Source organism: Gobio gobio (genome assembly GCF_949357685.1).
Source record: "Gobio gobio genome assembly, chromosome: 15".
Classification (NCBI taxonomy): Eukaryota; Metazoa; Chordata; class Actinopteri; order Cypriniformes; family Gobionidae; genus Gobio; species Gobio gobio.
Window position 1 is genome coordinate 27,426,825 of NC_137108.1, and position 144,179 is coordinate 27,571,003.

General features: G+C 39.5%; 4 protein-coding genes across 7 annotated transcripts in view; 1 reads left to right on the forward strand and 3 right to left on the reverse strand.

Annotated features, from left to right (window-relative positions):
• Window positions 1–17,055: 17,055 nt before the first annotated feature.
• Window positions 17,056–85,852, reverse strand: bcam (basal cell adhesion molecule (Lutheran blood group)). The gene is made up of 16 exons (XM_079837091.1): window positions 85,606–85,852; window positions 43,610–43,737; window positions 42,990–43,203; window positions 40,522–40,598; window positions 40,281–40,377; window positions 39,364–39,546; window positions 39,137–39,258; window positions 38,908–39,052; window positions 37,898–38,013; window positions 36,972–37,113; window positions 25,847–25,971; window positions 25,591–25,732; window positions 21,835–21,873; window positions 20,828–20,969; window positions 20,646–20,739; window positions 17,056–19,873 (listed from the first exon to the last, which is right to left on the reverse strand). The coding sequence occupies exons 1-16, from the start codon at window positions 85,667–85,669 to the stop codon at window positions 19,868–19,870; spliced, it is 1,836 nt and encodes a 611-aa protein (XP_079693217.1). The 5' UTR covers window positions 85,670–85,852; the 3' UTR covers window positions 17,056–19,867.
• Window positions 85,853–117,061: 31,209 nt separating this feature from the next.
• rps19 (ribosomal protein S19) lies at window positions 117,062–128,164 on the reverse strand. Its single transcript, XM_079837784.1, has 6 exons — window positions 128,125–128,164; window positions 127,373–127,449; window positions 127,153–127,253; window positions 124,873–125,056; window positions 117,928–117,982; window positions 117,062–117,118 (listed from the first exon to the last, which is right to left on the reverse strand). The coding sequence occupies exons 2-6, from the start codon at window positions 127,447–127,449 to the stop codon at window positions 117,092–117,094; spliced, it is 444 nt and encodes a 147-aa protein (XP_079693910.1). The 5' UTR covers window positions 128,125–128,164; the 3' UTR covers window positions 117,062–117,091.
• A 5,241-nt stretch (window positions 128,165–133,405) lies between these two features.
• On the forward strand, window positions 133,406–136,001 carry LOC307139216 (adenosine receptor A1; the record flags this gene model as incomplete). The annotated part of the gene is made up of 3 exons (XM_079838107.1): window positions 133,406–133,484; window positions 134,613–134,958; window positions 135,161–136,001. 3 exons carry the CDS (start codon window positions 133,406–133,408, stop codon window positions 135,999–136,001), a joined length of 1,266 nt encoding a protein of 421 aa, XP_079694233.1.
• Window positions 136,002–138,972: 2,971 nt separating this feature from the next.
• The window catches only part of cadm4 (cell adhesion molecule 4), a gene marked incomplete at its 5' end in the record, with an annotated part of 181,897 nt that continues 176,690 nt past the window's right edge, over window positions 138,973–144,179 (reverse strand). For 2 of the 4 annotated variants that reach the window (XM_079836366.1, XM_079836364.1), the window contains one exon: window positions 140,818–142,399. In XM_079836366.1, coding sequence (XP_079692492.1) covers window positions 142,290–142,399 — 110 coding nt within the window. In that variant the 3' untranslated portion in view covers window positions 140,818–142,289. Of the gene's footprint in view, window positions 142,400–144,179 lie in introns of all 4 variants that reach the window. The other 2 variants (XM_079836367.1, XM_079836365.1) reach the window with 2 other exon arrangements.

The window sequence follows — 144,179 nt, forward strand, 5'->3', positions numbered from 1 at the left end:
TTTTACATTTCTCTGTTTTTCCATTGATGTGCAGTCCACTGGGATACCTCAGGTTTTCTATCCTTCATGCCTAATTCACTTTGATAAAAGCCATTAATGCTGCATGAGGCACATACACACACACTGAGAGAGAGAGAGAGGGGGGGGGGGGGGGGTAGGCATTAATCTTTGGTTTTAATGAGCTCACTAAAAATTGTGGCCAGTGTTAATTAGATGACCTATGTATGTTTGAACAAATCTGTGCTGTTTCCTTTATCAGCACTAGATGGCAGAAGATGTATATTATTAATTTATGATTCCAAGGCCTCCCATTATATTTTTTAGGTTTAGATCACACTTTTAAAAATGAGGCTATGCCTCCCATTATATTTTTTAGGTTTATATCACACTTTTAAAAATTAGGCTATATATCTCATTTATCTAAGTTTTCCAAGGCTGTGGAAACCCTGGTTCTATAATTCCTGTCTGTTAGCATTCGTGTTCATAATAAATATATAATAAATAATAATATTTATTAAATGTATTAAATAATAATAAAAAAGTATGTTTATTTAGTCCTATATTGAAGGCACAATATGTAAGATTTTTGGATTAAAATATACAAAAACCACTAGAACAATGTTATATATTTTGTCGACTTGTGTACTTATTATCCCAAATGTTTTCAAGAATGTTTAAATCCAGATAAATAAGCAATTTTAACCAGGAAACGGACCGTGTCTGTGCGTCGACTATCAATGACATTCTACCCACGGTACCCTCGATTTTATACCATGGAAACACCAAAGACGCTTTAATATATATTACGTGTTTTATTAGACAGGTGAGCAAATGTTTGGATACATTCATCGACAGAAAACTAATCGTATAGCTCAACAAATTTAAGTCTTATTGTTTGAATCTTGTTTTCTTGATTTACCGTGAGTACCATCTTTTACCATGCCTAATACCAATCTAGGTTACTGCAGTGTGCAACAAGTGTCTCATAGTAGCTGCTGAGCGAATGCACGGAGTAGCATTATAACATAACTTTCAACACACTCAAATGCCCACATACGCATGACCGGAAGAAGTGGAAACGTCGTCTGCGGCATAATAAAAGCTCAGCAAACTCCAGGTGTCATCAAGCTACACCTTTGTTTTGAATAAGTGATGAAAAATTACATATTGTGGCTTCAAAATAAATAAACAAAATGGCCACTGGTTAAACATCTAATATAATATAATTAAATACACTTAGTTTTAGTAAATAGACTAGACTTTAGTCAAAGCACATTTGCCCTGGAGCACATGGCTACTTCTGAATGGCAGTCAATGGAGAAAGAGGGAGCTTTTTTGCTGGCAAAACTTCTTGACCTCTTGATTTCTTCTTTTCAGGTTGCAACAGGGATCCATCAAACACGGAAGAGGGAAACAGGAATAAAGTGATTATCGAAAGATAATGAAAATGAAATGTTTCAAATTCTCAACTTAGGAGTGTCTAATATTCATGCACGTCTCTCTTGCACTTGCTCGCTCGCTCACACACACACAGAGAGAGAGAGAGAGAGAGAGAGAGAGAGAGAGAGAGAGAGAGAAGTGACAGCTGTGTCCATTAATACTTCTACCAAAACTGGAGTCACTCCACCATCTGTCTTTCCTCCACTGTCATCTATCTCTCTTGTTTTCTTTCTCTCGCTATACCTCATTCTTCTCCACCCATCACCCATCCCAAAAGATCCCTCTTGGCCTACTCCATCCTTTCCCCAAATCTGTCTTTCAATAGATGCATCTGTTTGAGCAGTCAAATTCACAGCAAATAATTATTGTCTTATTATTTCTTGTTTTCCAGTAAAAAAGCACAACAACCAAGTTTCCAGTTTTCTTTTTCTTTTTTTAAGCATAAACTGATTTTTAAAAAATATATTATTAAAACAACACCAATGAAACAATTTTCAATAACAAACAATAAGCTTAAAAATAACCTTAGTATTTTTGTAAGAAATCAAGTTTTAAGATTTTCTTTTCTTTAAAAAAAGCTTAATAAAACATAAACGTTTAAAACTAAATTTTGTTCCGTAATACTTCAAATAAACCCCCAAAATTAAAATAAAATGAACTTATTTTGTTTCTATCTTTGTTTCGGTTTTTTGTCTGTTTATTTTTGTAAAAACATCTTGTACCCCTTTCTTTTTTCCATTGCTATAATCCACCTGCATAACATCTGTCATTTATTCACATTTACACAGACCAGTGCAACAATCTCTCACACATTAAATGAAATTCCGCTCTGTTTATCTGAATTTCATGCTAAAATAGAGATGGAAAGCAGACTTATTACTGTACCAGGATGTACATTCCCCTGCTAGTGATGGACATCATTCAACAGACCTCACACACTGCATGCTTTACTTCTCTTTTTCCATGCATCTCTCTCTTGTGTCTGGTCTTTAACAATAAACTGAAGCACATTAGCAACAGATTTCTAAAGAGAAAGTGCTTTGCATGTAGAGCAAATGCTTCTGCAGTATAAATGGTCTTTTCTTTCTATTTGTCTTTGCCATCTCAAACTAAAGGAGTGTGTAAATACTCTCCATAAAACATTCTGCTGAATCTCAGTAAATGCTTTTTCATCTCACTTTACCTTCCCTCTCCATCTGTTCTTGTCTCATTTCCCCTAAATCAGCTACACTGTATATGTATTCCCATTCTGTCTAATTACACATTCCTCGTTTTAGACTTACAGCAAGTTAAACGGTTGCAACAGTGACTAATAAATGGTGCAGGATTCTGTCGCCCTCTTTTGCATAGCAAATAGACTGTGCACCCACCTCTGTTTATCGTGTGGCTGTGTAAACTCTCTGTGGTCATTTGCTCCATGCCACCTCTCCTTCCTCCATTGTTTCCCCAGGCCGCTAAATGAGCGCTGATTCTCTGTTCTAATGGTTTCATTGAAGGGCTTTTAATACAGACTGAGTGATCTAGAGTCTTCAACAGCCACTATATTGATCTCAAGTGTGTTGAGATAAAAGGACACCTGTGTTTCATTATAACAGCATTCATTCAAGCTCAAGGTTTACCAACATAATAATATTTTTGGTGATAAGTGGATAATGCATCAGGCTCATTTGTCTTTTATGCTGATAATCTAAATTGGCTTTTTGTTTTTGCTTTTTTTTTTTTTAAAGGTAGGGTAGGCGATTTTCAGAGAGGCTAGCAATAGCAAGCTAGGGTGTATGTAAAAACATACATTGACAGGCAGGCAGGACATCCTATCGTAGCCCTCGGAAAGAGGTCAATGATTTGATGAACATTTTATGTTCCTTCACTTTCCACAGACGATATAAATAAAAATAAATACATTTAGACCACTTAACTTAGTGATCCCTCTAGCCTGGATGCCAGCCGAATTTAGCCCCGCCCACAACATTTGAGGTCGGGATGTTCGGTCTGGACTTGATCCATTATGGAGCAACTATGCTCGAACAAGAGCTGTTCGGCCCAATCAAATTGTCAGGGCGGGCTTTATACGATGATGGACAGATGCTCAACAGTAACATAAAAATGCACGTCTGCGCTTGGGTTGAATTCGTTCTAATCCTAAATGGAGAACTTGTTCGTATATGCATTCACCTTTCCTATTTCTCTCAAAAATGATGATAGTATTGGTAAGTAGGCTACTCCATGTCCTTAAATTCTTTTTTACAACGCCGGCAAAGATCGTCTCATCTTTTTCTTCTACTTCTTCCAGCGTGCGTGCAGTTGAGTTCTGTTGACAACTATGCCTCGCTATGATTGGTTGTAGGTCTATCCAATTGAGTGCAGAGGCATTTTCTTTCCTGGTTCGGTTGAAACACGCCCCCATAAACCCAGCCCAATGGAGCAGTCTAGAATTGAGTATGACAACGTCAGGCTACCATCCCTCAGTGTTCCTCAGCAAAATTCAATTCAACTATCAGTTTTCACACTTTTGTGTGGAAAAAAAGCGTCAGCACACTGTAAATTAAAGATTTATTGTGCACTATTTATTGAACAAAATGGGAAGTGTGCCAAAATCAGTGAGCTTGTGCTGCACTGACTGACTGCTTCTGAAACTTTTCATGAAACTTTGTGAGTACATCACACTTCACCTTGACAAAATTTATTTTAAAACCTAGTGATTTTATGTTTAATATTTATTCAAAATCGTAACGTTTGGAAAAAATATTATTGGAAATGGCTCATATGAGCCTATAAATGCTCCTGTTACAATCTCCTGGTTATAGTGGTAATTTATTGTTTGTTTCTTTTCAAATAAAATTTTTTTTCTATCAAATTTCCTACGGTCACTGTTGAACTGCATACAAATGCACAAAGATGAAGAAGAAAAGTTCAAATAGCATTTAATATACTTGAACTAGACCGGACACTGAAAACACATGACTTAAATACAGAGACAAAACAAAGTGATAAACAATACACAGCTGATCAGTTACTATGGTGACAGACTAATGGCAGGAAATGGTGCAGAACAGAAGCCCAAACAGAGTGATAGTGACATAACGCCCCTTCCCGGAAAGGTGCGACCTCGCAAAGTTTCTGTTGAGGATGGTCGTCTGGGAGAGGGATGGAACCGAGGGAAGTCCAGGGAGGTGCAGATGGTGGTGTTATCCAGTGGGTGGCCTTGAGCAGGAAAAGCTTGATGGTGCTCCAGGCCACAGCCAGAACGGTGTCCCATGGCGGCGTTGCTGGAGGGAGGAGCCATGGTGGTGAGGGTCACCACGCCACCCTGGGGATGAATGGAGGTAAAGGAGCCGATGAAGGTGGAGCCCTAGATGCAGACCGAGGCGAAGGAGTGGAGTGATGCTGAAGGTCTCTGAGTCCACGACAGAGCCGCAGTGACAACCCCCCGAGATGGGAAAGAGGGTACTGGTGGGTTGATTTGGGGCTGGAACGACTGAGGGCTGAGGCGGAGCTTGAGGAAAGGCAGAGCCAAATGGAGCCATAGGGGTGGAGGGCCGGAGCGCAACAAATGGCCCGCAAGTCCATGGCGATGTGATGCCGATGTCTGAGCCAGGCATAGCCGATGGTCTGAGGGAGTCCGGCTGAGCTGAAAGCTCTATGGTTGCTGTTGACATTGAGGGAGGAAGGAGCACAGGCGGAGGAGTCAGGGCGATGGGCCGAGGTGGCATGACAGGATCTGAGGGTAGGTGCCATGGGATCTCCACACCCAGGAGAAGCTGGCTCACAGCAGGCCCCAGGTGTAGCCACGCCACTGAGAGTAGGCTGATGAAGAACTGAGGGAATGATGGGAGCCAGTGAGGGCTGGGTAGCAGACATTGCTGAGGGCTGGAGAAGGGACTGAGGAGGAACAGAGGGACTGGCAAAAAACTAAATTCTGGTCAAATGTCTGGAGCGGAAGTGGGAGAGGGAGGCTGGGTGGGACCAGCGAATCCAAAATAGAACAGACAGGTTTGGTAGGGATTAAAATGGGTAGGGGATCTTCCTGTCCAAAAACAAAATAACAGTTCCTTGTGCTGGCCAACTCACTCATAGAGGTGGGAATGTGGGCAGGGCTCCATTCCACATCCGAACTTCTCACAAACTCCCTCAGCGTCAGATGATGCAGCCGGCTCGCAGACATGTGAGGCTCCGGGGCGATGATTCGCTCAGCCGTTTCTTTCGTTGCTGGCTCCTGCATCACGGTAGAGGCGGGCACTCTGTCTGCGGTGGGCTCGTGCTGCCGTTCCTCGCCGTCTTGAGGTTCCTGGCTGGGCCTTGTATTAGAAGTGGGGCTGGTGTTGTCATCTTCGAATCCGACTGTGAAAGATGATCTACATGATGCCAGCACCCACTCCATGTGCGGCAAAGCTCACTCGAGGTCCCTCCCCGGACAACTGTGCCTTTGTCGATGCATTGAGTCCCAATAATAAGAATGTACAAAAAGGCAGTTGTCCAGGAAGTGTGATAGATTGGTAAGGTCAATGAATTCTGCCACATGTGCCTCAAGGGAGCGATTTCCCTGCTCAAGGAAGATTAACAGGAAGGAGGGAAAGCAAAACAAAAACACACCGCAATCTATATCACTTTTTTGGGTCTGGTCTTCTGTCAAGGTTGAGCTGCATACAAAGGCAAGAAAAAGAACAGTTCATTTAATATCCACAGGTTGCATCCACATTCAGACAGCAAGCAAAAAACAACCATACTTGAACAAGACCGGACAGCAGAGAACAGAAAATACAGGACTTAACAGGGTGATAAATGATACACAGCTGACAGTTATGATGAATGTTATCAGTAACTATGGTAACAGATCAGTAACTATGGTGGCAGACAGATCATGGTCATGCCCCTACAGTGTTGTTTTTATTAAAGGGTTCTTAAAGGGTTAGTTCACCTCAAAAATTACTCACTCTCATGCCGTTCAACACCCGTAAGACCTCCGTTCATCTTCAGAACCCAAATTAAGATATTTTTGTTGAAATCCGATGGCTCAGTGAGGCCTGCATAGCCAGCAATGAAATGTCCTCTCTCAAGATCCATTAATGTATTAAAAACATATTTAAATCAGTTCATGTGAGTACAGTGGTTCAACATTAATATTATAAAGCGACGAGAATATTTTTGAACGACTTATATAGTGATGACCGATTTCAAAACCCTGTATAAGTAATTCTTATACTATAGATGTGAGACGTGTGCACTCACTATATAAGTCGTTATTTAGTTTTTTTTGCCGCACCAAAAATATTCTTGTCGCTTTATAATATTAATACTGAACCACTGTACTCACATGAACTGATTTAAATATATTTTTAGTAGGCTACATTAATGGATCTTGGACAAATATCTTAATTTTGAGTTCTTACGGCATGTGGAACGGCATGAGGGTGAGTAATAAATAACATTATTTTCATTTTTGGGTGAACTAACCCTTTAACTAATACTATTAAAATTATTTTTGTTAATTGAAATAAAACATAAAGTATTAAATCAATTAAAACATAAACAAACAGTGTTATCTTGCAACTAACTGAAATAATACTAAAGTAGGCCTACTAAAATTACTATGAATATTAAAATTACTATTTACTATGAATTATTAAAATAAAACTGAACATATGTAAAATAAAAGTTAAATCAAAATAGGAACAAATACTATATAAATAATACTAAAATAACACTGAAACCCAGAACACAATTAGAAGACAAGACTGATTTTTTTCTTTCTACAGTGACTTTAAAAAGATTGATACAACTTAAAAAAAAAAAAAAAGTTTATCAAAAAGTGTATAACTTAATATTTACATAAGGCCTAATTATGATGAATTTTTTCAGACATCAAAAATGTACAATATCACAAAACTTTATGAGCAATTTAATGGAAAATAGAGTCTCACCTCTGTATCGAGTGGAATTTAAACTATTCAGTCTTGCTGCTTTTGCATTCAGTTTGGCTTTTTGCTGGTAGAGGATTCAGAGAGATCAAACGGTTTTACCATAAATGTAGCTGAAGAGGACCTGTAATGAAAACAGCGGCCTCACATCTCAAATCGACCACTGTGATAGTAGCACTCTGTCTCCTGCTGCCACAAAGATACATATTTATCTACCCCCTATTTAATCAGTACTATTTTACTGCATACCAAAAGCAGTAGACACATTTTGTCTATAAAGCCAATTTTGATAACCAATAAAACTCTCCTTCTTGTTTAAAGACAATTTCTTTTTCAATTTATTATTTAAACCACTGCTAGTGAATATAGGGAACCATATTGATGAATTCATTTTTGCCACTGCATTTTAAATAGCATGTTTCCTTAAGCTGAGGCAACCTCTGATGAGACTAAATTACAGAGAATTGTGTAGAACAAGCTGCACTCGTGTGTGTGAATCTGAGAATACATTGCTATAAAAGGCATGATTAGCAGTACTATAGATGTGCGACATGTGCACACACATCCAGTGTGTTCAAAAGATGCAGCATTACAACGTACATTTTCCACCCAGAATATTTTTCAAGACACTTAACATGACAAAACATGTGCTCAAGAAAAAGGCAGAAGCGATTAGATATACTTCACACGTAATTTACACACACATGCGCACATACACTACATCAAAATGTCCAAAAGAACTGACAATACCTGTCATCAGCTGTTTATAATGGCACTTACAGGAATTCAGATCTTACAGTAAAAGCACTTTTCACCCCATTGCAAACAAAACCCTGAGGCAGAACACAGCCTGAGTGACAGAGAAAAGGCTTTATTTTTCATGAACAAAGTTATTCAGATATCTTTAATACAAGACAGACAGACAGATAGATAATGAGCCAAACCTTGATCCTTTCATACATAAGCACAGCTGATGTTGTGAATTATATATGTGGTCCCTGAAAGCATGTGTAATAATAACGTGTTTAATAACGTGTAAACAGTGGGATGGATGTTAATACCAATGGTTGGTTGACCTGAGACTGATGAGATTCCATTATTAGGCTCTACAGTAAACCACTTAACCCCAGGTTACTCCAAAGGGGTTGTCTTTGCATTGCACAATGTAAAACCTAAAAGAAAAAAAAAGAATGTTGATACTGCTGTCCTGTTCCTTGTTTTAGTGAAAAATATTCACAGACACTACTAAGAGGTTTACCATTACTCTCCATGAGTGAGGAGAAGAAACTAACCAGACCTATAACTAGGCGCTACCAGTGTGTGCAAACTAAATAAGGGGATATAGAAAATCACTTAAGGATTCATTCATTCACACTCCCATTAAAACAACCCCATATGTGCACAAACGTATCCTACACAATTTTAAATGGAAGTAGAGATATCCCAAAACAAATCTCCCTGTAATGTACTTGAAGAAATATGAAAGGAACACATTCACTCTTGAGAGCCAGGCAGGTCACCACGAGTGCTCGGCGGTGGACTAAAGCCTGAGTAGTACTGATAAACAGAGATGGTTCAGCTATGTGAGTAATGTCAAGGCTTTTCTGCTATCTCTCCTTTAAAGCATGAGAAATTCCCTCCCAAAAACTGACAACCATAATACGCACATTTCGCCTGCTAGTTCGGGTGTCACTGAAATTTCTTCTCATCAGTCACAGACTCTAATTAAAACAGAATAAACTCATCACAAAAGCAGCTAATTAAAAAAAAAAATGTCTCACTTGAAGTAGCAAAGCGAGATAATTTTGCTAATCTTCAAGGCTGGTTTGATAACATTCTGCTCTGAACCCGAACACAGCAGGGGATGTAATGGAGGGCCGAGGATAACGACAAACTGAGGAGGTCATGCTCACTGCGTCATTAAGGAGCAAATTAAGTGTATATGCAACATATAATATGCGCACACACGCACAGATGTGCAATTAGCAGTTTATGAGAAATCCCAATGAAATCAAGCCACAAAGCTCCCTCCGATGACTGAAAGGGATTATGGGTAAGAATCAGTGAGTCAGTGGAACACAGCCCTCAGTGTGTGGGAAGAACTGTAAAGGCATACCAGTAATTTAGTCATATCTCGATATTTGCATTTTGATGTTCTTTGCCTGAAGGAGCTAAATTTTTCCAAGAAAATAACCTTGTTCAAAAATGCAAATGTTATGCAGTTTTTTCTCTGTCATACCAAGCACTATTTTACATGCCTATGTGAGACAGAACTCTCTCAGACACGTGCTGAATGACATGACAGCAGGACAGCACAGACTGACGCCATGTCCAGGCAGATCGTGCCGCTGCCCTCAGTTCCACAGAAACTTTAAAAAGTTTTTAGGGGCAGTTCACACAGAACACATTTTGCTGTTAACGCAAGAAGCAAGTCAGTGGAACAAAAAACAAAAAAACAAAAAATATATATATAAAAAAAGTTTAACTTTTAACTGAGAGCTGCATGTTTAGAACGCTGTGTCATGCACAAGATGCTGCAAAAGACGCAAGACAAGTGCAACCAATAAAATTGGCTGTCTAATGCATGTTTACATAAAAAAAATAATGGAAAAGCAGTGCAGAGGGTTGAAAAGTTTCCAGTAACAGGGCTGTTAATGAGATAAAGTCAGTAGTATTCAGCTGGTCATGTGATCTCATCATCACCAATTTTTACCATAGGTACTCATATTCATCATCATAAGTACTCATTTTTAAGCATAATTTGGTTTCAGGCAGTGTTGTTATAGTTAGCTAAAACTAAAACTATTTAAAAGTTTTTGGTAATTAAATTAAAACTGATATTAAAAAACATAAATATTACATGAAAAACTTAGACAAAAATTATGTTTTCTTGGCAACTAACCAAAACAAATAAGTTGAAGTTGAAGTACTAAAATTACATTTAACATTTACCTTAATCAGTTAGCACACACACTTTTATCCAAAGTGGCATACAAGTGATGAGAACAATAGAAGCAATCAGACCAACAATAGGGAAAAAAGTGTAAGGTTTAGTTTAGGGTTAGTTACTTGTAATTATGCCTAATTTACTGTTACTATAGTAAGTACAAGTGTTACCGCTTTTTTTTTTTTTTTTTTTTTTGAATAAACAAATAGATGAATTAGAAATAAAATAGAATAGAATAGTAAGTCTTAGTATAATGGGTCATGTGTTGACGAAAAATATGCATCTTGCTTTTGACTACAGTTCACAAACCAGATCCTCCTGTCAACCCTAATTGACAAAGGGCATCACAGGAACCACACTCCAGTATTTCAAGTCTTACCTTTCAGGTTGGTCTTTCAGAGTGTCTTGGAGGGGTGAGGTACTGATGTTTGCCATCTAGCAAGATGAGTACTGATGGTTTGTAAGCTGCTCTTGCCAGTCTCAAAGCTTCAATCTCTGAGAGCAGGGCAGGTGAGGATGAGACCATAGAGGATAGTTGGGAGGCTGAGAGTGAGCACAGGTTACGCCGAAAGGTAAACTGTGGAAGAGTGTGTGTTTTGTCAGGAGCCAAGTTGAGGTTAAGAGTGAAAAGGAAGTGATCTGAGGTGTGCAGTGGAGTTAACAGTGTATGATCAGTGGAGCAGAAGCGTGTATAAATAGTCACACCTGATTTGTGAGTAACGCTTGCTTATGGTCAATCGAGGCAAGAAGGCAAGAGTGTGGAATTCAGCAGCCTGAGGTGTTTCTAGGTGAATGTTGAAGTTTCCAAGTACTACCAAAAGACTGCCATCCTAAGGGAAGGATGAGAGTAACGCATACAACTTCTCCAAGGAGTTACCTAGCTGACCTGGGGGACGATAAACAACTACAAAATGGATTTTAATGGGGTGGGTGATTGTAATTGCATGAATTCAAAGGAGCTATTGTCACTCAGAGATGGTAAAGGATTCAATTTCCACTAATTGGAGTTCAGCAGACCAGTACCCCCACCCATCCTTTTCAGGCGAAGGGTGTGGGAAAAAGTAAATTAGTGGGGAGGGCTGCAGGTGGGGAAGTGTCCTCTAGTCTGATCCAGGTCTCAGTCAGCGCCATGAGGTTGGGGCCTGAATGACTAATAATTGATGTAATGAAGTCTGCTTTGTTTACAGCAGACTGACAATTCCAGAGGCACATAGGAAAAGAAAGTAATGTACTAGAGGTAAAGTGCGTAGGTTGTTAGGATTGCGCTGCCTCCAGCATGTAACGCAATGTACGAGTGTTAGTAATAGTAGGGATTTGGGAGCACATAGTTAAGACAGGTAAAAAAAAAAAACAGAAACCGAATGTGACCAAGCTGTAGAAATGACGATGGAAAAAAGTGCAATACTCAAGTGCTTGCCGGTGTCCTTGCACAGATAGACTTGCTAATCTTTACACTCTTCGGTTAGTATACTAACCAATTATATACTCGCCTGATATGTCGTTATAGAATCCAGTAGGGCATGCTTTACTATTTAACAAAAAAGGGCTATACTAGCTCAGTGAAACAATGAAAGAAGTGCAAGAACAAACCAACTTCAGCATGTTACCACAGTTAACAAAACAATGATTCCTAGCAAAAACAGAATTTTTTGGACCATCTTTCTCTCTATCAAAGGTACACTAAGTCATTTTTTTGTTCAAAAAGAGTCAATACATCATCCTTCTTGTAAAATTTGTTTTACCTTACCATGATTCACTATGTTAAGCCCCTTATAAGTGTATCATAAGTATATTTTAGACCTGAAGGGATGGTTTTCACAGGAAATTGTGTACATACATCATTCGAGCATGCGTGTCCCGTTATATCTGTAAATAGAGACAAGTTGCTCCGGCTACTTTGATGTGTGTGGTGTAGGAATGGCTACACCATGGGAATGTGTGGTAGGAAGTTAGTAGTCACAATAAGCAAGAAAGGTTGGCATAGAGCATGCAAAATCTTGAACCTCCGGGAAATCACTCTTTTAAAAAACCTCTTAACCTGCGCCCCATTTTTGAGAATTCTTTTAAAAACGATATACCCAAATGAAAATGTCTGCAGCTCTTAAACCCTTTGGTCTATATTCATAAATCTGGTCTTATTTTAAACTAGACACTTGAAATGTTGCTACCCAAGAGTCATAATAACTCAAAGTAATATGGGAACAGAGTAATATACATGTAAATATACATGTAAGTGACTCACGTTTTTTGTTTTTTTTTTTCACTTAGGGAAAAAAATATTATAATTTAATGTTAAGAGCCTGAAAATAACTTAAATATAAAACTGAATGTCTAATCATGTCATGATTCAAATATGAGGATGATTCTCTCAGTAATGTAGCTTCTGTGAGCTTTTATGTCAAGAAAAGTCTAGGCGTCCTTTTAAAAAGGCCATTTATTTCAGAACATTTCCTATTGTAAAGAGTAGTTTTTCATTCAAATAAATCTGCAATAAACTGCAATAAAATGCTAATTATAATGGATAAACAGTTACTGAAAAACTAAAGCAACTATTTACAGAGATTACAAAGTGTAAAAAACTAATTTAGCTGATAAGAACTGTCAGTAAAAGAGTCTGCGCGCTCCACTGCAGTTGCGCCATAGAGAGTGCGCAGCCAGCGCACATACAGTATTCACCAAAACCTACTTACGTAAACTGCGCAAGATAATGCCTTTTGATTGGTTACTAAGTCCATCAATCAAACCTTTGTTGGAAAGGCATTGGCTGGGCACCGAGTGCCTTTATCCAACGTAAACCATGGGCGCAATGATTGACAGCTCACCAAGCCTGTAAGGCGCTTCCTCTATATGATGCATCCCAGGAGAGTCTCTGATTGAAGGAGAGAGACGAGGGTTGATCCATTTCACGTGGGAGAGACTATTCTTGCAGGGGGAGTTTGCCAGAAACGGATTAGAATCGATATTTCATTGAAAATGGACATGATTGATTACGCTAACTCAAAACTCCCTTGCAAACAACGAAGGATTTTTTGTTTTTTCCCTATTTTTTCGTTGTTTTGGATTAAAAAGTGGGATGCATTTTGAAGAGTGGACCCTTACACAGAGATGTATGCGGGTGTTTATTGGATTCGATCTGATCTGAACGACAGGAGATGAAAGATGAGTATCGCTAATATTATGCTAATGTTTACATGGCCGGTCCTTTAGCGTTTCATTTAACCCTTTCCTCTCTGGTGTATTTATTGCAAAAACAAGTTCAGAACATGAATCTTGAGTGTTTTAGCTTTCAAATGATGCATAGTTTGTGATAGTTGATTGAATATTTTGTATAAAACAAAAGTAAATAAAACTACACACACGCCCACTTCCGTCAACCGCCCCGCCCACGATCCGGTGCGGGTTAAGAAGTTAAAAAAAGCCAAACAGAGGAGAGTCTGCTGGCAAAAAGAGAACACGACAGAGCTTGTAATAAAACCAGAATCAACATTGGCTTGGCTGTTCGAAGATGGTGAGAGCTGAGGGATTTGAAATGTAAAAGGCGATGTAGAGATGGCGTTTTTATTACTCAGCTGGTGAGTAGGGTATTTTATTGAACAGATACATTGCCATATGTAGCCCTCTAACAGAGTTCATTATAAATGCATACAGTGTCTATTAATGAGTATAAAGTCTTCGGCTAGTCAGCTTGAGATAATTTCCATCTAAACTGGTTATATCTTAATAACAACCAGAATATCTTAAGCCTGGTAGTGAATGTTTTATAAACCGTAGAATAATCTCTCTCTTTTTTTAGTTATGAGAAAAAAACATATTTCTCTGCACAGTCACACAGAGCTAGCCTGGCGTGGCCATACTCAATTCTAGTCAGAATATGAGTCTGGTACCGCTCCATTGAGCTTTGATTATGGGGCGTGTTTCAACCGAGCCAGGAAAGACCTCAATTGGATAGACCCACAACCAATCTGAGCAACGGAGCGACGCGTAACGTTAGTTGTCAAATGTCAACAGAACTCAACTGCACTGTGTTGCCAAGTCCGTGTTTTTCTCCATGTCCGCGGGTTGAAGCGACCCCAATTATGTGATTATATAAACCCAGGAATGCGAATTTTAGCAGGCAACCTTGCCAAAATAACATATTTTGCCAACCAAACGCCATTTTTTTCCGGAGAACCCCCCGGAAAGTTATTGTTTTGGGATATAGTTTTGAGTAGCAATTGTGCGCGACATTGCAAAAACACTTGGAAACCCTGTTTGCACGCACGCTGGATTAAGTAACATTACAAGAAAAAGATGAGTGTAAACGATCTTTGCCAGTAATAAAATAATTTAAGGATACACAGAGTACTTACCAACACGATCATCGTTTCTGAGAGAAATAGTGAAGGTGAATGCATATACGAACAAGTTCTCCGTTTAGGATAAGAGCAAATTCAACCCAAGAGCCTTCGATGACGTGGATGATTACGTTACTGTTGATCATCTGTCAATCATCGTCTAAAGCCCGCCCTGACAATTTCATTGGTCCGAACAGTTTCTGTTCGGGCATAATTACTCCTCTATGGAGCGAGTCCAGACCGAATTGCCCGAGCAAAACATTTTGTGGGCGGGGCTAAATTCGGCTGGCATCCAGGCTAACACAGAGCCAAAGCACAACCAAAACAATGTTTTTCCGCAAAATGCATGCAGTTTTATTTTTTAACCGCTAGAGGGTCAAAAAGTACCTTTAATTACTCACATACTACCAAGAAGTACAGGGTGGACTTGCTTTTAAGAGGGAGAATCATCATTAAATCAATGGAAGAGATTCAGACGCCATTCACTAGATGAAGTCTCCATTAGTCTTCATTCACTAAATGAAATGCACAGCAATGTGCTTGAGAGCATCTGATATAGCTGACTCACTCACATCTTCTCTCTCTCTCTCTCTCTCTCTCTCTCTCTCTCTCTCTCTCTCTCTCTCTCATTATTCAAATAATTCTCCAAGCAGCCTTCCTAATTCTATCGATAAGAATGTATACCGATATAAAATGACATGAGAATATTTGTCAACTGCAGCCTGTTGGAAGGCTGATGTCATTTCCTTATCTATTAAACATATTTTCTTAAGCAAACAATTATGGTTTCAATTTCCATTTTCTGTCTGTATTTTCATCTCAATATCAAACTGCATTAACATGCATTTGTTCCTGCGCTGATAGTCTGACAGGTGAATGAGCTGTCAGAATCAATGATTTAAGAGGCATCTGCAGATGCTTCTTAAATCTATATCTGCCTCATTCCCCAAACTCAAGTGGACAGCACAGGCGAAGAAAGTTAATCACACCTGAGGGTGTATCTGGCTGTATGTAGGACTACTATTTAGAAATGATCCCTTTACATGCACATTTCAACACAAGAGGAATGTCAATGTCTTGACAGACACCTTGCATGCCGAGACAAGGATGAACAAGGCGAAGGTTTGATGACATATTGGCTGTGTCAGCTGTCCAAATACACTGTAGGTAGCTCTCTACATTTTAAGATATAACTATCTTGAGGGTGTGTATTCATCAAGTACATCATCAAGGTACTTTTAGAGCACTACACCTGCGTTTTGTCCGTTTACTAAATTTGGTAATTACCACCGCTGACGCACCATCACACCAACGCACGCTGAACTTCTTCCGGGTACTCTATACCACATGATAGATGAATGCAGAGCAGAATCTTCTTAAGAAACAGTTGGCTCCGAAGGAAAAGCTTAAATGAGTGAGTGCTGCAAGCTTCCTTCTATACCAGTGACATGGGGAGTGGTTAGCGATGCAAATCTCACTTGCCAATGTCCATTGGCTTGTTCTGTTACCACTCAAAGGTGATTGGGCTCTCAGACGAGATCCCAATTCGTCAGTTCAGTTCTGACATAACGTCTCTGTTCCCTCCTTCAGGGAACAGGGGTTGCATTAGTAACCTAGACATTCTGACTGCTCAAGGTCCTGTCACATTTACCGTTGTTCTGCCCATTTTCATGGGTGAAATCAAACAATTTATCTTTATTGTGAATTTCGCACGAGTAAGAAATATTTCCCAATGCAGTTTTCGCAATGGGTTAAACTAAAGTTGGCCACGTTGACCGTTAGAATGCTGCTGAATTTGACACCGAATTCTGTGAGTAGGACTCTTGACAATAGGCAAATTACTTTTTTTGCCAGCGAAATTCTATTAATGTAACCATACTTAAAGTGACAAGCCTAAAATGTATCAGTCAGCTTGTCATTACTACAGTTGGTGACTTTCATGTTTTTTTCTACAATTGAAATGTCATATTCACAAATTAAAAAGAAAATCTGTCTTTTAGCGCTAAACGCGTTAAGGATGTGATATGCAGGATAAGCAGCGTTCTAATCGTGTCGCTCCACACTCAATTGCAAGTGTGAACACAATCCTCAGCAAGGCTCCTATAGCTGCATTTCACTAAATCATTTATTCTCACAAAGATGAAATAACCAAACCCCACGCCTATCAGATTACATAATGCAATGATCATAGTTAAATATCATTCAATTACGGAAGCGTGTTTATGTCCTCCAAGGTGTCTTTACATGTAGAAATCCCTTGAGGGGGTTTCGCATTATCATTTAAAGATTAACAAGATCATACATGATATACTTACCTGACGGTTACAAAAGATTAAAGCCTGTTCAATCTGAACTATCATTAGACGTAAGGAACAAATACTGAAACCAAGGGAACAAAGGGAAACTCGAGATGAATGTTAAGATGAGAAACAATGTTTAACATATTCAACTGATTCAGCCATTATGTTACTTCAGGGTTACAACAATTTTAGAACTTTTTGGACACAAAACATGAGACAGTTTGGGATTTGTTGTTGTTGTTTTTTTTGGCAGTATAAACTCTACACAGTTCCAATCAGAAGAAGACAAGCTACAAAGTTCACAAATGCGTACCACAAAATATACAGTAGACCGAGAGGGCATAAGCAATTGCAGACATCCATAAAGTATGACATCTTATTCAAAACAGTGTTCTTCTTTCTTGCAATACTGGCGAAATTTGCAAAATCATTCAGTAGTTAAGACATGAAACCTTTACCCTCTTTAAGAAAAGCTTTTTTTTCTTTCACAATATTCTAAAAAATTGGTGTTCAAATATCTTGGTATGCAAAAATTTACCATAATTCTAAATCACACATTGCATTGACAGAAAATATGACTACATTTTGCAAAATGATAACATTAAATGTGAAAAATAGCATTAAGATAAAAAGTAAAATATATTCCACGAGGAGTCTGAGATAGAGGCCTTTACAAACTGGCCATCATACTTTTTCCAGTGTTTGAGATGTTCAGAGATGTATTAGCTCATGTTCCATGTGTCTAATAGACAATTAATACATATTGATTCATTAACACTCAACTCAAAGACTCAGTAGGTAAAAAAAAGTATGTTTGTTATATCCAAACAAAACCCTTTTCCACCCTCTACCAATGTAATTTCTCCTCAGTCCACTTTAACCTCATTCAATTGTACTTAACCTGCTACTTAGAAAGTCTAGAATCACTGTTTTGTTGGTACAGAAATGCACAGTATGTATGTGCTCAATCTATGGTCATATTGAGAAATTGTGTAAATGTTCAAAAAAAAACTATCCCTAGGTGTTGCTCTGACATGCAGAGGACCTGGCTCAAAGAACAGAATATTGTAAATCTGTTATTTGAAGCAAATAACAAGGCTCATGCCTTTGTTTAACATTAGGTCCTGGGGAAAAAATGACAGGGTGTTCCAACAACATAGTGATTCTAGAATGTTCCAGCTGTGCCATCTGAACAACAGTGTGCTATTATTACTGAGAAAGATACAAAATACATATATATGCAAAACACAAAACCCTGGAACATCACATACGAGCTTAAAGAAATCATTTTTACACCCCATGTTCATATTTTGGTTTTAAAAAAATGAAAGCTGCAATGAGTATCAATATTGATAAATAACAAAAAAGATCATCACTCTGTAACAACAGTGGGAAAATTCTGACCGTGTCCCTCAACTGTTACTGACTCTCAGAATTTAAAGGTATACTTCACCCAACAATGAAAATTAACACCATCTACTTACTTCATGTAATTGAAAACCTATAGATTAAGTTTTTTTTTTTTTTGTCCATATAATGAAAATCTGTGTGATCCAGCATTGTTTGGACTCCATTAACTTTAATTATGGACAAAAACGTCTTAAAAATATCTTCTTTTGTGTTCCACAGAAGAAAGACATTAGGTTTGGAAAGACATGATGGTGAGTAAATGATGACAGAACTCAACACAGAGCAACAACTTTTAAGTTAAAAAAAAAAGGCTGAAGGTGTTTAATTTGATATGTTTCTCTAAATATATAAATAATGCCAACCTAGTGATATTAATAGCATTGGTACAAGAAAAAAGAAAAGTATATTCAGACAGCATGTGCATTTAGATATGTGCTCATTAAGTAGATATTTTCCAATCGCTTTTAAGCACTTTAATTATTCAAAAAGAGATGTTAAGGTGAGAATATATAAACTAATGAATGCTTAACGCCTGTGAGGAACCATTTAAAAAAACAAAAACCTAGAAGATAGGCCTGACCTGTCCCATTACTAACCCATGTTTAATAATTACAAGGTTAGGTTAAAGTCTTTGAACATGTCCGAGCTGTCGAGTGAAATACAGTGCGGTACAGAGGAAATGAGATTATTGAGTTAGTTGTGTAGTTCTGAACCACTTCCACAACTCTCAGACTTGAGCTAAATGTGTCTGTGCATTCAGATATATGGTTTGAGAAGGATTCTCACACACTTTCTTTCTTTGCCTCACCACAGGCTTTTGGTTTTAGGATATTATAGTGTGTAATTTTGGACATGGTCTAAAATATGGGCAAAAACACAAAAGTTTGACTATGATATGAAAAACAGAGTTTGATCATTTCACCACATCTATATGTGCTCCATGCAGATCATGACCAAAATGTATAGTAGTCTGTAGGGTCTACCACTCGGGATAATGGCATGTGTGCAGTTCACAATAAAAAAATGTACACAGTAAGTGAGTGCAGTGTGTAATGCAAAAAGAGGCTGTACTGCACTATTCAACAACATGAACTATTCAACATAACCAGGGTGCAGCACAGTATGAAGAGCAACATCCAGTGTCCACAGTGACTTATCTGACTTGTTTTGGGTAGATAAACACTGAGCTGCATTAAGTCACACTTTTTTCCATAGAGTTGTACTGCCCAGTCATTTTGATTGGACAAAGATTGGCTTGATTACACAATCAGGACACAGTAGGCACCCTTATCAAAATAATGCCAGATTTACATTTATTGCCCCTCCCACTTCTAAACTGAACCTCCCCCCCCCCCCCCCCCCTCCGCTTAAAAAACAAAAAAACTGTACAGCCAAAATGAATTCATCTTCCCTGTCCTCCATCTTCTCTCTTCTCCTCCAATCAGAGCACTCCTAATTCCACCACGTCATCTTCTATGTCTCTGGAGATCTTGTTCTTATTTGTCTCTGATCTTCTTTGTTTTAACACTGTGAAAGAGGAAAGGTTGTTAATGAATGCACGCTGTTGGTACAGGCCATCAAGCTGCCTAAAATAATACAATTCTTAAAGGTGACACTGATGCAGTGAATTATAAGTCAAATTATTTAAAAAAGAAATCCATGCTATGCAGTTCAGGCTAATATTAATATATTTAAACTGTTATAGTCAATTAAAACTATTAAACATTTTAAAATTATATTTATTATTAATTGACAAAGCTGAAATAAAATATTAATATTCGATTTAGGTTTTTGTTAAAGTAATTTAGAAATGTTGGCAACTAACTGAACCTCGGCAACTAAGTGAAAATAAAATAAATTGAGGTATATAGAAATATATAAAAAAAAAGACAAAAGTACCTAATTTTTTAAACCTAATCTCATTTTAAAATGAAAACTGAAAATATAAATAATTTTAAAAGATTATTCAAAACAATAATACTTTAACAGAATAATATTAAAAATAACACAATAACACGGACACCGTGTGTGTGTGTGTGTGTGTGTGTGTGTGTGTGTGTGTGTGTGTGTGTGTGTGTGTGTGTGTGTGTGTGTGTGTGTGTGTGTGTGTGTGTGTGTGTGTGTGTGTGTGTGTGTGTGTGTGTGTGTGTGTGTGTGTGTGTGTGTGTGTGTGTGTGTGTGTGTGTGTGTGTGTGTGTGTGTGTGTGTGTGTGTGTGTGTGTGTGTGTGTGTGATATGATATATCAGTTCTGAATCAAAACCAGAACCACTGTGCTAAATTTAGTCTTTGACCCCTCACCTGTTCTGCATGAGGTTTGTTTAACAGACCAGCCTCTTCTTTCTCATTGGACTTCATCTCAACCACAATACCACCTTTCACGTCCCCAGATGCCCTGCAAGGAGGAAGGACACATAAAGAAGACAAGAGAATGAATATGTGGACATGTGGTTTGCAAATGTTGGTTATCATGGTTTACTTACACATCCTTCTTGTCTTTTTTCCCACAGCTCAGCTTGCCCTTCTTACTGAGGAAGAAGAGCAGAGCCACCATTAAGAGAAGCAGCAGAACGCACACCACCACGGCGATCACAACCGCACTCGAGCCCCCCTGCTGTTTCTCCGCTGAGAAGAGTGAACGAGAAGAGAGTTGGTGAGAAGTTGATGGTTATTGGTGAGTGTGAAAAAGTAATACTTTTGGGTGGAAAAGGAAAAGAAAGGGGGACACAGAGGGGGAACGGGTGTGTTGAGGAGGGTGGGGAGGAAGTAAACCAGAACAATAAGCAATTGTTCTTTTGTCGACAGTAAATGTGAGACCCATAAAGTAATCTGTGATAAATAAGGTCACAGATTGAGAAATGATATACAAACACACACATACAAAATCTCACAGCTAAGCAAACAGACAATCGCATACATACACACACCGTTTTATTCACACGCAAACACAGAAAATCAGCAGGGGTTATACAGACCTGTTTTAAACACGGGGTTTCCTTCGAGCAGCATTATGGGAAAGAGAAAATTGAGTCCCATTGAACAGCACACGTTAAAAAAAAACAATCCAGCATTAACTCACATACACACACATAACGAGGCCCATTGATGAGATGAAGACGAACACACACACACTCTAAAGTGACCACACAAGCTAAACATTTGACAGCACGCCCAAGAATGGAAGGAAAGGACATCGGTATTTAGAGACAAACACCCCAGACACAGAGAGGAAGGAAAGAGATGAAGGTAAAATAGAACAGAATCCTTTATTGTCCCAAATTAGGGAAAAGTTAAAGGTGCAGCATCAACAAAATAGAGGACAGACATCATACAAAGATCACATACGTAATACAATATACAATATACACAGTGTTTGGTAACAATACATAATATACAGTGTAAAGAGCTGAAGAGTTAGATCACGGAGTATGTACAAGAAAGAGTCCTGAGAGGGAGAGGAGGAGCAGAGAGAGCTGGGACAAGTGTCTACCTCGGTTAGTGGCATTGGCATCGGTGACTTTGTCTACATCTGCACAGAAGAAATAAAAGAATGAGGTTTAGAGAACACCATTTGTTATTTCAAATTGTATATTAAAGTTAAATTGTTGAAATTTCAAAGGTCTAGACTCTAGAGAATCATTCTGGATTTGTGATGTAAAAATTTTGTAAATACAACAAATAGTTTGGGATCATTTCTAGATTTCTATTTCAAATATGTGACCCTGGACCACAAAACCAGTCATAAGGGTCATAATGTTGAACTAGATTAAAAAGTTTGTCGAGACAAACTTTAAGTTGGCTTGGAAAAACCGGACCAGAAAGTTTGAAAAAGTTTGAAAAGTTTAAAGGTAGAAATAGTTTGAAGTTTAAAGTTTGAAATAGTTTGAAGTTTAAAGTTTGAAATAGTTTGAAAAGTTTAAAGTTTGAAATAGTTTTATTTAGTAGTTTAGACCTGCTATGCGGTTGCTTGGGTACTCAGATGGTTGCTATGTGGTTGCTAGGGTACTCAGGGTGGTTGCTAAGGTGTTTGCTATGTGGTTGCTAAGGTACTTGGGGTGTATGTGGTTGCTAGGGTGGTTGCTATGCGGTTGCTAAGGTACTTGGGATGGTTTCTCTGGTGGTTGCCATGCGGTTGCTAGGGTACTCTGTGTGGTTGCTAAGGTCTTTCTATGTGGTTGCTAGGGTACTCAGGCTGGTTGCATGATTAGCATGATGTTAGCATTATTAGCTAACATGAATAACATGTTTGCTAACACAATTAGCATGTTGATAGCATAATGGTAACACAATTAGCATGTTTCTAGCAGAATGCTAACACAATTAGCATGTTTGCTAGCATGATGCTAACACAATTAGCATGTTGTTAGCATTATGCTAACATGATTAGCATGTTGCTAGTATGTTTTTAACCAAAAGTTAACATGATGAGCATCAAGCTAGCATAATGTTAACACAATTAGCATGATGCTAGCTAGATGCTAACATGATTACCATATTGTTAGCATGATGTTAGCACACATTTTGATTTGTTTTTGTCATGTTCTAACCCTAAGTTAATTGCTATTAGCATGTAGCTATTCACTGTTAGCATGTGTAACATATTGAAAGTCCAGTTTGCTAGCATGAGCCAAAAGACCCAGCCCCCATGTCTCTATGATGTTCTGATGCAGAGATATAGGTCTTGCTAAATGGTTGCTAGGGTACTCTGTTTGGTTGCTATGGAGTGGCTTGGTAGCATCCAATGATGATACTCCAAAGGCTGCTTGTCAGTATGAATGATATAAACCAACCCCCATGCCTCTATGACATTCAGATGTGAAGCTATCCCTCTGTGGATTTGGGTTGCTAGGGTGCTTGATAATGGTTGCTAGGGCGTGGCTAGGAAGTGTTGAAGGTGATTTGTGATAGATAGATAGATAGATAGATAGGTAGATAGATAGATAGATAGATAGATAGATAGATAGATAGATAGATAGATAGATAGATAGATAGATAGATAGATAGATAGATAGATAGATAGATAGATAGATAGATAGATAGATAGATAGATAGATAGAAGAAGAAGAAGAAGAAGAGAAGAAGAAGAAGAAGAAGAAGAAGAAGAAGAAGAAGAAGAAGAAGAAGAAGAAGAAGAAGAAGAAGAAGAAGAAGAAGAAGTTTAAGAAGTTAGAAGTTTAGGATTTCAGTAAGTTGGCTCTTCCAAGCCAGCTTAATAAATAAGCTTTCCATTGATGTATGGTTTGTTAAGGATATGACGATATTTGGCCGAGATACAACTATTTGAAAATCTGGAATCTGAGGGAAAAATCGCCTTTAAAGTTGTCCAAATGAAGTCCTTAGCAAGGCATATTACTAATAATAGGGTCCAGGGTCACATATATGCTATGCTAAAAAAGGGGGGACAAAATCCTGAAAAATAAATCACGATTCTCGCTAAAATATTAAGCAGCACAAATGTTTTCAACATAGATTTTAATATGCAATCTCTCTTGAGCATCAAATCAGCATATTAGAATGATTTCTGAAGGATCATGTGACACTGAAGACTGGAGTAATGATGCTAAAAATTCAGCTTTGCCATCACAGAAATAATTAGCCTGGATGCCAGCCGAACTTAGCCCCGCCCACAACATTTTTACTTGGGCAGTTCGGTCTGGACTTGATCCATAGAGAAGTAATTATGCCCGAACAGAAACTGTTCGGACCAATGAAATTGTCAGGGCGGGCTTTAGACGATGATGGACAGATGATCAACATTAAAGTAATCATCCACGTCATCAAAGGCGCTTGGGTTGAGTTTGTTCTAATCCTAAACGGAGAACTTGTTCGTATATACATTCACCTTTACTATTTCTCTCAGAAATGATGATCGCGTTGGTAAGTACTCTGTGTATCCTTAAATTCTTTTTTTACAACACAGGCAAAGATCGTTTACACTCATCTTTTTCTTCTAACGTTAGGCTACTTATTCCAGCGTGCGTGCGTGCAGGTACAGGGTTGCCAAGTTTTTACAACAAAACCCGCCCAATTGCTAACGTTCCTCAAAACTAGCCAAAAACAAGCCCAATAGCTTTCCGGGAAAAAGGACATTTGGGAGGTAAAATATGTTATTTTGGCAGGACTGGCAGCTAAAAATCGCATTCCTGGGTCTGTATGTCACATAATTGGGGTTGCTTCAACCCGCGGACTTGGCAACACAGTGCAGTTGAGTTCTGTTGACATTTGACAATTAACGTTATGCGTCGCTCCGTTGCTCTGATTGGTTGTAGGTCTATCCAATTGAGGTCTTTCCTGGTTCGGTTAAAACACGCCCCATAATCACAGCCCAACGGAGCAGTATCAGACTCATATTCTGACTACAATTGAGTATGACGACGTCAGGCTAAGAAATAATATTAACATTCAGAAAACAGCTTAAATTGTAATAATATTTCACAATATTTCTGTTTTACAGTATTTTTGATCAAATAAATGCTGCCTTGTGGGCATAATAAGATATTTATTGCGAAAATGTAAAAAAAATATTCTTATAGTCTTCAAACTTTTGATCAGTAGTGCATAAAATGGACATGATTCTGAAGTGTCTACAAGGCCATGCAACTCAAGCACATTTGCGCAGATTATACTTTTATACATACTATCGAGGTGAATTGATTGGCTCATTAGGTAACATGACTTGAGATTAGACCAAGCAACATCAGTGCAAGCTAGTTAATATTCATGAATATAGTATTTTTACATAGTGATGTTGAACTATTTGCCCATAATCCCACCCTCTAAAAATTATATATCAGTTCAGGATGATTTCCAAAAAGTGCAGTATACAGCCAGAGCACACTGCATGCATAAGATACGATATCCCACAATCCACTGGGCACTTTACCTTCGGTTTTCAGTGTATTAAATTAACTTAATGAACCATGTTTTTTAAGACCTTCTCAACTAATTATTTGAGCAGATTTCCAAAACATCTTACACAAAATGGGATAATCATTCATAATAACAGTATGCAACTGATATATCTGGTTGCTACAGGCTGAATTAACCATACAAAAATAAGGTCATGCGACCTTAGGCAGTATACAGCATATCAAGCTGGGGTTCTATTTGTGCAACCCTGCTGACCTGCTGCTGGTTTATATATAGGCCAACCAAACTAGATAAAACTGGAAGTTTCTGTCTGATATTTACCCAGTGCATTCCAATCTTAACATTGCCTCAGTTTGTATGAGTAGGAAGCACTTACCTGATTTGGTGGACACCTTGAAGGTCCTGTTGACGTTTCCATGCTCATTGCTTGCTTCACAAACCACACCACCCTTCAGAACTGCGGCTGTGGCCTCAAGAGTGACCCTGCTGATCACCTTGTTCCCCATTACTGTCACTGACTACACCCAGACAAACAGACAGATGAATAACATAAAAAAATACAATGAATACTGTTTTCAATGATGTAAAGATCAAGCTCAAAACAATCAATTTTTTTGAGCACACACACGCACCTGTTTGCCAGAAGGGCTCCAGCTGAACTGTGGAGCAGGATAGCCAAGAGCAGAGCAGCTGAGAGTGACCATCTCTCCCTCCTTAGCAACAAACTCATTCACTGAAGCTTCAATCTCAGGTTCACCTTCAAAACAAAAGCAAGTGTTTATTATAAGCCACCAATCTTTGATTTCATTTGCTTTTAGCCTGTCTTTGAATGGTAAATTCCTTGATATAATTGTCAGCCCTTAAGAGGCATTAAATTAAACCTACCACACCAGATCATCTTAACAAATTTGACATCTGCTTTTTTTTGAGGATTTAGTCCATGGCAGTCGACTCCGATTCCTGACTCCTGAATCAATTTCCTTTACTTTAAATATCAGAATACAAGATTTACGTCATTATAATGTAGGCTATTCTAATTTTCCGACACAAAGCCTAAAACTACCTTTATTCAAACAACACACTTTTAGCGCGACTGGCCAAATGAGTCCAGTTTAGAGTTGACATTACCTTGAAATGATGCCTTTCCCAGAAGTTGCCAATACTACCAAGGGGTAAAAGTCGCGAGAAAAAGCCTTGGTCAAATATTTTTTCAGCATTGAAAAAACGAGAGCGAAGGTAATGTATTCTTCAATGAATGAATCTAATTCATCCAAATGTTCGGGTGAGGGCGATAAATGCGTTGTCTTCTCTTGCAATAGCGCAAAAAAAAAGCTGTTAGGACAGGATATTTCAAGATTATATTAAAAAATCATATCTAGTCTAAATACATACAATAATGTACATTTATTAAAGTTTTTTTTTTTAATTAACACGAATTAGGATACCATGACAAACCAAATTATATAAAACCGAAGAAGCCACAAAGCTGGCAACAGAATTTTTATTGTACATGTAGGATAAGACTGTGATGTTGTTTCTGCGACAGCTTCAGCTCTCTTATGCATGAGTGAACGATTTCAGACGCAGCAACGGAGTCGACAACTAGAGTCAATTTCTGTGCTGGAATAGACTCTGACACTAGGGCTATTATCCATGACACTAGGCACTATCCATGGCTCTGAAAACAGCTCCATCCTATGCAATAGTCGTGACATCATATTCCATGTGCTCAGTACCAGTGGAAATTTTATGGACCTCACTTTAAATTCCTCACCATCCTTTATGGAAACCAGGAAGTTGTGAACTATCCTCTAAATACCATGAAGGCATAAGGAACAAAACCAGGAAATCAGCTAGAGAATGAAAGTTTTCCTGGTTCCACAGATAAATGACACACTGCCTGGTGTTACTGTATATGTCACATACTTCAGGACGACAAAGTGTTTAACAACTCTTGTTAGAGTTTTATTAGGAATTAGATCAACAGCAACTGCTCACATGGAAATATATATCCCATTCATTTTCAACCCACGGGCATTTCAGGAAGTTGCCTTGAACCAAATTAAACTGATCTGAGCAAAAAGTCTAGGAGGATTAGAAAACAGATGAGTTTTCTTTGTTCTTTTGATGCAGTTTCTTCTTCTAAAGCAGCTCTACTGCAAAAACATCCCATTTTATCTAGCTAAGCTAGCTTGGACTCACTATCTGCATTCAGAAATTATTATCAGAATAAATGTATTTACAAGTACACACATGAGCGGCTCAATTAACGTCTGGGAAATATGTTACTTTTTCACACCCTGAGTTCGGGGTGTATAAATTAAATTTGTATAGCTGAAGCAAATTGTTATGGATCATAATTAGCTGTAAATGTGAATGTTGACAGTGCCATTTAGTTTTAAGCATAAACCCGAATCATTTAGCTGGTTTATGAGGAGACAAACATTTCTCATCATCCTCCGTGGCAGGCTGGCTGCATAAAAATGATAAAACACGTAGATCAGCATCAATTATTCACCTAATGTGCATCCTTTCCTCTTCATTACGGAGAATTAGAGGTAAAAATGCTTTTTTGGGAGAAAAAGACTTTGATAAATATGAAATTAAGAAAAATGACTCAAAATCACTTAAGTGCACATCATATCGTAATTGTGATGTCTAAACACGTAAGAAGTCTAAACATCTGTTCCCATTTCCATAATAACAGAGACTTCAGGATTATAGGTGACTTCTACAGAAACATACACACTGCCGTTAAAAAGTTTGGGGCTTTATAAAGAAATTATTTAAAAGTGAATCATAAAGACATTTATAATGTTACAAAAGATTTATATTTCAAATAAAAGCTGTTTTTTAAACTTTCTGTTCATCAAAGAATCCAGAATTTTTTTTTTAACAAAATATTAATCAGCATAACTGTTTTCAACATTGATAATCATAAATGTTTCTTGAGGACCAAACCAGCAAATTAGAATGATTTCTGAAGGATCATGTGACACTGAAGACTGTATGATGCTGAAAATTATGCTGAAAATTCAGTTTTGCCATCAGAGGAATACATTACATTTTAAAATATATTAATATAGAAACGTCCGGTTACGTATGTAACCCTCGTTCCCTGAGGAGGGAACGGAGACGTACGTTAGTGACTAACGAATGGGGGTTTCGCTTAGAAGCCAATCATCTTCATCGTATTCAACAGCGCCCAATGGCAGTGCCAATGCCATGGGCATGCGGAATTTGCATGCGTAACTCCGCCCCACCTCGTGGGTATATAAGGAAGTACGCTGCGAACATCGCATTATGTTACTGCTGCAGGAGCCAAGACTGAACTCCTCGCGTTCCAGGCAGCACAGCTGACGTGGCTAAGGAAACGTACGTCTCCGTTCCCTCCTCAGGGAACGAGGGTTACATACGTAACCGGACGTTCCCTTTCGTTCAGTCACTACGACGTACATTAGTGACTAACGAATGGGGGAACCTGTAAAACAGCGCCACTCAGCTGTCATCCAGTGCCCTGCGTAAGTGTGAGATCCCGCCACTTAAGGCCCTAGGACTCCCACTTATCACAGGATTACCAAGGTACACTGGGAAGCATATCCCAGTGAGGGAATGCCAAGGTGCCTACCGTAGGGAGGACTTAGAGAATACACATATGACCCGCTGAGGGTTGCATATGGAAGATCTCTAGGGTACCAGCCGAAGGTGGATTTTTAACCCTAGGGGTGGCAGGGACTTGCCAAGGGAAAGACACCTGCTCACTGAGGAGGCTTACGGTGGGAATACTCGTGTGGGGGTCGCCAGAGGGGAACCATGCACACGGAGCACCTGGCCGGACATGAGGGTCTGGGCTCGAAAGGGCAGACTGAACTGATGTCGGCGTCGACAGTGCTGGAGGAGCTCAGGGCTCTCGGGGAGCTCACCTGAGGAAAATATCGCACGTATCCAGTCATGGGAGTGGAATGGCGAGCAAGCGAAGACACCTGAGCGTGGTCCATTACCGGCCCCTCGGGGGGGCGAGTACAAAGTCGGACACTGGCTCCACTCGGAGATTGTAGAATCTGGCGAATGTGTTGGCAGGGATGTGATTTTTCCGGATTAATCCGGAATTCCGGATTTTCCGACCTGAAAATGTGACCTACGTGAATCATGCAGATCTGTAAAAAAAAAAAAAAAAGGGGGGGGGGGGATTGGCCGTCATCTCACAGCCGTCACCATGTAACCCGGGACGGAACCACAATCGCGGGATGCGCAACAAGGACTGTATCGTGACAAGAACATCGCCGGATCGGATGATCTGGGTATGTATTATTGCTTGTGTCTATATATAACCTATAAGTTACTAATTTTACTTTGTTGTCGATTGATTAGATGATCGATTTTGATTGATTTTCCACTATGGCAGGATGTTTAAGCTGCATTTAACATTAACTTAGCAGCTAACGTTACTTGTATTTGCTAGCACTAGCTATAGCAAACAGCGCGCTTTTCGGCGCCCCCCGCTTTTTCACGTCAGTTTGGGTGACAAAGTCATCTGAAGCCATTCCATAGCTTAACCCTTAAATGCATGTTTCGCCAAATATTCTTACATATTGGGGTCGTTAGCGACCCGGATCTAAATTTAACATGGAGAGACCTCTACCTGTCGCGACTCGCGATAATATATAAAACTCCTGATGTTAGAGTAACAGCTACAGGAGAATAAAATAAAACGTATTTCGTTACCTTTTGGAGCTTGGAAGGGTTCAGTTTGAGCAGATGTTTAATACCATCATCATATCAGTACATTCAGCATCTGCCTCATATTCGCGATTTCACGCTTATTCTCCAACTCGTTTTCAACGTCTTCAAAATCAATATTTTGCTCACTGACAGCTTCTTGACCACATCCATCATCAGAGACAGCGATACTAATATTTGATTGTGTTCAGCACTTGCTCTCTGCAGTAAATCACTAAGCCATTTCAAGTTTTGCAGATTATAATTATTATTGTTTCGTTTTCTGTCAGAGGTAACTATGAGTGAAACGTCACTTCATCATTGTGTATCAGACATCGCCACCCTGTGGAATAAAGGTGAATTACACCTATTTCATCATTATAGATTCATTTATCATTGTGCAAAAAAAATATATGTACAATCCTACACACCTCGGATCGTTAGCGATCCTATACATTTTGACAAAAAACTAGTGAAAAAAACAGGCATTCAATTATAATTCTATTATTTTTTTCTTGTTATATTGTTTAAAATGGATTGATTGAGGAATACTAAGAAGGTGGATGTCTAACTTTAAAAAATACTAACGACCCGAGGTATGCATTTAAGGGTTAATGTGAGGGACATAAGTCTATTTGGTGTTTTAGTTTAATCGCGCAGCACTTCTGTGCCTGTCTGTTCACATGAGGAGCCCAGTGACCCTGTGGATCCAATATGTTTAATGGCAGAGCAGACATGGAAAGTATTAACTTTCTAAGCTATAGCAAGTGTTATTCCATTCTGCGCTCGCGCACCTCTGCTCTAGTTTTCAACCTTTCTGAAGAGCGGATAGACATACAGTACATAGTCAAACATGTAAAAAATTATATATTTTCTGATATGGATTCTTACATTCTAATGAAAATTTTCCATTATTTTTGATTTCCAGCATACACAGACTCATGGCCAAGCTAGCACTGAACAGCCCTGAATTAAAGTCTATCGAACAGGGGGTCAAGAATCGGTTCAAATGGAGCTGGTTGCTGGAGACTCTCCAAGTTGAGGGAAACACTTTCTCACTCAATTGCTTTAGCAAAATTAGAGAACCAGTGTGCTAACTGCACATTTAGCTGTTAAAGTTGGGTAAAAATGCATCCACCAAATAATTTGTTATTTTTCATACTGTACAAAAAAAGTTGCACATTGCACATCTTGCAATAAAATAAAATGTATTTTTTTGTTCAAATAAGTTGTTATGGGTCCTGCTTTACTGTCCATATTGATCCGCCACCATTTTGATCGGCGGGGGGGGGGGGGGGGGGGGGGGGGTTTGTGATGGGGGCTCTCAGTATATTTTCCTGCTTTTTTGTCCTTGGCCAATCACATGCCTGGTTGGGTGTCGCCCAGCCTGCAGCTCTGCAGATGTCTGTTAGCGAGGCGCCATGCGCTAGAGCCCAAGAGGAGGCCACACTCCGGGTGGAGTGTGCCCTCACACCAAGGGGACATGGTCGACCTTGCTGCTGGTAAGCCAAAACAATGGTGTCCACCACCCAGTGAGACAACCTCTGCTTTGAGAGAGCACTTCCCTTCCGCTCTCCACCATAACAGACAAAGAGCTGGTCTGAGGTCCTGAAACACTGCGTCATGTCTACGTAGGCACGGAGAGCGCGTACTGGACAGAGCAATGCCAAGGCTGGGTCTGCCTCCTCCAAAGGCAGCGCTTGCAGGTTCACCACCTGATCTCGGAACGGAGTGGTAGGAACCTTGGGCACATATCCGGGCCGGGGTCTCAGGATCACGTGAGAGTTAGCCGGCCCGAACTCAAGGCACGCTTCGTCAACCGAAAATGCTTGCAGGTCCCCGACCCTCTTAAGCGAGGCCAATGCGGTCAGCAGAGCCGTCTTCATAGACAAGAACTTAATCTCGGCCGACCGCAAAGGCTCAAAGGGAGGCCTCTGCAGAGCACTTAAGACTACTGAGAGGTCCCAAGAGGGAACGAGAGGAGAGCGAGGAGGATTCAGTCTCCTCGCTCCCCTCAGGAACCTGATGACCAGGTCGTGCTGACTTACCTTTTTGTCTCCCAGGAGATCGTGGTAGGCAGATATTGCGGCCACGTACACTTTCAGGGTGGAGGGAGACAGCCTTCGCTCCACCCCCTCCTGGAGAAACGATAGCACGGACCCGATCGGGCATTTCCAGGGGTCTTCTTGGCGGGAAGAGCACCATGTGACGAAGAGGTTCCACTTCAACGCGTAGAGACGTCGCGTAGACTCAGCTCTAGCGGAAGTGATGGTAGCGACCACCGCAGGTGGAAGGCTACTCAAACCTGCCGTGTCCCGTCCAGAAGCCACACGTGGAGCTTCCAGAACGCTGGACGCGGGTGCCAAAAGGTGCCCCGTCTCTGAGTCAGAAGGTCTGGTCTCAGAGGGATAGGCCAGGGAGGGGCTGTCGCAAGGAGTAAGAGTTCTGGGAACCAGGTCTGGCCGTGCCAAAGCGGGGCGACCAAGACGACCTGCTCCTTGTCCTCCCTGATCTTGCACAGTACCCGTGCAAGAAGGCTCACTGGGGGAAACGCATACTTGCGTAGCCCGGACGGCCAGCTGTGCGCCAGTGCATCCGTGCCGAGGGTGCCCTCGGTCAGGGAATAATACAGGGAGCAATGGGAAGAGTCCTGGGAGGCAAACAGATCTACCTGTGCGTCGCCGAACCGTTCCCATATCAGCTGGATCGTCTGGGGGTGGAGTCTCCACTCTCCGGGGAGAGGCTGAAACCGTGACAGCTCGTCGGCTGCACAGTTCAGGTCTCCAGGGATGTGGACAGCACGAAGGGACCTCAGGCGCTTCTGACTCCACAAAACGAGATGGCGGGCGAGTTGAGACATACGGTGGGAGCGTAGACCGCCCTGGTGGTTGATGTACGCTACTACGGCCGTGTTGTCTGTCCTGACTAGCACATGTTGACCCTTCAGCAACGCTCGGAAGCGGTGCAGGGCGAACCGTACAGCCAGTAACTCGAGGCAATTGACATGCAGAAGGCGCTGGGGTTCTGTCCAGGAGCCCGCGGCTGCTTGTCCATTGCACATGGCACCCCAGCCCGTGGATGATGCATCTGTTGTCACAACAACATGCCTGGAAGCTCGTTCTAAGGACACTCCGGTCCGTAGAAACTTGAGGTTCGACCACGGGGTGAGTGTCTGTAAGCAGGCCCGAGTCACTAGTACCCGGAGCGTGCCAGACCGCCATGCCCATCTCGGGACTCGATCGCGTAGCCAGTGCTGAAGCGGTCTCATATGAAGCAATCCGAGCGGCGTTACCGCGGCTGCAGATGCCATATGCCCCAGGAGCCTCTGAAAATGTTTCAGTGGAACCGCACTCTGGCCCTCGACTTGTCGAAGGGCAGTCAGCAGAGACTGCGCGCGCTCGCTCGAAAGCTGCGCGCACATGGCGACCGAGTCGATATCCATACCGAGAAAAGAGATCCTCTGCGCGGGGCAAAGTTTGCTCTTCTCCCAGTTGACCCGAAGGCCCAGACGGGCTAGGTGATGGAGCACCAGATCTCTGTGTCCGCAAACCTGCTCTCGAGAGGGACCCAGTATGAGCCAGTCGTCGAGGTAGTTCAGGATGCGGACCCCGTGCTGCCGAAGGGGCGCAAGGGCTGCCTCGGCAATCTTCGTAAAGACGCGAGGGGACAGAGATAGCCCGAATGGTAGAACTGCATACTGATATGCCCGCCCCTCGAAAGCAAACCGTAGGAACGGTCTGTGTCGAGGCAAAATGGAGACATGGAAGTAGGCGTCCTTCAGGTCGATCGCTGCAAACCAATCGTGTGGACGAACGCATTCGAAAAGGCGTTTCGCTGTCAACATCTTGAAGGGAAACCGGTGAAGGTAACGGTTCAGGATGCGCAGGTCCAGGATTGGCCGTAGCCCACCGGTCTTTTTGGGTACAATGAAGTACGGGCTGTAAAACCCGCAATTCATCTCGGCTGGAGGGACAGGTTCGATCGCACCCTTCGCCAGTAGGGTGGCAATCTCCGCTCGCATGACGGGGGCGTTGGCCCCGATCATGGTGGAACGGACTCCCTGGAAGCAGGGAGGAACCCGTGCGAACTGAATCGCATAGCCGCGCCTGACGGTCCGCTCGACCCAGCGGGACAGCCCTGGAAGCTGAAGCCAGACATCCAGAAACTGCACCAGCGGGGTCATACGGTGTACAGACGTACCCGGTGTGGGCTTGCAGCGATGCAGCGTCACCGGCCCGGACATGGGAGGCTGTGGGGCGTCCCGGTGCGGGGGCACGGTTGACAGCTGCGTCCTGACAGAGGAGACCAGGGAAGGACCAGCGTTCCACTGGGGTCTGCTCTGCCAGGAGGCTGGCGACAGAGTGGGATGCGAGTGGCGGGACCCGTGGGTGGCGCGCACCGTCATCACCGGACTCTGTGGGCTCAGGGATGGGAGTGTTAATTCTTTCTTTGACCAACATAGGGTGCTGCTGACCCGGGGGCCAGCAGCTGAACAAAGGATTCTCCCCCGGCCCTCCACCGGGGGAAGGAGTGGTCCTGCTACCATCTCCTTGAAAGAATTTCCCATCCCTGAGCCGTCCGTCTCAGGAGCGCCGCTTGGCCTGGCGTTTAGCGGGGCGCGGGGCGGCCTGAGGGGACTTGGACGCCTTCCTACGGCTTCCTCCGCGACCCGGCCCGGGTGAAGGCTGCTGCTTGGACCGGGTGGGAGGGGCGGGAGCCTTAGGAGGGCGTCCTCGGCGTGGAGCAGACTGAGTTGACTGCGCCGGCGGCGGGGTGGAGGCAGCAGCTGGCCGCCGGGGCAGTATGTGCTTAATAGCCTCAGTCTGCTTCTGGGCGATTGAGAACTGTTGGGCGAAGTCCTCAACCGCCCCGCCGAAGAGGCCGGCCTGGGATATGGGGGCATCGAGGAACCGGGTTCGCTCGGTGTCCCGCATATCGGCCAGGTTCAGCCACAGGTGACGCTCCTGGACCACATTTGTGGACATCACTTGACCCAGGGAGCGTGCGGTCACCTTCGTCGCCCGGAGAGCGAGGTCGGTGGCGGCACGCAGCTCATTTAAGAGCCCCGGATCAACTCCACCCTCGTGCATGTCCTTGAGGATCCTGGCCTGGTAGACCTGGAGGATCGCCATGGCATGCAGCGAAGCGGCAGCCTGCCCCGCGGCTCTGTGCGATTTCGACACCAAGGTTGATGTAAATCGACAGGCTTTGGAGGGGTGCTTAGGATCACCACGCCAGGTTGAAGCGCTCTGAGGACACAGTTGCATCGCAACAGAACGTTCAACTGGAAGGACCCCAGTGTACCCTTTAGCTGCCGCCCCATCGAGGACGGAGAAGGCGGAGGAAGTCAGTGAACGGTCACGGGAAGACAACGGGGACTTCCAGGACCGCGTGAGTTCCTCATGCAGCTCGGGAAAGAAAGGTATTGAGGGCAAGGACTGACGGGTGTCAGCGCGAGCCCCCAAAAACCAATCATCGAGCCTTGAGCGTTCGGGACAGGGTGGAGGGTTCCACTCGATCCCTAAACTCGCGGCTGCCCGAGACAACATGGCTGTCAGCTCTGGATCTGACTCGGGCAATGCTGGCACGCCCGAGGGCGGCAGCACAGCCGAGTCATCATCTCCAGAAGACTCGAGCCCACCTTGTGATGCGGTGATCGACATCGCATCCTCCTCTGGAGCGCCAAATGAGATGCGCGGGGGGGCCGGAGCCGGCCCCGCGATCTGCATCTGAACACTCGCGGGTTGCAATGTGCAAGACGGGGGTGTGGCCCGAGGCATGAGCGTCGGGGCTTTGTTCCACACCGTAACCGTCAAGTCACCCTGACCACCAGCCGAAGTACTGGGCCTCTGGGACTCAGTAGATCGGGGTGTGGTAGAGGGGACTCTCACTTCAGTACGAAGGTCATGGAGTCTTGACCGCAACATTGCGATGGTCATGTTCCCGCAGTGAGAACATGACTCATCCGCGAACGCTGTCTGAGCATGCTGAAAGCCCAAACATATCAGACAGTGTTCGTGCCCATCAGAAGAGGAAAGCAACCGACCACACCCAGAAGTACACGGACGAGACATCCTGAAAAGGACGCGTCACGTGTAAGCTCTTTTATGAGAGGAAGCCTCGCAGAGAACGCCGAAGCGCCCAGGGACCACACACCAGCTGTCTAGCGGACCACTGCGCAGATCAGCAGGCAGGCAGTATGATGATCACTGGAACGCGCCGTAACACCAACGCCTCAGGAAAGCTGCTCGTCTCGAAAGCTGTCGATGACTCAGATCAGGCTTGTAGGAGTGAAGAGATCCTCTTGGCTCCAAAGCAAAAACATAATGCGATGTTCGCAGCGTACTTCCTTATATACCCACGAGGTGGGGCGGAGTTACGCATGCAAATTCCGCATGCCCATGGCATTGGCACTGCCATTGGGCGCTGTTGAATACGATGAAGATGATTGGCTTCTAAGCGAAACCCCCATTCGTTAGTCACTAACGTACGTCGTAGTGACTGAACGAAAGGGAACTATTATTTTTAAATTGTAAATATCACAATATTACAGTATTTACTGTATTTTGAATCAAACTTTTGACGCCAAACTTTTGAACATCGTTTGACAACATAAGAGCTCGTAGTTTTGTCTTTAAATGTTTTAAAATGTTGTTTCATATCAGTTTTGATATGGAAATGTTGAAAGTTGTTTTACTTACTATTGAGATCGACTGGTCAGCCATGACACTGGCCTGACCAACATTTGAATATTCTCACAGTAATCTTGCAGCGAGTTACATAAACAGTACTTTCAAACAAACACACTTCACTGAAGCTGTTTCCTTCTGACATTTGAACTGCTACCTGTATCTGAACATAATGTCCACCCAACGGAAACCAGCTGGTATAACAAGCATCGACTGTTGACAGCCCATAGTAGTGTCTCTTGAATGCAAGCTGCAAGCTAAATGCGTTGACATTGATGACAGCTTATATTGACACTTTGCACTGATCAACCACAATAAAGCTGTATGTGTCTGTGTATGCACTTAGTACCTTTGACGTTAACGGTGACATTGGCTTGTTTTTGGAGACCCGGCACTGAAGGTACAGCTCCGACACATATATACACACCAGCGTTAGCCAAAGTCACTGACTGGATAGTCAACACACCCGTGTTCGACAACATCTGTGAGTCCTATGGTATACAGTGAGATGAAATGTGAATTCAGATGAGATCTAGTATAACCCACTATTTCCATCAGCCAAAACGTGTACAGTCATATAATATGAAAAAAAAAATGAAAAAAAAAATTTCCTCAACTTTATGTAGTTCCAAGCCCATTAAACTTTGGTTCTTCTTCAAAAAAAAATTACGATTTTTTTATTTTTATGAAATCAGACATGTTTGTCTCTCCATTAAAAATCCAGGTATCCAAAATTTAGAAGATCCAAAAAGGTCATACAGGTGTCGTAAATTGAATCCATTTGAATCGAGCAGTTTAATCCAAGTCTTGTGAAGGGATACGATCGCTTTATACATGACCTTTTGTGTAAAGCAAGCAAGTTTCTCTTCATAAGATTTAGATTAAATCTCTTGAGTCATATGGCTTAATTTTATGACACCTTCAGGAACTTTTTGGATTACCTGGACTTTCAATGGAGGACAGAAACATCTCAGGTTACCTTAAAACGATTTCAATTTGTGTTTCAAAGATTAACCAAAGTCTTATAGGTTTGGAATAACATGAAGGTAAGCAAATTATGACAGAATCTTCATTTTGGGTGAAATGGGGTTTAAATTTGAGTTTGACACTATCTGCCAAAATGACAAAAAGCAAACTGAAAGGACCTCCAAAGGCAGACACAACATAGCATCATTATGACTAATAGAACATCAGAGAAAGAAACATATAGATAAATGGGAGGTTCTCTAGGAACAATCGGAGAGGGGATGGAGGCTTGTTGAAATCTATACTTGCCTTTTTCCACTGCAGGGTGTGGGCATCAGAGGCCTTGGTCTTACACTGAAGCTCCACAGCATCTCCTTTAGAAACCACCAAGGGGCCTTCTGGAGCCACTACCACAGGGTCAATATCTGACGACAGAGTGACAAAAGAATGAATTCAGTTGAACGAACTTGAATGAACTTAACAACTCCTTTTCTAAGCCCCACCCTCAAACATTACTGACCAACCCTAACAACTGTTGCCATTTGCCATTTTCTCAGACAAGCTTTTGCTCTTTTCTAATCTAATAGAATATCGGGCTGTTTCAGAATCAGGAGAGCTCCAAACCTTCAGTGTTTGGAAATTAAAACACTATTTTATCCAAAATTATCGTTAAAAGATATTGTATTGTAATGGTTGAAGAAAACTGTAATTGATTGAGGTGACTGTTGTGTTGATAGCTAAACCCTTGATAACTTAAGTGTTCACAGTAACAGAATTGAAACGTTGTTGTAGAAACATTAGTAGAAACAGAATAATATTGAAATATAATTCAATAAAATTAAAACCAAATGGAATTATATAATAAAAAATGAAAAGCACTCAAACAATTTGAAAAAATTAAGCTAAAATTAAAATGAAAACTAAAAATATGAAAATAAAATCTAAATCAAAATATTAATGAATACTATAATAGTAGACTGTATAAAATAATACAAAAATAACACACACAAAAAAAACATTAAAATAATGAGAAGATTTTGATTTGCAGTAACAGTTTTTAATGAAGTTAGTGCATAATTTTAATACTTCTTTAATTCATTCCAGATAATTTTTTACCACTTCATGAACACATTTTACTGATATCACATTATTTTTGGAAATCTCTTTTTTTTTTTTTTATTCGTATGAGATGTTCTGTAAAGCTTGTCTAAATTAGCGATGGTAATGAAGACTGAAGTTTAACAAAGAATCATTTATGCATATAATTTAGTAACTTGCCCACTTTTGTATTTATTCTAGTGTTTGGGATTGGTACTTACAGTGCACGTTTAAGCTCAGAGTTTTGGTAAGTTCGACATCTGACAAGGCATCAAAGTCCAGAGCTTCACATGTATAGGTTCCAGAATTTTTTCGAGTGACACTCTTCATATGTAATGTGCCTGCCAATCCTTCCACTCTTGAGTCCTTACAAGTGAGTGAGTAAATACGTGAGTGAGAATAATATACTAGATTATTTGGTTGTGGCTTAGCATACATGTCCTCTCTCACCTTTATAGAAAACTCAAACTCTGGCTGAGGGTTTCCATCAGTCTTACACTCCATCTCCACATCATCCCCCTCTTTGATTGGCCCCTGATTCTTCACTTCGAAGTACACATTTTCTGTCGAATCTGATTGGAGGAGAGCACAGGATGAGGAGTTTGAAGTGTATAGTTGACGCATGCAGCGCGTTATAGGTTACTGTTTCTTTGTAAGTGTGTGTGTGTCTGACTCACAGAGCAATGAGAGATTGAATTCATCAGAGCTCTCCTGTTTGATCTGGTTGCCTGGCATGCTGTACTCCACTGTGCAGTGGAAGACTGATTTAGCATCGGCTTTAACCGGCTGCATGTACAGCGTGCTGGTCATGGTGTACAGGCCTGAGGCTTCCTTCACCAAACTAGGTATCATATATGTCTCTGTGAAAAAGAGCGGAACAAGATTAACTTTACAGTAAGAGATCTAAAAGTGTGTCTGGAGCAGCCAGAATGCTATTATGCTAATTATATATGTATATATGCTGAAAGGTGTTTAATACATTTGAATTAAGAAGGATTAATATATATATATATATAAATAAAGTTTAGGCTCTGTGCATATTTTTATGTTTTGGAAAGAAGTCTCTTATGCTCACCAAGGCTGACATTTATTTGATAAAAATACAGTAAAAAAAAGTGAAATTGTTAAATAATATAACTATTTAAAATAACTGTTTTCTATTTTTCAATTTTAAAAATGTCATTTTCAGCATTATTACTCCAGTCATTAGTGTCACATGATCCTTCCGAAATCATTCTAATATGCTGATTTGATGCTCAAGAAACATTTCTTATTAATATCAATGTTGAAAAAATTGTGCTACTTAATTTTTAATAGAAAGTTAAAAAGCACTGCATTCATTTGACATACTTTTTTGTTACAATGCAAATGTTTTTGCTGTTTGATCAATTTAATGCATCCTTGCTGAATAAAATTATAATTTTTTTTTCAAACAAATGACCCCAAACTTTTGAATAGTGTATAAGTCCCCCATTTGAACCCCAAATGTTTGGACCCCACTATGAATCTAGTAATACTGCAATGGACGGGAAAGAGAATTTAAAGAGATCTAAGAGCTGACTTATTCTTACCACTTTTCAGATTCTGCACTTACTTTCCTTTTGGCTCTTCTCATCAGGCAGCGGAGTGTTGTCTTTAAACCAGATAATACGAGGCTGGGGATAAGCGTTCCTGCTGGTGCACTTGCCCACCTAAACAAACGTACCACACAGAAATTCGACATGCTAGATGTTGTTATACGATTTTTGACAAGCTTTTCATTGTCATTGTGAGGCTGCACAAAATAATTCAAGACTCATAGCTATCATAGCTAAATACATCTACACAAGACTCACCTCAGAGGAGGATGTAGTATCATGACTGATGGTGATGGCCTGAGTATTGCCTGTTATCATTGGCTTCTCTGGAGCAACTGTGAGAGGAAAAGGGAAGTTTATTTACATTAATAACATAAATCAACTCTGAGATATGGTTTCCTAAACCAATTACAAGCAAATACCCACTGCAATTGGCAATAGAAATACCAAAACGTTGGGGGGATTTCAATGAAAGTATCATGACAGCTGACAACTGGCTCTTTAAAATGTACGCTAAACCATATGCCCAGGATGCCCAGTTATAATTTTCTTCTTCATCTTTTATCATTATTCATTCATTAAAATAATGATAAAAGATGAAGAAGAAAATTATAATCAGGATCAATAGAAATATACACAAACATCTCTTTTAAATAAAATTCAGTTAACTGCTATCTGTGGGCGGTAATACTGTAACGTTAAAAGTGCCAGGCAAATTGTGCTGCGTTTTGTGAATATGTCACAATATAATGGACCTAATTTGCATGCAAATGGGTGTTTGTGTCGAAAAGAATAAAATTCACTCAGTTTAAAAGATTTTGCCAGGTAAAACGTGGATTCGAGCTAGTAGGTTTTTACACTGAAATAGCTTGTGCAAAAACTTGATTGAATTTGCCGCTAAATTTCTCAAATGGAAACATGAAAAATTTGCTAAATGTGTTAGAAAGCATACATTAAGAGGCATTAACACTAGCTCCCTTTCTGAATCACGCTGAAACCTCTCCCCCCACCAATTCACACGCAAGGTCACCATATCACTTCTCCCAGCTGTCATCTGGTACAAAAATAAACTGAATCATTTTTAATAACATTAACAGTCATGCCATTCTTCCAAGATCACTTAGTTTCTGTCGGTCTCTCTTCTTCCACACGATTTTTCAGTCACCAAAGCATCGCCCTCATGTCTTAATATTTCTCAAAATACTTTTAAAAGACACTTGAAAAGACCAAGCACAGAGAACAGTTTACATGGAGATAGATGTCTCTTTCTCTCTCTACATAGGGACATGTCCCTCTGGTGCAGCCATTAGCCATGAAGCGGGCAGCAGCATCCGTCTCCTGGGAGGAGATGCCATTGTTTTCCAGTCCCACTGCTCTCATTCACAATTATTACAGCCATTACTGCCTCTCTCGCTTCATGCAGTCTGGGATGGAAAATGAACAAAGAACCTGTTCTGCTGTTTTCTCTGGTCTATACACACACACACACACACACACACACACACACACACTATTCGCAGCCTACGCCCTCCTACACACAAACAATTGTCTAGTTTTTCATAAAGTGACCCCATCACACACAGCTGGGGGAGGGTCTCTAAAGAAATAATGAATCACTGAGCAGGGGGCTGAAAGTTCAATACCATCTAATGCAGGCCAATTAGAGACGCAAAATAATAATAAAAAAAATCTATAAACTGTGATAAATTAAATATGCCATGAACCCTGACTGAGGTCTATAATATATCATATACATACAGTGTTACACTACCTTTTACAGTAATCTCAAAGTTTATTCTATGAAATGGGTGCCATTTCATAGCTAATAGCATTTAAATATAATTTAATATTTATATACATTTACATACACAAAACTGTAAAATACACTCAGAATTCTTTGAAGAATGAAACATTTTAAATATTATATTTGAAATATATAATGTTTTATAACATTATAAATGTTTTTACAATTCACTGTCCCTTTTGATCAATTTAACACATCTTTGCTGAATAAAAGTATTAATGAATGGTAGTTTATTGAACATCTAAGTCAATGTATCTTGTTGTTTTACGAATGTTTCAATATTTTTACAGGAAAATAAGCCAAAATTATTATTTTTTTTACTATGAATTTTACAGTTTACAGTTGTGGTTCTGACAAAAAAGTCAGTTCATACTAACATCTATTTTAGTTTATGTATTATTTGATACACAAGAAACATGATTATAATACCTAGCTCTAAGGTTTACATCTTACATTTGTGCCAGTCATTCAGTCATGAAGACTCTACAGAAAACACATCTCATCCCATCACTGATTAGATGTTCCTCCCTTAATTGTGTTTTCTCAGTATAAGACTGCCAGCGTTTTGCATCTGATCTGGGATCAGCGAGGCAAGGACAAGCAGCTCTGCTCTTAGGTCATTGGTCATTAACACAGTGCTCGATGCACATAGGGTTCTTTGGCTCTCATAACCCTTAAAATGACATCCATCAAACATGACAAGTGCAATCACTCTATTAATCAATAGTGTCAAATGCAATCTGTACGGCCATAATTGACCCTGGGCCAACTCACAAACAACACCCAAGACTAATGAATAGGGGTAAAAATGACTGGCCATATGTCCCATTTAGTTTATGGAAATCTTTAGAGGAGTGGACACAAGCGCTCAACAAGGACCGAAGAAATGTGATATGCATTCGTTTTCAGTCGTCAGACTTACAGAAAACCTTGACCTGGGTCTCAGCGTCAGACACCCCCATAGGCCCTGCCGTCACTTGGCAGTAGAAGCTTCTCTCATCATCCACCATGACTGGGGAGATGGAGAGGGACATGTCCTTTCCCATGATTAAGCGATCTGTCCATGCTGTGCCAGCATCAACACCAAAATCTTGGGAAAACTGGTAAGCGATTTGCTTTCTTGCACCTGCGATTTCCTGAGGATGATGGAAACACAAATGCATCACTGTAGTACAGCATTCGCCATTCGGTCATTAGGAGTCTTTAAGTACTATGTACTTTCATCAAAAAGGAAATATTGCTATTAAGTGTTGTATTGCAAAACACTTGCTGTGAGGTGGGATATGGGTAAAGTTAAGGTTAGGGACAGGTTTTGTGGGTAAGGGGTAAGTTAATAAAAAATTTTAAAAAAAAAAGAAATGCAGCTGTAATTACATACAGTTTTTTAAGTACAATGTGAAAACGTGCACAGTGATTGTAAGTGCACATGATTAATTTAAATGTTAAATGTCAGTGTATAAAATAAGAAAAGCAAAACAATCAAAAGAGATTTAATGAAAAAAGTGATATATTGTAACAATATAAAGTCATTCATGTACTCACAATGAACCACTGGACCACAATCTTAGAGACCGGTGCAGAGGTGTTGTAGCTGCAGGGCAGTTTGGCGGTCTCTCCTTTAATCACTTCCACCTTTGGGGTCACAGTGACCTTCACAGAAGCCAAACATACTGTAAAGAGAAGGAAAAAGAGACGAAAAATCACTTGTGTGATAGCAATGATGTCTACTGTAATTGAGAATTGGACTTTTTTTGTTTTGATGGGAAGGATCGAGGGCTGGATTGAACAACACTCATAATCATTTGCCAGACGGCTTTTCACTGCAGCAGCCTCGGAGTCACACGCAGTGAGAAATGATCCACACGCTGTGAGACTGAAACAGCCATTGTGTTCCCGCTGCCTCCAAACATGAAGCCCAGCTGCACAGAACCAGGTGCAAGAGAGAGCAAGAAAAAAGACTGCCGATAACCCTTTGCTCTCATGAAATCGGGTAGTAGGACTCCACAGTAGGGCTGGGTGATATGTTTTATATCCACAATATTTTTGCAATGATTTCGGAGGCAATATAAAAGCAGCATTATGAATATTTAATATATTTTAATGCGGTTTTAATTTCTCCATTAAGTTTCCTGAAAAACATAATATAATGGCTGTGAAATATACTTTAGATCCATTTTAACCTTCAATAGCAAAAATTGTGCAGAAAATTCATTTTAGTGAATCTTTTCAAATTTTCTGTTTTAATAAAAATGAATCTGATTGCTGTTTTTTGTTATATAAGCACATATCCCATAAACCAATTAAAAAATCTTATTCTTGCTCATTGTTCAAAAGTTTAGGGTCAGGATTAAGCAAAAAACAGGATAAGTTTTTAATAAAAATTAAAAAAATTCTCACCAAGACAAACATTTTTGGTGTATATATATATACACACACATAAATTCAGGTTTGCATCACAGGAATAAATAACATTTTATAATATTTATAAAATAATAAACAATTATTACATTTTTTTTATTATTTAACAATATTATACAAAATTTAAATAATTTTTTTCTATTTTAATATATTTTAAAATGTAATTTATTCCTGTGATGCAAACCTGAATTTTCAGCATCATTACTCATTAAACATTTCTTATTTTCAATGTAGAACAGTTGTGCTGCTTAATATTTTTGTGGAAACCATTAAATATATTTTTCAAAAATATTTTGTTGCATTTAATGTCTACTGTCACTTTTGATCAATTGAATGCATCCTTGCTGAATAAAAGTATTTCTTTAAAACAAACAAAAAATAAATCTTATTGACACCAAACCTTCGGACAGTCGTGCTTATAAAAGAAAATTATTAAATATAATTAAACTTTCTGAAAAGAAAGCATGCCTTAATCATCTATTAACTAGATTCTTCACTTCATGTAATAAACATTTTGAATCCTTGGTGGAAGTAATGATTCATCTGATTGAAAAACACACACCCATAAATATTAAATATCGCTAAAAGGCAGAACAATAGTGTGGTGAAATAGTTTAGTTACCCACCAGAATACTTTACTAAATAATTAATATTTTTTAGAGCACTCCCAAACTCTGAATATTTTTTGGTGTGCAATCTAGAATGGAACCCGGATTAAGAGTTGTTTTGTGTGTGTGTGTAAAATTGCCATGGAGTTGCCTTGTTTAGAAAGATCACAGGAGTAGTGTGGCATCCAGACAGACAATAATCTCTTCTAAGATCCTCCCTCTTCCCTAGATCCCTCTGGCTGATAGACAACACACATAAACACGCCCGCTAGCAGATTCTCATGACTCCCACCCGGAGCACAGAACCCAAACAAACAGCTCATGATCACTCTTATACAGTACACGCTGTCTGAGAGAAGAGAGCAACTTCACATACTGAGCTCTACAGAAACAGTGAAACAAAGAGAGGCTGTAATTTCCCTTTAAAACTGAATCAGCACAATACATGAAGCAAAACACACCAGTCAGATCCAGAAGTTGAAGAAATCTACAAATTTGTGTATATTTGCTACAAGCTTGTAGTAATCATTTGTGCTAATAAAGTTCACAGTGCCTTACGTGTGTGTGTGTGTGTGTGTGTGTGTGTGTGTGTGTGTGTGTGTGTGTGTGTGTGTGTGTGTGTGTGTGTGTGTGTGTGTGTGTGTGTGTGTGTGTGTGTGTGTGTGTGTGTGTGTGTGTGTGTGTGTGTGTGTGTGTGTGTGTGTGTGTGTGTGTGTGTGTGTGTGTGACATTCCTCTTGTGATTGACAGAACGCTTCAGAGATCTCAGTATTATTGTGGGTCAAAGGTCTCTCTGTCTCCCATACAAAGTTTTCCTCTGTAGTCTATATCACATTTAAAAACAATACTCCTTTTTCATATCCTTTCTCATTTTAACTGTCTCACTTGATTTAACTCCCTCCTACATCTCCATCACTTTCTATCTGGCCCTGTCCCAAATGCCAGCCTTTGCAGTCCTTGCAGTGGTGACGTAATGCATCACGGACAGTTTTGTAATATCCATGTGAGTAAAGAGTGATCCAAGAGTGAACGCAGATGCCATCGCAAGGTCACAAGTGCACATTAAAGACCGCTCACACCAAAGACGATAACTACAATGATAACTATACATATGAAGAGTTTCGTTGCAAAACGAGATATATCCATTTTGAGAAATGTTGGTTATTTGACATTATTATTTAAGACATCAACAGTCAAGTTCATTCACAATTTTTTGTACATTAAACTATTACTTGAGCTCAGTGAAGGCCGGGACACAATATTCTTCAAATCCAGGATATTTTTTATTTAATTTTATGTCCATAAATAAGACAAAAACCATGCCAAAATGCAACATATTTATCTTAACATTGTCAAACATCTTAAATTGGTTAAAAAAACAATACATCATAAATATATGGAATAGTATATACAAAGATTGATTAATAATAATAAGATTCCGAGTTAGTTTTGGTCAGAACATACACAACATAACGTTTTTTTTTTTTTTTTTTTTGCAAAACGCTATATATCCACCTTATAATCTACTACGTAATACCATTAAGAAAAGCTAGTGAATCAATGTTTTGTGTGTGTGTGTGTGTGTGTGTGTGTGTGTGTGTGTGTGTGTGTGTGTGTGTGTGTGTCGGCATGAAGGACCAACATTACTCGCAGTCGCACGATGACAACAATTAATCTTTGGATGTTTTCCCTCCCCTGAATGCCTTGCCCGTTTGGTCTTCTCCCTTTGATGATTTTCTTAAGATGCCTTCCTCTTTCTCCCAACAGCAGCTGGAATGACCGGCTCCAATCCGTCATCGAAATCCATAACGTTAGCTTGACTCTGAAGCTTTGATTCTCTGACTGACAGACAGCTGTTGATCAGTGACTTAGCCTACGTGACTGACAGCTCGCCTACAGTATAAACTGGTAAACGTTTTTTAGTTAGCCTATTGAATCCTCTTTTTAAAAATATGTTTTTTGTTTTGATATTATCGTTAAATCACTGAGCAAACTCGGAGCACTTCACCGGCGGTGACTCTCTCCTCGCGTGACATCCTGAGCTCGCGCAGCATCCTAAACGTTCTATATCGCACTTTGTAAAGAAACTGGGCTGGCGGATATCGCGTTTTGTGAAAAAATACATTTTGTAGTTGGCTTAAAATGTACATTTTCAAATCTTATTAATGGCAGCAATTCACACATAGATTAAGGTACATCTAAACAGTGATTTCCAATAATAAAATCCAAATGTCAAAAAATGGCGTTTATCGCGTTTTGCAACCAAACTCTTCATATTTAGTAATCATTATAATTATTTGAGAATATGGAAGTTCACAACATTATAACAATTACAACACAGGAACGATATCATTGGAACCACTTTCAGGAGGATTTTTACTAGCTAAAAACACTGACAGCCAATCAGAATCCGTCCTGCTTTAAAGAGCTCAAGCATTCATACAGGTCCCATGTAAGGGATGGTTTATGCTTTGGAAACCTGTGTGGAAACAATGTTTATATTTGCGGTCTCTTTCTGGTGCTGCTAAAGAAACAGAAATTACACGTTGAACCTTGAAGATGTTAATTGTTGTCTGATGAAGCACTATGAATGACAACATGACAAGGAAAACTGCCTAATGACATCCGAGCAAGCTTTGGTTTTAGTTTCAGTTCCCGATACCCTCCATGGTGTTTGTTATCCCAAAAAAAACCACTGACTTTCATTGTACAGACGAAAAAACACTGAATCATTCTTCAAAATATTGTATCTTTTCCTAACTTTTTTAATACCTTTTTTTGTTACACAGAATAAAGAAAGTCATACAGGTTTGGAATGACATAAAGGCGTGTAAATGTTGAAAGAAATTTAATTTTAGGTGATCTATCCCACTATATAATACGCATGTTTAAAACTCACCCCATCCCACCCTCTCTCTTTTATTCTTCTCACTACTCTTGTCTGATCAATATTACTTGTCCACTCTTCTTTTCTGCTTAGGGGAGCAGCTGGACAGACAGAGGGGCAATTAAGGGGCAATTAGTGCCTCCTCTGTTCAATCTAGCCCTCAGCAGGGGCTGGATGGGGTGCGGTCAAGGGCACGTGTGGGTGGGTGCGAGTGATAGCGAGTGGTAAAGATAATCGGATTTAAAAAAAGAAAGACAGCACGCATGATGACCGGCGAGAGAAGCAGATGGACAAGAGACTTTCTGACTGTGAGCAGCAGACACATCGACAGACACTCACACTGAGAGGAGACCGTACGTACACACACACACCCTCACATTCAGTATTTATGAAGCGCATCAGGTCGGCACACTGCATTCTGAAAACTCAAGGCAGTTTTGAGACAGATGGATAATTTCAGTGCTGGCAACTGCTGGCGAGACAGTAACAGACAGAACTGGGCCAGTCAACTTCAGAGAGACGGAGAGCTGCCACTGTCAAAGACTTCTGTGTACCCCTGAAGTTCTGCCCCAAAGTGTTTTACACACTCACTCACACACACACACACACACACACACACACACACACACACACACAGTGGAAGAACAGACGCCACTGTGAAAAGAGCCAGCTGCCTCTCCACTTCAACTTTCAATGTCTGTCTTTTTACTACTTATCTTATACCTCTCTTATTATATAACAGTTATTGTCCTTGAATTCGATTGGCTCAATTAGCAGATATACAGTTCAACAGCACTGACTTTCTATCAATCTACTTGTCTGTGTTTCGGCGTTCCAGACAAGAATATAAGTGTATATTAGTGGTGGTTATTTTTCAGTGACTGTTTCTACAGGTTACACTGCTACGCGTTGCTTATAAAACTCACTGAATCATTTATTCAAACTATTGATTCATTCAGGAACGAAATAAGTGACTTATGAAGGAATCATTGAATAATTCAATCAACCATTATTATTATTTAAATTCACCATGAAATGAGAATTGACCATTATTATTTGTTTAATGGAATGTTACATGTGCCCTCTAATCTTTAATTTAAAAAAATGAACATCCCTCCCCCTCAATCGCAATTTCTGTTTCATGCCGATTTTAAAATAATATTTGTGTAACATGTTTTAAATACTCTTTCATAATATATTCTAAGAGGCAGAGTCTATTTACAGTGTAAATACTGTAGTGATGAATACTGTTTGTACCAAGTGTACAACAAATAGCAACTGTTTTAAACCAAGTGCAAATGCAAAAAGTGACAAAACGTGACAAAAAGTGTACATTTAAGTACATAGTACTATGGATAAATTATAGCGGGCAGACTCAGTGCCATTTTGTAATCTAACAATGTGCCCTGCCCTCTATTTTATAACCTCCTTTTATAAAATTTCTGGGGCCAACACATGCACACACAGAGGGACTGATGTATTATATAAATGAATGATGTGTATACAGTACCTTTCCACTGGGTCGGACATACTGTACACTCATGCAGACAAACACACGGTCTGACAGGTGGAAACTGGAAAGGTGATCGCTCCCTCATGGCCAACAGCTTCAAATGTAAACTCAATTTTCCATTAACACCCTGTCATTGGTACATCATCTGTCTGTTCTCTGAGGGCTCAAGCACCAGGGGCAGCGGTTATTGCACATGCTTCGATTGGTGCTCATATGTTTGAGTCTTGCTCGCAACAGTTGCCTCGCAAAGCTTATTCCTCCTTTATCATTTCAAAATGGCCATTATGTCAAAAAACATCTCACTCCTTAAAGCTATGTTATGGTTCAGTGAAAACTATGAATTATCAATAGACTAGTTTAGTAGTGTGTTTGGATGCTCTACACAGAGGTTATGAACTGTGAGAGAGAATAGTCTCATGAGAGGGCATCTGAGATGTGGTGTGTGTGGTTGGAAACAAAACCACATAAACATACAACCATTGCTGCCAGTGCTCTGAAAGTATCTTCACTCAGTATTTCTATATCTGCTTGGCCACTTTCAGTTTACTGTTATTATCTAAATAAAACGTGACCTTTCACGCTTTTCATTTTATTCTGACAACCTTTATTATATCCTGCCCTCAAAATAACCGCCTGAAACAAATCCTGTTCAGAACAGAATGAATGGATGGAAATGTCTGTCTAACTGTATGTGACAGTGGGCGAGCAGCTGAGTGGTTTCATTTATTCCAAAGGTTCTGTATGAAAACTGCCTATATGCATCTGACACAACCAGCGAACGCAAATGACACCAAACACAGGCTGAAATCAATCACTGGAGGGAAATCATTTTTGTTTACTGGTGAATATATCTCAAAATAGTTAACAACAGGATAAATTCACTTGAGGAACTGCATAAGATATTATCATAGACTTTAGAATGTCAGAGAATCCCATGGACAACTATTTTTCTTGTTTTAAGTGGAAATCTATAAAACATACTGAGATTCATGCTTTTAAATTCTTAAATAAGTTCTGGCCTAAATAAAACTGTAGTAGTAATTGCTCCTCAATGCATATAGAATATGAATTAATTTCAACCTCTTTAAGTAGTAAAAAAAATAAACTATGGGTTCCTTCTGGATACTAACCCAAGCAAAACAGATGTTTATATTTAAATGATATAAACAGAAATGCATTCAGACACAAACAACATGAATATTGATGAGAAAATTTCCACCCACGCGCATGTAGAGCACACAAACAGAAAAAGTGTTAACCTTGCTGATTTTTTTATGGAGAGATGTAATTTTCAGTGATTATGTTGTGCTGAACATTATTGCTATGGCAACAGGGTAGCAAGACTGCCGATGGGGAAACAGCAGTGAGTGGGAAGGGAAAGTATCAGTGCTGCCTCAATGTCAGCATTTACAGCTGGATGACATTCACTTCTGCGGATGCTGACAGCAGATGTCAAGACTTAAATTTCAGACTTTTTGACAAAAAAAGTTATTGTAAGCATTCATAAGACTTAGAATATAGTGTATAAGCCATATGGACCACTTTTAGACAGTTTTACAAAACTAAAAATATTATATATTATGTTTGTGTTCATTGAAATAAAGCTTATTAAAATAAAATATAAATATTTGATGGAAAATCTTACTAAAATAAATGAAAATATGTGTAATTTGAATAATAAATGAAAAATGTTAAATAGTAAAAATTACAGAAGCACATCAGAAAACTTAAAGGGTACAAAACACACACAGTTTCTGCCAATCTCGAGTACCTATAGAGTAATATTGAATCCTTCATATCTCCGAAAAGTCTTTAGTTTTATCATATTTATAAAAGACATACGCTGTACCGATTCTTTCTGAAAACAGCCGAGCTTGTGCAGGCGTGCAGTGGGCGGAGCCAAAGAGTCACAAGCACACACACACACAAAATACATCATGGCATTATCCCTGGATAACTGTCGATTCACTATTCGTTCATGTTGTTTACATTATATGCACTTACGCACCAATTACCAACAAAACCCAGACAGACATGATGCAGTTTCACTCACCGCACATGACTGGGAACAAACAAACACACTTGCAGAACTCCGTTGCTGCTCCAGAACAACAAACTGCATCCACTGTTTCCTTAATGCTGGGTTGGGAAGTTGAACAAGGTTTCTCTTTCCCTCACAACCAAAAACACACTTCTTTAGTGACATTGCTCTTGCTCTCGCTCTGGTTGATGTGCACACGCGCTCATCCGGGAGAAGTGCCCATACAAGGAATTTTTTTATGAAGTCATACAGGGCCATACTCGGAAAAAAAACCTTCCGAAACTTGTTCAAATCCTGAAGGAATGTATTTGGCACAGAAATACTCCGTCATACATCCAACTCGTTTTTAGCCATGTTTAGCATGTGAATCCAACTATTTAACAGTGTAAATAAGCAAAGAATGCATGAAAGCATACAAGACCCACCCACTTTTTACGATCAATCATAATGGACCCACTCACTTTTATTGTCTCTAATTCAGCACATGTCTGTTTACCTACCTCTAACCGATAAACACTTATTATTGAACACGTTAGATGCTTTATTTCCACTTTTCTAATATTTTCTTCATTTTTATGGAAAATAAATGCCTTTCCGATCTGATATGTGATGGGAAAAGGGAGTATAGTGAGTTTGGCAAAAGGCGGATTCGAACCTTGGGTCAATTTGCGTCAAAATTTAATGCCATGCGTCTTACCCCTACACCATTGCCACTCTCATTGATATGGTGACTTCCGTAATTTTGTCTTGCCCAACCAGACGTTTAGCAAATAAAGGCAGTATATTTGTACTTAATGTAAATGGCATCTACTCCAGTAAAAAAATCTGAGAGAACCCACCAATTTTTTTTTGCTTCCGACGCCCATGATTTCAAGAAACCATGCAGGCTTAAAACAAAGTAGTAGTAAAACAGTAGTAAAAACAAAAACAAATTAATGTAATCATATTCTGCATGAAGACTAAAGACTCACAAGACATCAGACAAATATGAAGTGTAAAGCTAATCACAAAACACTAAAGAAAACAGCAACTTCAGAACATGAAATAGTTGACACATTTATAACTTCCTTCCTGACATCTTCAAATAAGCTGCCAAATACAAAATGAGCAAACTGTAGATAAAGAAGGCCTGCTGTGAGCATGAGTGTGTGTGTGTTTAATGGATGTGGAGGGTGGAGAGGGGCATGATGGGTCCATGTAGGGCATGACATCAGTCATCACTGCCATGATGAGACAAGAACAGGTGCAAGAGCACCAACAGCAGCTGCTGGCTCTCTCACTGACTTTGACACACACACACTGGCACACAAACCCTCAGTCACAAGGCAAAGAGAAGAGATCAGGGTGCGCAGAAAAAGACAGACTCGTATTGGAGCAGGAGAAAGAAAGAGAAATAAGTGAAAGAAAGTTTAAGAAGTGAAACTGGAGTTGAGTAATAATATGACAAAGGTAGCAGCAAATTGCCAAAAGCAAAAAGACAGAACAGAAAATTGAACAACTGAACTCTGTTTAGTCCATAGCTTGATCGTAGCTTAGCAACACTTAGAAACAAAGCAAGATATTTATCCTACAGTCACCTATTACACCAACAAACTGAGACAAATTGAAAACGTGTGAATTGAGTCACCCTAGTCAGAACTTGCATCTCGGTACGTTTTGTGAAGTGTGTGAGCCAATCATAGACATCAAACAAAGACATTCCTCATGATCAATACACTTAACTTAATTGATCATTCCTTTTTGAGTTAAGCGCATGACTGCCATAAACCAGAAAGTGGTCACATCTGAAGCACATCTTCCTTTGGTTAGACCACACTTACACTTTCACTAACATAAGACTAAGGATTGAATATTTACCCTAAGCGTTTAGGCATAACTGACTGAGGTTTACAGACTGTCTGTGTGTGTGGTCAGAGTCTTCTGCTAAAACAGGACATCAAAAGAGCGTGGGAATTTATCTTTTGGCTCCTGCCGAGCGCTACATTCCTCCGCCTCATGCATCTCTCTCTGCCGTTCTGTTTTCCTTTTGGGACTGCGGACCTGTGACAAATGACACTATAGTATATATTTACAGTCATGCTGTTATGATTTAGGCATGCTATTGGTTGTTAAACATTCAGCCGTACTTGACATAATTCACTAGCCTTACGCACTTCTCTGCACTTCAGGGACTCTGGTACACAAATTTCAGCGGTTTCCTCTCATTCTCTGTTCCTCTTTCTCACCTTTACTTGGATAAAGTTGCTGTGAATTTCCTTCAGTAGTTTGGTTTGGTGCTAATTTAAAAAAATGAAAGTGTTTTTGCAAAGAGTCATCTGAAAAACAATGGAACAGAGATACTATTGAGCTTTAGCAGCGGCGATAAGGGGAGAATAGGTCTCAAAGGCCTTGTCCACACTAATACATTTTTATTTGAAAATGCATCGTTTTCTCTCTGTTTTGGACTCCACACTGTCCAGCGCAAACTCAGCTTTTTGTAAACGCATTCCCAAGTGGATACATTTGAAAATGCTGTTTTCGCACTGTGGTGTGGACTATGAAAACGTAGGTATTTGAAACCGACGATGCCTGTTTAGTCATGTGACGCATATTGAACCGATATATCTATGTTTATACCGGTATTGTGCCTGTTATGTGCAATTTACTTATTTCACACTGTTGCTAAAGGTTTCATATCACAGTCCTGCAAAGATAACCGAAAATGTACTCGCAATTGCTGTCCTGCGGCAAAACATGAGAGCAGTTGCCTTTTAGGCCAAACATATAATGGCAACTGAGAGTGACCTGGACGCATCAGTAATTGATGAGATATTTTGCTAAATAAAATGATCTTACCAGAAGGATAGCGTGATAACTTCATGATCTCTGTTCCGCCTGTGTCATCTCAATGACCTTTATAAGGTTTTACTCATACACAGTCGGGTGAATTTAGCATTTTCCGACGTTTCTGTGTGGATGGGAAAGTTTAGGAAAACACTTGAAAACACTAGTGTGGACGGATAGAATTTTGAAACGAAAACACGGTTTTCAAATGTATCCGGATTAATGTTGACATAGCCAAAGACAATCACGCTGCTGCTCGACTTTGACAGAAATCAGTGCAGCGTCTAACACTATTGTGGTATCAGTACCTAAAGTAAGCAAAGAACAGCAATGTTAACGCTTGTTAAAGAACTACATTTACTAGAAAATTCAGTGAGGAAAACAATTTTAGGCATGACTTCCATCTCGTTCCGTATTGGTTGAGAACTGACTGGATTGTGAAAGGTCGGCACCAAAATGGAGCCAAAATGGAGCTAAAACCATGCTTGAGTAACTATTTTGCTATTAGCAAACATTATTTAATAGCACGTGTGGGCTAAGTTACATTTGAGGAAAATGAAAGTCAGAAGAAGAGAAAGATATTATGTGGATTATCTGGAATACACCACACAACTTTTATACAGATTTTTGCCCAATTTGAGTCAACGCTAATTGTGAAAGTCATAGCTAGTCCACAGATGTTCAGCAGTCGGACGACTTCGAACATGTTTGATGTACACATATTGTTTTCTTGCACAATAAAAGAAAGCATGTACATTAGAAAAGTAAAAAAAACAAAAACACGATTTCATATTGACTAAGTCAACCAAAATGATTATTTTATGTAAACCCAAGACACTCTAGTTTTCCTATAAATAGGTAAATAGTGTCAGTCTCTTGATGTCTGGGGATAAACAGTGGGAAGTGGACTACAAGGTCAGTTCACGCTTGTTCTTTTGTGCTGCAGGCATTCCACCCCGCTATTACAGTCGTCCTGACAATGGCATCATGAGTCAAACACATTCAATCTGAGGGCCAGCACTAACAACTACACATAACTTGAGAGAAAGAAGCAAGAAACATTGGAAACTACATTTACACTTAAAATGGAGCAATGTGAAGATCGCATTACGATGATCTGTATGATCAATTAATAAAAGATGGGTGTTATTAAGCATGCTCTTCATCATCCTATGCTAAATCTATGTAGGGGCTATATTAAAAGCTATCCAATACACTGTTCTGCATCTATAATTTATAGTCTGGTTAGTTAGGCTGGTGCATTTTGTCTAAGAAGGTTTTGCCGCAAATCCTGAATGAATAATTCAAACAAAATATATCCTCTGCAGCCAACAGCTTATGTTTTATTCTTTTTTTACTTAGTAACTTTTCCTACAAGAGGAAAATATCCAAATCTTAGATATGTAAGCTTGTGCAAGCCTAAATATAGAAGCATATCTGCTTGCCGAAATGGACACAAATTATATCAGTATATATGACGTATGTCACTTAATCTGATCATAGTTCCCTATGTGGTCAACAAGAAGGGATGGAGCACAATATTAGGGCCCATCTTGAAAGTTTCAAATGACCTGTTTCGGGAAACTCGATTTGAAATCGCCTCTAAGGAACTGGAATGAACCTCACATGACATTGACAAAAATGAAGAGATGGGATTCTTATTAGGGCATGTCAGCAAAGAGGCAGAGATGAAAAGAAAAGTTAATATTTAATGCTGAGGGACAACTCCTGCTCTCCCGATCACCTCACCGGCCCCCAGGCGGTGCAATTACAGCCCCGTATTCCTAACTTCGGCTCCCAGAGCAGAGACCAACGTGAGAATAAATCTGGGGAGGGAGATGGGGTAGGCTACTTGTTGGGGGTTGGGCGGTTACATTTGAGAGCGGAGAGTGCAAAACACCCAAAGATGGATGGATGCAAATGGGAAATATAAAAAGAGACAGAGAAGTCTAAATGAAAGGAGTCTAAATGCTCAAACTGAGTGCATGTCTGCACTCCCCCATTCATTTTAGCTAAAAATGAGCATATTTAGCAGGAGCCAGATATATGCATTGTTTGGCAGAGCAATCAGTCGGGCTAGATGGCAGTTAATGGTGGAACAGCCAGTAATGGACATCTAAAATGAAGCGAATTAAATAGGAGAGCTCTAAGAGAGAAAGAGGTGGAATAAAAACTGAAAATGGAGGCAGGCAGCAATAAAACAAATAACTTGATTGACAGCAGTGGGGTGGGAGTGGATGAAGGGGTTGTGTTGGGTGTATTAGCGCTGACAGTTACTGCATGAGAGCTGCCATGCTGCTGGTGTGTTTTAATCCTACAGCTGCCGCATGCACAATGCAGGCTCTGCCGTACTACCGAAACTCATTATTGAGATAGAAGGATAAGGAAAAAAGGGAGAGAGAGAGAGAGAGAGCTGAGTCAGAAGATAAATAGTAGGGCCATGTGAGAGAGACATTACGGCTCGAGTTAATCTTGCTAAAAGGGTTAGGACAACGAACGTTGCCCCCTCACTCTCTCTCTCTCTCTCTCTCTCTCCATCCAGAGCCACTTCACTTCTCTACTCCATCTCTCTCTTTCTGTGTCCCAACATTCCCTTTGTGCAGCATGGTTTTCTCCGAGGGATGATAGTAAGCTGCATTTATAAATATTGAGCAGACAGAGCACTATGTTTAGGGTGTAGATAACCAGAAGGAAAGGAGGTTATCCTGGCTCAAATTAACAGAGCTTTGTTCCAGCAGGAAATACGCTTCTGAGGAATGAAAATAAATATGAACCCATGACACTGCAAATGATGTCCACTGAGGTTCCAGATATCTGTCAACTATACCTCTCATGGAAGAATTAACTTTGTCTCAGATGTTTCTCCCTTCTTTTTAATTAAAATTAGTGATGTTTGGCTAATTGTGTATTTTTATATAATTATTTATAAATTAAAAACATTTAAATAAATGAGACAATTATTTAAATACATGCAATAGTGCATGCCATCTTGAGTCTGGACATTTTTCCCATTCATTTTTTTCCCATAGGTAATTACAAAAATTAAATGAAAGAAAAAAGATACATTACTAAGTGTACTTCACATCTTTAATGAGGGAATAAACTGCAATTGTGAATAAAGCATTGTGAATGATGTACTCCGATTAAAACCATACAACTATTGATTTAAAGTTTATAATTTAAAAAAATTAAATCTCCCTGATTCCAAATTTTTGAATTGTAGTGTAAGTAAAAAAAACGATATATTTTATGCTTATTGCTGAACAATGACAACATTTCTCTTTTAGAGCTGCTGTACAGCCCTTTTTGCATCATTGAATCATTTTCCTGTTATTACTGTAAAGCTGAATTGAAGAAATCTTTATTGTATAAAGTGCTATATAAATAAAAGGTGACTATTGTAAAATAATCAGATACATATACAAGTTTGAGAGGTCAAGTGAATGCTTGACCTCCTTTTAATATCTATGTGTAATATGTCTAGGAGAAAAAAATTAAACAAAGAGATCTCATTTTCTACTAGTTCCTCTCTCCTTGTTTTCTGGTCATTATGAACTTAAGTTCAAATGAAGTTCTGCTTACAGCCAGGCCACACACAAATACATGTTCCCCTCCTCCAGCCCTCTGCTGCCCATGTCAGCTTTAATGCTAGTCTCCTGACTTCAGTTAACACTTCTCCTTTTGTCTACTGTTTCCCTCTTTCTTTCACCCTCCTTTAAGCTCCACATTTCTCACACTCAGGTGCTTTATCAGCTGGACAATGGTGCAGTTGACTTTTGGAGGGGCTAATGGGGGGGGGGGGGCTTTGCGGGTGGCTGGGACACAAACTCCATATATATATATATATATATATATATATATATATATATATATATATATATATATATATATATATATATATATATATATATATATATATATATATATATATACGCAACGGTCAAGTAAACTTTACTGTAGCTTAACTGTAAAATGAGGAAGTTACAGGATCATACAAACAAACAAAACTGCACATTTCAGCCCACATTTCCACTCCCTTCTTTGGTTATTATAACAGGAAGAATTGAAAATGAATCTAATTAGAGCAAGAAATATATTTCAGTAAAATTAAAGATTTAAGCAGATTTTGTTTTAGCTCACAGTTACGTTTTTTTTTTTTCCCCCAGGCCAGTTTTAACACTGGGTTCAGTAACGTTTCGCATTTGTCATTTTGAAAGGGGGTTGGCACCATTTCTAACCCTGGGGTATGAAGCCCTGCTGAATTGCTGTGTCAAAACCGTACAGTTTGAAACAATGCGGCGCTAGAATGTTAGACAGCCAATCATAAACGATACAATGCCTGTCTCATTAAATATTCATGAGCTCTGCAGAGAAACTTTCATGCGCTGTGTTTCGTTTCAGCATCTGAGGGAACCTGTAAAAAATGTCAAAACATATTAACTGAGGTGATGACATTTCCACAAATAAGGCAGATATAAACAGGTTGTGTGCTTGTTGCATGCTGTATTTGCCGTATCTATTTTATTAAACCTCATAAACACGCAAATAAGTATGTTAACCCAAAGTTTACGGTGTAAAATTTCAAAATCTAAATCTAACAGACTGCACACAATTAATTACTAATGAACCGTGTGAAACTTTTTTTTTTGGTAGATTAAGATAAGGATACAGAGGATAAGCGGTTTAGAGAATGGATGGCTAAATGTGATAATTTTAATTAATATTTTTCCTCACTTTTACACACTTCTCTCTCTTTTTTTTATCTCCCTCATCTTTCACCCAGTCTGGCAGGAGCCCCATTCTATTTAGTCAGGAATCCCTTTTCCTCTAATGAGCTTCGGTTTGGCAGCAGAGAGGAGAAGAGGGAGGGAGGGAGGGAGGGTGACTCCAATCCCTGAGGCTGCTGATGTTTGACTGTACATCCCCGGGCCTGCTTTCCTGTCAACCGGCATATAGTTAAGCTGGTGTAGTTTTCCTTTCCCGTTTCCAGTTTGGTGAGAATGGGAAGAGAAGGAAATGAGGGCAGGATATAAGAAAATAAGCATCTGTTGTGGGCCGAGCGATAAACGGCGAATGACTATGCATAATTACATCTGCAATGCGTATATTAACAGCTTCACCCATGAGCGAAAATTTAATCAAATGATACGGTGTTAATCCGATAGGATTAAAGGAGACTGTTATCGTAACATTGCACGTCTCCATGGTGAAATACAATAAGAGGAGTCTTGTCAAACCGGTCCCGTGAAAACAGGGAAAGCGAACACCGGGGAAGATCTCATGAGGTCCACTTACCGGAGGCCCCGCCGCTGTGGTGACCGCAGTCTGTGTGTGTGTGTCAGGAAAAGATAGCGAGACGCACTGGGCCGTGTAAATCTCAGCTCTGATGGAGTAAAGCAGAATCTGAGGGAGAGTTTTAAGAGTGGAAGAAGGGAGGACAGAAGGCTGATAAGGGGGGGTGAGAGGGTGAAGGACAGAGCAAGACGAGAGGAGCAGGTCAGGGTTTGCTTGTGTCCTGCTGTTTCCTGCACAATGTTATTACAGTCAGTCCTGCACCTGCCCGCCTCCTCTCCCCTCCACTCCAATCTCTCTCACTTTTTCTCAGCCTCACGTCTCTCTCCCTCTAGATTTTCTTTTCTTCCCGCTGCTTCTGCCTCTCTTATTTTTTTTTCTTCTCGGAGCCTGTCTCCGGTATAAAGTGAGTTTGTTTACAATGTTGACAGTGCTAACAGTAGACTGAGGGCTAAAGGTCAGAATCACACACATACACACACACAAACTTTCAACACACTCTTTTATCTTTCCTCTCTACTGTTTCACTCACTGTTCAGTTGCAGATCTGAAGAGTTTTTCTATTCCCTTTGCAAAAAAGTACTGTGGTATCAGATGGTAAAACCAAGGGACTTCAGTAGGGATGTACAATAGCCTATATTGGGGACCATATCAGAATAATATTTTTTAAATTTTTTTACTGCCATTTTTTATTTATTAATATTTTGTGCAGATAATTGACGTATTTTAATTTGCTGTACATTATAATGTTTTGATGCCTAATTTTAGGTTTTCTTATAAGGTCACAAATAACAATGAAAAGCAACTCTAAATGAAAATAATACAACTCAATCAACCATATAATCGTTCATTTAGGATAGCAAAATAAGCATTATGTTTAAAAAGTTCACGTCTATACATGCAAATGAGATTAACTGAGATAATGAGATAATGGCGGCAGTGGCTCAGTGGTTCATGTAGGTTGTCTACAAACTGGAAGGTTGGTGGTTCGATCCCCGGTTCCACCTGACCAAGTGCCGAGGTGTCCATGAGCAAGACACCTAACCCCAGCTGCTCCCGACGAGCTGGATTGCGCCTTGCATGGCTGACACTGCCGTCAGTGTGTGAATGAGTGTATGAATGGGTGAATGTGAGGCAAAAATGTAAAGCGCTTTGGATGGCCGTAGGTCTGTTAAAAGCACTATATAAATGCAGTCCATTTACCATAACTAAATTAAATATGGATTACAGGTTGTTGGGTCGTACTGAATAATACCATGATATTATTATGGCACCACTATGTCAAAAAAACATCATAATACCGTACCATTGCACTTTTTTTTTGCAAATTTCCTTGTTATTCTCCTTTCCCGAATGATTTTTATCAGTTTCTTTCAGTGTTTGGAGGGGATTTATGTATGATTATGGCTGGGTTTAGACAGGCGGGACAAACATGACATGCCATCATCACCCGGGACTGTCTGTACAGGTTATCAGTGTCTCAAAGCAAAAACACAGCACTAAGCCTCTAGTATAAAACCACTCTTCCATTTTATCCCTCCATTTTGCTTGCTCTCCTTCACTACTATATCAAGCCCTCTGTTTCACTCTCTCTCTTTTCCCTATTAGGACGGATTAGCTTTATAATGCTTGAATGACCGTGAGTAAGTGGAGGGTAACGAGTCACGGTCTTACAGGCGCTTGGGGTTTGTGTCTCTAGCTCTGTAACTCAGAGCATTGAGCGTGTAAACATGTCAGAGAGTAGGACTGGGAGATCGATGCAGCTCATGGCCGGCTTATCCATCTTATCCCCGTTAGCGCAGCACACTCTGCCTTTAATGATTCCACTTCTCTCCTGTGCAATTACAGCACAGATTCACATCATTCCTCATCTTTCTACAGTACTCTCTCCCTTGCTTTTCCTCCTCTCCGCGCCAAGCTGTCAAGGTCTTGTGAGCCACTTTGATTGATTAAAACAGAGGGTCACCTAGCACAGAGGACGCTAAAACACAACCACACACAGACACAGAAGGGAACTTGCAGACCTTTATTCATTTTGGCAGGAAATTCAATTTGTTGTGAACTGAACTTAATTATGCTAAATATTAGCAACAGTGCACGTGAGCGGTGAGGAGTGAAGGCAGAGTTTTGCAGTTTTGCCTGGAGTCGAAGTAATAATGAATGCCTGACGAAATATAAATTATACAATATAAATTGACAAAATATGGGTATGAGTTTACATTAAATCAGTGGTTCCCAAACTGGTGGCATGACCCCTGGGGGGGCCCCAAAGTTATGAAAAGCAGGGCACAGCAAGGCAAAGGGATAGTGAACAGTCAGCAGATTGTTATGCAAAAGAAACCTCTTCAGGGTGATACAATAATTGAACACAAAATATTAATTTGACAAATTGTATTACTTCAAGACAACTCAAGATACCCACTTATGTGGGCTGTTATCAGTTGTAGCGGTTGATGTCACGGAATAATAGACCACTAGATGGCACTACTGAAGAATCAGAAAATATAAATAATAGTGCCAGCTAAACGTAAATCAGAAGATGAATCTACTTCAAACGTCACAACAACGTGTCAACACCAGACTTACACGCCGCAATGTGTACAAAACCATTATAATCAGTGATGCTGTCTACACTGTATGTGGCGTCGTGTGACACGACACAACAAATTTACCACAGTAAACTAATGCCCCGTTCTATTTCTGATGTACTACAAGCTCTGGTGCAATTTCTGAGACTAAGACAAATTGATTTGCAACATCTGCTTGGTCGCATCCAGTGCCAGCCTCAAACACAAGGGAATATGACAATGCGCTTGGATTCACCAGGTGGGTAATGAACAGTGTTGGGAGTAACGCATTACAAAAGTAATGCATTACAGTAGCATATTGTAACGTTTTGCTGTAACGCAGAAGTGTGAGGCATCACTAATCAATTTTCAGTAATATTTTACTTGGTACATGTTCAGTAACGCTTGCCTTCCATTACAACACACTTTTAGCCCAAAATGTAATTGTTAAAAAAATAATAATAATAATAAAATGCAATAATATATATTTATTTATAACATATATAACACTGAAATATACAGTTTAATAGTCATATATAAAGAAAACAAGACTGCAGGATGCTGCGATTGACTAATCAAAATCAAGTATTCCAGAGTGCCATGTAATGATGAAATGTCAATGCCTGTGTTTTCTCTCACGCTAAAATCATTTTGGAACCCCTCCATCATAAGCTTAACACGTTAACAGCCCATAATGCAATTGCACATCAGCAAAAATTCACTACCGGTTAAATAGTGTTAATGGAGCAGTTTCATAACCATACTAACACATCACTCTCACAAATGTACGGAAATTGCACAAAGATGATTTCAGTTAATACGTCTGGTCCCCATGATATTTGATAAAGCAACAACAGCAAAAAAAAAACTTTACGGAGGAAAAAACCCAAAAGCGAGCAAGGAAGAGGAAATGGAAAACCTGGAATGAAGTTGAAGTGAACTGATTACAGAATGCTTTTAGTGGACAAGGGAAATTGCAAATTCACTCCACTAATAAAGTTGATTACCGACACAACACAACAACTACTTTGCGTTTGATGTGTACGTGTTGAGTGCCGGAAAGGCCTTTCATTTTAACATCTTACCTCATCTGTAATGCGCACATATGAGATAACACACTCACATGTTAAACATGTAATCACATTTCTCAATAGTGTGTTTTTGCATTATCTGATCTGGGACAGTAGGGTTGTTTCAATCATGATTTTATTACCTGCATCAGTTCTGCGTACTGTCATGTGAGCAGCAGAATTCCACACACTGCATTATGTATAGAAGTTTGAATTCCATTCATACTGATGTTAACGGATAGGATGATAGCACTGAGACACAGATAAACAGGTAGGATAGACGAGTATAGACACATGTGTTGCCCACCAAAGCATTTCCCCTGTGTATCTGTGTGGGATATTCAAACCTAATCTGTCCAATTATGAGACACCTGGCATCTATCAGTCTGTTAACACACACATTATCAACCAGCACGTCCACATGCCCTTTCACAAAAAGGGGTCCACTATGTATATACATACATAAGAAATCAGAAAAAAGAAATGCTTTCTGCTTTGTATCCACTAGGAAAAGCCCTAAATTTGAAGGGCGGAGAGGACAACAATGAAATGTCAACAAGGTTACAAGCAGGGGGTAATTGTCTTCGTAGGACAGTCACTAAGGAGACAGAGATTTATGGGGAGGGTGTGTCCCCTTAGATGGACAGAGACGGGAAGGCGGATTGAGATGGGCGGCGGGTTCTAGGGTGGGGTCAGGTCATGCACAGGTCTGTTCTTATTGATTGCATTAGGTTCAATCTAACACTGCTGGAGGTTATAAAGCAGAGATCAGAGTTAAAGGGATAGGAGGAGTTATATTAAAATGTCCAGGCTAATCCAAGCATTATAATAGCAGTAATAGTTGCTCTGTTTTTGAAGTCCATAAAAAATGCATCTGTCCATCGAATAACGTGCTCCACAAGGCTCCGGGGTGTTAATAACTGCCTTCTGAAGTGAATCGATGCGTTTGTGTGAGAAAAATATCCGTATTTAAAACTTTATAAAGTAAAGTTTCAGCCGACCGCCTTCCGTATTCAATTTATGGAAAAAGTGTTGAAAGTGCCTCTTCCGATCGAAAGACTAACGCGACCAGGTACCCTCGTCATGACGTCACGTACGCATCTTGAATTGCGAGATGGCACTTTCAACACTTTTCCACGGAAGGCGATCGGCTGGAACTTTACTTGATAAAGTTTTAAATATGGACATTTTTCTTACACAAACGGATCGATTCGCTTCAGAAGGCCTTTTTTTAACACCCCAGAGCCGCGTGGAGCACGTTAATCGACGGACAGATGCATTTTTTATGGACTTCAAAAACAGAGCAACTATTACTGCTATAATAATGCTTTCGTTTAGCCTGGACTTTTTCTATATTACTCAGATTGTATTCGTCTGAAAGAAGAATGTCATATACACCTAGGATGACTTGAGGGTGAGTAAATCATGCGCTAATTTTCATTTTTGGATGAACTATCCCTTTAAGACATCACAGAAGAGACAGATCATGCAACTCCAAGCCATTTAACACCCCACATGAGTGATTTAATGTTACAAAAACATTCAAATCAGCATGAAATTTGATTTGATGCAATTTAGACATGTCTGGTCTTATATGCATCCATACAAATGCTTTAATATGTAATTCAAGTTAAAAACTTGCTCCACCTTTTTGCTAACAACAAATATCTTGTGTCACAACAAATGTCCTGTCTCACTCAGAAATACATCAGATCATAAAAATAAAATAGGTGCTGAACAATGTTTTAAGTCGACTTATATTTAGGATAAGAAAAACAGTCACATGAAATTAGTTCAAATTAGTAGCTTAATGAAGAGCAATGTATCATGACATGGGACAAAGTAGTGAGTGATCTAAAATCAGCGAGTGATAAACATGGAACTGTCAATGAATAGTAAGATACTGTTATGAATAGATCCACATGGAAGCTGTGACTCCATTTCTGCAGGCTTTGAACACCCATCATAAGCTGTGTGCATTGCCCACCCCCTGCATGCTAATTTCTTAGACATTTTGCCTAATTTGATTATGATGTCAGCTAACAGTACAACTGTAATACTCTCAGCTACAGGGTTTAAATCCATTACATGGATTTTTTAAGATTTCCTCTCCAAAACAGCAGTAAAATACTTACATTTTAGTGAAAAGTAAAAGCACTGTAAAAGTTTAACAACAGAGCAGAGCTCAGCCTGGGCGAGCTGCGGTACAGATTGAGATCTGCAGTGTGAACTGAAGAATTGTTCTTATCTGCATTAGACATAACACGTCTCAACCTGCAGGAGCCAGGAACTAAAGAGATGAGAGATAGAATTGGGGAGGGGGGGGGGGGGTGTCAGGGATAGAGCGCTATAATTAATGAGAAGAGCCAGAAATGTCTGTAAACACATGATGAAAATGGAGTGTCAGCACACACACAAAAATAAGGGAGGTGGAATAAAACATCCTGCTGAGGACCACACATGGAATCCATGACACCATACTGAGAAAATCACACACACATATTCTCATGGCAGTTAAAAATCTGTCACTCAACGTCGGATGTGGAGACAAGGGTTCCTTAAGGCTGAGGATAGGATATAAGGATCGGATGTACGTATTATTGCATCTTTCTCTCTTTTTATGATAATACAAAAGGGTTCCTCTATTTATGGGACGCTGCTTGTTGCTCACGCCATCTTCCATTAATGCTGTTGTCAGTAAACACATCTTCATCTCCATATCCGCCCCTCAGCTTTGCTCGTAACATTCCATAACCCACTGAACACATGGTAAACTCCTTGATTTACCTTCCTTCCCTTAAAAAATAATACGGATCTATCATGGCTGGGGTCTTGTATGATCCTGAAGGTCTCTGACTTTGATTGAGGTTACATACAAAAGCACAGGGTAAAAATTGTATTTGGTCACGTACAATAGTATACACAAAAATACACAAATATTTGTCTGCAGGATACTCCAATTGTTCAATCAGAATAAGGTATTCCAGTTTGGCATGTAATAATCAGTATGTTTACCTGGACAACAATACTAAAGAAACTATCATGTAAACAGCGATTTCTAATTACCTTAATCCGGCTAAAGTCATACTTGAAGTAAACACAAATCGAATTAAGACATGTGGAGTATTCCTATTTTAGTCGCATTATACGCAGTGGTCAACCATGATGGCAAACAAGAGAGCATGGCTTGGCTTCAAGCAACTCTCTCCCACCCGTCCTTACTTTGTACTGTCATCCAGTAGCATACTTCAGAGTTTGTCACCCGTTGCTGGAGAATTTGTATCCTTTGTCATGACAAATAATTAACTGCAGTTGAAGCTTTCGTAAAATGTAAAAATGAAACACCCAAAACTGTATATGGTACCATAACGAAGACAAAAATATTGATATGTGAAATTCTGGAGGGAACGTCGGACTGCGTGGCATTGGGACATAATGACGTGTACCATTAATCGATTTATGTTCGATCTATGGACTAATGGTTAGAGAGTCGGACTTGTAACCCGAAGGTCGTGGGTTTGAGTCTGAGGTCCGGCAGGAATTGTCGGTTGGGGGAGTGAATAACCAGTGCTCTTCCACCCTCAATACCACGATTGAGGTGAGACCCTTGAGCAAGGCACCGAACCCCCAACTGCTCCCTGGGGCGCTGCATCAATATGGCTACCCACTGCTCTGGGTGTGTGTTCACGGTGTGTGTGTGTGTGTGCACTTGGATGGGTTAACCCTTAAATGCATACCTCGGGTCTTTAGCGACCCGAGACGTCATTCACTACCCTCCTCCTCGTTCATTTTTTAAAGTTAGACATCAACCTTCTTAGTATTCCTCAACCAATCCATTTTAAACAATATAACAAGAAAAAATTATAAAATTATAATTGAATGCCTGTTTTTCCACTGGTTTTTTGTCAAAATTGTATAGGGTCGCTAACGACCCGAGGTGTGTAAGATTGTACGCATTTTTTTATCTGCACAATAATAAATAAATCTATAATGACGAAATGGGTGCAATTCACCTTTATTCCACAAGGTGGCAATGTCTGATACACAATGATGAAGTGACGTTTCACTCATATTTACCTCAGACAGAAAACGTTTTTGAAAATATATCTGCAAAACTTGAAATGGCTCAGCGATTTACTGCAGAGACAGTTCTGAACGCAATCAAGTGTCACTGTCATTTGATGATGGATCTGGTGAAGGAAGCTGTCAGTGATCAAAATATTTATTTTGAAGACATTGAAAATGAGTTTTGAGGATATGCGTGAGATCGCGAATATTAGGGAAATGCTGAATGTACTGGGAAATGAGTTCTGACGAGGACAGTGATGATGGTATAAAACATCTGCTCAAACTGAACACTTCCAAGCTCCAAAAGGTAACGAAATATGTTTTATTTTATTCTTCTGTAATTGTTACTCAAATATCAGGAGTTTTATTTCACAAGTTCGCACTTACATATAATTTATAGAGAGTAATTCAATGCGTATTTGGCGTGCTGTCTGGGGGGGAGGGCTTCGAGCTCGGAATTAGGCCCGAACCCAGAGTACCCCCGTATATGTAAGTGGTTTTAGAGTTAAAAGGTGTGGCGAAGGGGTGGTGGAAGGGTTGCTGAGAACTGTCAACAAACGGAGATAGGACTGCTGCGTGTATATATACCTCTATTGTTGATTAGCTGAGTGCTCTCCACCTGTGTCAATTATCTGAACGTGCTTCTCCCAAACCTTGTTTATAAAACATCATATATTATCGCGACAGGTATAGATCTAACCATGTTAGATATAGATCCGTCGCTAAAGACCCGAACATGTAAGAATGTTTGGCAAAACAGTCATGCATTTAAGGGTTAAATGCAGAGCCCAAATTCCAAGTATGGGTCACCATACTTGGCCACACGTCACTTCACTATAACATGTAAAACAGGAACATGAACATGAACAGAATATTCTAAAAGCAACTCATGTAAACACCTTAATCAGAATATTGTCTTATTCCAATTAAAGTCAATAATTAGATTACTGCTGTCCATGTGAACGTAGTCAGTGAAATGTACATCTTTTCTGCTCATATCAAAGACATTTACAGACAAGTATAGAACGATAATCAGACGTCAGAATTTCAAGGTCAGCTGGAATACAAATTCTTTACTGCCTCAATGAAGACACAAACAAACAGATACAATACTGCTTGTCACAGCGATAGAACTGCAGATACATCCACGCACCTTCAAAATAGACTTATAAACACTGGCATGAAGAGGACAGAGGGGAGGAGACAGACCGGGGAGTTCATGGTCTGCTGAGAAGCAGATAAGTTTAAAGACAAAGAGTAACGAGAAAACTAAGACGTGAAGGAAGAACCAGCATTGCCAGATCAAAAAAACATGATGTTTATCATTAGGGCGGCTGATGAAAAATTATCACTTTAATCAGAATTCAGCTGGACAGGAAGAGAGGAAGTGAACTAGAGAACGCGAGAGAGAGGGGGAGGCTTTGCACATTTGACTCCAGAAAATAAAGCTTAAATCCCTCAATGGACATCAAAAAGTAGACCACTGAAAAGTACGGGTGGTCTTAAAATATAGCTTAAAAATCCAGTCTGGACCAAAAAAAAAAACTGCTCTTGTTAAAGTTAAATTGAACTGTATATCATGAATACATTTCCCACACAGCTGACTCATGATGATTATCTTGAGTGTTATTGACCTGAAGCTTTGTATTTACTGAAATGCTGAATAATGCAGAAAAAACCCCACAAATGTAAGATCACAAACCAGACTTATATAAAAGAATAAAAATGCAAATATACATATCTGAAAGTTCAGAAGACTAAAAGCTTAAACAGTGAAAGCAAGTTATTTTTATGTTTAGGTGCAGCCATCCGAAACGTCAGCCCTCCAACCCCCAAACGCAAACCCCCTTGAAAGTCATTGTGTAATGCAGCCATGTTAAAACTATGGCTTCTAGCAACAGTGGGAGTGAGATCTGATTCTAAAAGGAAAACAATGAGTAAAAAAGCTGTGAACAAATGAATGAAATTGAACAGGCTGCTCAGCTTCAACTGTTCTGGCAGGACGGACAGAACCTTGGGCATGTGGAGATAAGAGGAGGGATAGTCGGAGAGAGCCGTAGAGGAGGGCAGTGAGCTGGAACCTTGGGTGAAAGAGAGCGATAAGAACCGAGGCTACTGCTGCCTCCTCTGTGTCCCATTGTTTCTTTTGCAATTCAGAAACAAGGAAAATCGAAAGAGTAAAGATGCTATAGAGTTGCGCCACTTTCACACGCAGTATTTCAGCTCAAAAACAAATTCTTGTGCCGCGTTACCTGATTTGCACAATACCGAGTAGTGCTACTATGCAGACAGCGCATGCAAATAAACAACGCCATCAGTGGGTGCAAATCCTTCTTACTGAAATTAATTTCCAGATAAATTATGAAGAATGGAGAACCTTCCACAAACGCAGATTGTGACGCAGAGCTCAAATATGTGAAGTATTTGGAAAAACATGACAAAAACAAACATTAAAGGAGCTGGATGTAATCTCTGTCTTTCTTCTGTGCTGTGATTCATTGTCTGACTGGTGAGGTAGGCAAATACGCACACATCTGACATGAAAAGGCATGTCACAGTTTATCCTCTAAACATCACACACACACACACACACACACACACACACTGTTGAGGTGACTGAAGCTGCCCACAGAGTGTGGAAGATGAGAGGAACGTATCAGTCATGGAAACTAGTCCTTCTCTGCTCTATTAGACCTGTTACTAAATCCCTAAAGAGCTAGGCTGAATCCGAAATCGCCCCTAAACCCTCAATCACTATTCCCTACTTTAGTCCACTAATACAGTTCACTTGAAGGAGTGAATGAAAACAAGTGAGCGAATTCGGACAGCCGCTGTACACTCGTTATTGCGGTGAAATGTGGGATTAAATGAGTGCACTCAATAATGTCCACTATGGTTTCGGACACCACACTACAAATAGTGCCCTATTTGAGGGTATAGGACGCGATATCAGATTCAGACCTACTGTGTCATGAACAATTTGCCAAGGACCCTAGGGGGTAGCTGTTTGTATTGCCTGAACAGAATCATATAAAAATGTACAACTGAACATTTGCGTGCAGTATAGGCTAGTAGGCTAGATAGTAAGCTGAGCAGTTAGCTTGCAAAAAATTATATATACTTTGATTACATACTATTATATGTAACAATTTAAAAGATTAATGATCATAATGACAAATTCAGACAGATTGTTGTTGTCATGTGATCTACTAGCAGTGTTGGGGGCAATGCATTACAAGTAACTTGAGTTATGTAATAATATTGCTTTTTCCAAGTAACTAGTAAAGTAATGCATTACTTTTCAAATTTACGACACAATATCGGAGTTACTTTTTCAAAAAAGTAATGCAAGTTACTTTTTCACATTAATTTGACTGACAGCTCTCCTGCCCCCATGTTGAGAGTTAGTGCAGAGGCATTGTGTGTGAACATGAGGGTTATTGTAGTTCTAGACTAAATGTGAGCATTTATTCATCTCACTTGCACAATAAAGATTCTGTACTCCTGTAATTTTCTGTAATTTTAAATGAATAAAATCAGTCAAATGCAAAATCCAATAATTAAATGTTAAATATCTATGTCTAAATATCTAAATATCTACCTTTATATTTAATTTACCGATGTCTTTCTGTTGACCTTTGATGATGAAAATGACTAGATTTTTAGTTTTTATTGGTAAAACTATTTTCTCCTGCATCCTATTCTCCCATTATCCAGAATGGCAGCACAGCAGAGCTGCGCCCTCTACTGTTCATGCGTCAATCTGCATTTTTACCCCAGCCTGAGGCTTATTATTTCAATTTTGGTATGAAGCGGTCTTTACCGTTGCACAAAACTATAACTTTTTGTTATAAAAACAAAACAAAAACAAGCCCAGCTCAGGTGAGAAAAAGTAACGCAAAAGTAACGAAACGCATTACTTTTCTTAAAAAGTAACTAAGTAACTCAATTAGTTACTTTTTAAGGGAGTAACGCAATATTGTAATGCATTACTTTTCAAAGTAACTTTCCCCAACACTGTCTACTAGTGTCAGTTGCATCGCTTGACTGCCTTTCAGAACTTCACTTCCGTGGCCTCATGGGATGGTAGATTTTTTAACACTGTGATTTCAACGTACTGTTTTTTACATACTCTATATACTATGAAAGTACGCATACTTTGGCAGCATGTATGTTTCATACATCGGTACTAAATCTCTACTGGAGAATCTAACTTAAACTAGTAGCTGGGTTTTGAAACATGCTTCTAGCTGGTCAAAGCTATAGTCATTAGTGCCATATAGTATTTATTAATATTTTTTAATTAGCTTAAATCAACTCAGGCCAGCTAGAAACTAGCAACTGTGTACCATGTTCCAAAACTAGACTTCCATCTTAAGCTTTTCCGACAGTGAACACACCTGGAGAAAATTGCACGGCCCCAGGCTGCGTCCTAACTCTTGGGTAAAGTGTGGGTTTTAGTATGTTTGCTTAAGGAGGGGGTTTACGACGCAGGAGAGCCCTGTCCACAGGGTCCATGTTCAGGCAGGTATGAGGAAGAGAGAGCAGAGTGACAGAAGAAAAGAGACTAGAAAACAGCCATCTGTGACTTTAAATACAGGGGGTGCAGAGGAAGAGAAGGGGGCAGGGTGTTGGGGCAGTTTCTGCCTGTCTGTCACTCAATCTGCACCCTCTAGATTTTTCCATGTGCAATCCGCTCCATTCTTTATAAATGAATGACACGGCAGGGGCTTGAGGAGTCATGCCTTTAAAACGTGTTTTCATTTGAATGCATGTGTGTGTGTGTTTGTGAAGAGGGCTCACGGTTACTGCCCCAGAGCAGTTTCATCCTCTTTTCATGACTTCATTGTTTAGTTGTGTGTTTGATGTCAGGCTTGAGCTCCACTCTGGACAAACTAACACAAGATGCCAACTCTACCGTAACACATAGCACTATGTGTGTAGGGAGTTTGTTTGACTGAAACAGAGCAATGATCCGAGCAAATAAGAGAAGTGGAACGAAAGAGACGTTGGGACAGAAAGAGAGGGAGACTGCAGCCAGACATGCCAGTGAGATTTTGTAAACTGATCTTTGGAGCCATGAGTGTCCAGCTGTCTCACTCCCTCTCTGTCACTTCATCCAGAGCTCTATACAACACTGTAAACTATCATTCCCAGAGATGGAAAGATGGAAAGATCAAGAGAGAGTGAGAGGAAAAGGGAGCGCAACAGAAAAAATATAATTAAAATAAAGCATGTTTCCACACTGTTTTTCACTAAATGAAAAGGAATAATTGCATTTATTTTTATATTAACATAATGGGAATAAAATATTATTATATATACACCCATTTAAAAATACATAGTGATAAACTAACTTGACCGTATGAAAAATGTCATACAGACGTTCATCTTTCATGAACATTTTTAAGTAAACATGCTAAAAAATAAAATAAAATAAAAGTTGTGAGTTTGGCTGGATTATCTGTTTATCAACAAATGACAGACGAGGGGAAAAGGTTATTATTTTTGCAATTATATTTGAAAATGGCAAAGAAACTACACACTTCAGCTTTAAATTAACCCTGAAAATTAAGGGTTTGATGTTAAATGTGGCTTGTATTCTGACTAAGGACTATGGTAAGGAAAGTTTTCTGAACAGCAAGCTTCTGGAATTGGTAAATTTTTGATATTGGACACCCACAAATGTTGTGGATGGAACCTCAATCCATTGGTCCAGCACATACAGGAAGCAGATGGAGAGATGGGTGGGGATTCTAGGAGGGGTGAGGGCAGAACATGGGGTAGAGGAGGTTGACTTTGACATTGATTAAACCACCTTGTGTGTTGGAAGGGGTGTGTAGTAGTTAATGCCAGGACATGTTGTTGGTTTATGCCACCTGGCTATATAGCAGAGATGGCACGACTGACATTGGCTGGCAATGCTGCCCTCACCATGGAAGCACCAACAGACAACCCCCACCTTCCCCCACCCGCTCTCGTCCTCCCTTTCTCACAGATCCATGGCAGATCCGATCACCAGCTGGTACTGCTATCGTTACGCTGGGACCTCCCAGGCATTCCACTTCCTATTTTTAAATACAGTTAAATCCAAATTCCTCTCTGGAATAATAAATACAATTTTCACAAGCTTCTGTTTTATAGCGATGCAACCCCAACACACCTCAAATATCAACACATGCATATTTCCACCTCTAATATAAACACATACATATACATACTGTAATATTATGTAAATTATAAACACATTTGTGAAACACACACACTATCAACACACTAAAACTTAAAGGGAAAGTTCGCCCCAAAATGAACCCTCTGTCATCATTTACTCACCCACTTATCATTCCAAACCTGTGATGTTTTTCTTCTTCTGGGAAACATAATTTTATTTCTGAAGACTTTGTTCATGCAGTTACAGTTTATGGGTACTGGAGCCTTCAAGCTCCAAAAAGGACATTGACTGTATAATAAAAGCAGTCAATTCGACTAATGCTCTATAAGTCCTCTGAAGTGTGAGAAACAGACCAAAACTGAATTTAATATGAGTCTCTGATTAGAACTCAACCAGTCAGACTGAACTAATCTTCGAGACAGGTTTCATGAATCAGATCAACTCATCCTACTCAAATAATTAATTCACAAATTAGACATCACCACTTCTCATTAACTCCCATGAACATAAAAATGAGAGCTATAGGCAAACTTAAATGTTAGTGTATTTCTCATACAGAGCAATTGTACAGCTTCAGAAGGTTTGGAATATGCACTTGTTTGATACTTTTAATTGCTTTTGGTCCTTTTTGAATCTTGAAAGTTTCATTTCCCATTCATTAATAACTGCATGGCAAAAAGCATTGAAAACACAGTCAGTCATGTTCAATTTTGGGTGAATTAAACCTAATAAAACAAAGTGACCTTTGACCTTCACTGTCTCCTCCTCATTCAGCAATATGTTCCCTTTCTGTGCTCAATCTGTCCCACTCCATCACTCCCTTCTCCCCTCGTTTCCCCCCAATCCAGCCCCTTTTCCTTTCTATCATTACCCCCACCCCCTCTCTGCACTTGTTCTCTCGCTGTGTCTAATCACTCCGCATTAATACCTGCATTCCAGCAGCCTCAGGAATGTCTTGACAATGTAGCCTTGTCCTTTAACTGCTGCACAGGTACAAGAGCATGTGTGTGCACGTGTGGTCACACGTATACATAAAGTGACAAGACAGACATGGATTTAGATGCCCTGGACCCACAAGACAAATAAATAAATGAACAAATTCATTAAAATAAATACACCATTCAAAAGTTTGGGGTCGGTACGATTTTACAAAAAATTTGTCATCATTTACTAACCCCCAAGTCGTCCCAAACCTACATGAATTTATTTATTCTGCTGAACTCAAAAGAAGATGTTTTGAAGAATATGTCACCAAACAGTTGATGGGCCCCGTTGACTTCAAAAGTTTTTTTTTTCTTCCATACTATGGAAGTTAACGGGTCCCACAAACAGATTGGTTACCATATTCTTCAAAATATCTTCTTTTGTGTTCAGCAGAAGAAATTACTTCAAACAGGCTTAGAATAACTTGAGGGTGAGTAAATTATGAAAGAATTTTCATTTTTGGGTGAACTATCCCTTTAATATTTTTGTGGAAACCATAATACATTTTTTCGAATAGAAAGTTCAAAAGAACAGCATTTATTTGAAATAGAAATCTTTTGTAACATTATAAATATCTTGACTATCATTTTAATGTATCCTTGCTGAATAAAAGTTAATTCATTAAAATAAAAACATACTGACCCCAAACTATTGAATGTTAATATATGGATATATATATATATATATATATATATATATATATATATATATATATATATATATATATATATATATATATATATATATATATATATATATATATATATATATATATAAAGAGAGGAAAAACAAAAAGAGAGAAAAGGAAAGGGGCTTCCCCAAAAGAAAAAGAGAGATGCTAACAAAGCGAGTGAGAATGAATGAAGGACAAAGGAAAGGGCAGAGCAGTGTGAGAAAGTTGCCTTTAGCCCAAATAGGTACAGTATCACACTCACAAACGAGCAACACAAGCGTTTCAAAGAGACGGGGAGGGAGGAAGGGAGGGAAAAAATCTCCAGATCTACCATCTGATCCAGGATGGATGGTTTTAATGAACATGTGTCCTCTGTTCTCGCTCCGTCAGCCCTCCCCACTGCACCAGTCAATATGCGCCCACACGCCCACTCCTACTCCCACTCCAACTGTTAATTGACTAGGGAATTCCACGTGCCTGTCACCATGATTACTTGGCAGGGAACGGAGGGGTTAGACTGACCGCTGTCCCAGAAATATTCAGCCAAGGTGGGGAGTCACAGCCGCCACTGTCAGCGGGCGTTCCACACCCCATATGGGACACAAGAAGGACCAAAGACACCACCAACACCAACAAAGTCCCTCAAACATATGCCCAACAGATTCTATCTTCCAGTGCGTGTCGGCCTCTTCCCAAAATAACAGTCTAATTAAGTCTGCCTTAAAGAGTTAAAGCCCTGTGTGTCTTAGTGCAGAACAATTTTCATGAGCTTCTGTGTTTTTAACGAACTGAACTAATCCATCGTAAGCCAAATGCCACCGTTGTCTGTTTAATTGTCTTTTAAGAGATTCTGGACTCTGCGAGGAGTAGACAGCAAACAAAGAATTACTGGCCCTCATGAAAACTTAATCTGATCGCACAAAGAACATTTCCTTTCATAATACATAACAAGATTTTCATTTGTGCTACATTTTAGTTCTCCAAATTCGATAAACCAGTATATTATGATCATCTGAGATCCTAGCGCTGGTAAAAAAATACCCTTCCCAACAGAGTTGAAGCATAATGTGAATCTTACAAACTTCATCTGTGTTCTCTGCAAATGAAAATTACATCCAAAACCAATTACTGTCCATTAATAAGATTTTATCTGAGACCAAATGGATGACTACAACCTTTAAGAAATGACAAGGTATGAAACCTGAAACTCAATAGGAAATATAGCCATGCTAGCTGTCAGTCATGCTAGTATACCGTACAGGGAAATCACTGATTGGTTGAGATTATGCAGGGGGGAACCAATGCTGGAGCCCCGCAGGCCTGAATATGATTATCAAGCTGTGTGTCAATCAGGAAGGCAACAGAATTAGAGTTGGCACTGCGGCCCTTGGGGTCCATCAGACCACCTTCCTGATTAGCTATCAGCCAGGGACACTCATTAACCACAAACTAAACCAGAGTGCTTGCTAATCTGCAGGGATGAAGGGTTTCGATACAGACGAAGAAGGGAAGGAGAGAGAATAAGAGCAACCCAAAAATAAATAATTTTCTTTGCCATGTTTTCCAGCGAAAATGTATAAACCTCTTTAAAAATCTGATAAATGAATAAGAAACAAAATTGCATAAGATAAACAATTAAGTTTATTTTCTTTTCCCTATTTGCAAAAATAGGCTATATATTAGCAAGGGTGCATTCAATTGATCAAAAGATATAGCTAGGAAATGTATAAAGTTTGATGTTAAAGATTTCAAAGAGATGCTGTTCTTTTGAACTTTCTATTCACCAAAGAACCCTGAAAAAAATTTATCAAAGTTTCCACAAAAATATTAAGCAGCAAAACTGTTTTCAATATCGGTAATAATTAGAAGAAATGTTTATTGAGCAGCAAATCAGTATATTAGAATGATTTCTGAAGGATGGAGTAATGATCACAAAAATATTATTTTCAGTTGTAATCATTTCACAATATTACTGTTTTTACTGTAATTTCAATTAAAAAAAGAAATTTCTGCAAAAAAAAAAAAAAAAAAAAACATTACAAATCTTACCAGCATGCCATATCACCCTGTAGCCCAAGACTGAGCCTGGTCAGTACCTGGATGGGAGACCAACTGGGAAAACTAGGTTGCTGCTGGTAGAGGTGTTAGTGAGGCCAGTAGGGGGCGATCACCCTGTGGTCTGTGTGGGTCCTAACACCCCAGTATAGTGATGGGGACACTATACTGAAACAAGCACCGTCCTTCGGATGAGTCGTTAAACCGAGGTCCTGACTCTCTCCCTGTTCTGTGGTCATCCCAGGATGTCCTTCGATAAAGAGTAGGGGTGTAACCCCGGCATCTTGGCCAAATTTGCCCATTGGCCCCTGTCCATCATGGCCTCCTAATCATCCCCATATATATATATATATATATATACGATTGGCTTCATCACTCTGTCTCCTCTCCACCAATCAGCTGGTGTGTGGTGGGCGTTCTGGCGCAATATGGCTGCCGTCGCATCATCCAGGTCGATGCTACACATTGGTGGTGGATGAGTAGATTCCCCCCCGTCTATATGTAAAGTGCTTTGAGTGCCTAGAAAAGCGCTATATAAATGTAACAAATTATTATTAATATTACTGACCCCAAATAGGTGTTGTGTATATATATACTCTCTGAAGTCTTATGCAATCGTTTCTCATTTTTTATAATGAAGTACATTTATCATGATTTAATGATGTTTACATATTCTCAATGGAAAACGGGACAAAAATACTGATCAAGTAAGGGAATTTTTAAAGAGCAAGATCAAGAAGTTGGTGATGTGAGTCTTCAGCTCCTTGCTATATAACTTCTTCTAGTGCAGGTCATATTCAAAGTCATGTTCTCACAGGTTTTACAGCATACAGGACAGCAAAGTGTGTGTTACAGAGACAGATCAGGCTGTGGGGGTTGAGGCTCTTCTCCCGCAGGTAATCACCTGAACATGTGTCTCCTGAATGAAATGCGATCTGTCACCCAATCTCAGCCTGTGAACGGGGAAGCCCCAATCTCAAACATTTAAACCCTCCCCAAATGTCTGTCTGGCTCGCACACAATCCCTCTGGCCAAGTGTAATATGCAAATATTTTAAATGTTTTTCTTTACACATTTGAATGGCCAGAAACCACCTTGCTGTTTTGCAGCATTTTTCAATCATGTAATATAACGCACCTCAGACATACTCACAAATGCACTCAGAGGGTCTTGTGGTGCTTCACGGGTCAAGAACTGTTAGAGCAACAATGAGGCTCGTCAAACAGTGACCATTTTCGTTGAAGAGGTTAACAATACTCGGCTAACCATTAACCAGATTCTAAAAAACAAATGTCAAAATAGTGTCTCAAGGAAAAAAGTGCCCTCCATGTTAAAGGCACACGCTGTGCAAACGGAGAAAGAATGATTGTGAAGTAGATTTCTGATGATAAATCACTCTCGGAAGCACACAACCTGGATGTCTAGTTTCACCCACTGAACTCTCATCTGAAAAATATTTAAGCAGTGATAGAAAATAAAACTGTGATAAGTAACTGTGTAAGTGAACATCAAACAAGAAGCAAACTTGCAACTGAATGATTTGTGTGTGTATTTTTCAGGTGGTGCAAGTGCACACAAACGATCAGGGTTACAAATAGTGTTTGTGTGTGTGTGTGTAATCTTCAACGAGACCACATCTTGAAGGGTCTGTCGAGTGCGGGGCAGTGAATAACTCAGCCCGGGGGTGCGCTCGACTAACCAAACAGCCGTAAGCTGAGGGCTATAAAGACTTTTCTCTCCCTTGCGTCAGTAGACTGTTCTCCAGGGAATGTTTGCCAGCTGATAGTATGAAGACAATGGGCACAGTCTGTGTGAGGAAAGGGATGTTTGAAGAGCTCTTAAACAAGAACTGTTTCAACACGACTGTGTTTTCAGTCATGTCAGGTAAGGCTGGCACAGTTTAAACCAGGTGTGATGGAGGTCCAACTGAGATATGACGCAAATGACCAATGGCGAGAAAATAGCTTGTGATATTATATATATATATATATATATATTGTGTATTTTTGATGATTTTGCTGGTGCCATTGTTTAGTAAATCTCAATTTGTCCTTGTTTTACAACCCGCAAATATTAGAGTGTTAAGACTCTCATTCAGACTTTAATAACAGAGTATAATAAGTGTGATTAATGTAGGTCAATCATTTAGTAAAATAATAACTTGATCATATTCAACTTTTAACTTTTTTTCATGTGTGTGTTAAATATGTTTTTAAAAGGTGTAAATAAAATGTGATATTTTTTTTATCCAGTACTGGACAAAAATTATGTCTGGCTTAGGAAAATTGACATCTTCACCCTATATTCAAATATTATTCAAAATGTGTTAAAGATTTTGTAAGCATATTGTGTAGTCAATTGTTTCATTGTGATAACGCAATGAAACATGACAAATTTATGCAGGCATCATTTTTGGCCAGGCTGTCATACAAAGTAATTATGAACACATGCAAAAACAAGAGAGAACCACTTAAAAATTGATAACTGATATGTTGTATTTAATGCATGGTTTTTCCAATGAAATTTTTTTTTTTTTGCCAAATTATTTTGTCAGATAAATACCTTAACCAAGTTTAGTGTTTTGTTCCAATCCTCATATTTAAAATATTATCTATTATTTATATATAATATTTGTGGATATTGATATGTGGATTTTTCACATATTTGTATATTTAAACATTAAATAGTTAATATAATCAACCGTTTTTTTAACTAGATCACACACCCCTATATGTAATTAGGCCACAAAACAGATCATCGATGACAGAAAACAAGCTGTAGAAATGCGTCAAAATGAAGCATTTCTTGTAAGCCAAATCCCCAAACACTGCTAGGATAAACAAATCAATGTAGGACAACTAATGTCCATCTCCAAATCGATACTGGTATAATAGAGCTAAGGGAGATGTGGCAATGTACTACAAGATGGCCGACAGTGTAGCATGACCTAAGTTCCTCGCTTAAAACCGATATTTTCCCCAAAAGGAAACCCATCAGCCCTGAATCCATTAGGAATGCCTGAGAGAGGCCTCAGGATTTGCGTCGGCCAATCACCCTGCCGATCTCCACAGCTAAATGGATCAGCCGCTCTTAACCTCGTCTCCCCAAAGAGCCTCTGAAGCGCCTATTCTTCAAAGCACTATGCCCCAACACACAGATGCAGCTTTTCACTGTGCCTCATATCCTTCGGCTCCCCACTTTAGTATCAGACCACTTCAACATCCTTCACAGAAAACAGCCATCTCACACACACACACACACACCGTATCTTGCAGATACTGTTTCCTGTATGCCACTAATAACAGCCTTGAAGCTGCAGCCTTGGAGAAATCAAAGGGCAGCAGGCTTCCGAACTTCCTCTATCTCTGTTCCTGCCATGCCAGGATGCTTTGTAGTGTGGGCAGAGTGTTTGAATGCTGAAGGACTGGGCAGGACCTAGATTTCATGAAAGATGGGAGGATTGGTAGGGGGCTTGAGTGCAGATGGAGAAGAAGAGGGGAGGAGAGATGGAGGGATGCTGCTTTTTGAAAGAATGACTCTATCAGAAGTGCTGGTTATAAATTTTGAGTGAAAGAGCTCAGCAGGTCTGCATAAATAAATTCTTTCATGGCAGCACAGATTCTATATAGACACACTGTCTGTCCTTTCGGTCAACCTCTGTGTGTGTACGAGACAGTTATCTATGCCGGAGCACGCACAATACCAACCGTAAATCACAGAGAACATCAATGGTCGCCCACTGATCGCAAACAGCACCGCCATTACTGAAAACAAAGAGAGAGACTAACAAACACAGAAGCAAGCCAGACAGAGCTAATCCACGGCTTTAAAACGCTCCGTGTGTGTTGTGTCTGGTCGTGTAACATCTGCAGCAGCATCAGATCAGTCAATACGTTTACATTCACTTCAAAAGTTCAATTTCAGTTAGACCAAAACAATAATTTGTCTTTTTAGACTTTAGCCTGACTGGAAATTATTTAAAGACATCTGTGGAACACAAAATAAGATATTTGGGATTTTTGTTCATTTAATGAAAGTCAATCGTTGTGTTCCACAGAAGAAAGAAAGTCATACAGGTTTGGAACAACATGAGGTTGAGTAAATAACAGAATTTACATTTTTGGGACACAACTTGCATTATTAAACCTACTTTAAAAAATACTATATAAAATAATTATAAAGCTTCTCCACGATTGCCAGCAGTTTTTTTTTTTTTTAATCATCAAACAAGCAAGCTCAGATTAAAGACATCTGTGGAACACAAAATAAGATATTTGGGATTTTTGTTCATTTAATGAAAATCAATCGTTGTGTTCCACAGAAGAAAGAAAGTCATACAGGTTTGGAACAACATGAGGTTGAGTAAATAACAGAATTTACATTTTTGGGACACAACTTGCATTATTAAACTATAAAATAATTATAAAGCTTCTCCACGATTGCCAGCAGTTTTTTTTTTTTTTTAATCATCAAACAAGCAAGCTCAGATTAAAGACAACAGAATCAACTGTTTTAGTTTAAAAGTGAAGTACTGTCGTAGTGACAACCTTCATAACATTAAACATAATGCTAGATGATATCTAACTTATATATTATAAAAGTAAAAAGTGTACTTGCACTTTTATGGGGATACACAAGACAAAAAAGATCAGGAAACACTGGTTTAGATGATATTAAGATGAAAAGATGGGCTGCTTAGTCTCTCTTTCAGAGCGAGCATGTGGTTCCTGCTGCTTTGTGCCAGCAAGCAGTGAGCTTTCCTCAAACCGGCTGCCAAAAGAACTGATGCCAATCCAAAAACAAGCTCTTATGATGGGTCTCAAAGCAATTAAAACAACCCATAACGCTCTTGATTATTATTTAAGATGTTAGTAATTCTATCAGACTTTCTTTTAAGAAGTAACACCCTGTGTCTGAATATGCCTACTGTCCTACATAGGTGAAAACGGTACATAAAAAGAGAAGTATATCTGAATTCACAATATATATAAAAGAATGGGCAAAAAGGACCCTACTACTTCTGCTGAGATTCGGAAGTGTGCATACAGTGGACACTTTACTGTCCCATGATGCCACGGAGAGAAGTTGTGGCAGTGAAGTGACGCAATTGATGCTGTATGTCACGTGATGAGATGTGCCATTTTTTCATTTTCAAGGATTAAACTGATTATTTTGATAAAAATAAAAAAAACTTTTTTTGAAACCACAAAGTGAGTTCTTCATCGAATGCCGTTCCTATTCAAAAACTATGCAATTTCAGGTTCAGCTACAGTTATGATCAATAGTTCATCAATAAATGGCATTTTTGTTTCCATCTAAATGCCACACGCTACAGGGCCAGGGGGCTGTTAAACCACTAAAATGTGACCTATGTGTAAAAAATGCTCTATGGTCTAACAGCAAAGTGCCATATTGTGATCTTGGATCAAAACCAGTGTGTTGTGGTTGCGTGACTTGCTTTCACTGGCAGCCTCCGTGTCCATCTGTGCCGGAAAAAAAGAGAGACGGAGAAACAGAGACGGGATAGAAAGAGAGAGAATCTGGGGGGTTGAGGAGTCAGGGGGCGAGATGTAACCTGTCCCCTGCTGAATGCTTCTCATTCCAAGCAGTGACTCCCCCCTCCTCACGGGCATGAATCACTAAGCTGATCCGAGAGACTGGGGCCCACAGCAGAGAGCCAAATCACACACTTTACCGCCTCTTTCCACTGCTATCATCATCACCGGACAAATTATCACCTTGGGTTTGAACAGTTACACAACATGTAGGCTGCACACACAGGTGTGCGTGACTAGCTTTATGCGCAGGTGTGTGAGTGTGATGGATATCTATAGGAGCTTTGAGCTCACAGAAGCCACCTCAGACATAAGATTGGCTTTTATCTGCTGGCCCAGCACAAAGAGCGGGTTTTAATTTGAAGCCTCCTAATACCATAATAATTACTGCCGACTGCAGGGGGTGATGTGTGTGCGTGCTCACGTTTGATGCCGCTGCGGTTGGGGAGGTTCTGCTGAGGAGAAAATTTAAGCAAGGAAATGAGCGGAGGAAATAGACAAAGAAGGGAAGCGCGTTGTTTCTGCGCGGCTCTTTAAATCTCAGCTGACAAGCTGTCTCGACGATTTTTTCCGCCATCTTCTGACATCCCACCACGATCAAATGAGCAGTCACCAAGGTGCTGCACCAATACCACCTAAGGATACTCAATTGGGGCTCGAAAACGCAAATCAAATTATTCAAATATCATCTGAGAGGTTATTGCTTTGGTATCAGTGCTGGTGGTTACAGTAACAAGGTCATGTGGCTCCAATATGAGGCTGGACGGGAACCATTTTAAATGCTAATCACGGAGACTTCCATTATAAGGCAAATGAAAGCTCTAGCAGAGGCTGGCACACCTCTGGGAGAGGTAGGCAACAAATTGAAATGAACGGGCAGAGTTCCAGCAGCTGTCATTTGGCAGTTAAACGCTACAGATCAATTGAAATGTATGCCCGGAAAGAGGATAAAGTCATTAAAACAGGTTTTCCTGTGGAACAAACTCAGAGCAGAGCTTGAGAAGTGACGGATCATGTGGTATGATTGACATACTAGAAACTGCCGGACAGGTCTGAGTCAAATCTGACAGAGTTTGGCATCAAAAGAAACTGTGGATCCCATGATCAGCCCAATTAAAGGACATGCAAAAAAATACATTTCTTAATGATGTTTGAGTTAAAGAGAAAGAAGAAAAACAGCTACAGAAGTGAAGATCTCAGAGGACCTGCTTTCAGAGCAACAGAAGCATCACTGATCAGCGCATTAAACCCCAACACAGCAGCCTGGAGACTTGACTGAGCTCATCAAGAAACTCTTCATCTGTCTGTTGCTCAGCACGTATTTTCAAACTCTGGACATGAGAAGAGTCTCAAACAATGGAAGGGCGCAGAGGGATACGATAGGTAGGTAAAAAAAAGACTTCAGATAGCCGCAGAACTGAAAGAAGGTGAGAACGCAGGAAGAACCAGATACACAGTAAGGGAGGGGAGTGAGAGAGCGCCTTAAGAGCAGATAGGAAGATAAAACACAAGTACCTCTGGGATGGAGAAGAATGTATGCCTGGGAGGCTTTTTTTCTTTCTTTTTTTTTGGAAGGCTTCTTTATATGAGTGTTTTTTACTCATACAGTCATGTTAAAGTGGGATATATACAAATTCTGAAGTCAAATTGTGTGTCATAAATATAAATTGTATCCAAAAGTCAAGCAGTGTGGTAATTTGCATTTAGGCTTCATTTTAAAAGTGGTAATACATCAACACATACGTGAAAGAGGTGGTAAAGCCGGTCAGTCGGAGGCGGAGCTAGAGGAGGGGCCAAGTTGCCCCTGTGCTGAAACATTATTGGTCACATAGGAAGCCAAACACTTCAAAGCAGAACAAAACTGAACCGCAGGGTGCAGACAGTTACGGCCCAACGGCCTTGGTAGCACAAAGCAGGTTCATATTCTGACAGAATGCTAACAGGCATTATTTTACTTCTAGCCGACTCTTAATAAAATTGTTAGCCAAATTGAAAGAAAAAAAAAAAGAAAATTTAACAAAGGAAATCGACAGTTGCGTTTGATCAGAACTTAGTGATTCTGTGCATTTGTCACAGAAAAAAAGTTGCATATATCTGGTAGGCATATTTCTATTGTACATAATTAGATCATGGCACCCAGTACACAGTTCTGTATTCTATAATATGATAGTTTTACATCTACAAAAGCTATCTGTAAATGAATACAATAAATAAACAAATGATAACAGTACATAATAAATACCATTATTTAAGATTAGGCTATATAATCTTAAATTGATTTTTTTTTTAAAGTATAAGAATGAGATTGTAAATCCCCAAAATTTAAATAACACGTACTAATAATCATACTGGCGTGATATGAATTTGGAGTCTCGCAGCCGCTCACTTGAACGCGGATGAAAGTAAGCGCGTCTATTCGGCGACAGTGCGCGCGGAGCTCTCAAGTGCAGCGGAGCAGGAGCTTCCCTCCCCTCCTCAAAGACCAAGACCAGTCCAGGTTGTTAACCCTTGAACCATTCCCTGACTTAAACATGAGCAACAGACCCTCATAGACACCGACAGCCACAAAATAACCTGTTTTAATGTCCTCTGCAAATGCTTTGCTTTCGACACTTCAACTTGCGCTCACGGTAACAGGTTGTTCCAAGAACCAACAGAAAAGTAACTCCACATCTTTATTTACTCCACATTCAAAAAAGCCATTTACGTTTATACACTGAAAGTTTAGTTAATCTTGTAATTTACAGAAATCAAAACAACTTTTAATTATAGTAAAATCTAATTTCATAAATAATATAATTGAGCCTCCTTACCATGCAGCGCTACAGCAAGCAAGGTGCAGCAAACCCCGAACCGTCCCAACATCGTTCTCTCCATAGTGGCGTCTTAACTTGGCGGCTTTGTTTCGCGTCGCGTCGTATTTCTTTGCAGTCTCGTCTGGGTACAGCTCCTTCACGCTCTGCTCTCGCGCTCGCACGCAGCAGTGTAGTGCGCTCTCCCGTCCTTCTTGGCGCAAGAAATCTGATGCGTATGGCAGTGACTTGGCTGATATATTTGCACAAAAGGTGACCGTGCGCCCCTCCCCTCTCCTCTCCCTTCCCAAATGAGTAAAGTGCTACTGGAGTGAGCACATACGGCCAAGAGACGAGAAAGACTTTTACACGGTATCACAACGGATAATTATAAAGGGTGATACTTTGAATAAAAGTGACGCAATTTAATTTTGAAGGAACTAAATTAATATCATAGGGCTGTTTTGGTATGATCTCTAAATCTGTTGTAGCCCAATTTACAAATTAGGACTAGGCTACTCTTGTAATATGTAAACATATACAAACATATTGTAGGCTAGATTACAGGTTTCGTGTGATTGATACTTGTATAATTCCAGCTCTTCCATCGGTTTTGTGTTTAGTAATAGTCTCTCAGCTCACACTGGGTTTCAAATAGGCATTCTTGGGTTAGTTGGAGCAAAACAGCTGCTTCACTTTTCTCAGGGCAAGAGTGGGGTGCACGAGAGAGAGAGAGAGAGAGAGAGAGAGAGAGAGAGAGAGAGAGAGAGAGAGAGAGAGAGAGAGAGAGAGAGAGAGAGAGAGAGAGAGAGAGAGAGAGAGAGAGAGAGAGAGAGAGAGAGAGAGAGAGAGAGAGAGAGAGAGAGAGAGCGCGTTATCGAACCCGATAAGAGGAGAGAGGCTTGGGAAATGGAGTAGGGCAAAGTGATGAAAGAAGAGGAGAGAGAAGACAGGAGGGTGGAGTTTTTGTGTTGGAGAGAGAGGATGCAGTGTGATATATTCAGCTGTGTCATTATTGTACTTTGCGCTATTATTGGGTCATGACAGCACAGCAATGTATTAAAATGCTTATCTCATAACGCCTGGAGTGACTCTTTGCACTTCAAAGTTCACTTAGACGCTGGCTATGCACAAGCATTGCTTTACTCCAATGCCTAAAATCCAGTGCAATGCACAGAAGTTAGGGAGTATTTAAAGGGTCCTTTGGTAAAAATGGGTCAAATACAATCAGTTAATGTCTGCTTTCAAAAAACAGCGGAACTTGCTTAGGGAAATTTCTTTAAAAAAAACACACACAAAAAAACTTTTTTCCCAGTAACATCAACATCAGAGATGAGGCAGACTGATATGAACAGCCTGTTAAAGAAATAGTTCAACAAGAAATTTAAATTCTCTAATAATTTACTCACCGTCATTTTGATACAAACCTGTATGTTGTTGGGTTTTTTCTGTGGGACGCAAAAGAAACAATTATGAATTTTCATGTAGCTCAGTAACAGTACATAGTAGTTTGATAGAAGAGATTGTTCACAACAGTAGCTCCAAAAGAGGCAAAATCCTCACTCTGTCCTCCAGCTTTCCCGATCCCATTTTCAAATGATTTAAAAATAATAATAATAATATTTTATATTTAATAATGTTCTGTTATTTTCTATCTATTATTTTTAATAGTCAACTATAGGTATAGAGCCTTTAGTTTTTAGATTATAACTTTTTTTACTCTTAGATTTTGATTGATTGATTGATTGATTGATTGATTGATTGATTGATTGATTGATTGATTGATTGATTGATTGATTGATTGATTGATTGATTGATTGATTGATTGATCGATTGACAAAATTAACTATAAAAGCACCATAAAAGTAGTGCACAAGCCATACAATAGCTTTGTCTGACAACTTTATTCATTAACAATACCACCTGCCACTGAAGCTCTATGATCTCAAACTGCTTTGATGTGAAAGGGGCACTTCAGCGCTGGGAAGATGAATGTGTATTTAAACAGTATCATTTATGTAGTAGAAATGTGAAATTATTTTTGAATTTGGTGCCTTCTAGACTGAGAAAAGACAGAAAATGTATTTTTGTCTCATGTGGATGAAAGACAACAACTCCCAGAATGCACTTGCTTCGTTGCCCCACGAGGCCACTCCTAAAGCCACGGCTATTGGTTATCACTTGCCCACCATGACACCGCCTCCAACGTCGTTTTGATATTTATAGTAATCAGTAAATAATTTTGTTCAGTTAAAGAATAGACACTACAATTAAAAACTGAACGTGTCTTTTCAATAAAGTGTGAGTGAGCCGAACGAAAGTCACGTCACAGACGCAGCCGGAGTCTGATTTCATTCATCACGAGAGAAGAGCTGAGCAGAGCTGAGGTAAGCGTGGCTGTCATTCTTGGCACGTGTCCAGTCTGGCATGTTATCAGATCGCATATGGAAGCTAAACTTTCATAGAAAGTTGAAACACTCACTTTGCGCCGTACTTCTCCGTTATGAATGCCCAAGCCGTGCGGGCGTGCTCATTTACATTCTGTGAGTGAGATCCCTCCCCTGTGGGCGGGTTGAAAACATGCGGAACTAGCTCCTGTAGTCTCTAGCCTCTGGCCAAAAATCCTCAAATGACACAAAAGGACGATATTTAAGAAATAAAAATGCATAATTCTCTCGTCTCAGGGGGATATGATGGGGAAAGTAGCATAATTCGAATATACTACCAGGTTTCTACTGATACAAAGCTTAATGCTAAATCACTGAAGTAACCCTTTACTGATGGCAAATGCCATTGGTTTTCATGTGGCCAGACATCTAAAACGGAATTCAAAATGTAAAATTAGATTTTCACCCAAAAAAATCTGTCAACATTTATTCACCCTCATGTTCCAAAAAAGAGCTGCATGAAGATTCTTCAAAATGTCTTATATTGTGTTCCATTGAGAGAGAGGGGGAAAAAAACATGTTTGGAACAACAAGAGGGTAAATTGTTTCATCTATTTCTTTACAGTTCCTTTAACAGGAACTACTACTACAGAGTCGGTTTCAGTTACTATACTTGTAACTGAAACCGACTCTGTGACCTTTCCACGGTCCAGACTCTGCTCTTTGAAAACATCAGAGTCTCACGTTGACCCCGAATGTTGTAGTGATCTAAAGTGTGTGTGATTTTCACCAAAAGTGTCATTTTCTTTGGGAACAATACCACCAGAAGTACTCTGCGTGGCTGGATGATGGAGGGGTGTAATGATAAAATGATGAAAAGGGAGAGAAGAGGTTAGAAGAACTCTTTGATTCTTGTGTCAGGGTGTGACTAGCATGGGGCCTGGGGGAACAACGGGGATACAGAACAGAGGAGCGGAGAAGAGAGAAACAGAATGATAAATTGGGGCTTAAGGAAGAGGAAAGAGGACTGTACACCAGGCAAGTAAATCAGAGAATGAGTAAAGACAGACCAAACAGAGCATGAACAGAGCAGCAGAATTGAATTTGATGCACTTTTTACATTTATTTTCGCAATTATAGGTTGTTGTGTACGCTGCAGTAACACACTCTCTCTATTTTGCATTTGCCTACATATTTTCAGTCGCGTATTTGTTTATCCTCAAAATCAGTTTTATTATAAATGGTATTCCTGCCTTTTAGTTTTTTGGTAGAACTGCTGAATACAGAAGACACAGAGAGATGAAAAATCTTTTTTTAAGTCTTTTTATAGACCAATTTGATATACAAGCAGGGGAAATAATTTGAGCCTAAATATGTTTTTTTTAAAACTGTAACTATTTTATTGCATTCTATTCTTATTGTATTGTATTCTACTCCGTTAAAGAATATGTGAACGTGAGAAGATTTTTTTTCATTTTGCTGCATTTTTTTTTTTTTTTTTGCCGGCTGTCCAGCTGCTCTGTCAGGAGCAGAAGAAGTAAAGCTTTGAGGACCACACGAGGTAGTTTATAGACCAGACCTGCCACATCACTTTTCCTGACTGCTCTCTATGGGTTTTTTATTTCTCTACACTGAGCAAGCAAAGACTCAGAGCCCAGCCAGCCACCACCCACACACTGCACAGAGCGAATGCCAGAGCCTACCACAGTCAGTGAGCCCAAGCCTGCCACGAAGAAATAGCCAGTTAAGAGGACTGAGAAAACCCAGGAGCTCGAGCCACTTAGAGAGTCTGACCAGGTGCTTGAGCCGGCAACATCAAGCTTGTGTTGTTTGGGACAGCTCATGAAATATGAGGTTATGGAATGGAGTATGGCTGGTCCTGTCCAGCTCAAAGGCTCCTGTGCCTTCACTGGTTCCACCCAGCACAAAATCTCCTGTCTCCAGAGTTCCCACCCAGCCACCCTCTTCTTCCAAAATCCGCTGGTTCCCTTCAGCCCCATGGCTTCTCCTCTGACACCTCTCCACGGTGAGGATTTACTTCAGGTCTTCCGGTCTCCAGCTCTGCTCAGTAAAAAGGATCCCCCGGCTCCACCTCCAGCCTGTCGACCTATCGGTTCTGCCTTTGCTCCTCCCTCCCTTAGTTCCAGCAGAGATCATTGTCCTTGCTGCTCCACAGGGCTCTCTCGTCCCTCCGGCTCCTCCATGATCAGGTGTCACCCTGCCTGCACCACGGACTTACGAGCTGTCTGCAGCGCTCCGTCTCTTCACCCCTTCAGCTCTGTCTGGCTCTGCCTTCCCTCTGGCTCCACATTGGCCCTCAGTCCCACCGGCTGCACATCAGTCCTCTTTCATCCGGACTATGCTCTGGGTCTCTGCTACTCCTGCTCCTGGCTCCTCCCACCGTCATCGCCACCCTGGTTTCTCCCACCGTCACCTGCAGTGGTCTCTTGCCCTTCCCCTGTTCCAAGTCCTCCTCTAGAGCCCCCTCCCTTAATTGAACTGTTATGGCATGAGAAAGCGCTTTCAGGATTTATATGTTTATACGGATTGTTTATACGTCTTTTTTAATATATCTTTCTTTTTGGATTGTTTATACACACTAACCGTTACAGACGTAAGATGTTGCCAGTTCTATTTGTATAAAATAAGAGAGCAAGTTCGCTGTGTGATACAAGAGAGGAAGGATAACACACACATAATAACACTAAAAATAATGTAAGGTAACAAATAATAAGTGAAATGTAATAAAAAAGTATAAACTGATCCATACTTTTTTTAAAAGAATAGGAGAAACTGTTAAACTTCAATTCCATTCTTAGCAGAAAAGAACCTACCTACAAATGTATACTCTTCTAGGCATTTCCAATTCGACACATATAGATTCACCAGTTCACACTTACAAATAAGTCAGATAGAATAAATGGTATGCTTATTTGGTGTGCTGTCTGAGGCGAGGGCTCCGAGCTCAGTATTTGGCCCAAACCCAGAGTCCTCCTCCCATATTCCTGGCTGTGATAAGAACCAGCCAAGAGTGAGGAGTCGCGGTGGTGGAGGGATGCTGAAAACTGTCGAGGAATGTAGGTGAGTTGACTGTATATATATATATATATATATAGGCTTCCTCTCATGCTGATTGGATAAACGTGGTAATTGATGATGACGAGTTGATTGGATAGATCATTTGAACGTGCTCTTCTGAACTGTTAATAAAACATAATTACTTTTTGCCATAAAGTGGCCTTTAAAATTGAGTCAAGAACCCTAGGGTTCTATATAGAACCCCAATGAACCTTTCTTTCTATGATTGGAATGTCCACCAACTAACCAATTTTTGTTTGAAATTAAATGAAAGACAGATCCATATTCTGCTTTCCATGAATGATAGTCACAACACACTAAACCCACAAGCTGCATGTATCCTTTAGATCTAGCCATAACAGTCTATCATCATGGTGGCACAGTGTCAGGATTCAACCCAAAAAGTTTGCATATTTGGACCAGTCATTTCGGCATGGCACGTGGGCGGACGTGCTGACATTTCAGCTGCAGGGTTCATCCTCATGGGGGCTTACAGTAGAACAATAGAGCCTATCATTCCTTTCCCTCACAGCCTGACTGAACATCTTTCTCTACACACAGAGCAAATTATCATAAACTTCAGACCACACAGATCAGTGCTCAATGTGGGTGAACTGACCTTAACTCATGCCAAAGGTCAAAAGAGCAACTGAGGAAGACACGGTCTTCATTAAACACAGTCAGTGTACAGAACCGGATTCATAGCTCTGTGCACAATGATACTTACGTTTACTGTAAACTCATAAGATGACTTACTCAAAAGAACTGTGGGTTTCAAATTCACTGCCTGTGAAACAATGCACCTGATAAAAGCCTTTGTTTAATACTCACATGCATACTAGAGGGTTTAAAATGGGCATATGACATATTTTCATAGCATGAATAATGATTTTACTGATGTAATGATGTTTTACTGGTGTATAACACACTTACAAAAGTTTTGTTTCAAATAAATGCTGCTCTTTTGCATCCTGAAAAAATGTATCATGCTTTCCATAAAAATATGAAGAACAACTGTTTTCATGATTTAAAATAATAAGAAATGTTTCTTGAGCACAAAATCAGTATATTAGAATGATTTCTGAAGGATCATGTGACACTGAAGACTGGAATATTGATAGTGACAATTCAGCTTTGCCATCACAAGGAATAAATTGCATTTAGGTTTTTTTTATTGTAATAATAGTATATATATTTCACCATATTCCTGTTTATACTGTATTTTTATTAAATAAATGCAGCCTTGGTAAGCATAAGTGACTTCTTTCAAAAACAAAATATTGCTGATGGGCGGGTGTATATGTATGTTTTAGGGTACTTTGTGGGTCCATTTGTGTACCACACATGCAATTTCTCTCCGAAAAAAAAATATTGCAATATTCATACGCTGAAACAACATGCCTGAAGAATTTAAACCTTTATCCATTTTTAGCACTCACTGTTTCCAAACACATACGCCTGAAACACGCCTGGGGTCCATTTCCACAGAAGAAGTTTATGTGAGCTTGAGTAGAGATGGGGGTGTTGGAGCTTACGGCAAAGTGAGGATTTTTTTCAGTGAAAAATTCCTCGACTCACTTTAAAGAGAAAGAATAAAAGTTCCATGGAATGAATTAAGTGGTAAATATGGATGAACCAAAGCATGACTGTTTATTTATGAAGCATATTAATGAGGCAGCCAGTGTGTGTGCGTGTGTCAATAAGTCATGCCAACCACAAAACATTGCATAATCCCTACACAAAGACTGCTGTCTGATCTGTGGGCACATCAAAACATATTTACACCTAAAATACAGCTCAAGTTCCCACAATTGCACATGATGATTAAACCAGTGCATTTTTACGTCCAAGCACTCTCTGAGCTCAGATTTCTCGTCTCTAGAGTCAGATCATAGCAGTGTTTGTCCACCTGTGCATCCATTAGGCTGTGCTTCTGTCAGTGTGTGTTAGCTGGTTCACAACGGGCCCCATCTGTGTACAGTGAGGCCTGTTTCAGTGCCAAACCCCCCTGATGTCACCTCCCCTGAGTGGCCTCCTCCTTTGATGGGACCCCCAGACTAACCGAAACCAGCGCACACACAAACGTCTGCTCTTTATCGACCCAGCCAGCGTGCTAATCCTTGCCCATCGCCTATTTTCTTCTCACAATCTTATTTTCCTCCACATTTCCTTAACCTAATCTCCTTCAATGTTCCGCCTCATTCCTTTTATCCTCGTTTCTACTTCCTCTGTCACCCAAAAGCCCTTTCTTTATCATTCCATATCTGTTTGTCTCCCTCTCACCCTCTGTTACTCATGATGATGGTCATTATCTTATTAGCCGGCAATGACGGTGCATTCAGGGAAGAGAACCTGTGACACACACTCCGGCACCAATGCCAGATTGATGCTGAGACCGTAGAGAGAGTGCTGGAAATCCCAGCCTGCAGCAGTCAGTGCAACCAAGCTCCGCTTACCGCCATGATTTAGCACTGTGATCTCTGCTGCCAAGCTCCCAGCGTACCCGCTCATAAGGAAGAGTGGCAGGGCAGTGGAATGGGCCACGTGCTCCTTTAATCAACTTACTAGCTGATTCACTCACGTCTGCTGGCAGAAATAGAATGCAGAGATCTGCAAAAACATGACATTATTCAGGTTAAAAGGAAACTGTGACGTTCTCAAAAGCCAAGGACAGCGTAATGTACACTCACTGCAGTAATTTATTGAAGAGGGTTGAGACTTCATTTACTGCTTAGGCATGGGAGCATAAATCAATAGGAATCATAATCAATACTCAGCATATGGTGAGGCGCAGCATCCCGCGGGAGAGAGTGTGTGATTGTGAGTGTGTTCATCAGGCTCGGTTGGCTTGAGCTGCTTCTGTCCCTTTGATCAAGCAAGCGGGTCTCTGTCAGCCCCCCTACAAAAGCTCACCCTCACTCAGTCTCTCCCTCACTCACACACACATTTCAAACGCTTTATTTGGATTTACAGTTAAGTTAAGCAGGGATGACGGTTGGATGACGAATTATTAAAAGTTAATGCACATGGTGCTAATGCAGCCACCACGTGAAGCAAAGTCACAGCTTGGGTGTGCATCAATTATCAATAATTTAACAGCCAATTATTCTGCTTACACCGCAGTAAGCACATAAACACATCTTACATCATTGATTTACCAACTTGTTCCGGAAAAAAAAAAACTGAAAAGTTGTTTTCAGAAAAAGAGAGAGGGGTTCTTTCCATATACTGTATATAATGTAATTTATAAGTCCATTTTGAAATAAATAGAAATAATCCTATTGATTATCATATTTACTTGCAAGGAAATAACATAATTCAATTCAGGCAAGATCTGGAACTACTTCATATAGACCTTACTCACAGCAGCACCATCTTTGATTTGAAAGAGAGGTTGTGAGGGACAGACATACACTCTAAAAAAAAAGGCTCGTAATCATAGGGGAACCTTTTTTAGTGCTATATAGCACCAATTTTGGTGCTTCAGTGGTTCTTCAGCGGTTCTTCAGAGGTGCTATATAGCACCTTAGTCAAAGAACCGGTGAAGAACCTCTGAAGAACCGCTGAAGAACCTCTGAAGAACCGCTGAAGAACCACTGAAGCACCAAAATTGGTGCTATATAGCACTAAAAAAGGTTCCCCTATGATTACGAGCCAAGAACCATTTTTGGTGCAATATAGAACCTTTTTTTTTTTTAGAGTGTACATCTCTTCATTGGGTTGTACTGTACTGTTTTTGAGTCTTTCTGCTGAGGAAACACTGCAAAGATTTCTAAGGCAATATGAGTTGTTGTGGAAAATTATAAGTGATCTTGGAGCTTTATACAGCTTTTTACAGCATTGAAAACAAGGTTAAGTATTTCTATTCCTCACAGCCTCGCTTTCATACCTGTCATGGCGCTGCTCTGAATAAAGTTTATAGCATGCTAATAATTAAACCCTTAAAACATCTGTCAGCCAATCAGACTCAAGCATTCAACAGATGCATATTATATTAGATAATCGTTAGAGGTTCTATTATACAGACAGAGAATCTGTTCATATTAAGCCTATACAGGACACTAGTAAAACAATTATATGAACAAGAGTTTACTGAGGATAAACTGGATGTCTTAAAATATAGTCCTCATTTTTCCTAGTCCAGCAATCTGAAGTTCCTGTATACACTGATCAGACATAACATTATGACAGGTGAAGTGAATAACTGATTATCTCTTCATCACAGCACCTGTTAGTGGGTGGGATATATTAGGCAGCAAGTGAACATTTCGTCCTCAAAGTTGATGTGTTAGAAGCAGGAAAAATCGGCAAGCGTAAGGATTTGAGCGAGTTTGATCAGGGCCAAATTGTGATGGTTAGATTACTGGGTCAAAGCATCTCCAAAACTGCAGCTCTTATGAACTGTTCCCGGTCTGCAGTGGTCAGTATTTATCAAAAGTGGTCCAAGGAAAGTACAGTGGTGAACCGGCGACAAGGTCATGGGCAGCCAAGGTTCATTGATGCACGTGGGGAGCGAAAGCCGGGGTCCGATCAAACAGACGAGCTACTGTAGCTCAAATTGCTCAAGAAGTCAATGCTGGTTCTGTTAGAAAGGTGTCAGTCAGGGTACCAACAGTGGGCACATGAGCATCAGAACTGGACCATGGAGCAATGGAAGAAGGTGGCCTGGTCTGATGAATCACATTTTCTTTTACATCATGTGGATGGCTGGGTGCGTGTGCATTGCTTAACTGGGGAACACATGGCACCAGGATGCACTAGGGGAAGAAGGCAAGCCGGCAGAGGCAGTGTGATGCTTTGGGCAATGTTCTGCTGGGAAACCTTGGGTCCTGCCATCCATGTGGATGTTACTTTGACACGTACCACCTATCTTAAGCATTGTTGAAGACCATGTACACCCTGGAAACGGTATTCCCTGGTGGTCTCTTTCAGCAGGATAACGTGCCCTGCCACAAAGCAAAAATGGTTCAGGAATAGTTTGAGGAGCACAACAACGAGTTTGAGGTGTTGAATTGGCCTCCCAATTCCCCAGATCTCAATCCAATTGAGCATCTGTGTGATGTGCTGAACAAACAAGTCTGATCCATGGAGGTCCCACCTCGCAACTCACAGGGCTTAAAGGATCTGCTGCTAACATCTTGGTGCAAGACACCACAGCGCACCTTCAGGGGTGTCCATGCCTCGACAGGTCAGGGCTGTTTTGGCAGCATAGGTGGGGGGGGGGGGGGGGGGGGGACAACAACACAATATTAGGAATAATGTTATGCCTTATCAGTGTATATAGTTCAACATCTCAAAGATATCAATCATCAAAATAACCAGATGTGTTACTTTCAATTAAGTCTGGTATGTAACAGGGTAGTAAAACATTCCACCATGCAGATAAAAACCTCCAGAGTAATAACTGTTTTAGTGTTTTCAATCATTTCAGCATAGTCAGTAGAATTGGGAATGTATAGTGGTTAAAGTCGCAATGTAACTGAAATAGCAACAAAGCATTTCTTCCATTTGTGATGTACATCTGAGTGAAACAGACTATCAAAAAAAATGAAGGGAAGGACTTCTATCCATCAGTTGTTTGTTTGCTAGAAGCAGATCTGAATGCACCACCAGACAGTTTGATGTTTCACCTGAAGATCAAGTTTTGATTACAAAAGGTAAAAAATAAATAAATGAAACATATGAATGGATAAATAATTTACAATAAGATAAATAACATCTTTCATGGTGACTTTAAATGATTAAAAAATAATCATTACTATAACAAAAAGTGACTTCAAAAAGTGTGGGCACTATAAAAAAAATCCTCCTCACAACCAGACAAATGTTTTGTGAATGTAGGTTTTTTTTTTTTAGGTCATTACATTGATTGGATCATAAAAAACAAATGGAATAAAGACATTTTTGAAAAATATTATATTTTATTCCTATTTTGTGCTATGTCCTCTGTAGGACACAAAGACCCAAGGTCAACAAAAGACATGGTGTCTTCTGCAGAGGTCATGTATGAAATCGATGACCTGTTTCATAACAGAAAGTCATATTCTGATTTGAAACCACATAACATTTTCCTGAGATTGACAAACAATTTGAAAATGAGTCAAATTTAAATAAAAATTACAAAATATTGTTATATTTCCATAAGCATGCTAAAATCATTCAGTCATTTTTAAAGACCAAGGAGAGGGGGTTGTCATGGTGAAACCTCCAAATAGTTGGTATCTCTGCAAAGCGCTGAATGCGCGAAAGAAAGCATTGCAGGCACATTTGAAAAATACGTTTCCTGCCTTCGAATGATAAAACAATAGATAATTTTCAAAACCGAGATCAAATCTGGACACTTTCTGGTAACATTAGTGCAATACGTTTTATAGATGTGATGATATACATGCATGGACACCTGTGTATGCATGAGGGGAACTGGCTTAATACATCCAGCTGAATCACCTTGGGACCAGATCATTAAAAGTAACTGCAAAAATCGCTCGGAAAAAAAAAAGTTTTTTAAGTCTGCCCGCTGTATGCCTATATTTTTGTCTGTGTTTTCAACACGCAGAGCACATACTGTATACACACACTCACTTCAACACTTCATCTCTTCACAACCACCAAACATCTGACTCACGTTCTTACACCCTCAACTTCAACATCTCTTTGACATTATTAACAATAGATCAATTATTGTTTCACAGAGAACGCTGCTCACCACTTCCTGGAAGAATAATGCTGCTTAATTCTCTAGGTTTATGAGTAATCTGACTCAGCATTTCTCACTTTTCCCGACAGAGATGACTTCACATTGCAGTCCACAGAACAAGCGTTACCACTGGCAGGAATATAAGAGAAAGGGGAAAATGCAAGAACAATCGATCAGTTTATAAGTGGAAATAATAGATTTTCTCTGAGTGCTTTTTAAAAGCGTACAAACAAATGCACTCTTTCTCTTTCTTTCCTCAGTTCTCTCTCCTTTCTTCTCTTTTATTCCTCTAAATAATCCCTCATTCCCTCCCCCTGTCTGTTTGCTCTTTTCCCCCACATCGGGCTGATCCACTCTTCATCAGCATGCAAAGCAGTTGGGTTCCAGCTGTGAACAAGGGATTGAAATGGAAATAAAGGAGAGCAGAAGAGCAGATTACACTCCTCCAGCACACGTTCTGCCTCTTGGTTGGAGAAATTGGGGAGAAGGGTCAGAAGAAAAGGTGGAAGGAAAGAAAGGGTATTTATTGCCCCCAATGAGGGCAATATTTGTGTACTTAAGCTTCTAAGAGCACAGGGTGAGAATTAAAGAATGAATGTCATTAAAAGAATGTTAGAAATGGTAGTTTAAAGGCAATTGGAAGCTAACAGAGGTAAGGAACAAGTGATATATTTTGTGGTCAGTGCCTGTCACTCATTTGTCACAGAACTAACTGACAATTATGATTACGTTATATGAAATTAAGACATGAGGAACTAAAGACAAGATGGCTGAACAATACACAACAATAATACGTGTATCTAAATTATGCTAAATGAATAAATGTAATGTATACTGTATATATAAATTTAAATGAATAAATTGATACAATGCACTTATTGTTGACATACATGTTTGTTTTACATTGTACACTCTTAAAAATGGTGCTATATGGCACTTAATCATAGGGGAACCACTTTTGGTGCTATATATCACCATATCTTAAAAGGTTATGTATGGTAGCGGTGCTATATAGCACCAAAAGTGGTTCCCCTATGATTAAGAGCCAAGAAGTGTACTATGGAAAATGTTTTGCACTTTTAACTGTGGGACCTTATATAGACTGGTGTGTGCCTTTCCAAATCATGTCCAATCAACTGAATTTACCACAGCTGGACTCCAATCAAGTTGTAGAAAGATCTCAAGGATGACCAGTGGAAACAGGACGCACCTGAGCTCAATTTTTAAGTGTCATGGCAAAGGCTGTGAATACTTATGTACATGTGATTTTTTTCAATTTTTATTTTTAAAAATGTGCAAAAATGTCATATACTATATAAAGTGACGATTTGAAGTGAAATGATGATTATATTTACAATAATAATGATTATAAATTAAGATGATAATGAAATGTATTTCATAATTATTAAGATAGATACAATTTCAGATCCCTGACAAATACATACATTAGAAAATAAGGTATTTTTATATGTGTTCGCTTTTTTTGCGCACAAACGACAACATTGTCAAAACGATCCCCAAGCACAACACAAATGACTAAAAACGCTTTTATGCATGCCAGGCCCGTAGTTGGCGATGTCACTTATGCGCCGACTGAACACGTAATACGCATACACATGACGTCACCGTTTTCAAAAACTAGCATTTTTGTTGTTTACATGAGGATGATAATGGTTATCGTTTTCAAAATGATCGAATGCAGCATTTGCATAGATACCCTCAGCGTTACAAATGTAATGTCTAAAATGATCTACTTCACTTATAAGCTTTTCTCAAAAGAAATTATCCATACAGGATTAATTAGATTAATTAACATTTACTTTAACATTTATTTATTTAATTGAACATTGTTTCATCTTAATAATCATATTACAAATCAATTTAAAAGACATACAGTCGTAACCTATGCCGAACACCCAAAGAAACTCATTCTGCACTAAAGTCAGGGCTGGAAATGCCACAAAGGGTCATTTCAAATGGAATAAAACATGCTATTGCATAATTATATATTTTTTTAAAACAGGCAGCAAGAGCAGAGTGGCAGTTATGCTTGCAGGTTGCAGGCCACTTTAATGGGCAGAGTCTTTGTACTCACTCAACCATTACTCCCATAGGGCAAGGAATAGTAGCAGTGCATTGTTATTCATGAAATGCTGTGTGTGCTGTGCTACAGATTTAAAACACAGCCAGACATGAGACACAGCTGTAACAGAAGCACCACGGTTGTGATGAAAAATGAAAAAGAGGGTCATTCATATATCAAAAGACAGGGAAGCATGACTCCCCATTACTGTAGAGGAGAACAGCCTCAGGCAAACGCATAATGTAACACTAAATGTCTGTCTGTTACATTTGCGCAACCCTAAAGCAGGTTCAGGCCTTTCATCTGCTTCTGAGTATGCAGATGACTTTCAGAATGGGACAAAGTGAGATGCAAAGTTATAATCTCTATTCTCTAACACAGTTTTCTCTGGAGAGCACAAAAAATATTCAAGTACTTTAAACCCACATAGGTCCATTTCGGTTCTGTAAGTCATTTTCCTAATTAACCTGTAATGTAGCAGACACCTCGCTTTCATTTCATTTTCCCTTTGAAAAGACGACGATATAGGGTATGCAGCACAGCCTTGCATGCTAATGGATCTCAGAGCAATGACACAATGTCTCCTTTCTGGAACACTGTCCCAAAATTTCACTGTCCTGACTTTGACTGTAGCATTAGCATTCCATGTGAGCTCTCTCCTGAGCTTTCTCCTTCAAAACCAAGGGGACAGTCAGTGTTCTGTATCCAGACAGTAGTCTCAATGTCTCACTGTGGCTCTGCACTACCTGACAGACAAGCTCTAAGAGTAGAAGATAAAAGATCTCAGACCTGGTCACTCTCCAGCTCAATTCTCCCAGTTCTGATACAACATGCAACCTATACTGGCTGTAAGAAGTATCAGGAAACAGATTGAGAAATGGAATGACAGAGAGAATTTCATTGAAAAGACTATCACTGAGGCCTACCAGGCCCCTTACGCTACCATTTAAAACGTTGGGTTCAATAAGATTTTTTTGTTGTTGTTGTTGCACCAAGGCTGCATTTATTTGATCAAAAAACAGTAATGTTGCGAAATATTATTACAATTTACAAATATTTTAAAATGTAATTTGGCCAAGCTGAATTTTTAGCATCATTACACCAGTCTTCAGTGTCACATGATCCTTCAGAAATTATTCTAATATGCTGATTTGCTACTCAGGATTATCAATGTTGAAAACGGTTGTGCTTAATATTTTTGAGTAAACTGCGATTCTTTTCAGGATTTGTTGATGAAAAATGGTTCTTAGCTCGTAATATTTTTAAGAGCTATACACTCACCTAAAGGATTATTAGGAACACCTGTTCAATTTCTCATTAGTGCAACTATCAAATCAACCAATCACATGGCAGTTGCTTCAATGCATTCAGGGGTGTGGTCCTGGACAAGACAATCTCCTAACTCCAAACTGAATGTCAGAATGGGAAATAAAGGTGATTTCAGTAATTATGAGCATGGCATGGTTGTTGGTGCCAGACGGGCCAGTCTGAGTATTTCACAATCTGCTCAGTTACTGCGATTTTCACGCACAACCATTTCTAGGGTTTACAAAGAATGGTGTGAAAAGGGAAAAACATCCAGTATGCGGCAGTCCTGTGGGCGAAAATGCCTTGTTGATGCTAGAGGTCAGAGGAGAATGGGCCGACTGATTCAAGCTGATAGAAGAGCAACTTTGACTGAAATAACCACTCGTTACAACCGAGGTATGCAGCAAAGCATTTGTGAAGCCACAACACGCCCAACCTTGAGGCGGATGGGCTACAACAGCAGAAGACCCCACCGGGTACCACTCATCTCCACTACAAATAGGAAAAAGAGGCTACAATTTGCACAAGCTCACCAAAATTGGACGTTTGGAGACTGGAAAAATGTTGCCTGGTCTGATGAGTCTCGATTTCTGTTGAGACATTCAGATGGTAGAGTCAGAATTTGGCGTAAACAGAATGAGAACATGGATCCATCATGCCCTGTTACCACTGTGCAGGCTGGTGGTGGTGGTGTAATGGTGTGGGGGATGTTTTCTTGGCACACTTTAGGCCCCTTAGTGCCAATTGGGCATCGTTAAATGCCACGGCCTACCTGAGCATTGTTTCTGACCATGTCCATCCCTTTATGACCACCATGTCCCCATCCTCTGATGGCTACTTCCAGCAGGATAATGCACCATGTCACAAAGCTCCAATCATTTTAAATTGGTTTCTAAAATGGCCCCCACAGTCACCAGATCTCAACCCAATAGAACATCTTTGGGATGTGGTGGAACGGGAGCTTCGTGCCCTGGATGTGCATCCCACAAATCTCCATCAACTGCAACATGCTATCCTATCAATATGGGCCAACATTTCTAAATAATGTTTTCAGCACCTTGTTGAATCAATGCCACGTAGAATTAAGGCAGTTCTGAATGCAAAAGGGGGTCAAATACAGTATTAGCACATTTTTATTTTTTTACACGTCTAGAACTTTTTATTTGAAATTTGAATGTCTTCTATATTTATGACTGTGTATTTGAATGTTGGTATGTCATGTGTAATTTCATGTCGCCTTGTACTCTGCGCCTTATCTTGGCCAGGTCGCGGTTGCAAATGAGAACCTGTTCTCAACCGATTTACCTGGTTAAATAAAGTAAAGTAAGTTAAATAAATTAGTATGGTGTTCCTAATTATCCTTTAGGTGAGTGTATAGCACCACTTTTGGTGCTTCAGTGGTTCTTCAGCGGTTCTTCCCCGGTTCTTTGACTTAGGTGCTATATGGCACCGCTAACTAAGGTGCTATATAGCACTGCTACCATGTACAGAACATGTTAAGATATGGTGCTATATAGCACCAAAAGTGGTTCCTCTATGATTACGACGAAGAACCATTTTTGGTGCCATATAGAACCTTTTTTTTTTTTAGAGTGTAGCCTGTCTCCACCCTCCTACGTACTTCCGCTCAATTCCGCTTAATTTTTCTTCAGTACTCCGTCTGGGATTGCGGTATATTCTCTGTTTTTTTCCGGTCCAATTTTAACCGGTCCAATCAGCGAACAGAGGGAATGACTGAATGAAATGTACGAGAGTCTGGTAGGACCAGGCTAGGCATGAGGCATATTATATTCATGATGAAAACTATACCTGATTAATCGGTGAAACAGCAAGTATGATTATGGTTAGAGGTAGGAGTCAAGTCAAGTCAACTTTATTTATATAGCGCTTTTAACAATGTAGATTGTTTCAAAGCAGCTTTACAGTGTTAAACAGGAAAATAATCCAGCATAATTTTATTCAGCTGTATAGCCATTCTGGAAAAAATGCTGATGTCATCAGTTCATTTCAATTATCATACAGTGACAGTGTGGGCTTTAGATCAATAATTAGATCAGTAATTTAGTTTAAATGGTTAATTTAGTTTATTAATTAGATTTATTTCGATGTTTAGTTGAAAAATGTAGTGTCCCCAACTGAGCACGCCAAGCCAGAGGCAACAGTGGCAAGGAAACCAAATCCCCATTAGGTGACCTAATGGAGAAAAATAAACCTTGGGAGAAACCAGGCTCAGTCGGGGTGCCAGTTCTCCTCTGGCCAATTAACAAACAGCATATTATTATTATTATTCTGGCAGCTTTACAGCTCAGAGGTCATAATAGATCGGAATATTTGAGGGACCGGGGCAACATGCTGGAGACGGGTTTATTGAGGATGATGTTAATTAAATAATTATTAAAGTGCAATATTCGAATGATCGGAGGCAACACGCTGGAGACGGGTTTATTGAGGATGACATATCGATTTAAGTATTATTTAATTGTAATATTCGAACAATCTGAGTCAACACGCCGGAGACGGGTTTATTGAGATGCCGTGTCGATGAGGCAGTTGCAGGGGGAGTCTAATCACGGTCTCTGCAGACACTTCGGGGTCCTGTGTTGGTCTTCTCTGGGCGCAGGTCCACCATCTGAACTGGATACGGCCCGGATTCAGCTGACTGCAGTAAACCTCGGGATAAAACAGAGAGACTATCATTAGCGTAGATGCCATTCTTCTGATGATGTAACGAGTACATCAGGTGTTATGGGAAGTGTTCCCGGTTCCGGCTGACCTAGTTAATGCAGCCTAACAATCATTTCATTGAAAAAGTGTTTTATGTGTATGCCACAGTAAAGAGATGTGTTTTTAGTCTAGATTTAAACTGACAGAGTGTGTCTGCTGCCCGAACAATGTTAGGAAGACTGTTCCAGAGTTTCGGAGCTAAATAGGAAAAGGATCGACCGCCTGTAGTTGATTTGGATATTCTCGGTATTATCAACTGGCCAAAAGGAAGAGCCTTAGGAAACACTCAGGTTTCAGACTCCCCAACTATCCTATGTTTCCCAAATTCATGCCCAAATTCTAACAAGATGACCAAGTGAACTGATTTGCCTCAAAGGGATTTTAAAACAGCCTTGTCAAATAAGATGTGTTTTGGTCGATCAGATCACAAGTAGATGAGGGAGTCTCTTTTGTCCACTTTCAACCACTTCTGTCCTGATTTCTTCAAGAGGATGTGGGCAGGGTAAATGTATGGGATTTTACAGATCTTTCAATCAAAAGGACAAAATAAGCTTGTGCAATTTACATATGAACTCATCGAAGATGACAGAAAAACATACAGAGAGCATCGGATTTCGTTTACGCTCTGACAGTTAATTCAGTCAATTCTACACAGTTAGTGCGTGTTAGAAATCAGGAATGGTGAGAGAACATTGTGCTTGGTGCATTTTTTTTCTTCAAACCAATTTTGGGTCACCAGTCAACAAAGTTTAAATCCCGTCTGGCTAGCGTGCTTCCCATAATGTTTATGCGTTAGGTAAGTAGGCGGCCTTTTGTGGCTTTTCGAACACTATGAAAGCAATCCGGTCAAATGCGTTTTCGACTACCTCATGGAAGTGGTCGAAAGTGGACAAGCTCAAAATATTTTAGACCCCATTTACACCTATATATAGCATATTGCTTGTGATCCAATCAACCAAAACACATCTTGAAATCAGGTGTAAACAGGGCCTAAATTATGACAGAATTTTCATCCCTATCCCTTTAAGGGCCAACTGAAGACAAACAAAGACTTGTATTAGCCAACCACTACAATAAAGTAGCTTTCGCAACTTGGAATGAGAGTTAGAAGTCAGAGAGAGAATATAGCAAAGTTACAGAGAAATACATTCTGTCCAACACATACACACACACACATTTCATGTACAATTCCTCAGAACTGCATCCACCCAATTATCAGGCACACCTTACAAACAGCATGCCTGAACTCTGAGGGGACATGAGGCGAGAGAAAAGTGGGAGAACTTTGCCCAAAGTAAAAAAAAGTAATATTCCATTCAACACATTGCTAAAGCAGATGAACTATCATACCATCAGCACTGACCAGCCATAAATAATCCATTCCTATCTTTCTAGAGAGTTCACCCACTCTAATAACCCTAACTCATGCGTGCCTGTTCAGGCTGCTCTAACCAACTGCAGGGCTCTGGACTGTCATACAAGACTTAATAAATAACTGCAGGTATGTGCATGGCTTATGTTCACATTTCTCTGGACACTGTTCTAAGTAAATATTTAATACCAAGATGTTGCAAAATTCATATTCCTGCACGGAGGAGTGGGATGGTGGATGTGCATTGTCTGCATAAGTGAATGGGAGAGGAATGGGCTGATAGGAGTAAATGAGAGCGGTACTCTGGGTCAGAAGCTGTTAAGATAAGACCACACATACTCGGGGGGAGAAGAACTGAGAGCTTATAGTGAACAGTGGTTTGAGTTGAAAGAGAGGTGAAGTGATGGTAGCCACTGAAGGGAGGTTGCACAGGTGAGAGAAATAGAACAGAAATAGGAGAACTTTCTGGTTATCAACTTTTGTGATTAGATAAGGAGGACTTGTTTAAGAGCAAAGACAGAGACAACCCCTTACTAACTCCAAACATGCTTGTTTGTTATTTGGATGTGTGCAAACAGATAATCCTTCAGAATGTAGATGTTTCTGATGATTTTGGAACAAAGCGGGTCAAATTTCAATGAACTTTCGAAAGCAAGTTGACTGAGCTTCTGCAAACGTAGTTAGACGTATGTATGAACATCTATATCTGCAAAAGGTTACAGCAGATGATTTTTCTAAACATAATACAAGAAAAAGGTGTCAGCTAACACAACATTTAAAAGTTATCAAAGTAAAAGTAAAAACATTAAAAAGTGTAATATAAAACCTGGAATATTGAGTTAATACATAAAAAAACACAAACCAACACATTGTCACCTGTGAAAGGTTATCCCATTTCTTTGTGAATTTAAATATTGGCGGTTCGGGCCAAGAAGCTATGCAATGTTGCGGCATCATTGATTTACTATGAGTGACGATGTGGCATCTATGTATACAATACATAAATATGCAAGTTCTTATTTTTGTCACTCTCACATTGATGAATGTGTCGGTTTTCTTTCTCTGGAGATTTCAAACTTGATGCCTAAGACCTGAATATTATGATCTCTTTACGAGGGACCTCCTTGCTGAAACAAAGCAATATGTATATTTATGTATTACAGTTTTTTTCAAGCGTTAACCAATACTTAAAGTAATTTTTCTAAACTCGTAACACGGCAACACACCTACATCACACAATTGGACAAAAAGTACATTTTCTGGCCACTTTTTGTTAAATTAATGCAAACTCTACATTTAAAAACACTAAATACCTTTTTCTACATATACTAATGCTATTAAAACACAGCAAACCTCAAAATTGAATCCACTCAAAATTGAATCATTCTGTCAAAACACTAGCACTTGTTTTCTATCCAACATGAACGTAGTCAATCATAGTACAATGACTAACAAAATACTAACATTTGATGGCATTAAGAAAATGCATTACTTGTCATGTTTCAATTCTATCTGCAGACAATATGAAATCCTTTTACTGTAAGCCATTCTACATTTTTGGTTGAGTGTTGAATTTGGAAACTTGGCAACATGGAAACATACTATCTAAAAGTGAATGAGGCATTACTTTATAGAACAAAGAAAAAAATAGAAAGAAACAGAATTGCTATAGCTGCTGGTCAAATGGGTCCCATATATGCAGAACTTTAGTTGCCACCTCGGTTGAAATTGCTTTCGGGTGTGGGGTGGGATGGGGTGTTGATGGTGCCCCCATAGAGGGTGGCATGGTGCCCCCTTAGTTAGTGCCCTACGCAGACCACATATTCTGCCAGTGGTACTGGAATCATTGTAGTACAAGCTTAATGAAGCTTTTACTGATATGAAAACATGAAATTGCTGCCATTGATCAACAACATATTCAACATACATGGCCTTTGATTACTATAGAATACAATAGTATAAAATGTCATTGTGAATTTTTATCTCACAATTTTCTTGCAATTGCAAGTTCACATCTCACAATTTGACAATTTGATATTATTGGGGTTGTGAGATTAAAAGTCACAATTAGCCTATCTTTTTATTTTCTATTCCATGGCAGAAATATGCTTTCATAGGTTACACATGTGTAAGGGAAAAAACATAAAAAGGCACAGTCCAGCACACATTCTTCCTCCTCTCCCAACCACTTCTCCTCCCTTGTCGTGATCCAACTACTCCTCTCCTCCTTAAACTATTCCTCTCCCTCGCCCATACATTTTTCTTTCTCTCTCTGTTCCACTGTGTTGTTCTGTATCCACATTGAACAAAACCAATTCAAAGAGTCCCTTTTATACTGTGCATGTAATGGAAATAACTTCAACACCTGACTATGCCTCAGACTGAGATTGGATACAGCTATATCTCAAAATTTCAGTGATCTGTTACCCAAAAATGCTCATCAGTTGTTTCAATATTTTCCCCCCAGTCCTTTTGAGATGCTGTTGTTGCAGAAGTAGAGGCTTTGTTCTGGAACATTAGGTCTTCATGTCTGACATTCTGTGTTTAAGCATTTGTAAATAAGACCAGACAGATACGTGATATTGTTATAGGGTAAGCTTATATGAAAAGAAAATGTAAGAATTTTAAGACTGTGTATTGTGTGAAAACAACATGAATTGTGTTATTGGTAAGGTCACAATAGACAAATTTTGTGCTAATTGTGTTTAGAGTTTTGAAAATGTGACTACAGATTGGACAAAAGGATGTAAGACCCATCATCTGTGAGATATTACTAGGCAACATTTATGCAAAATTAATTGGCTTTTTGATTTATAATATGCCAAAGCTAAACTAAATTAAATTAAACATTTAAAAAATAAAATATTACCTGTAAAATATTCTCTGTACTTGATTGAGCAGCGCAGAGCAGCTCTCTTGCACTATGACGTGAAAGACAACTAGTTTGAGAGAATGCGGTTGTGAGTCGTTAAAATTTACAGGCATGAGTTTGGTTACAGAATGTGTTTGCCACTCCCATAAATAACCGTACTGTGTGAACGTAACCGTAATAAGGATTCAAAGACAGAACTGACAACCGAATTCTGCTGCTTTGTAGCTGTGAACTAAATTTTATAACTAAATTTTTATTTCTTTTTTGGGTTATATTTCAAATGTTTATTTCTTTTAATTTTGATGATTATAACTGACAACTAAGGAAAATCCCAAATTCAGTATCTCAGAAAATGAGAATATTGTGAAAAGGTTCAATATTGAAGACACCTGGTGCCACACTCTAATCAGCTAATTAACTCAAAACACCGGCAAAGGCCTTTAAATGGTCTCTCAGTCTAGTTCTGTAGGCTACACAATCATGGGGAAGACTGCTGACTTGAAAGTTGTCCAAAAGACGACCATTGACACCTTGCACAAGGAGGGCAAGACACAAAAGGGCATTGCAAAAGAGGCTGGCTGTTCACAGAGCTCTGTCTCTGTGAACAGCACATTAATAACACATTAATAGAGAGGCGAAGGGAAGGAAAAGATGTGGTAGAAAAAAAGTATACAAGCAATAGGGATAACCGCACCCTGGAGAGGATTGTGAAACAAAACCCATTCTAAAATGGGTTCACAAAGAGTGGACTGCAGCTGGAGTCAGTGCTTCAAGAACCACTATGCACAGATGTATGCAAGACATGGGTTTCAGCTGTCACATTCCTTGTGTCAAGCCACTCTTGAACAACAGACCGCATTAGAAGACAAAAAGGACTGGACTGCTGCTGAGTGGTCCAAAGTTATGCTCTCTGATGAAAGTAAATTTTGCATTTCCTTTGGAAATCAGGGTCCCAGAGTCTGGAGGAAAAGAGGAGAGGTTGCTTGAGGTCCAGTGTAAAGTTTCCGCAGTCAGTGATGGTTTGGGGTGCCATGTCATCTGCTGGTGTTGGTCCACTGTGTTTTCTGAGGTTCAAGGTTAACGCAGCCGTATACCAGGAAGTTTTAGAGCACTTCATGCTTCCTGCTGCTGACCAACTTTATGGAGATGCAGATTTCATTTTCCAACAGGACTTGGCAACTGCACACAGTGCCAAAGCAACCAGTACCTGGTTTAAGGACCATGGTATCCCTGTTCTTAATTGGCCAGCAAACTCGCCTGACCTTAACCCCATAGAAAATCTATGGGGTATTGTGAAGAGGAAGATGTGATATGCCAGACCCAACAATGTAGAAGAGCTGAAGGCCACTATCAGAGCAACCTGGGCTCTCATAACACCTGAGCAGTGCCACAGACTGATCGACTCCATGCCACGCCGCATTGCTGCAGTAATTCAGGCAAAAGGAGCCCCAACTAAGTATTGAGTGCTGTACATGCTCATACTTTTCAATTGACCAAGATTTCTAAAAATCCTTTCTTTGTATTGGTCTTAAGTAATATTCTAATTTTCTGAGATACTGAAATTGGGATTTTCCTTAGTTGTCAGTTATAATAATCAAAATTAAAAGAAATAAACATTTGAAATATATCAGTCTGTGTGTAATGAATGAATTTAATATACAAGTTTCACTTTTTGAATGGAATTAGTGAAATAATTCAACTTTTTGATGATATTCTAATTATATGACCAGCACCTGTATAATAAAAGTATGCAATATGCCTATTTAAATGTATACAAATTAATATTAATATGATTTAATCGTTTTATTTTTTTGACTAATCATACCAAATTGGCATGTTAAATTGCCAGCCCTACTTTTTTTTATCTTCCTAATAGTTTTTCTTCCGTAAACTTGACTCTACTCTGGTCCATCCTTTGACAGGTGTTTGACTGTGTCTGGCAAATGTATATGAACCCAGATCAAGTGCCAAACAGACACACTCAAACACAGTGTTTCTTACCCGCATCTGTTCATAGCTCGCCTTTTGCCCTCCAACAGGTGTTATGTCCAAGGGAGCAGGCCATGCCATGTGCCTGCTGAGTAAAGACAACACAGGCTTGTCTGCCCTGAGGCTGTGCCACACACACAGGGAAACATCACAGCCACACAGAAGATTAATACACAAAAGCACCAGGACTTACTACACCACCTGCCCCAAACACAAACAGAGCTTGATGGGTAGATTAACAAAGACGCCACGCAGAAGCGTGTCAGCGACAGTCTCTAGGAAACCAGGGACCATTTACACAAAATGCGCTCATTTAAAAAGCGAGATGCAGCGCTGTCAAATGAAAAAAAAAAAAAACTGAAAGTTGAGCTTCCTGTAAAAGTGCAGTCATATTTAACGATGCACGACTCCTTTTCAGTGGCATTTCAATAGACCCCAGAGGAAAAAGTGTTTAACATAATGAGTTTTGTGAGTGTTCCTACTCAAATCGGTTAGATTTTCTTTTTTTCAAAAAGACATTCAACACCAACAACAATAGCTGTTTACTTCAGCTAGTGGACGGTAGGATTAGATTAGCCATGGCCAGGACAGAGGGAAAAAATATTTACCCACTTCAACATTGTGTGAAGATCTCTGTATAAATGGACAAGCAAACAAAAGCTTTGTTTAACAGGAACAGCCGATTATATCTTAATCTTTTTATGCATTATGTCCATGCGCTTACCCGCCCTGTCATCCTGACCCGCTGTCACAGATCTCTCTATCCTGCAGAAAAACAGAAGAAGGGTGATGAGTGGCTTTGAGACTTCACTGATAATACAGTTATTTTTGAGGAAGCAGCTCGCAGCCCAGAAATTCTCCAATCAACACATCACAGTGGAAAATGACAGAGAGCAGACAGTCTATTAGCGCATACACAACAAGCATTTAGATGATGGAGCCTGCTAACTAGTGATGGGTGCTGCTGAAACATGAAGCTTCAAAACTTTTGCGAATCATTTGTTTCGAACCAGTGATTAGGAACTGCCATAGTCACGTGATTTCAATAAACTAGGCTACGTTACGTCATAACCGTTTTGAAATGTCAAAGGTTCAGTAGACATATACTATACATTTGTATAGGCTAATAAAAAGGAATCGTTTTAGTTATAGTCTCTTATTAACCAAGCTCTCCATAAATCAAGCCCCACAATCAAAATAAAATAACACATTATGCATACACTTCAGATTTTATATTAGATTGTTAATTTAATTTAACTTAATAGATACACTTTCATTTAAACATTTGCAATTAGTTTGTAAAAGGTGTTTTTGTATGCAAGTTTTTGTTGCATTTACACAGTTTTGACCAGTACACTCTCAGAAAAAAAGGTACAGTGGATATACAATTTTGTTCCTTGTGGAACAAAATGTATAACTGTACCTTTAAAGGTACACAATTGGTCCTTAGGGTACAATTACACCATTGCTTTCCTCTACTTAAGAGGTACAAAAATTTACCCTAAAGTAGGGTGACCATATTTTGATTACCGAAAACCAGGATACTCTGCCCGGCAATGAAATACTCATATGATACTCAAAGTTTACTCAAAGATTCCTTATTAATTTCAATACATTTAAAGTATGCCCCCTGGAAAGAAAATTGCTATATTAGGGCCAGGACAGGACTTGAAAGCAGGACATGTCCTGGGAAAACAGGACGTTTGGTCACCCTACACTAAACGCCACCTCAAAAATGAGATAATGATATTGAGCGAATCTCCACACATACTATAAGCTACGTTTATCAATATACTTTCCTTTCAAATCCACTAAATCCCAGTGTCAGCCCATTCAGAAATACCAGTTTGTTGGCAGAAACCTCTAAACGCCACTTCCCCTTGTCAGCAAAAACCACAGTCCACAGAAACCATGAATCGAATCAAATGATTGCAAGATGAATGACGCTGTGCGAAAGAACTGTCTTTCATTTGTCAAGCTTCTATCGTTACAGGATTTTGCAAGTCGCAAGTAAACTCAACAATGTTCCTTGTGCTTCTGTAAAACGCTGACAGAAACGGATGTCGCAGTCACTTAGCATCACAGCTCCCCCTACTGTGTGGATACTTTTTTTTCATTATTACATTTTGAATTCTGCTTTCATCATTTACAATGTTTACTGTCTTTTTGTCCAAACAGGTGGACAAAAACAGGTGGGGGCAGGCACACATTTTTCCATTCCACTGCACTACTTTTCCATTGTTTTTCAATGTAGCCTAAACACGCGCTAGATGGACGTCTTTTACCGTTGCACTCAGGTCTCGTGTCTTTTGCAGCATCTCACGCACGACACAGCGTTCTCAAAAACATGCCGCTTAAAATAACTTTTAAAAAACTAGACCTTATGCTTTTTTTTTTTCGTTCCACTGACCTGCATCTGGTTTTTTAACAGCAAGAAAATTTTCTATGTGAACTGGCCCTATTGCTGCAATAGCATGTGAGTGCTACAAACATATTTAACAACTTATATAATGATGGCCGATTTCAAAACACTGCTTCGTGAAGCTTCGTAGCGTTATGAATCAGCGTGTTGAATCATGATTCAGATCGTGTGTCAAACCGCCAAACTGCTGAAATCACACCACTTTGGTGCTCCGAACCGCTGATCGGGATTTCTGAAATCGGCCATCACTATATAAGTCGTTATTTAGTTTTTTTACTGCACCAAAAATATTATCCTCGCTTTATAATATTAATATTGAACCACTGTACGCTCATGAACTGATTTAAATACGTTTTTAGTACATTAATGGATCTTGAGAGAGGAAATGTCATTGCTGGCTATGCAGGCCTCACTGAGCCATCGGATTTCAACAAAAATATCTTAATTTGTTTTTTCCGAAGATGAACGGAGGTCTTTAGGGTGAATAATAAATTACATTATTTTCATTTTCGGGTGAACTAACCCTTTAATAATTGATAATAAATACTGCAATATTCCATAAAAAATAAGAATTGTCCATTTGGATTTCATGGTGACTTTAGACTGGTGTCACATAGGCTATTACCTAAGAGCACAATCATTTAATTATGTAATGTTAATCTTAATTGTAGTAATTACAATTTTTAATCTCCTCTATGTACACCCACAGGCTCCATTATGAAAACAATGCCCTGAAAATTTAACAGACGTAACGTGAAGGCTGCAGGGGCTCGGAGTTGCCGGTGGCGGCATCGTTGGAGGCCAAGCCGCATTCAGAAAGTAGCAAGTGAACAAACAGCAACACCTTCTAAACCAGCATTCTTGACATTCTCCTCTATCACTCAAAGGCATGTTTATCTTTCTCTCTTGCTTCCAAATTACAGGGTAGAGATAGAGAGAGGGAGTGGTTCAGGTGCTCCCAAACAGCTGGCGAGTTGACGGGGGGGGGTATGAAAATGTTTCAAATGAATATCTCTTGAGAGATGAAGGGCAAACGTAGAAACGTTAATTATGTTGATGACTGATTTTGTAAAAAGAGATTCTGTATTTACACGGCCATTGATAAACTGGCACGGAGCTGTAGGCTATTGTGGACACAGAGAATGAAACCGCTTCCCAGGGAACATCTGAACACACATTGTGTCAAGCAAACGGTAAACAACACAAATCGCACTCAAACACAAATCACAAGTGGAACATCCACTGCCTGCAGTGACACCGACGTGAACAAAATGTGTTGATATCATTTTTGGTTTTTGACGGAAGCCTATGTGATTTATTATGTAACAATAAACTATTTTCTATTGTTTAATTTTTTCCTTAACGAAAGTAAGTGCGGTGCATTCAGTAGACTAATTGTATTTTGATGCAGCTCACCTTCGCGGTCCATACAAATATTGATATTTGCTGCCCTCTGGCGTTCATTACCCGTAGTTAGCTTACAACTAGGGTCCGACTTTTTGCTACGGTCTTATCCAACAATGAACCATTAACTGTAGAATATGTCATTCACGATATGTTGTCCCCATTGCAAAGAATGCGTTTTCCGCTGCATGTTGTCGGCAGAGACTGTCCCACAGGACTGTCATCCATCATTCGTAAAAAACAAAAACAAAGGTAAGCTAACAAATTAAAGGTCGCTGGGTCAGAGCAGCTATTTGTTTACATTTAGCCGTCCTATCTATTAGGCTATCATCACACTGTTAACTGTGCACAATTATTAAGTATGGAAGTTAGACACAAGTTCTCAATTTTACCTTACCATTTTATTACCTCATCAGTTCTTTGAATTAGTAAAGGTTTGATGAAATCTTCCCACTAACAGTCCCACCTACCGACCGGCCCGGGTATCGTTCAGAACCATTGAAAAACAGCAGGGGCCGGTTGCATTGACCCCTATCGGTCCTCATAGTTAACACTTAGGGTCTTTATGGTCATTTAGAGGCCAAACGTTTACAGAACGATTGTAGGCCTACAATATACATTTTTAATAATAGCCCACAAATTAAAAATATTTAATGTCTCAAATAGGCTGTTTTGGAGACGTGGTACTTTCTTACCTATTTACTGCAAAATTATTCAACTAGAACAAGTTTGTTTAAAAAAATATAAACTTTTTATGAAAAAAAAAACTTAACATTAATTACGTTATTAAATATTAGTTATTTCTGCATATTGATGTAGGTGCTAGGGCAGAATCCTGCCATATGCTTGTTATAGAAAAACCTGCAGGAATTACAGTCAAAGAAAAAATGTGTAATGATGACCCACACACACAGCAGAGGACCATAGAGGTCCATTTATTTTTCTGGATGTGGCCAACTGCTCCTCTCACAACGTTTTTGATATATATATAGTACATATTTGAACATTGAAAATTAAAATACTGATTTTGTATTTTATAAAGATTAGAAATTGTTGTTATTGTTTGAGGTCTTTTGATTTGTCTGTTTTTTATGTGTTAGTATTGCATTGTTAAAGATCGTTTAAAATCTATTGATTACATACCGTAGCACGTGGTCACAGGCTGGAGAATCCTCTATTTGAAGTGTTTTTGCTTCATTAGAGATCATACTCGGACTTGTAACATTATGCGCCAGGTCTCGGACTTGACTTTTTTAAAAGCCCAACGTCCCCGGGGGCTGTGTTTTTCAGCGTGCTGACAGGCTCTCTTAAAGGGATAGTTCACCCAAAAATGAAAATTAGCCCTTAATTTACTCACCGTTAAGTCACCCTAGGTGTATACGATATTTTTTCAGACTAATAAATTCGGAGTTATATTACAAAAGTCCAGGCTAATCCAAGCATTAGAATTGGATTTATAGTTGCTCTGTTTTTGAAGTCCATAAAAAGTGCATCTGTCCAACAAATAACGTGCTCCACGCGGCTCTAGGGTGTTAATAAACGCCTTCTGAAGCGAATCGTTGCGTTTGTGTAAGAAAAATATCCATAAATAAAAATGTATGAAGTGAACTTTTGGCCGACCGCCTTCCCTGTTCAATATATGGAAAAATTGTTGAAAGTTCCCCTGCCGATCGAAAGACTAACGCGATCAGGTCCGCTCGTCATGACGTACGCATCTCGAGCTTCACTTTCAACATTCAACACTTTTCCACAGAAGGCATTTGGATGAAAGTTTACTTGATAAAGTTTTAAATATGGATATTTTTCTTACACAAACGCGTCGATTCGCTTCAGAAGGCCTTTATTAACACCCCGGAGCCACGTGGAGCACATTATTTGATGGACAAATGCACTTTTTATGGACTTCAAAAACAGAGCAACCATAAATCCAATTCTAATGCTTGGATTAGCCTGGACTTTTGTAATATAACTCCGATTTTATTCGTCTGAAAGAAGAATGTCATACACCTGGGATGACTTGAGGATGAGTAAATTATGGGCTAATTTTCATTTTTAGGGTGAACTATCCCTTTAAATAGTGAAATAACATTCCTTTCTTGCGCGCGCACGTGTACTCACTGATCGGGCGACAACATTCCAATCAATCGCAGGTGGATGAGATGAATCTTTGTGTTGGTTTGATAAATATATTTTGCAAGTCCTGTGAGCAATTCCCCAGATGCTTTCAAAACAATTCCCACATGTACTGAGAGGAGCTGAAGCTCATTAAATAATCAAATCTTATCCAATCCTAGCCGTGGGCGTTTACTTCCAAGTATTCAGTGCGGCACGCCCATCAAAACCTACAGTTTTTCAGAGAGCCTCAAAACCAAGGTAGAAAATAGCCTATTACTTGTTCATTATGAGGTTTCTGAATGTAAAAAGCGAACGTCATATGTTGACCTCAGACAACAGTATAAAAACAAAAGTCAGTTCATGAAACCTTTAAAGATTGTTGGTTTTAATATTCTAACAAACTTCACACAGGTTTCAACATTTGAAAAATGGTAAGTACACAATCCACCTTTTGCCAAAACAAAATTAGCAAGAACCTTTCCCATAGTGTACATCATGTACACACACACGTCACCTGTAGTATAATTATGGGATGATTTGGCCTCAAGTAATTGAGAACGCTGGCTGCTAACACAACCAAATGGACTTTATATTATACAAGCCCACATGATGGCACTGTTACTATGCAGAAACCACACAGTTCAGCTCAGTTTGACTGCTATGCATTTATCCATTAACTGCTTCAAATCCCTCTGCCAAAACTAGCAGAAGGGAAATAAAGACACTTGCCTTAATGAGTAAATCAATCAGCATCCTTGCCAAGTTACACAAATCCAGCCTTACTGTTCATCAGACTCTAGGAAGATGATGCAAGCAAATTGCCTGAAGCACCTAAGACTGAATTAATGCAAAATATGACTCGAAGACCCAGAACTGATAACAAAAAGAACATCAAGTTAAAATATGGATGGAAGGGAGGAATATTTACTTACAGAACATGAAGACAAATGTGTTTAGGAAGGTTAAATAATTACATTTTTTAACTTTGTCCCTGAAGGAAACAAACAGAAAACAAAGACAAAGAGGTCGGTTTCTCACAAAAGTTTATTTTACACTTCAAGATTTCTTGCTTGCAGCCGAAACCTGCAACAAATGAAGAAAAGATCAGGATTAGGAGACATCTAGTCACATAAGTCTGGTTATTTCCTGCACCCTGTCGCACCAAAATTCCTTAAGAAACTAATCAACTGTGGGGAGACATTCAGGAGCCTTTCAGGTTCTGGGCGTGACCTGAGCCAGGAGATTAGGAGCAACATTGGGTTTTACACTGACATTGTTTTTGCTCATGCCCCCAATTTGAAGCCAAGCATATCAACAGTACTCTGGAAAGACTCCGAGTGCAGAAAACACAGCCAAGGCAAGCACAACAAGAAAATCACGTTAACTCATCTGAATTCAGTTCATTAAGAGGATCAGGCAGAATAAAACGCCGCCATACGGCAGCCCAGCGAGCATGAAATTCAATCGGCTTGTTTACTTCCTTCAGCATCGGATTGGCGCACAGCGGTAGCTCGCAGGGAAAGCGGAGGACCAACAGAGGGGCGAAATGCAAGCGAAGGCTTTGCAGGGGATGTGTATGCATTTCCTTTTTGAAGATAGTACTGTGTCCACATATTAAAATCAAAACTACTGCCTTTTAAAGCAAAAATGGGTTCATCACATTCAGTATATGGATCTGCTCACTCATGCTGCATTTGTGCAGCATCATTTTAATTCCTATGAAATTTGATAACTAAGGCGAAGAGCAATTCATGTGAATTCTGAGAACCACCATCTGTTGTACGATATCTAACTTCAGAGGCTGGACTTGACTTAATAGCGATTTATGAATCCAATTTTTGAAAAATCTGTAATGCTCAAGTTTACAAACACAGTAGTACGATAAAACTTACCTGCCCAGCAATTCTGTCCAGGTCTCTGGTCCCCTGAGGGGTCAGTCTACGCCCACTGGGAAACAGCAAAAATTGAGAATTAGTTGGGGAAAACTACAATATAACCATGGATCTTAGCACAATAACAGTATAGGATCAGGGGTAGGCATGTGACGGTATCAAATTTTCATGTTGCGATGATTAAATAAAGCTTTTATCATGATATACAGTATTGTCACAGTTAAAATACAATGGTTTGCTAATGTTACATTATTTTTAACAAAGTTATTAAAATATTGAAATTAACAAAATTACAATGAAAAATACTTCTAAAGAATTGATTAATCCTCGTTAAAAGGATCTGCTGTCAGAGAGTGAATGTATATTTTCATTCAGTGCATCTCCTGCCATGCGCTGCTTATGCTTGTTTACATCAGTGTGCATGCCTCGTCACAGCATACAGTGGGGTTGTACTTTTTAAACAGTTGGACGTTCATTATCGTGATGCATCATATTACCGTATTCTCCTGACGTGGGCGGAACTAATACATACAGCAATCTCATTGGCTGGTACACATCCATTACATCCCTGTTTTGTTTTCAGCAAATCAGTTCAAGCGAACACTGACAACGTGAATAATATTCATGAACAAAGCAGCCATTACCGGTTTCGCGATAAATTGAACTGACGGTTAGTATTACTGTTTAAAATTTAATCATCATTAAAACTGTTTGATTATTGCGATTTTAAAAAACTTCAAATCCTGTCCAGCCAGCATCTGCTTTGCACTGCGCCGCAATGTTTTTTGAAAAAGATGGCAGAAGGCAATGACATTGCTCTCTATATTTTTCAGCCTTCTAAAAAGGACCAAATCAGAGTTGTGGTCATATGAGGGGAAACTTAAAAATCGAGGATGGTCACCCTGTCTGCAGAACATGCAGAATTATTTTTGCAATAGGGGGAAACACTTCAAATCTGCTGAGATGTCTGTGTGCCCATCACCCACTGTTGTATAGTGAACGCAAGGCAAGTTGACTTGAACCTCAAAACCAAAACTATGTCTGGGAAATAATCGGACAAAACGTTTTGAGTTTAAATTCCCTCACACACTTGAAATTAACAAAGCTTCCGCGAAGAAAAGGTCAGCAGTTCGTCTTTGGCTCAAAGACGAACTGCTCAAACAAATTCAGACAAGACCATTAAGGGTGGCATTTAAGGGATAATAAATGTAGGCTATATTCATTGTACACTTCTGACATAGATTTTTTTTTAATCAAATCAAATTACAAGGACATATTGAATTTTGATTAATGTTTTAAATCTTATTTGTTTATAAATCCATTTTGTACAGCATACAAAACAATCGACCAGACAAGATGGTATTGAAAGGTATTGTTCTAAATTATACCGGTTTCGCGGTATATGACTATTTTTTTTCCAATATGCAGGGCTCGACATTAACGCTTGTCCGGGACAAGTGGATTTTTTTTAAGGGGCAAGTGAAAAATAATTTTACTTACCCAACAGACAAGTATCCGGAGTAAAATGTCAGAACAAAAAATAACTAGGGAATACACTATATACGCTATACTGGTGGTTTAGTTTCATCTTTCCAACATTTCTTATTTGTATATTCAAAAATATTTAAAATAATCTCATAACATTATTTAAGGCAGTTAATTTTTCATTGTAAATTATTTAATTTGATTGGTAACAGCCTATAGTGTCTTATTCCAATTTAATTTATAGATCAAATTTTAAGAATATAAAAGGAAAGCTGAACCATATCCTATATTTAATAAGATTATGGAAAAAAGCCCTTTATAAAAAGGTAAAAATATCACAAATATGCATATTTAAATATGTCAAAGCTGATTGAACACTGGTGAGAATATTGCTTCAGAATAGAATATATTTACCAAAAAAATCCAGACAAGCAAATTTTTTTACTCTGACAAGTGAATGACAGATTTACTTGTCCGAAGGACAAGCGTGTGAACAGGCTTAATGTCGAGCCCTGCTATGCATGACAGGGTAACCACAATTTCCACTGGTTGAAAATGTTAGTATTTTACTGTCATGATGAGTGAATATTGTAGATAAATTCCACACTAGAATTACAGGTCTGCAAAGCCCCACTAAATGATGCTGTGGGGAGACAACCAATAAAAAAAAAATTAAAAAACAGACCTGCAACACTCAGACACATGAATATTAAAAATAAATAAATAAAATTGAATTGAGGGCACCTTAAGCATTTAAAAAAAATAATCTAACCCTATATGAGAAACTGCCAAAACGAGGGAGAAATGCAGAAGAACATTTAAAAAGTCCAAGGATATTTTCAATACACTTAAGAGCACTACAGTCTGAACAAATGACACGCGCAAGTTAAACACCAAAAGAATAAAGCAGTTACTTTGTCATTCTTCTTTGAATTGTCAGTCTATTAACTTGCATCATTGTCTTTGTAGTATCAGTGTCCTGGTTTGCACCCATTTCATTTGAAGATGTGATTAAATGTGCGCCGGTTCATGTTTAGAGCGAAAGGGTATATGAAAAATGTCCATAAACTTAAACGTGCTCGCTCCGGTCTGTATCTGATATGTGATCCATGTGGTGAGTGTCGCAGAAACCGCTCTTGCGTGCGACTCGTGTAGTTTAAATTCTCCGCTATAATCATAGGATGAAGCCGAAATCGCCCCCTAAACCCTTATTCACTATGCCCTATGTTAATCCACTAATATAGTTCACTTGGAGTGAATGAAAACGAGCGAGTGAATTCAGACAGCTGTTGAGTGTACATGGACTGTACACTCATTATTTCGGTGCAATGTGTGATTGAATGAGTGCACTCAATAACATCCACTATGGTTTCGGACAACAATACAAATGGCTGTCTCTTCAAATGCCCTATTTGAGGGTTCAATTTGAACAAAACCATGATGATAATAGCGATAATTTTGGTCACTATAATCATATGAAATTTTCAAACAGTCCCATCCCTAATTGTATATTGTTAGTAGTAGGGTTGCACTGATACCATTTCTAAATTATTAAAATTCTGAGTATCAGCCGATACCTATACCAATCCGATACCAATGCAGTTTTGTTTAAAACTTCTATGTAGAATTTCTATACCTCAGTGTGTTGAACTGATAATCACTCTTGTGAGTTAAACACAATCTACTACAACCCCAAATCAGAAAAAGTTGGGACAGTATGGAAAACGCAAAAAAAAAAAAAAGTGATTTCTAAATTTACTTTGACTTGTATTTCATTGCAGACAATATGTTGTTATAACACAATATTTCATGTTTTGTCTGGTCAACTTCATGTCATTTGTAAATATGCATCCTTTCCTGTCATTCAGACCTGCAACACATTTCAAAAAAAGTTGGGACAGGAGCAATTTAGGGCTAGTAATGAGGTAAAATGGTTTAAAAAATGGTGATTTGAAACAGGTGATGTCAACAGGTGATTGTAATTATGATTTGGTACAAAAGCAGCATCCAAGAAAGGTCTAATCCTTTAAGAGCAAAGATGGGCCGAGGATAGCCAGTTTGCCCACAAATACGTGAGAAAATTATTGAAATGTTTAAAAACAATGTTCCTCAAAGAAAGATAGGAAGAGACTTGGATATTTCAAATTCAACAGTGCATAACAATTAAAAGATTCAAGGAATCTGGAGGAATTTCAGTGTGTCAAGGACAAGGGCGCAAGCCTAAGCTGAACAACAGTGATCTCCGATCCCTCAGGCGGCACTGCATCAAGAATCGTCATTCATCTAAGCGATATCACCACATGGGCTCAGGACTACTTTGGCAAACCTTTGTCAAGTACCACAATACGTAGTTACATCCACAAATGCCAGTTAAAACTGTACTGTGCCAAAAGGAAGCCCTATGTTAACAGTGTCCAGAAGCGCCGTCGACTTCTCTGGGCTCGGAGGCATCTGGGATGGACCATCACACAAACGTGTACTGTGGTCAGATGAATCAGTATTTCAGGTATTTTTTGGGAGGAATGGACGCCGTGTGCTCCGGACCAAAGAAGAAAAGGATCATCCAGACTGTTACCAGCAACAAGTCCAAAAGCCAGGGTCTGTCATGGTATGGGGTTGTGTCAGTGCCCTTGGCAAAGGTAACTTGCACTTCTGTGAAGGCACCATTAATGCTGAAAAGTACATAGAGATTTTGGAGCATAATATGCTGCCTTCAAGAAGACATCTTTTCCAGGGACGTCCATGCATATTTCAACAAGACAATGCAAAACCACATTCTGCACACATTACAAAGTCCTGGCTGTGGAGGAAGAGGGTATGGGTACTTGACTGGCCTGCCTGCAGTCCCGAACTGTCTCCAAAAGAGAATGTGTGGCGCATTTTTTTTTTTGCGTTTTCCATACTGTCCCAACTTTTTCTGATTTGGGGTTGTAAATACAGACAACTTCATTATAAAGAAAAACAAATTATAAAAATAAAATCACAATCTATGACAAAAATACTATTATAAACTAGATTAGTGAATAATTCAGCACCAAATGTTACTCTAGAAAAATCACGAGTGCACAATAATTGTATAAAATCTAAACAATTAGTAGAAAACCAATAAAAGTGAATAAGTGTAGCTCTAAATCTGGTAAAATACATTCATGAAAAACAAGTAAATATATTTATAGAAATAGGGCTTATATACACTAAGAAATTAAGACATTTATTTTAAATGTATAAAGCAGCTTTTTAATGAGGCAGCAACATATTATAGATAGGGCAGAACAAGAAAGGCTATTAATAATATTTCATAGCGCAAAATTATTAATGGCTCCAATACGGAGCGGCACAGAGCGTATGCGCATCCCGTGCGCAGGATCATGATGCGCTTGAAGCGAAAGTCACAGCGCACCACTCCGTCCGCATTGAAAGGGAAGATATATCGATGCTTAGTGTATCCATCTATGCAATATTTTATTGAGCCGTTTCTTTTAACAGTTTAACATTTCGGTTACCGCGTGTGAAGAACAATACAATCACTAGTCTAGTTTTGTGATCTAACAGACATCCGGTAGAAAGTAATGTTAAACACGATTTACAGCAATAAACTCCGGCAAGATAAAGTCAAGTTATGCGAAACCATAGAGCATTATCTACAGATCGAGCATAACAGGAACATTGAATCATCTTGGAGAGTTTCATCATGCTGACTGTCGTAACCAAACACGACACGAAGTTTAAAGCTGAATGGAGAATGGCTGACAGACGCAGTGGAGGGAAGCATTCACGTGAACTTGAATTTAATGACATTAAATATGTATATTGATATTCATCTGTACCTCACATTAAACTATGGGATGCCTTCAGAACACAATATAATGCAAGTGTTGATTATGCTTTATAATGTTTTATGTGCATTTTGTGGGGCACTGGGGAATATTATACACACAGTATTGGATTTGGATCGGTCCTGTCTGTAAGGCAAATAATGGCGGATCGGGATGACCAACAATATCTTAAGCGCCACCACCAGTTCCAAGTTATTTAAATAGCTGTGCCATTTTACAAAGATAAGCTGATTTGGTAGTCATATAGCCAATGGCGATTCTATTGCCACGGTGTGTAGAGGGATGCCTGTAGGGATGGAACGATTACCGGTTTCACGATAAAATGTACTGACGGTTAGTAATATCGTTTAAAAATTAATTATCATTAAAACTGAAGGTGATTATGAGGATTTTGAAAACTCGCTGTAAATCCTGTCCAGTCAGGTGCAGGCGCAGTGCAACGTGTTTTTTGAATGAGAAGAAATGGCAGAAGGCAGTGACAGCACTCGGGGGATCGAAGGACCAAAATCTGAGGTGTGGTAATATTTTGGCTTTTACATAAGTCCTGAGGGAAACTTAATAGAAGATGGTCATCCTGTCTGCAGAACATGCCAGAAGAAAGTCGCTGTAATAGGGGGAAACGCGTCAAATCGGCAAACGCAAGGCAAGTGGACTTTGGTAGTAATACCAGACGTAGTTTTGGTATTGAGGTCACTCACACTAGCCACTTCAGCGCTTGAACTTATTATAGTCTTCTCAAAAGCCATCTGTTATAATCGTGTTGCGCATTATAACCAATCACACGTGTTTCTAATAATCAGAGGGCGTTCAGATTAGCCAGAGTTTTGTTCAGAGCGCGCTCTCACTCGCTGAAATCTGCACTCAAAACGTGCAATGTATGCAGAAGATTCATTCATCATACAGTGGTTGACTGTTTTTGTTCTATTTCAGCAGCGAAAATAGTTTCAAACAAACACAGCAGAACCACAGCGCATCTGATATGACTGGCATAAAGTCGGCTTGACGTTCGAGTTTCGCGAATTTAGGGATTTTCTCTAAAGTTACATACAAGATTTGTATACACGTTTCGAACTTCAATAGCATTTGAAGAGAATGACTTGCAGTCATAAATCTGACTGTAAAGTGTTCATCTAGGTGTCAGGTATGATGCACACCTTTTGGATTTTTGATATTTAATAAAATAAACTGTCAAATCATATGAAAATATGGATATGCACTATTTCACTAGGATACTGTTTGGGTCCTTATACAAAATATGCTAGATTTAAATGCATCACAGCTGATATAATATATTTACAGAGATAGAGATTATATTTACATCAATTATTTATGCGTTGCTATTGACGACGGTCATTAAGAAGGAAAATCCACAGAATAGAATCTAGTTTCAAAAAGTGCATAAAGCTGCTTGATTTATTTGTTGTTTTTCAAATATAAAACTTGTTGAAATGTTTTAAGTGTGCATCTGTTCTTTTTTAACACTTTCATCTCATTGGAAGAAAACCATGATAATATTGATAAACGTGATAATTTGGGTCACTATAATCGTGATGTGAAATTTCCATACCGTTTCATCCCTAGTTGCCTGATATATTTAGTCAAGACAAGTCTGCAGTCTACTCACCCATTGGGGTCTTTCTCCACCATCTTGAGGCCCTCAAGGGCCTGGAGCACTTTACGGGCCACGTTCTTAGAACCCACGCTGAAGTGAGAGGGGCACACACCATTCCTCTTACGCCCGCCGTAGATCTTGGTCATAGAGCCCACGCCAACACCTCCACGCAGGTACAGATGACGCACTGTGGAGGCTGAGAGAGGACAGATGGTCAGGAGAACAGATTTCTTCAGGGCAGTGGAGGATAACATGCTAAGAAACAACACCAAATGCAAGTCTGATCAAACTTGCAGAAAACTGCAGAATATGGCATAAAATCTGTAATATCAGTTACTAACTACTCAAACTCAGCTCTTAAATTAACACAGCAAGCCAAGTGGGATATTTGCTTCTTTCAGAAAGTCTCGGTTTCTCAGCACACCAGAAACTGCTGACACATTAACAGGACATGGTCATTAATAATCGAGCTCAATCCGGACACAATTGCTTGCTTTTACCATCCATTGTTTTCCACCAGATTCTCAGAGTAAACATTTAAAACCACTAAACTTTGTCATCATTTGAAAAACACTACATTTGTGCTTACAGCACAAAGCATTCAAATGGATCATCAATCACAAAACAGCAAAACAAAGTTAACCACACTAAAGGTGGGTGTACACACTGCGAGTTCGGACACTCGGGAGGTTGTGAGTCATTGCACACATTACGAGTCAGTTAGCCTTATAAATCGCTTCAAATCGGCTGGTACACGGCACAACTGTACTGCACGGTGAGCCGGTGGCAATCACATGAGCTTTTGCACTAACACAGAGACTATGCTTTCAATGTTGCTGCTATAGCTTCTGATAGAAGAAAAAAAAAGACGTGTGCAAATTATTTGAGGAAAAGCATAGAATTTTATGAACTAACGTTAACAAAGATTAACTAATGCGGAACAGAGGTGTAGTTCATGTTTAGATCATGTTAACTAATACAACCTTATTGTAAAGTGTTACCAAAACAACTTTAGTGTATACATGCATGTATGTGTCAGTGTATGTGCACGCTGTAGGGTTGCAGCCACTGGGCTATAGTAATTAGGGCTGCAACTAATGAATTTGATAATCTATTAGTTGGTCGATCATTTTTGCGATCAATCGGATAAGTCAAATTATCTTTGACAAAACACTTTCACATCCTGCCTCATATGCAAGAAGCATCTTACATTTATATACAATCACATACTGTTATCCCTTTACAGTTACCACTCTCAAATACATGTTGACTTTTAAACCTAAATTTAATGTCCAACAACAGATATTTCAGCAAAATTGATATATTGGGCTGAATATTAATCGTCTCCCTCGCTAATGCTTCCCATCTGTTTGACGTGCATGCCGGCAGTAAAAAAAGTTATCGTAAGCTAGCTGATAATTTTATTAAATTGTATATGGCAGAAAATTTGGCTATTTGTTAATTATTAATTCTACTTTTTAATAGATATGATTATATACCAAAATCAGTAAATAGTGTAAAAAAGAGGAAGAGGAACGTAACAGATCAAGCATGAGATATCAAAATAAGAAAAATAAGAAGTTACACACTGTTCCTTTGTATTGTCAGTATTGCATTCGCAGATCACGTGGGTATGGTACTTTTTACTGTCTGTCTCTGTGTGTGTGTGTGTGTGTGTGTGTGTGTGTGTGTGTGTATGACCATGTCTGTCAGTCACCACCGAAGAAAATGTTTGACCCAGGAAAAACCTTGACTGGGCTGACTCCCTTAAATTTTTTAAACATGTTTGAAAATTATCACGAGATGCTTGTAACGTTCTCAGCTCAGCTTGTAATTCCTGTCACACAATGCAAGCCGTGACTGTACGACCATAAACGTTTTCCAAGTGTTTTCTCCAGATAATTCTATAACTTCAGTACAAATGTGTGTAAACTCCAGAGAAGTTACACATTTGTTCTCAATTACTACTAAAAATGTGCATACCGAAAAGATTTAATGCCTTCATTGCTCAATGCACATTTTAACAAATGTAAACTTGCAACTTGTGCAGAGCAACTTTAATGCTGTGAAAGTGAATATTTATACAATTATTGAATACAAAACCCCACATTTTTGCAGATATTTACAGGACTTAAAATATATTTCACATCCCTCACAGAAAGCTTAAGTGTGGTACATAGCTGAAGTTAACTAATACACAGCTAACATCCTTGTTCTCCAGTATGTGAGGTTCGAACAGCTTTTTACATTCTATGCATGTCCCTGATCTCTTGTAAAAGAAACAGCACTCACCAGCTCTGATATAGAACCAGTTCTCATCGCAGGGAGCCAGCTCTTTATGCTTGGCCAGCTTAACGATGTCAACCCAGTCCGGCACCTTCAGCTTCCCCGACCTGCCAAAACACCAGGCTAAAAAATAAACTAGAGTATACACAGCCCCAAAAAAAGTCTCAATCAAAAAAATTGGGATATGAATACAATAAACACAGAACACAAAGACAGTTAAACTGACTTCTTGAGGAAAGCTGCCAGCGCGCGGACAAACTCCTGCTGGTTGACGTCTTTCACTGTTACACCACCGCCTGGCATCTGAAAATGATAGCCAATACTAAATTTAAGTCACATATAGGCATAAGTTACAGTTTAGGCATAAGTTACAGTTTTCTTTAGCAAGAGCGAGTCACATGTAAAACGTTTAGCCAGCTAATAGCTATTAGCTAACACGAATATGAGTTACACATTTAAGCAGGCCTTAAAACAGTGGGGAATATTGCCGAGACAGAACCACACCCATTATTAATAAACGCATAAATATAAGCGTTAGCCTACGCGCTAGATTTTGTGTGTGGTTGAGTTAGAAACGGCGTGTTAGCAATACGGCTAAAGACCACGTTCACACCGATGCATAAGTATACACAAAAAAACTCTACTGCTTAGCAAATAAATTGTAATACCGGTTCTTTAGACCATGTAACGACTATTTGTTATTACTTTTAATTCACTGCCTTTTTATCGTAGCTAAGTAAAGGTATACATGCCGAGTAAACCAGGCCTCAGTGCGACTGCATGGGCGCAGCCATTCTTAACATGCGATGCACATTTATACATTTTTTAAAAACTACGAGTCTCGTTTCTGCGTAATTTTATTGAGATTCGTTGTAAATGTGATTACTGCTACATTACACGGAGATTGTATGATGAAAAGAGTGACAAAAATGCTGAAAAGTCACTTTACAACCTAGAAGGATACGGAGTATGGTTTACCTTGCTTGTGGACAGCAAAAGGAAGAGGGACACGCAGGGTTTCCTACGCGTGTTAACAGGGGCTTGTCGCGTTTGTTATCGCGAGATTTGAACATGGTGCAGTAACGGAGTGAGGTCGTTTATTCAACTTCACCAAGTGTGCAAATGTGGGGGTCTAGTAAGTAAGACTTATATCTAAATATATTAGTTTTGTGCAATTTAGTATAATAGGCTGTGTTCACTGGTCACACATACATAAACATAAGTGTTTTAAGCTTTCTGTTTCCATTTCCACCTACAAAGTAAGTAGACTACCGGTACACTTAAATTTGAGGCACACTGTGATGGCAAAAGAGTAGGCCTATCTGTAACTGTTGAAGCAGGACCCACAGAAGAATTTTTAGGGATATAACTTATCAGGCCATTTTGCTTAAAAATAAATAAATAAAAAATCTTATATTTCTATAACTAGGACAGTCATGAAGTCAGAAAATTCAGCTCTACTGTCCCTAATTAAACCTTCAAGAAAAAAAAATTATATATAGTCTGTTTTTACCATCTCAACAAACTCATGAAGTAGGCTAAGTGCAATTCGCCACTGTCCACAAATTTGATCCAAATTTGAATTTATTTTTATTTCTGTTCATTATGACTCCATCATTGTGCTAACAAGCATGGATGCAGAATTAACAAATGTGGCTTCTCAGCTATTTTTGAACAAACAAACGTAAGTAGAAGAAGTGTATTAAGTGTGGTTTTTGTTATCAAAACTGACGTGAATGCATAGATTATTAGTCTTTTTCAGTTGTAAACAAAGTGTGACTTTCTTCGACATTTCAAGTAGTGAGAGCTGAACATAGCCTTTGATTTTCAACTGACCAGTGAAAGATTTTTTTTCATTGAGTATGTTTTTACACATTTCATGCAGTGTTCACTTAGCCCATTTCATCACCAATTCCAATATAACATGAATAAAAGTCTTTGAGATTCTGATTTGATATTCTTAAGTATTTTACCTGTGCTGACTGTAGACTCAAAGATGTACTAGTCCTCAACACCTTAAAGAGTGAAGAAACAGTTGATTTGTGAGGAGAGCAATCACATTTTTATTTTTTTAAATAAAAAAGAACATCTCAGATTGCAATAATCAATCAATGTCTGTTTTCTAATACATTTTCTAAATCTAATCTTTTAAATGTTGTAATAATTTAAAGTGCATTGGGTCTCTAATGTTATGAAAGATATAATTAATGATTTGATATACCATTTTCCTCTGTATCTAATTTGCATATGAATGTGTTCTTGGGGCAACATGTAATGAAAAAATAAATGTAATAATGGGAGTAATAATTGGGAATGTTTTCATAGGAATATCTCATACTTCCTAAGAATATTGATATATAATTTATTTCCCAATTCACTTGTTGTGTCTCTAAACTGCATAATATGTCATGATATAAGTTCTGGTGTCCTCTGCATGTATGAAATGGATGTCCTGTTTCGTAACAGAAAGTCAGATTTAAATGATAATAACAAAATATTATAACATTTCCATAAAAGTGCTAAATTTCATCATTCAGTCATTTTTAAAGGCCAAGGAGAGGGTGTTGTCATGGTTACACCTCCAAACATTTGGTGCCTCTGAAAAGCCCTGAATGTGCTCCTTATATTCCATTCAGACTTAAAACTGTGACATGTCTGTTGTCATAGAAATGTTCTCAAATATAATGTCTTCTACAGAGTAAAAAAACTCCATTGCTGGGTCTCAGGATGATAAGTACACCAATATCCTTAAAAAATGTCTCTTCAGTATGACGGATAAATAAAATATTTTTAAATACAATTAAGTACTTGCACTGGATGTGCTGGTTTGAGCCTCATCACCAGCTGCAGTCATGTCCTCATCTGATATATCAAACACCTGCGATTAATAACTACCTATATACTTACATGTTCGTGTAAAGTAGCCTTGTTGACAAGTTTTGGCGAGTATGGACAAAACGCACAAGAACTAAGCTGCATCCGAAATCTGGAAAATGCTTCCCTCAGAGAGGACACATTTCAAGGTAGGAAGGCATCAAGGCACGTTCAAATCTAATGTTAGCTTCACTTCCTGTCTCCAGAGATACCTTCATCTGATCGATTTTTGAAGGCAGCATTTATGTATCCTTCGCTGCCTTTGATATCCCACAATCCTGTGCTTTCCATTCTGTGACAGTTGAGCTGGGGGTATGGCGTCCGAAAGCTGCGTTTGCTGGTCAGTTTGTGTGTAAATGTACGTTTTTTACCAACATTTTCCACTTCTGACATCATTTCTAGCGAGAAATTACTTATGTAGTAATTAAATATTTGTTTAGTTCTCACCGAAGAGAGCCTTCATTTTGCTGTAGATCATTAAACGGCTACACTGCCTCAGAAGTCTGTCCGAAATCAGTTTTTGTGAGGTGCCTTCATGCACAAAAGCTGCCTTACAAGCCATTGTCTGATAAGGCAGCGAGGCAACGAGTCACTGCCTAGGTTTTCGGACGCAGCCTATGACTTTCACATGCCTTCTGCAATGTGCATGTCTATCAGCAGGCTGCAGCTGATAGACATACACATTGCAGAAGGCATTTGAAAATCATACACTCTTAAAAATAAAGGTTATTTTATTTATATAGCTGCATGATGCAGCTGGGGTCTTTCTTGATCAATCCAGTATGCCCACCACTGCATCTATCCATCAATCTAGAGTCTAGACCACAGTGGTCCAATCCTGCCCCTGGAGGCTCGACGTCCTGCAGAGTTTAGCTCCAATACACCTTTCTAGTGAGTCTAAAGACATTGATTAGCTGGTTCATGTTTATTTAGCAGGAAGCCTTCCTTGTGTTGAAGGTCAATTTGACTCACATTTGATACCGGTATTTAAACTGTTTGAAACACAGGTTAAACCGTTCATTTCTTATTCAGATTTCTTTCTTATTTAGGATCATGAATGTGCATGCAAACGTTCAACATGCGTTTTAGAAAGACTGCACAAATTTAGGTGACTACGATTGTGTTAGTGGTCAAATTAACCCCCTTTGGTTTCCATGCAATTTGCCAAAAATCAACCCTTTGAAAAACAGCTTAGAGTCTTTATACCATTATATCTTGTCAAAGACTAAAATATCAAATATTTTTTTTAAAAATTGTATGACCTAAAGTGTTAGTTCACCCAAAAATGAAAATTCCACCCTCATGGTGTTAGACCTTCGTTCATTTTCGCAACACAAATTAAGATATTGTTGATGAAATCAGAGAGGTTTCTGAACCAGCCATAGGCAGCAACGTCATTGCAACTTTCAAGGCCCAGAAAGGTAGTAAAGACATTGTTAAAATAGAGACACCGTTCTGCCTTAGAACTCAGAAGCGATGCACTGTATTTACTATGTCAACAACAAACGCTGAAAATAAGTGTGAGAAACCCATTTTAATCTCACAAATGTTTGAGACCCAGAGCAATAAATGCTGTTTACACTAATTACAAATAATACACCTCAGTGTGCAAATAGTCAAGTAGGCCATAGTCATAAAAAACATTGTCTGTGCAGGTCATTTTGAACATAAAAACATGTGGGTCAAAATGAAACCTAACGCAAAAACGGCGGGGGGTCTTTTTTAACAATAAGAGTTCAAATTTTCATAAGTATAGAACATTTTATATGCATCATCTCTCTGACAAGCTGCAATAAAGGTTTTATGTTTTTCTTTAGTGTTGATTTTTGGCAAATTGCATGGAACATGGGGGTAAACCCCCAACACAAACAGCGTACCCATATTTTCAACACAACAGGGGGGCTAGAATACTTTTCAAACCTTAAGACTGTCTTGTCAAGTTCAACAGACATCTTGTGTATTAGTACAGTCTGATTTTTTTTCCCTTAAAGAAAAGCAATGGATACAACCTTATTGAACTGTGGTAGAAATCTATCATTTCATACCCTGCTGAGAACTGAATTAGTTCATGTGCATCGACAACTCCCAAACAGATAAGCTTCCTCTCCCCTTCATTCTTCTTTCTAGCCAATCATTCCTGCCATATCTGTTTACTTTAGATAGAGTCCTGGCGTGCGCAAATCGGTGCTGGTGTGTGTCAGTCGCAGACTGTGCATTTATATAAGTGTGTATGTGTGAGCTGTGGTCTTTATGCGTTTCTGAATGAGATTGATGTTTATTTATGGTGGCGATGCTGCCCTTTGTACTGGCCAAATGGAATGGGCAGTTCTGCTCACACACTTGAATGGATTGATAAGCCTGCACGCACTGTATTGAACGGAGGAGTTGTGGTAAAAAATGTTTATGGTGATACGTTGACTCTGTCCATCAGCACATTTCAGACCCACGGAGTGTGAGAGGAATTAGCATCGGGTGACAGACAAAAATCCCAGAGCTGACAGTTTCATATTTATCTTCGCGTTCAATTACGGTAATTACAACAACTTGTTTCTCTCACCTTTTGTTCAATTGTAAATGTGTTGGTTTATTAATTAACACATTTCCTGTTCCTTTCGCCAGTGGAGGACCGTGAATCCGCGAGTTCTTGTTCGCATCGCTGGGCTCGTAGTTATTAAGCTGGAGAAATTAGTTGTGCGGAGAGTGAAGTGCAGACGCATTAGCCTACAATAAGAGCGGCACAATGATGAGAGGACTTCTAACTTTTACACCATTAATTATTTCAGCTAATCAATTTGTTTGAGTGGGGAAAACAATGAAAGAAGAACAGACCCAGCGGCCTAGCCCCCGCGTGCGAGGAGCACTGGATTTCGAGATTGCGTAATCATTGTTCATTTCTATGAAGCTCTCACAGGCATTCTCCGACTGATTACTGTCAGTGGCTGTTGAAAAGGTTAAACTCATTATGACAAAAAGACAGGTGGCATATGGAAGCGTTTCGGGGGATTTTTTAACAGCCATTTTTTGACGCAAATTTGTATTTCCCATTGTCTGGGCCCAAAATGAAATAACCTGTCTGTCAGAGCAGCGTATAGAAGGCTACGTGATGGGGATGTCACTGCGGCTTTATAGCTGCCTGCGTGTGACTTTTCAGGCTTTTAAACTTTAGACTAGATCACATCCGCCATGTGGATGCACTGTCACAACAATCTCTGCTAACCTTTTCAATGGAGTGTAAACTTCAAATGCCAGTAATATCTTCTTGTGTTTTATTGTCTTGTATCCAGCTTGTTTAAATTGGTATTAAATGCTTTTGTCATAGAAAACGAATGATATGTCTGGTGATGAAAGACAGATTGGATTTGGGATGTTCCCCACCTCTTAGGAAATGAGGTCTGGAACGCCACTCAAAGTCAGACATTCGGAGTGTGAACTCTGGGTTATGGAAGGCCAACAGGGCCTTACACGTCAGTTTCACACGTTTTGGCCCTTTTGGCCTTCCATACTTGCTAGGTACATCGTTCAACACCGACCTCAGCAAGATGTGTCATTTGACGTCACTTGGCTCGTCCTTCTTCCAATGAATGTGAACGTAAAAACAAACTTTACATTAGACATTGTTCATGTAATGCTTGCTTCGTTTTTGCTTTTCGTCAGCTGTTTTCAAAAGCGATTTTGTTATTTTTATTCTGTTTTACCACAATTGACAAAAAAATACGATGTGCTCTCATGTCTGTGTCATGGCGACATTACGTGGTCAACATGTGAACGTGATGTATGATTGACTGGAACTCACTGAGGTCTGAAGTGGGACATTTAATTTGGGATATTCCCACGTCTAACCTCGTCTGGAACGCAGCATAAGTAATGGTCCTGAGCTAATCATTGTGGTCTTGAACCATACACATTTCCACATATGGACAGTCCCTGTAAATAAACATAAATAAATGTAAAAAAAAAAATTCAGCTTCATTAGAACATGAATAAACAAGCAAACTTACATAGGCTTTAATTACATAACAGACAATCAGCGTATGTCTATTGAATTGAACAAATAGGCCTATGAGTCATGCACCATTATTATTGATTTTTCAATCATCCTTGTGTTGAAAATAAAACAATAATAATACAAGGTTGATTATAATTATTACCATTCATTTTAAATCATAATATGTCTGATGATCATAGCCTTATATTAATAATTATAATAAATATTCAATATGTATGGTAATAATTTTAATAAATCCAACTAAATGTGAAAATAGCCTATTCAGATTGTCATAACATATAAACTGAAGTTTTCAAGATGACAAGACACAAATTATAGCGCGGAAATTACAATGGCAGGTCATTTTCGTGTTAGCGCCACCTGTGGGACAAGGAGGGATGTTATGTTGGCGGAGTCTGCCTGCAATTTACAGAGAATAAGAGCAGCAGGGACCAAACATGCTGTTGATTTCATGATCAAAATTACATTTATTCATTTGGCATACACTTTTATCCAATCCACTCTTGAATTAATTTGTACAGTTAATTCGTATTATTTATTTACTTAATTATTGAAGTAATTATCATCATCTTTCTTTCTCTCTTAGGGGTCATGTATGCTATGTGGCTATATTCCCTGATTCAGTGTGTAATAGCGGTGCTGGTGATCGGAGTGAGTGTGAGGTTGTGCTTGGCTGCTGGCTTTGTTGCAGCTGGGGCAGGAACTAGAAACTGGAGCACATCTGCATGCCTGAAACTTTGCCTCGGTTTGGTTGGGTCAGCGGGCAGTATTGTGGTCACTCCTGTGTCTGTGCTGTTGAACCTGAGGAGTTCCCAGTGCCTGTACACCTGTATCGCTATGGTCTCCTGCCCCCTGCTGGTCAGGCAGTTCACTGTGTGCCTTCAGCTGCTTCTCACACTTAACACACACCTGCAGTTCCGCCTGGGGAACAGGTGAGTGTGACCATCCCGACCTTGTTTTGCAGTGTTTATGCTTGAGAAGTTCAGAAAGTTCTCAGGTACTTTGATTCTTGAATAGAGAATGTGTGAAATAACATTAAAGACTCGGTTTGTGCTGACTATAAAATCAGAGTATTAAATTGTGCTGAATATGCTTAATAGTAAAAATTCAGGACGGAGCTTATGTTTCTTTCAGATATGCAGGCTTAGTGACTCGTAGGCGGGTTTTGTGCTCGGCGCTGCTCTGCTGGGTCATTTCAGTGATCACTGCCTTCAGCCAGTTCATCGTTTCCAACTCTTCTGATACTTGGGGAGCTGCTGAGGACGACGATACCGCTGGGCTCGGGATGGACGAATGGCCTGAAGCAAATTACACCACCCCTGGCCTCCCTCCCAAACGGCCCTACCCCCAGGATCGCTCTGTAATCGGCCAGTTCTTGCCTTATGGAGGCTTTCTATCCAAGTTTCTGGTGGAGGACAAGGAGAACTTCACGTATGCAGAGATCCACGCAAGCCACTGGGGCGTCTGTGCCACCGACACCATGCTCAGTCCGGTTTTCCTTGTGTATGTTTATGCTGTCACCGTGTTTGTTATTCCTCTGTTGGTTCTGTTGGCCGTGTATCTGGACTTGATGTGCTTCACGCCACAGCAGGTTCCTGCGAGCTCCACATTTTCTCCGAAACGAAGCTCAGTGTGGTCTCGCTCATTGGCGCTCTCTGTTTCTCTCCTGGTAATGCTTTGCCTGCCCCTGCACATCACCCACGCTTTGTTACTCTTCGCCCCGAGTGCCACTAGACCCAGCTGGACCTCTCTGACAGCCTCTGTTCTTTTCCAGATATATAGTGTAGTGCCCCCACTCCTCTTCACCCCCACCTCTCAGCAGCTAGGCATCAAGAGCTCCTTGTTATCCGTGCCCAACCTGACCTCAAGGGTTATCACCTCTCGAGTCAAATCTGTGGGGAGTGCTTTCTGTTCAGTGGAAGATTATCGTTGCCCTGGGCCGACACTGAAAAGCAAAGGACCTCCAGGGATGTGATGTCATGTGAAGAGGGCACTTAAAACAAAAGTTATCTGTAGAGTCTTTGCATGGGTTATATGTAATTATATACAGCAGTTGAGTAAAACTAATCCACGTCATTTCAGATGGAATAAAGAAGTGTATTACTGCTCAACTATTTTGTATTATCTGAGACCAAAAAATGTATGTAATTTTCATATTTTTTGGCCCCCCGTCAATTATTGTAGACCTACATGCCTCGTTTCTCCTAGATATAGTTCTCCTACATTTAAATGGGCCCATTTTTATGTTCTCAATGAATTCATTCTGGTGGATGATTCAAACTCTATTATTATTCATATCTGCTATAACTTTTGAAAGTCCAGGATAGATAGTGTGATCTACGTATTCTGTGTCTTATATACAGTGACGAATAGATTTACACCATCAGTTCTGTACACCACTGCATCTTACCTCTTACCTTTCCTTCAGAAAAATGAGCCTCTCCTGTGAGACAGATTCTCAAGCACGTAAATGGCGTTTTGAAATCAAAACAGTAAAATCTGCAAGTTTGCAGCACATTTTTGTGGAACATAAAGCCAAAATATTTTTGTTTTTGTTCTTTTTAAGTTGCATTCAAAATCCGCTTGGCTCAAAAATCTACGTAGAACAGTGCAGAATGTGTCGAAAGTCCCAACTACACACTGTCAGAAAAAAGGCACAAAAGCTGTCACTGGGGCGGTACCCTTTCACAAGGTACACCTATGTACCTAAAGAGTGCAAATTAGTACCTCAAAAGTACATATTAGTACCAAAAGTGTACATATAAGTACCTAAATGGTACATATTATAACCTTTTTAAAGCGTATACCGTCCCAGTGATAGCTGTACCATTTTTTTTCTTCTGAGAAGTGATTGAGTGTTTACATGTCTATGCTAATATTATTAAAGGGATAGTTCACCCAAAAACAAAAATTTGATGTTTTTCTGCTTACCCCTAAGGCATCCAAGATGTAGGTGTCTTCGTTTCTTCTGTAGAACACAAATTAAGATTTTTAACTCCAACCGTTGCTGTGTGTCGCTCATATAATGCTTGTCAATGGGGTCTAATTCTATTAGAGTAAAAAAAAACATGGACAGACAACTTCAAATTAAACCCCGCGGCTCGTGACGACACATTGATGTCTTAAGACACGAAACGATCGGTTTCTGAGAGAAACCGAGCGGTATTTATGCAAATGTATCCACTCATATCAGACGAATGCTTCAGCTCTGCAGACTGCAATCACTTCCCGTGTGTGAGGTCAAAATTCTGGCCGGGTCATAGATATATACATAGATACCTCATTAGTGCCTGCGTGGATCATGGCGTGGATAGCTCGAATGAGGTATCTATGTATATATCTTTCACCCGGCCAGAATTTTGACCTCACACACGGGAAGTGATGGCAGTCTGCAGAGCTGAAGTGTTCGTCTGATATGAGGTGATATATTTGCATAAATTCAGCTCGGTTTCTCTCAGAAACCGATCGTTTCGTGTCTTAAGACATCAATGTGTTGTCACGAGCCGCAGGGTTTAATTTGAAGTTGTCTGTCCATGTTTTTTTTACTCTAATAGAATTCGACCCCATTGACAAGCATTATGAGTGACACACAGCAACAGTTGGAGTTAAAAATCTTCATTTGTGTTCTACTGAAGAAACAAAGACACCTACATCTTGGATGCCTAGGGGTAAGCAGAAAAACATAAATTTTCGTTTTTGGGTGAACTATCCCTTTAAAAGGTTTACACCAGCCATATTCTAACTGGCATAATTAAATGAGACATTTTTATTTGGGCTTGGCTACACTCAAAAAAATAATTTGTTGAATTTACTTAAAAAAGCTGCGTCAAGTGGTTCCACACAACTATATTGAGTCATTTTTACAAATAACAATTTAGTTATATGAACAAAAGAAAGTCAAGTAAAGCTGACAACATTTCTTTAAGCGAATACAAACCATTTGAATTTGTCACTGTTACATAATATTTATATGTGCAATTTACTTAATAAAGTTAAGTTAAATTTATAAAAGTTTATTATGTTAGGTGAACACATTTATTGATTTAATTGACCTTATTAAATTAACTACTTGCTCTACAAGTGTAAGTAGAAAACTATTAAATATAACAAAAATCATATTTTTTTAGAAACAAAATTCAAAAATAACTTAATTGAGGGCAGGAAGTCCATCCAATAAATCAGTGTATGAGTGGCCACAGCCTAAACACAGGCACCCTTCTGCATAATGGTAACCACAAAATTACAGAAGCTCCTCTAAATGTCCAACATAACTGCACATAACACTAACATAAACTAACAACATCATTCCCTTTACTGAAAAAGATAAAATAACACTTTAATCCCAAAATTTACTCTCCTAATGCAGTTCCTTGCAAAGCATGCTGGGAACTACAGATCCACTGCCCAGTTTGTTCGTTTCACTCAGCGATGTTAAGTTGACTGAACAAACACTTATTAAGTAAAGCTGACAATACTCATGTTTAGTAGAAACAACTCAGTAAATCGAAGTAAATTTAGTTTCATGAGTTTTTTAAGTAATGTGAACGAGGATGATTTGAGTGCAACTAACAACAGTAAAAGTTCATTTTTTTGAGTGTAAATGCAAACTTGACTAAAATGTTAACATCTCACATTTTGTTCAAGGAAAATTGACAAAGTCAATCAAGACAGGTTCTAATATCAAAACACATTTATTTGTATCCTTGCTTTTGTTTTTGTGATTAAGGCCCCAATACCACCCACGTCCAAAGTTTTTTCAACCTTAGGGGCCAATTATGAAGTTATTTGAACTCGCTGGGGATTTGAAGGAAATAAGTTTGTCTATGTTTCAACCAATTCCCATGAGGCTAGCTATCGTAATTCTTGAGTTATCATACCCTAAACAAGGCGTCCCAGATAAGAAATAATGAGATCCCATATAGGAAATAATGAATACTGAAAAAGTTGCAATAAGCAAGATATATTTGTCAGACCTTAGTTTTATGTCACTAACAACAAATAAGCAAGCCATGAACAAAACCGGTCTTTCCGATTGGACATGTAATGAGTCATTAGAAAGCACTTTGTAAATTCCTGTTATGTTGTAAAAATGGTCCAATAAATATTGCATTTGTGTCATGTCTAATCCCAGTGATACTCCAGGATGAAATGGTAAAATGATTTAACCAACAATCTCAGAAGAGTGTGTATGAATACATCAATACGGTTGCATATTTATGCATAATTAAATATAGTATATCAAAATGTGTCCCATCAATGTTCAAACCCAACACAAGCTCTTGGTATGATCTGAATGTTTAATTATAACAACTATAATAGCATATCAAGCGGGAGAGACCATTTAAATGCATCAAGATAATTAACCACTCAATAACTCCCAGGGAAAACCGGATTGCGTCGCTGTTTTGATTAAACGCGTACTTCTTATGTGCAGCTCGAATAAAAGCCCTGTTTCACACTAATTGGATTATTCTTTTTGCTCACTCATGGCAGTGCTAGTGTAAGAAATGACTCCTTTTGTATCTGAATGTGTGTTATGATCTTCGTTTCTTCTTCTCCCTGTTCGCCGTCTCACTCCCCCAACCCACCCATTATTCATCAAGTTTCAAGCATGAAATCCTCCATCTAACGTTACCTTCACTCACTTTTTCTTTGTATAGCCCTGACTTTGATTTGTCTGGTGCTTTTTACTTCTCGATCATTGTCTTGTGCTCATTTTTCTTGCAAATGCTTTTCGCTCTCATTAAAGTGTGCACTAACCTCCAATGCCGAGGTGAATTATTGAGTGAATTTGGACCGTCATAAGGGAAAAACAAGTAAAAGCTTTCCCTAACCGAGAGCTCATTCGATTGTTCTCTTCGCTCGAGAGCCTTTAGCTTCCTGCCGAAATGACAATCTTTCATCACTTTAGCGGCTTCAGTCAATTCATCGCACCTGCTCTAGTCCGCATCCTCTTGAATGGGGTCATTACAAGGAGCACGGAAGCTTCAAATCCGTCACGTTCATCGTCCTTGGATAAAGCCGAGCCGGAAAGTTTGATGCGCTGTTTGACCGGCATATGGTTTATTACCCATGGATCTGCTTTTGAGATGTCAGCCGAGGTCCAATAAACAAATTTACAAGAGATTGATGAAGTTCAGATGAAGTCTACGGCTGTCATTTTTCATTTGAACTCTGCGTTTGGAGTTTGTCGGCTCACCGAAGCGTAACTCGCTTCTCAGAAGCCCCAAAATTAGCAACTCATCTGATCATGCTTTGTGAAGCATTAAGGAAATAGCTAGCATATGTCCTTCTTCATCTATGGAGCAGCTCCAAGCGAGCAGAACAGCAGGTAACACAGGGCGCGCTTTGATTGCCATGTGACAGCTACTGTTTATGACAGGTTTCTGCAGAGCCTCTCCATCAATACAGGACAAACACATCGATCAGTCATCCTCCCCTCAGCATTCAAATCTAATCCCACCCCTCCTGGAGCGCTCAGCAAGTGACTTCTGACACAATCGTATATTGATTGCAGCGGAATAATGGAGGAGTACTATTTTAATGCACCTGCTCGCTCTCTCTCTCTCTCTCTCTCTTCGATGTCTCTGCTCTTTTGTCATAAGAGTCTTATGATTCATCATCTCAGTCACAGCTTTCATCTCTGCTGGCTGCTTGTGCTAATTAAAATATCCTCCCCTCTTTCCTCGCTGCTTTTCTTTATTGCCGCTGGTGAAACTTGATTGTCTCGGCTTCTTGAAGTCAGAAAATCAGTCTCTCACGCGGGATTCTTGAAGTATTTTTTATTTTTTCGTGCTTGGTATCTTTCCCCTATAAAGATGTACAGTTAGCTATATCAACAGCGACGCGAAGACTATAAAATAAACAGGAAGTGAAAGACGAAGAGGAGACGTGAAAGACAAATAGGGAGAAAGACACAAAGAGGATCAAGAAGGAAGGAAGAGAATGAAAGAGGAGAGAGAAAAGAGGGTACACAGCTGTTTCTACTGGTAAAACTAAAGCATGGGAAGTATACAATTTATAACATTTACAATTATAATAACAGTAGTAAGAATAATAACAATAACAACAATCATAATAGTCCAAATAATAATTAATAAAAACAATTAAGACCTCCGATATCTTTTAAAGACAAACGAAATATATATTTTTGTGAATTTTGATTTTTTTTTTCTTTTAAAGATGACGTAACAGTAGTTTGTTCAGTTTTGCACCTCTAAGCTAATATTCTGTGTTAGTACGATAGCATCGCTTGGTAATGCGCGCAAAAGTAAATGTTTTTTTTTTTTCTTAAAAGAGTCATTTAACTTACTTCGTAGACTTTTTCATACAAATAATGACTTTAGAGATATGTTTCATTGTGTAAGTGTTTTTCGTGTTGAGCAATCCAAAAAAATATCGAAATTTCTGACATGTTCTCTACAAACTCCCTTCCTGTTTTTTCTCACCCGAGTCGAACTCCTCGCGGTTCCACGTTCCCAATGACTCTTCACGATAATTAAGCCCCTTTTTACAGTGTCAGAGCGTGCGGGGCGCTCTAATTCATTCCGCTCATAAAAGAGAACATGTCTAATCCCTTAATTATTAACAAACAATAGTGGAGAGATAAAGGAGGGAGAGGAAGGAGCACTGGAGAGCGGGAAGCAGAGAGTCACCGAGAGAGGATCAAAACGAGAGGAACTTTTCTTCGCAAGTCAACAGGTTTTGGCCAACGTGAGCAGATAATGGAGTTGCCGGATGAAAAGCGCAGATGAATACTTTATGAGGATGGCTCTGAGCTCTCAGCGCTGTCATTGGTGGAACTATTCTCTACCGTCTCAGTCTCTGAGGCCCAGACGCTTTGGCAAATGTAAAGGATTCCAATTTGCTCACACTGGGACATTCAATAGCTCATAAGCCCTTTGCGGCTTCCCGCAGCAACGCCGTTCTGGCCGGTTATGGATCGGCCTGTTTTGAATGGACACTTTTCTCTCCTGGACCTACAATTACAGCTAGTTGTCTTTTGTACACGCCACTAAAAACCGAAAGAGTGTGTGTGATGGTCTCTTTCAATCATAATAATTATCCTCTCCTCTCGGCTCTCTCCCTCTCCACCCTGCTCCATTAATGTCTCCGTCCTCTCCTTCCCACTCCATCTTCATATGGCACGATTGTGATTCCCTCTGGTTGTCGTTGTGGTGGTGTGTCTGTTTGGGAACAGTGTGTGTTGCGGTGTGCACTCTGCAGCGGTCCAGTGTTTCTGAAGAGCTCCACTAGGGCGGCGCTACAGTAGGTACTCCTTCTTGCCCTGGCTGGCATCATTACCGTTGAGGAACGCCTCCTGAACCTCGCCGTGTTCATCCAACCCACTGGCTTCATGAGTCAAATATGAACCTAGAGAGAAAAAGACACAATTTAATCATACTAATTTCAATTGAAGCAGGACATGAAGAAGAGCTTTGTCTTTTTTTAAAATTCCTCTATTGATTTTTATCGAATGGGGGGCAAGGGCTAGGTGAGGGAGGTGCCCCATATCATACCGTCCACGATAACACCGGTATAATTTTTTACATGATAAAAAAAAGTGTCATCTCGTGATATGAACAATATAGCACTCGCGATGACGTATGGCGCATTTACGTTCCCTAGCGCACACAACAACAACATCTGTCTGAGAGTAAGAGCAGCATGTCAGCCTCCGATGATGATTTAGTACCTAAAAAGGGAGCTACTCGGTTACAAGAGGTCAGACCTCTTGACAACTGACACAGCATTGACAACTTAAAGCTGTTATTGATGTTTGCAGCACAATATTTGACCGGAAGGGTAAAATTGATGGTTATTTACGGCGCATTACATCCAGCATTCTACCCGCTTTGAATCGGACACAGAGATAAAGTAGTCCGTAAGATTACATTTATTTCAATGAATGAATCATAGCATTTATTTGAACTAATTAGGCTATCGAAAAAGAAAGAGAGAGATTCGTACCTGTGTGACTGCGTCTGTTCAACGTCTCTCTTAACAATGAAGATGTGCGTGTATTACTTAAAAATAGCGATGTAACTCCATCATTGCTGAGAAATATAATGTAGTGATCCAGTAGCTTAGCGATTTTATTGCTAAAAGTAGCACGTTTCTGTGCTCCTGAATGCACAGCGCGATCGCCAATTTCTGTATGTGAGTGACGTAGGCCTGTGTGTGTGCGCACGTCAATGAAATCAATGATACAATCAGGGCTTGATATAAACTTTTTGCTCACCAGCCACTTTGGCTAGAGGTTTTCCAAGGTTACTAGCCACTCAGCATTTTCACAGGCCACAATTTTGTTTGTTAGGAAATTTGTTGTTGGCTATATGTAAATTACCACTGTAGACATCCAAATCAAGTCTACATGAAATGTATAACATTACAGGTCATCAACAGCTTTTTGTCTGAAAATAAAAAAGATTTTTATTTTTATCAGCTATGACATTTAAATCTAGCATATTTTGTGTATGAGCCCACACAGTAGCCTAGTGAAATAAATATCCATATTTTCATTACAGTTTATTTTATTAAATCAAAAAAATCTAAAAGGTGTGCATCATACCTGACACCTAGACGAACACTTTACAGTTGGTTTTATGACTGTAAGCCATTCTCTTCAAATGCTGTTGAAGTTAGAAACGTGTATACCAATGTCGTATCTAACTTTAGAGACGGTTCCCTAAATTTGCGAATATCGAACGTCTAGCGTCAAACCAGCTTTATGCCAGTCACATCAGATGCGCTGTGGTTCTGTTGTGATAATTGCTAGAAACTATTTTCGCTTCTGAAATAGAACAACAACAGTCAAATCACAGTATAATGAATTAATCTCCTACTTACATCACACGCACATCTCTGCTTTGATGAGACTGCAGATTTCAGTGAGTGAACAAAACTCTGGCGTTTCAACGATGACTAATCTGATCGTCTCTGATTATGACATTGCATTTATACGCTCAACAGACTTGCATGTGATTGGTTATAATGCGCATCGCGATTATAACAGATGCCTTTAGAGAAGACCCGCCAAAGTGGTTAGTGGGAGTGACTGTGTTACACGCCACAGCTGAAATCCACCCGCGAATGGCGGGTTGGAGGGTGTTAATGTCAAGCCCTGGATACAATGATACACTCTAAAAAAAAA

What these genes read in the sequence shown, in the direction of transcription:
- bcam (XM_079837091.1), bottom strand. Translation starts at nt 85,669, where the DNA reads ATGGAGAGAACGATGTTGGGACGGTTCGGGGTTTGCTGCACCTTGCTT. An exon ending in AGTTTGAGTTTTCTATAAAG is followed by an intron (nt 39,053 to 39,136) that starts GTGAGAGAGGAC and finishes CTCACTTGTAAG; the next exon opens with GACTCAAGAGTGGAAGGATT. An exon ending in TGTCACCGTTAACGTCAAAG is followed by an intron (nt 25,972 to 36,971) that starts GTACTAAGTGCA and finishes TTTGTTTTGAAG; the next exon opens with GTGAACCTGAGATTGAAGCT.
- rps19 (XM_079837784.1), bottom strand. Translation starts at nt 127,449, where the DNA reads ATGCCAGGCGGTGGTGTAACAGTGAAAGACGTCAACCAGCAGGAGTTT. An exon ending in CTGGCAGCTTTCCTCAAGAA is followed by an intron (nt 127,254 to 127,372) that starts GTCAGTTTAACT and finishes GTGTTTTGGCAG; the next exon opens with GTCGGGGAAGCTGAAGGTGC. An exon ending in TGGACAGAATTGCTGGGCAG is followed by an intron (nt 117,119 to 117,927) that starts GTAAGTTTTATC and finishes CATTTGTTGCAG; the next exon opens with GTTTCGGCTGCAAGCAAGAA.